The sequence below is a fragment of the Sceloporus occidentalis genome, unplaced genomic scaffold (genome assembly GCF_023333645.1).
Source record: "Sceloporus occidentalis isolate IW3139 unplaced genomic scaffold, rSceOcc1.0.p SCAF_16, whole genome shotgun sequence".
Classification (NCBI taxonomy): Eukaryota; Metazoa; Chordata; class Lepidosauria; order Squamata; family Phrynosomatidae; genus Sceloporus; species Sceloporus occidentalis.
In genome coordinates, this window is record NW_028316996.1 from 9,728,182 (window position 1) to 9,872,360 (window position 144,179).

Below are 144,179 nucleotides of genomic sequence, written 5' to 3' on the forward strand. Positions count from 1 at the left end.
ATTTTTTAACTTTTTGGCTATAAAAAAAAAGAAAATATTTCGGTATACAAGTTTGTATCCAAATCAATTGTTATTCTGATAGGACAAAAGATGTGTATAAGGTGTGAATATCTATTATAGCAGACTCTGAACTCTGAATGTCACGGGGGTAAGGAGTAAAGGCATCAGGCTACCCTTCATATGCTAAAGCACAGCTATCAAATACTTACTTGAAAATGTACCATGCCCACTGTGCCAAAGCCCACCCAGTTAGCATAATTTAGCCCCATCTAGTTATTATGGTGCACATTATATCACAAAAGTTCACAGATGTGCCATTGCACCCACAGGACTTGCCAATGCCATGAACCCTTAAGGCAACATGATCAATACCTCTTGTGTCAGCTCTATTGCCTTACACATACTATATAAAATCAATGTGGGAGGGAGTACATTTGGCATGGAGGGCATATCCAAATAAAAACCAAGAATAACCTGGAAATTAATCAGAGGCATTACTAGAGCATTATATATATGCATATCACTAGTTAATACAATCAATTAAATATTAAAATAAGATTGGCTCTATAATAAAGAAGTGAACAATAAGTAATTTAATTATTAAAAAACACAGATGCAGCAACATCAACTTACAGACACGGGTGAACTACAGATAATACTACAAGGTATTGAAGGCACCGCCTAAGGTGCCTGACACACCAAGCTTGTGGTCACGAGATGTTATGTGACCGCATTGCAGACAGGGGTTATTCCAGAGCCTGAGCTGGGGAGTGGCACTCACACAAAAAGACACACCCATACCCAATCACTAACAAACATGCAGAAACAGTTACATACCCAAACACGCTAACATACCCACTCAAACACTTGCAATAACCTACCCAGACAAACACACACAATCACAAACCCCCACACACAATCACATACCCAGACACACACACAATTACATACCCACACAGACACTAGCCTACCAACATATGAATATACCCCTACAGACACATTAATATACCCAAACAAATGTCCACACTAACATACCCTGTCACATAAACACTAACATACACAGACATATACGTACACACAGGCACATAACCAGATACATATTAAAATACCCAGAAAAACACGTCCTCAATAATATTGTGAGACACACAACTTCTCCTTCTCCCCCCTCTCCCCATCACCTTTCTCCCTCTGTGCTATAGGGTGGATGTGCAGATTCTATGATGAACGCTGGCAAATGGCATCATATCCCAGCCCTCATTATCAATCGCTGGCACACAGTGTTGGGGAGCACTGAAGCTGAGATCTGAAGGAGCAGACCTTATGCTACTTTAGTTTTGTGCTGGTTTTAGGGAGATTTGTGATCCCCCAAACAGCCCTACATCCACAGCTGTCAATTTCCCAGGACACTGACATACCAAAACAGTTAAAACAGTAAATTCCGTCAGTGTATTGAGTGGCTGTTTAACTGCAAATAGTAATTTTATACCCTGGGCTTGGCTGGTCAAACCCTGTTGGGTCAGACTTGTCCACTGAAGACCTGAAGTACTCCCACCTGTTCGTATAATATAACGGTGTTTCTCAATCTTGCGTTCCTCTTCCTGGGAAGAGCCTGTAACTGGACTTAAACTAAACAAAAAAAGATTTAATTTGCAACTTTTGTTTTAAAAATATAATACAATATGCAAAATGGTATGATGTTAATGACCTACCAGTATGGGACATTACCATGCTTTTATTCTTCTACAGTTATGTGATCTACACACAGAGGTTCCTTTAGAGTGTTTTTAAACACTAGATTGTTATGGTTGCACCAATCAGATTAATACTGCTCTAACTCTGCGATCTCAAATTGCTGCCTGTATTTGAGTGCAATGTGATAAAACCACTGCTATATTAGAAGGAAAAGTGAATCAACATTTACAGCACTGTACAGATGCAGTAAAAACACTATGCAATTGAGCATATTGTCAATATATATTACAATTTCAGTACAATTTCAAAATCCCCCTATTTATTTTGCTAAGCATAACTATTTCTGCATATCTAAGTAGCAGCTGTACTGAGAAATATGTAAAATGTTTTACATATAGGTTAGACATTTTTGAAAGTGTCATGGGAGGCTTAGTGGGGCGTTTTATGATGAAACCCCTATATTGCTGCCATTAATCTACAAATTTTGTCCATACCAACCTTTTTTCCCCCATGTGCTTTTATTTCCTATAAATATCCATAACTGGAAACTCTCCGGGTCTGACTTTAGTTTCTGGCTGAACCCATGCTTCCCAAAGTTTTAGGGTGAGTCCCTTTTTTCTCTGGGCAGGAGAGTGGAGTATGTCATTATGTACCCTGCTCCTTGCCATGTTTCCTATGCCTATGCCATGGCTAGCCATGCTGCTTACATGTGGTTGACCCTTACCCTATTGCAACTAGGCCCATCCCTATGTAAAGTCACTCTTCCAGAAGGTGAAGAGCTCCTGGTAGCATACCCTGAGAAGTTCCCAGGTATGCCAAATCCCCACCTATGTAGTGGAGGAAAGGGTGAAATGTTTAGTGCCTAGAGCAGCTTGTGCTATAAATCAAGACCAGTTCACAAAAAGTTAATTTGTTTGGCGATATTCTGCTCTTAAGTCAAGTCATGTAATGATGTTAAGCGATTTTTAAATTAAACTTCTTTAATGCAACTGGGAGGAGCACTTTAGCCTTTCAATAATGTTATAAGATGGCCACATAAAAGAGGTTTCCATACACCTCTTATCTCAGGCAAGTGAATCTAAATCTCTTAACACAAGAGCACCATTGCTTTACCATAAACAATAATCCCTATATGTTATTTTTATATTATATAATTAAATGTTTCATGTAAACTCACAAAAACCTGGAGTGCAGTATCAAAAGTTACATGGTACAAATTAAGATAAATAGATATATTGGATGTTGTGATAACAGGGAGCACAGATGAACTTATGTTCTCCTCAACAGTGTTTACAGTTTTAAGGCTTCAGGGGATTTAAATGTCCATGACCTACACTTGCACAGAAATCCCAGGCTGGATAGCCACAATCTTGCATGGACTTCTGTGGGAGAAGGGAAATGAAGCATTGCCCCACGCTGCTATCCAATGGCTCCCATATGCAGTTAGGACCCATATATATAATTTGCACAGCACATGTGCACAAATTACAAACAAGTCATCTCCCTAGGGCTTACATTGTCACTACATACTATATATATTTCACTACCTGGCAAGGTCCTCTTACTTTAAATATTATTTCATGGGTAGCTGATGTACTCACTTGTTTCCGAATCTCAGAGTTTTGCATAATTGCAACCAATTAGTTTTTGTGAGTATGGCCTAAGAATACATATGGTATGTTTCCAATATTTAACTTTGTTGACTCATTCAATGAACATTACATAACCAATGTCATAGACAACAACTTACTTTCAGCATTGTAGAAATGATAGGAACATTGAAACGTGTTTGATAAACTGTGTTGAAATGTTATCATCTGCTGCCTTCTATTTTGGTGCTTTCAACTCAGAGGAAATTTATTGATTTTCTCTCGCTTCCTTTTTTCTCTACCCACAATCCAGAGGGGTGCCTTATCATGTGTATAACACCATTTCATTCTAGCAGGAACATATTCAACGTTTTTTTTTTTTATAGATGGAATTTGTCTCCCTTGCTATCAGTTACCAGCTTTCAAAATTATTATTTCATCATGCATACAATGTAGTTAGTTTGCTAATTGATGGTTCAAAGTAATTGAATATGAGGCCACTAAAACAAACCACAAATAAGGGGATTTCCACGTGTACCCTTTTACTTGTAGACTACACTATATGGTGGTCACTGAAAAGCAATGTGGCTTCTTTCTGTACATTGATCTCACATCTGTATACAGAAAAAAACGTCTGTTTTCTTTAAACAGTTTGCATCTCCCAATTGATGAACACCCTTAGTAACAAAAAACAAGCTAAAAAGTTCTAAAGGCTTTATTATATGAATTTCCATTTAGCCTGCCACTCTTTTTTCACTCAGTATCCATGGATGATATACGTATATGCTTTGCTGTCATTCTTTTTATATATGTTGAAGAGCATGAATAATCAGATTTAATTGTGTCTGAGGTTGCCAATAGTAAGTATGTGAGCTGGTGTGTAAATAAAAGATAAGTACCTGTCACAATTGTCAGTTTTTTCTCTTTTTCCTTGATGGATTGCAAAGGGAATATAATAACATTACCTCAAGTTCTATAGTAAAGGTCCAGAAAATAAATTTGAAATGGTTAAATAATTACAATAGTAGGATATTTAAAAAAATCTAATATTAACATGATGAGTATGACAATTATGCTATGTTTGCACTGAAAACTAGTTTGTTGTTACTAGAGAGGGAGGGTATGTGGTTCTAATATAAAAGAACAATATCTAGTAAGTACTTAGAGAAAATACCTCAAAAACTATTTTCTTTGGTGGCCGTGTAGCAGAGAAACATTCTTATTATTAGTGTTCTCTCCAGAAGCAGTTTCATTATTTAGGCAGGCTGTTTAAGCTGGGTCCATTTTCACAGTCCTTCGCTTAAAAAATTCTACCCAAATTAGCATAAAAGAGACTGTTAAATGCAAATTAGAAATAAATCTGTTTATAGCATTTTGTTTCACTTGTCTTGAAATCCCTCTTGGTTATTTTTATGGCTTCTTCCTGTGAAAAGGTTTTTCTAATGATCAATCACATAAGTTATGGTGGGTAAAGGTGATGGAAAACCCTTCCACTTAAAATTAAGAGGGTAGTAGAAGCATTATTAAACACTCATCTACAGACACCAGACAAGCCAGAAGGTTTGTTTTCCCTCAGAAATCTCATAGTGCTGCCACAACCACAAGGGATTCTGGGTAGGCACATGCAAATACGGTCAATAATAATCACCTTTTGCCTCTATATCCACTTTATACATGGATCCCTTGAAAGTAATTGCTGGGCAAGACAGCCTTTAGACAAAACTTGGGTAAGAGTACTATTGGGATACCTGACCATAACAACTAAAGGGACTTTTATGATAATCACATTCTAAATACCATATTAGACATTAATATGTAGTTCGTCCCCCCTGCAATGTACATCGACATGTCGGACCACAGTGTGGCTCTTTATTAAGATAACCAAGTGACAACGAACGGAAATGACCCCTATGACGTAGACGCCCCGCTCACTCCACAAAGCAAGGAGTGAGACATAAAATTCCACATGCCTCCCTCAATTATACATAATACAAGACAAGCAAAAATGGGGCAGAGCAGTGGAGCATTAATTCCTTGAGATTTAAATTAAAGCAAAAGGAATTCCATATAAAGTAGAAACAAATATAGTGGGGAGGCATTGAGAAGAACAGAAAGAGAGAAGAAGGGAATGCATCACCATAGCTACCAATGCAAACACAACAAGGTACATGCTTAACAGCAACAGAATATTGAAGTTGCAGAATACAAGGAAAGGCATCAAAAGGCAAGGTATATACAAAATAATATTCTGTGTGCATTATGAAAAGATAAAGTAGCAACATGTTGCAATCTCAAGGGGTACTTGTACCTGCTTGATCTCGCTCGACCTCCTGACTTTGGCTTTTGACCTTTGGCTTGTTACATGGTTATCCTGAAAAACTCCTGCTCCAAGACCCCTGCTTGCTAACCATTTGTGATCATGCATTACCTGCCTTTGACCTTCTGGAAGGATTGTTGACATTTGGTTTTTTTTGGACTGCCTGCTACTGGGTGTCTTCACCTTCTGTCTTAAATCTCCCAGCCCAGTCCTTAGGCTAACAATGCATTGTCCTTAGATTTAAGTTTATACCCATGCTGCTGTATTAAAAATTAAGATCCAAGTTTGTATACTTTTGGAAATGTAGGCAAGTTATTATTTGTTAACTGTTTTTATAATACTATGCAATACTAATTTTATTGTAATAACCACAAACCAAATTGAAGATAGTTATGCATCTATCTGATCCTGGAGCAGCGTGAAATGTGTGTATAGAATATTTATTTTGTCTATTTACTTAGGCAAATGTAAATTGCCCTTTCTATAATGTTTCTCTTTTTTATCTTCAAGTGTAAAATTACACTTTATGAAAGATAATTGTCTGAATAAACTTGGGTCATGACATAATCAAGCTTTTGGTGCATTAGTATTTCCATTATGCAATTTACTTTGATCATACTAATAATAATAAAAAAGCACTAACCTTGACTGTTGTTATTATTATAATTTATTCATCTGCTAAAGCTGTGTTGAAATACTATAAACTAATGGATAGTATAGTTACTTTAATGAAATAGAAAAAACATTACAGGCATAGCGCTCTTCTTTACATACCTTTACCAATATTATATACCGTATTTGCTCGATTATAAGACGACCCCCCAAAATCTAAATATTAATTTAGGAAAAAAACAAAAAGCCTGAATATAAGACTACCCTATAGGAAAAAAAGTTTTACTAGTAAATATGAATTCATGTAAACAATATTTTCATATTTAATAAAAGCTATGATTGAGAAAAATATATATTTTTTTATTTCCTTTTATTTGCCAACCTGCCCCCCCCAGTTATGCAATCTGCCCCCAGGGTTGCCACTCTGCCCCTAGAAATGCCTTATACCCCCTATTTGCCACTCTGCCCCATGATGTGCCTTTTAACCCTCTATATGCCACTCTGCCTCCAGAAATGTCTTATACCCTCCTATATGCCACTCTGCCCCATGATATGCCTTTTAATCCCCTATATGCCAGAGTGGCATATAGGGGGTTAAAAGGCATATCATGGGGCAGAGTGGCATATAGGGGGTTAAAAGGCATTTCTGGATGTATATATATATATAACTGCTAACAGCAATCACACTCCTATCAAGCCAAGGCAGCCAGTACATGCTGGAACCTGGGGATGATAGGAGTCTGAATACAGCCTCCCTATGCCATGCTACCACCACCACCCCCCTTACACATCCATACTAACACACACTCATTCACAAACATTTAAATACTCATTCATTCCATTAATCACACATACTTCACACATTATTCACAAAAAACCCTCCCCCACCCACTTACCTGAACTGCAGATCTCTCACTCGCAGACTTCTGCAGGGGCCCGGCTGTGCGAGCAGCTTCTCTGGCCCCGCCCCCAGAGGAAGGAGGGGGGAGGCAGAGTTATGTGACACTCTTCTAGCTTCCAGTTCTCCTGCTGCTTGCGACCAAAGCCCGGTAAGCAGCATGGCCCCAGCGGACATTTTGAGGTCTGATTAGAAGACGACCTCGATTAAAAGACGAGGGGTATTTTTCAGAGCATTTGCTCTGAAAAAAACCTCGTCTTATAATCGAGCAAATACGGTATTATAGTAGACCACAACTGATATAGACCACAACTGAAGATACTTAAAAGGGAAAAAAAATGTATGTGTGATTTCAAAAAGTTTTTTTAAAAGAGAGCAAGAACTGTTCTCATGCTTGCAATTTACCTCCATAATGGGTACTCCAGTACCAGCCACACGGCGAGTCTCCCTTCTGTATCGCGTTGGGCTGCAGAGTGGAGCTAGGCTTTGCATACAGCCCCCCAGATCCTCCCAACAACGTGTAGTATCAGACTGCCCTTGGCTTCACTGCATCATGTGGTGCCATTGCGTACCAACCCATAAGGGGGTTCTTAGATGAGCCTTTACTCAATTCCAGCTGGGGAATGTCTAGATGCCAGGTACACCCTATTTAAACCCTGAACACTTGTGGACAGGTGCTTAGTTGTATTGTGTGCCTGAACATGGTTTTTCCAGCTGTGTGTCGCTACCTGTTTGTTTGCCTGTTCTTGTTACCTGACCCAGTTTTGTTTGTTTTTTTGTGACCCAAGCCACTTTTACTTTATTGTTTATTGGACTTTTCGCTATTGGTGAGGACCTGTGCTGCCTCACTACTGTTGCCGACCTCATGTCCTGATTTTGACCTCCCTTTTTGGGATATGTTTGTGCTCTTGTTACCTGGCTTGTTTGACTTAATTCCTAAATGATCGTCCGGCTCTGATGCTGCAGTTTGGTCATTATGAGTGGGTGACCGCAGTTTTTGGCCATTCCTACCTAGGGCCCCTCCTCCTGCACTATGGACCAGGTAAGGTCCTGATAACTATATACTGTGTTTGGAAAACCATATTACGGTATTATTAAAGAAACTGTGAATCAACATAACCTATTCTGAGATGTATTTGTAATTTTAAAATTATACTCTCACTCTCTCACACTCTCATACTCATTCATGCTCTCTAAATATTCCCCTACCTTCTCTGGAGACCACTTCCGCTTCTGCTGACCACTTCCACTTCTGCATCTATTCAATTAACCTGGCGGGAATTTACATCAAAATGGCAATGCTTTCGGTCATGTCCTCTCTGATGGGAGGGTTTGGGGAGAGGACGTTCCCGCAGGGTTATGTCCGCGGAGATGTAGATGAAGATCACAGATTGCAGATAGAACAGAAGAGAGAAGGGAGAAGATACAAGTTAGAAGAATTTGGATCATGGATTCAAATAATACTTAATGTTTTGATGCAAACATAAGCAATTCTAGCAAACAAGAAGTAAAAGTTCTATTTTTTAAGTTTTTTTTCTTGGTCCATATATCTTTTAATATCTTTTGAAGGTACTCCAACATGTAGACTTTATAGACTTCTTGGGTTAAATAACCAGCTGAGCAACTGGTCATTATCAATTCCATGCATTTTTGGATAGGATAGCTATCCCAGTTGGTTATGGTGACTGACGAATCTACGTTAATAATTTAAACCCTCAAACCAAAAGTGAATCTGTATAAGATCACAAAACTAATGAGAATTAACCAATGTAGCTCTAATTCTTCTTCAGGACAGTAACAGAGCTCCAAGAGTCCATAAAGTATTCCTGAAAGTTTTCTGCCCTAATAGACATAGTTATGTATTATTCTTCTTATTATTATTATTTCTCACAATTACTAAAATGAGAATATTAGATAACCAATAATATTGTAAACATAAAAATCTTGCATTTTCAGGTATCACTTCTTTCAATGGATTTTCTGTTAAAATTGTGACAGGGATTAAATATTGATAATCCCTAATAACAATAGTCTTTAAAAAAAAGAATATTCCAAAAAGAAAAGATGTAAAAACTGGGGCATCAAGCAGCTGCTTAATCAAAATGAAGTAATAAAAATTTACGCAAATTACTGTATGTGCATCAAACTTGATAAAATACGACAGAGAGTTTCACTGAAACCAAATTATGCATTTAATTACACTTATAATATATTAAGGACACTAATTAACTGTACCATTTTTGGCGCTGTGTGTTCAGTTAAATATGTTTCAAAGACAGTAGACTTCATGTCTAGGCATCCGGAAATGTCTTGATCTATTACTGAATTACATTGTCATACTCAAGTGAGCAATAAAGCTATAAATTAAGACGCTCCACTCACATATTTCATACTTTATTATGAATGTGTTGCCTTTGTTCTGAACAACCTAAGAAACAGATGGATGTGAATTAATTCATAGTTAATGCAATAATAAATGAAACGGTACTATATATATATCATTTCATAATGGAGGGGTTGGTGTAGACGACATTTAAAGAAAATGAGTATGAGTGTCTCTTTTAGATTTTCACTTACTAAATCTTGTATTTTTTTAAATGCATAACTTAAAGACTCTAAGGTTTTCCTTGACTGAGTTGTATTAAAAAAGGAAAATTGATAGGGTTATATAACTGAACCTCCCAGTGAATTGAAAATAGAAAAGCTCCTTGTAGAAGTTTAGAATAAGAAACAGAAGATGAAAAATGAAGAACATAAAAAAATATGACCAGACCTTTTCTTGTAAGATTTGTCTACATTTTATTCAGCCATATAAGTATCATAAACATATGAATAAGTCTCCTTATTTATCCCAACAGTTGTCAGCTATACTTAAAATTCAAGTTCCTGATGTAAGGATGATCAGGTTAATCCTAGACTATTTGGCACCCCAGGCAAGAATACTCTCTGATACCACCCCCCTCATTTATTAAAGACAGTTTAGCTTGATAGTAACATGCTTCATTTAAACACTTAAAGAAAAAAAATGGCAGATCTGTTGAGGTTAATTTACTTAGCAAACTAGAGAGTACAATTAATGTTTTGTGTAAGCATCATTATGCTTCGTGTTGTAATTGGTCAGAACACGAAATTGTTAGGACAACTCTTGAAATGACAATGTTTGATTAGACAAACTATTGTTGCTTCTTATTCTTTGTATATGTAAAGGAGAATACATTTGAGAAAGAGGATAGTAATTTGGAACTAGTACTGTCAGGCCAGGATGGGCCACCTGAAAAATCAAATACCTGGAGGACCAGTCCCAGCTGGTCCCTTAGTGTGCGTCTGTACACCGCAAGAGTGCATGTAACGTTATTGTGGGAGAAGGTCCTGTAGAACATAGTAGACCAATCCACCAGAAGGCAAGGGACTATGATGATCACAAAAACAGAGGCGAAGTCAGCAAACCATGGATAAAAACAACTAGCCAAATCAGGATCCAAGAACTAGGTCAAGAAACCAAGGAGGGTGGTCACGGAAGCCGGGTCAAAAAACTGATAAGCACAATCAAAGTAGTTTATTAATCATTAATAATGGTGAAGTATAGTACAAGGTACCTCTGAAAAGTGGTCCCAGTTTCATCCTTTTTACCTCTGTATACAGTAGTATGTAAGTCTTATAATGTAGGTTTCATAAAGAGAAAAGGTTTTTCTTAGAAGGTATTATGGTCATTCTTCTAAAAAAACTACTTTTTTGTTTGTAGTTTTTGTAGATTTAATAAGACATAATAATTTAAGGTCACTGTCAGCTTTATTTCAAGCATCTTGATTCTACTGAGCTTTAATGCTGAAGAGGTGCCAAGGAGGTAACTCAAAAGTATTTTGCTCAGGTGGGGCTGTTTACTTTGTACAGGTTTGATGAATTTAGCTTATTGTTCAGTTGTGGCCGTGTTTGGCATATTCATTTATATTTTTCTGACAGAACGACAGGATAATATTTCCAAATATATAATCATTTATATATTCTGAAATAGAACTTTGAATTAATTTTTACGTGCCTTCCTCTGCCTACCTTCAGATGAAGGCTTTTAGTCTAAATGTTGAGGGTTTGTCTTGTTTTCTTTATGCCATTGTCTCTATTCTGTAAGTTACATTTTTTGGCTTTTTTTGAGTGTGTGTATCTTGTTTTGCATTAAATTGATTGGTCTATTGAAACCTGTATGCAATTGTTGACTTATTTGATTATATTGGTTCTGGTATATAGATTTTTTAGAAAAAGTTGCGGAGCTCATCTTTTATTTTTTTATTATTTTAAAATTACACCTTGTCTTGGGCAAATGCATTTTCCTTATTAGTGCAATCACACAAAATAACATACTGCTTTTTCAGGATAAGTAGGGTTTTAATTTGAAGCCATATTCGTGCATATAACAAACGTATCAGCACCAAGATTTAAAAAAAAATTATAAAAACAGGGGGAAATACTTAGACTTTCCACCACAAGATTTGTTCCTCTGCTTAAAAAACTCTAGGGCCATTCTAACCACTTTGATCCTGACTCAAGAGTAGTTCAACACCATAAGAGGCATCAACTGATTACAAAGAGATATTCTGGACAAGCGAAGGCCCTTGAGACTTTGTTCTATTCCTTTTGTTTGGAAAAGAGTACTAAGATGTGAATGTATTTATAAATGTAAGGCATTTTAAAAACATAGGTACACTTTACAACCATCGTGCAGAAATGAAGTACTTGCGCATATTTGTGATCATATGGGAACTGAAACAGTTAATAGTGACTAGATAGACACATATATATATACCGTATTTCTCCGGCGTATAAGACGACTTTTTAACCCATGAAAATCCTACTGAGATCCTACTGAATTTTACATTTCGACATCTTAAATATTAAAATGCAAGAAAATCCACACTTTGTATGTATGTGGATGAGCCAACACTTATTAGCTTTTGATAAGAGTCCAGGGTTACTTACTAACTTCAATGTACCTATTTGAAAAGAAAAATTTTAGGTAATGAAATTTTATATACCGTCTAAAATGTCATGCTAAATGTCATTGAATAACAGAATCTATTATTATCATTTGGCTTAAAATGGAAAATACATGGAAAGTTATTATATTATATTTGTTCTTCTCACAGTTTGTTAAATCTATTTAAATGTGACCCGTCATATTTTCTTTATTTGTACCTACTAATTCTAATATATATACAAGATAAGATAAAAAATATATATATATATACTAAAAATTGCTACCTATTTTCCTATTCCAATAATGAATCTCACTGATCTACTTCCTCAAAACTATTGTCAATCGCACTTGATGGGTAATTGTAAGAAACATATTATAAGCAGCCAGAGGGAATAAAAGAAATGAGTGCAGTCAGCGACATGTTTTTGCTTATGCCAACTAGGCCTATGGTGCAATATCCAGGAGATGCCAGATTCTTCAGAATCCCCCATATGCATTTGTCGCCCCTCATCCCCTCACCTCAAATGTCAGCACAATGCTGGAAATTTGTGTTGGAGATAATACATTCTGACAGAATTAGCAGGTTCGCAACAATTGCGGTAGCTTGTTTAACCTGTCAGATTTTTTCCCCAGGAAATGTGGCAAAGCTTAGTTATATTAAAAAAAGAAAACACTCATATTTTTGATGTACAAACACTATCGTGTCTCACTTGGTGGCTGTCCTTTTTATGTACCTCTTTTCATATCAGTTTAAGTAACTAAACTTTAAGTCTAATGAATATGAAATCAATGAAGATATTCAAAACATGTAATATAGTACGATAAATTAGATCACTAAATTATAATTAATAATTAGACGTATAATAATAATGTAAAGGATTGTACAGTAGCATTTAACAAGCTTTAAGCTTTGGGTCAAAGAGCTAAAATTCTGGGCTTGTTTTCATGCAAAGGTGGCAGTGGAAGAACCTCATTGTCTATGCGTCCACTGCACTCATGTCCACTGATCTGTGCAGCCAGAATGTATACAGTATTTTGTTATTGCACATGCCCTCTGCTTAATGTGGGACTCTCATATCTTTGTTAGTTCCTAAGCTATATACTTTGTTACCATGTGCCAGGTCTCCTTCCCATGTTGCACACTGGTATCCCTCTTGACCTTGCCTGCCCATCGACCCATTCCAGTCTCCTGTTAACCTGTCCATGACCCTTTCCCTTGGCAGAATTCTCTGATTTATGCCTTTGGCCTGTTTTTGGACTTTCACTACAGGTGTGCTTCCTCCATTTGACTCCTGTGTGGTCTTGGCCTTCTTACCTTGTTTGACTACTCTCTCGAGTTTCTCTGTTGGTTACAATGCTCTTGGCTTCTACATATCTATTAGACATTATTCACATTTTTTGTCCCTCCAATTAATTTGAGGGAGAGGGCGTCACCAGAAGCCCCATCATTTTGGTGGAATTTCACGCATGGTTATTGTGGAGCTTCCGGTGAGGCAATAAATACAGTGGCATAAGAGGTACAATAGTCAGACAGACATTTTGATCAAGCTACAGTTGGTACACCTAAATCAGGAAAGAACATCTTTGTCCCAAAGAGCTTATAGCTTCCAATGTCCCCAAAGAAGTTGTTTCTGTTATAGACTTGAACCACCCTGTGTATCTAAAAGCATAAGCCTACAAATGTACAAAACTGTGTTACTGCCTCTTTACAAATAAAATAATGAATAACAGAAAATAATAAATTATTACAATCCTATAAAAGTAACCCTAAGGAACCAAACTTTAGCTAACTATTATTAAGAATGGATGGTTACATTTATTATGTTGTAAGTATCATTTTTTTTGTCCACACCTATAACATATAACACTATAACAAAAAGGAACTTTTAAACAGTATTGTAGTTTCTATGGCAACCACCTACCAGTGCTCATTTTTGTGCCACATGGCTGGTGTTCCTGATGAAAGTTATTAATGAGTGAACATTTTTACAATTAATTAATAAATTGTGTAAAAGATTCGGTGCTTTTTGGGTATTCAGCAGCACTAGGCACAATCTTTCAAGTGCTGAATATACGGTAGTTACAGAAGTGTTACATTAAGCGGAGTAGGTGGAAAAGCACTTTAAGTGGGGTACCTCTATATGTGAAATGCTCCTGATCTTGCAAGGTTCATAAGAGATTGGAAAGTCACCAAAATGTTCTTCAATGCGTAATTTGTAAGATCGCAAAAGAGCTGATATAATGTTACCACTGTAAATTACTTATTAACATAGGGACATATGCCAGTTTTGTGATGACTAATATGTGGAAAGCTTTCTGCAGAGATAATATTTGACCAAATACAAATAATCTTACAAGGAATTGTATATTCTAATACCAGTTACTTTATTTTGAACATACAATATTTGATTATTATATGTGTAGTCACATTTTAACATACCTATATAGAGGATTACGTTAATTGTTTTCATATTGTTTAAGGAAAGTAAATAGAAAATAATGAAAGTAATAAATTAATTTATTGTGATTGAACTTATGTCTCCTCCTTGCTTGTCAATAATAAATTGCCATGAGAAAAATTGATTTGTTATTGATCCAATGTTCTAGTTTGTTTGTTGAGTGTGCTAATTTAATTAATATTAATTAGTAATTTGTTTGTCTATGATGATTAATCTCCGTGATTAGTTTTAGGGCAAATTTAATAACCATCCTTGGATTTTAGTTGATATGCTACAGTCGCACTTTAAAATAGAATATATTAGCACTGATGAGATTGACATAAATCATAAGAAATGGAACTCTACTAATGTATGCCACAATTAAAATATGAAAATACTATCCATTTGACTTGTGCACATGGACCAAAAATTATTTGGACAATTTTTCATTTTATTTTTGGTCCATTCATTTGCAAAGAACAAATTCAGAAGCCTTTTTTGGAACATACATGTGTTTTTTTCTCACTTTTCACTCCCTTCTCTGACCACCACCTCTGTGTTCCTGCCCTGAAGCTTATTCTGAAACAGGAAAACAGGTTGTCTACATGCACACCATGTAGACAACCTCATCCAGAAAGAAACAGAGACACAGAAGTAGTTGTTGGAGAAGGTAGAGAGCAGGGGTGTAACTAGACGCCTCAGGGCCCGGGTGCGAGAATCTGTTAAGGGCCCCCCCACCCCCCCACCCCCCCACCCCCTCACCCCCCCAAAAAAACATGATTTTTACCCAACAATTTTTTTTCAACAAATTCAATTTACATATTGAATCATATCTGTAAAAAAATCAAAGAAAAAGGGGCGCATGTACAAAGGGCATAATCCAGGGGTGTCCAAGTTTTTTCTGCAGTGGGCCACTTCATCAGAATTGTATACGTGCGCGGGCCGCACTAATTTTTCACTGTGACAAAAAATATGGCCTTTAATAAAATATGCAGATTAAAATAAAGTAAAATGACACAAAACCTTTACTCTTCCTCTCACTGATTTCTGGGCCTTGAAAGTTTTGCAACTACAAATTCAGGATTCCCTAGATTTATTCTAGGGATGAACTAAAACGAAAATTCTGGACCAAAACATTCAGGGTTCACTTAGCCAAAACCGAAAATGACCCCCACCTTTAAAAATAATAATAAAAACTCACATGTTTAATAAAAGTAGGTAACACACAATTGGACAAAATTAGCAATATGACTTGGCATGATAGGAGTGTGATTGCTAACAGCAATCACACTCCTATCATGCCAAGTCAGCCAATACACGCTGGTACAGGGTGGCTGTAAGTGCAGACCCCATACTGCTGGGAGCATCACTACACAAGGGGGGCAGCTGGCCAGGTTTCAGCATGTACTGGCTGACTTGGCATGATAGGAGTGTGATTGCTAACAGCAATCACAGTCCCATCATGCCTAGGTTCCAGCACTTACACATCCATGCTATCACACACACACACACACTCATTTATTCATATACTCATTCATTCACAGATTAATTCCCTCAATCACGCATATTCATTCAAACACCCTCCCCACCCCCTTACCTGCACTGCAGCTCCTCGATGCCGCTCACAGACTTCAGCAGGGGGCGCGGCCTCCCTCTGCCTTCTCTGCTAAAGCACAGAGGAAGTAGGATGTCACGTGAACTCCGCTTCCTCTGTGCAGTCCAGAAGACCCTCCCACAAGTAAATAGCAGGGCTTGAGGTACGGCTCGCGTAAGATCGGTTGCCCTGGCTGCCGATCTTACGCGGGCCGCACCTCGAGGTCTCGCGGGCCGCATTTGGCCCGCGGGCCGCATGTTGGACGCCCCTGCCTTATTTAAAAAAAAAAAAAACGGAAAAAAGATTTCGGGCGGCCCCTTGGCTTGGGCCCCCCTGCCGCCGGGGCCCGGTCGCAGTCGTGACCCCTGCGACCCTGGTAGTTCCGCCACTGGTGGAGAGAGGGAGAGAATGAGTGAGCGAGGGAAAAAAATGACACATTCTAAACAAATATTAGGAGCTTTCTCCTTCATTTTCTTGACTGGGGCTTCCTTGTCATTTTTTGGGACTTTCTTACAAAATAATTTGCTCAAATTAAAGTTCATACGAATGGGAATGCACAAGTCTACTAGCCCAAGTTGCCCAAGATTGAACAATAACTGTGGAACTCAATGAGACCTATAGCAGTTGAAAATGTAAAAGTGTTATAATCGATTCCAATCTAGCAAAATAATCTGGGTCTGAATGGTACATATGTGGAACTGGGGCATGTTAAAAGTGGATATGGTATGGTCAAAGTTAGGCAGAGTATGGATGGGAAATTAGTTAAGCTGCAACTAAGCATGCAAGCCCTAACAACATGTCACTTTAGGCAAAAGTCTGATCCACTGTTAATGGAATTCATACCTAAATAAAACTGCAAATATAATTTTTTTGTTGAAACACAACTTACTGAGAGGAAAGAGCAAAGCAATTAAACGGGACACATAAGAACAAAACAGCCTATGAGTACCGGCTCTTGCATTAAGCGACAGTACTCCAAGCAAAGAGAATGAACAATATATTTGGCCCATCACTAGCAATAATGTTTCTCGAGCTGTATTTAGTTATACAAAATAGTGTAAACTTGTAAAAAAAAAGTGAGAAAGTGGAACAGTACCAAATCCAAAAACATCGAGTCCTAGAGGGGTTTCATGGAGGTAACTAATAACCCTCCTGACCACAGGATGTATTATTAATTCCAATAAAACATGGCTTAGATGAACAATGACACAAAAAAATGGCCTCTGAATTTTCACCAACCACAATGTTTCACTTCTGATACACAGAAGATCAGGCTGTTGTTAGGCAGCCTAGGGTCTCCACTGTAAGCAGTAGCTGGCATCACTAGTTTCCACACCAATCGATCTGGTGTAACGGTGCCTGGACAGAGTCCGGGTTGCACCAAAATAACAGATAATTCCCGAACTTCCATTTTCTAACAGCTGTGTCAGTGCTGACACTCCTAGAAACAATGATAAAGCCCTTTTCAGATATATGTGGGTCTATGCACTAAGAAGTTTAATGGTCAATTGAGTTAAGGGTTAACTCAACTCATGCTAACATTCAACCAACATGTAAATTCTAATCTTTGAGTTGTTCCTTTCAGTGCCTGCAAGGAAAGCTTTGCATTAATTTACATCTGCAGACATGCAATAATTATAGTTTAATTTAGGGCAGCTTCAATTGACGGCACTATGTACACTACACCCTCCCTCCTGGGCTGCACAGAGAGATCAGAGGCTAAAGAAGAGGATTAAGCATGAAGGGACAGGGGACAGATACATAGCAGGGGAGAAGGCAAGGGCACAGACCGGGCAAGAAGGGCCCGAGAAGGCTGTGGGGAACGGGTACAGAGACAACTAGGGGGATAATGGCAGGGAGCGCATAGAGACCTGTGGGGAGACAGCAGGGTGCACAGACAGGACTGAGGTCAGTAACAAAGAGAGAGACTTGTTTTGGGGCCACAAATTATTAAAGCCCATCCTCAATAAGCTTATGTAGCAGGAAGAGCTTAACTCACCTTGTATAATACAAACCTAAATCAGTGGGGTATATACACAAAAGGTTGAGCTGCTGGGAAAGTTTGCAGGAGAGTTGAAATTTAGTTTACTCACATACTATTCATTATGAAGAAAGGCTAAAGAAAAACTAGTTTCTCCAACAAGAAGGGCTGAGCAGACCCTCTGTATCCAATGGGTGGGGAGACTTTTTCTTTTCACACAATTAACAATTCATTATTCAGAGCTATTTAAGCTCTTCCTGTAGCAGAAGCTTACTGGGTTTGGACATTCTTAATATATAGTGAAGCAAGTGAGCTGCATCTCTCCTGATAAGTCTCCCCAGTGAAATGTCTTTGAGGTCTCCTCACCTATTGCATTGTCCATATTTTGTATGCAATTTCATATTTTATACTCTTTTGGCCTTTTCATATAGGTGTGTAGTTCAAATCTTGCCTCATAAAATTAAATCTTACTGGGACAAAAACAAAGCATTGCTCAAATTCATTTCAGCAATGTGTTTTTCATTTCTTGTCTTAATAAGTTTGCTTCTCAAATAGCTGTAATGAGAAGGCCCCAGGCTTTGGGAATTATCATTTCAGAAAGCTGTTTGATGCCAATTATAGTATCATTTTATTCTGAGACATCTATCTACTTTTCTACTGCTTTCTCAGACTCCACAAATTATCTGTGAATTCCTCTGTATCAAAATGTCTTACGAACATGTGAAACTATTAATATCTTTATCTTCTATACACATAGGTCCAAACACACTTACACTTGTATTCCATGCTAATATCACATCCCTGAAAGCCTTGCTCTAGACTTGACCAAGACCTCTTCATGACAAATTCATTAAATTCATCAATCAAGTTCAGTATGATTGCAAACCTGCTGGGTGAATTTAGACAGGCCATGGGTAATAGTACAAAGTTAGAGATGTGTAAACTGAAAATATATCCATAGTAGGACTATTGTGTATAAGGAAGAAAATGAACTTGAAAGTTCTCAAAATAATTTTCCAGGCCTGTTTAATTATGACCCCTTTTAAAAACCTATTGACCTATAGATTGTCTTCAAATTATTTGTTTTATTGGTCTGAATGACTATGTATGGATTTTTTTTATTCCTATTTTTAAGCCACGTGTAGATTCTTTGTACATGTGTATGGACGTGTGCAAGAACCAAGTTTTGATAAGCCCTGTTTCCTCATCATTATATCATAGTTGCCAACTCTCCCATATTTGCCTGGACGGTTCCATGAATTGTGACCTTGTCCATGTGCTTTTAGTGTCCTGGGACATGTCCTGGAAAATTGGTAGTAGTGGGTGTTGGGTGCGGGTGTTCATGGATCTCCCTCTAAGCAGCTTAAAATTAAGGGAGCACAAGGTCTGTTCTTTCAGACCTCTGCTTCTGTGCAGAAACAATGGTGTAGGAGGAATAATGTGTGAGTGTGGTACATTTTCAAGTACGTAATTGATAGCTGTGCTGCAAAGTGTCCATGTATTTTTTTTCAAATGTTAGCTAGTATGTCCTATAGTGTCAAATTAAGATGGAAGTAAGAAAAGCCGCAATCAAACAGCAAGTTTGGGACAGGCAGAAAAGTAGCAGAGGTCCAGATAACAAGCTGAGGGTCAATAAGCCAGTAGTCCAAATGGGGGTACATGAGCGTAGAAACAGAGGACAGGCTAGCACAAACAAACACTAGGTCTCTGGAAGCTGGGCTGCAGAATAACATGGCACCGAGCTGCAGGTGCTCTGGGGCTTTATAGCTCCAGGTGAGCAGGAACGCCCTTTTGCTATGTGGACCACGATGTAGGTATCCAGGAGATCACTAAAGATATCATCACGGAAATGCTGGAGCATTGCAGTGCATTGCATTGAGTCCAAACAGCATCACCGGGAATTTGAAATGTCCATATCTGGATTAAAATTTGTTTTCCACTCATCCTCTTTCCACACACGGACTAGATTATAGGGATCACGCAGGTCATTCTTGGTGAAGATACAGGTGTCTTTTATTCAATTCAACAGTTTGAGAATCAGAGGTAAGGGGCAGCGGTTCTTGATGGGAGCATGGGATTTGATGATATTCTTTCCTGTCTACTCTCGCAGACGCGGCAATCTAACTGGATTACCAACAGGATCAACTCCTCCGCATGGCAGGAAGTCCAATACGGGGTAGCTCATGCCTCATGTTGTCATTGAGTCTGAGACAAAACTAGTCTATAAGGGTGGAGCTTCCAGTGATGTCCTCTACCCAGACCCAACAATCGAGGGAGAGGGCATCACCAGAAGCTCCTCCATTTTGGCAGAAGTTCACAGGGAGATCATGTTTTGTGGAGATAAGGATGAAGAAAAAAAGAGAGAGTAATGCATGAGAGAGAGAGTAAATGTGGACAAGCGTGTGGGAGAATGTGATTGAAAGATCCCACGAATTTCAGATGCAATTTTGGCACTTTTTCCTTAATTTTTGTCCATTTTGTGAGGGGTCTGGCCTTGTTTTCGGATATTTGTACGAACTGACAAAATATGCAATTGTTGTTACATTTGGAATTCATATTAATTTGAATGCATAAGTCTAGTATAGACCAACTGAATGAGACATACAAACCCTCTATTTGCAGGTACTGATCAACTGAAAATCATAAGCAAACTCATCATTGAAGGTATAGATCACACCCCAAAGGCCAACCCTGGTACCCAGAACACATCCACACGGCTTGCCCCAAACCTAGACTAGTCTCATTATCTCTTCCCTTTTTGGCCATCTATCCTCTTTCTCATTCCCCCTTGTATCTCTTCCCTTCTCTTTATCTCTCCACCTCTTTTCTTTTTCTCTCCCATTTGTTCCTATCTCCCTAATTGCTCTGTTTTTCCTTTCAAACTCTGCCCATTTTCTTGTGTCTAGTAAGGAATCCCTTTTCTTGAAATCTTTGCTCTTCCAGTCTCAGAGGATGACCTTTGGTTTTTTTTGTACATTTCTGTTAATCAACAGGTGACTGGAGAGCTCTTTATTTTGGTCCTGCACATATTTATACAGTGTTATAATATCATCTTTAAGACGCCGTTTTACTAGACTTTTTTAGTCTCTATTCATAACTAAGGTCTTTCAATGCCTAATTCATACTATGATAATGTAACTCTAAAATGCCATAGGCACACATTACTAAACTAAAAATGTTTTTTTTGTAGATACAAATGTATATATATATTACTTATTTGGTGCGTCAAGCCCTTAAAAATAAAACAGGACATTTATTCTGGAACATCAGTAAGCTCCCTGCAATGCTTTTTTCCCAAAAGCTCATCATTTTATAGTTAAAAAGCATTAAGGCAATATTTTATTGTAATCATTAATAAGATTCTATTAACCTTTTTAATTTTTTTCTCTGTTTTTAGTTGTGATAATGTGTGGTCAGGCAAAGCCCTATACATCCATGTTTATACTGGGAATAAATTGTGCAAATGGGATTAAAATCAAGAGGCACATTTGTCTTTTCCACTATATTATGCAGAAAATATGTATCTCCAGAGACTTGTTTCAACATCTGGTTCATGAGCTGGATAAACCTTTGAGAGCTAAAGAAAAAGACATCAGACATGTAAATTTAACTTAGTGTCATTATACAAAACATAATTGAATTGGTAGACTAACATACCTTTTGAATATAGATAATTATTTCAATGTTTTCACTATTGTTTTGCTGTTTTCTCTTCACTGTTACACAGAGATCTGGCTATTAATACATCACATTCAGACAATTTAAGAAATGTTAAGCTCAAAATCCAAGGACTTCTTTACCTTTCTCTGAGTTTTGTAGTTGTTTAATTAGGAAGGTGTAATGAGTTATTTACACATTAGAGATTAGCTAGGTAGGACTTCTTTTTATGACAAAGACAGTCATAGTTTAGTTATCAGTTCTGTTATGGGCCATATGGTAAATATTTTATCTGCTTGGAGACTGACATTTGGAACTAGACAAAAGCTCTAAAATATTAAAGTACTAGTTATCACAATCCGCATTTGTCACTATTTTTAACACAGGAATTAAAATATTATTATTTATATTATGTTTGCATAATTTGTCAGCATGTTGCTTGGTGTTGTGAAATGAGTGGACATGGTGTGAAATTGTATGATATAATGGAACAAAAAGTGTAGAGGACCCTTATGTGAAAGCCTGATAGACAGGTCAAAGTGTTTCCTAGGGTTAAAGTGGTGATAATGAGAGAGGAGGACAGATGTAGGCCTTAAGGTGAATAATCAAATGTAGCATTCTGTATCGTAAAATGAGAGTTTTGCAGGTGATGACCATGATTTTAAATAGAACAGCCAGCCAGTGTAGAAATTTACAGTAGGATAACATGTTAGGAGAACAATGGAAAAAGATGACAAGCCTTACAGCTGCTTTCATTATGGAATATGGATGGCATTAATTTAGACAAGAGAGAACAAGTGCTTGAACTAGACTCTTTGTGCCTTGTGTCAGTATAGTTTAAATATGGTTATATTTACGAACTGAGGCTGACAGAGCTTTGAGATTTATTCTGAATTATGTTTAACTTTATTCCAGAGTCTGCTGTTCACCTGCTTTTGTGTAAGTCTTTCCAATGCCAGTGGTTTGGGGATATACTCCCCCCTGACATTATATGACATAGACCTTGCTCATTCTTCTCTTTTAATAAATGTATAAAAGCCAGAAAGTTACTCTGCATCCATACCTATTGTCAAATGATGTAAAGTTCACTTTGGTTTTTTTCTTTAGGATTTGCTACATACAGTTACTATTCCTCACTTTATATGTTAACATCTAATCATCCTTTCTTTAAAAATCCTTTATTTATCATGCTTCACCGACTTTCTGAAACAATTTATTTCATTTTGAAATGCTCTTTAAAAAATTAGTTTTTAATTTCAAATATAAAGATACTTAACAGATTCTTCCTTAGCAACCAATCTCTTAAGAAAAGAGTGTATTTTAAGCCTACTGTCAGATATAATTAACTTTTTATTGACTGGAGCTTCACTGCTGTTGTTTAGTTTGAAAAAAACACATTTAAGCAATTTTAAATGAGAATTATGTATACAATACATTTATTGTCAATATCAATGTTCTATGGAATCTGCTTGTTCTCTATAAATATATAGGATTAGGTTCTATGTGCCCCAATTCTTCCATGTAATATATTTAAAAATGTAAATGTAAAGATTAATTCTAGAATAAAATTAACATAGCTAATGTGATCTTACATTTTCTTAGAGATATTAGTAGTGGCGTAACTACAAAGGTCCATCTCTCTCTGCGACCACTTGTTTGTGTCTCCTCGTGCCAGCTTAATATTGTTCTAAACAATTTTGAACCAACATGGGGAGTCAGGAATGCAGTGGGGTTATGGGGAGGGGTGTGGGTGGGTGTGAGTCAAGGGGTATGTATATTGTAAGTATGTGAGCATGAATGTGTATGTATAAGTATATGTTAGCATAGTTGACTATGTATAAGTGTATGTGGGCATGGATATGTATGTTTGTATGTATGTGAGCATGGATGTCTATGTATAAGGGTATGTGAGCATGACTGTGTATGTATAAGTGTATGTGAGCATGGATGTCTATGTATAAGTGTATGTGAGCATGACTGTCTATGTATAAGTGTATGAGAGCATGGATGTCTGTGTGTAAGTGTGTTTGAGCATGGATGTGTGTTTGTGTGTGAGCATGTATGTATATGTGTGAGCATAGATATGTAAGTGGTGTCACATGGAGTGTGTGTGTGTGTGTGAGTGAGTAAGGATAATTGTGTTTAAGTATGTTTACACATGTGTGCCAGAGTCTATGTTGTAGGGGGGCTGTGGAAAAGATGGCACATGCAAGCTAGTTGGGGCAAATATGGCAAATATAAGCTGTTTGGGGCAAAGGTGGCACTCACAAGCTGCTTGGGGCAAAGGTAGCACTGTGGGTCATTTTGTTTGGTGAAGTTGGGGGGCGCCAGGGTAATTTTTGCTCTGGGGCCCTGTAGTTTCTAGGTATGCCCCTGGATATTAGATATTTTATTTAAACCTTATGTCCCTTTGGTAAACTGATATATCCTCAAAAAACAGTGAAAACTATATGTATGTCCAGCATTTCTGTTACAATCTGGACCCGCCCCTGTCAGCTGGAGCAAGTATCACTGGCAATAAAAATGCAACTAATTAATGATAATTCAGTGGCAAAGAAACAAAACATTGTTCTTAATAGGTAGATGTCTCAATGTTGTTCAAGGTTATTGCCGGACAACACAGGTACAGTATGATGTTTTTTCTATGTTTTCATGAGTATTTTCTACTCAGCATCTACCGATTGCTCTAAGTTTGGGAATAGAACAATCCAAGGGCAAATAAATATTCCTGTCATACAAAAATAATTATAATAAAACAATAATAAAGGGTGCATTTCAAAGTTTGCGTATTTTCATATAGTTAGAGCCGAATTGTTACCAAATTAATCGATTGTATAATATATGTGTTTGATGCCTAAATATAACTGTCAAGCGCTATAATGTACCAATAGAAATACTTTTTTCACTCTGTGATGGCTTACTCAAGTATACACACCCTTTTAACTGTGGTTGGTTACATATCATAAAGGGATAGACAGCGACATGCCCCAATTACCAGACGTCTTTAGTCTTTGTTCTTCCATCTAGTCTGCTGTTCAGTTTTCTTACTAAATACTGCATTAGAAACATAATTTCCAGTGCTGTTTTATGCCCAAACCAAAAATAATTCCTCAAAAGTGTAAAAGGTGGTCTTGTTCATAAGGTTGAACAGGAACACTTAATTTTACATGATGCAAAAGTAGGTCTTATTAGCTGTTACCTAAACAAGAGTGTATTAATGTTTTGTCTAAGTGGGGCAGCACCTTTAATGTGAGCTACTTCTAACCCCTAGAAGAATTTTTAAAAAGTATTGAAAACTGTTTATTATAATGTTGCTTTAACTCCTTTGTCAGAATGGCTGGTTTAATTTTTTAACTTTTCTGCGGTGCCCATGTTTAGCTGTAGTTTTCTCACACAAGTTATATATTGGGTTTTTTTCAGGACAAGAAGATGTCTTTAGATATCAAAGTTTGTGATAGTAATTTTTTGTGGGGTTTTTTTCACACACGTACCATTGGTATGAATTTACCGCTCCTGGCATATGTCACTGTCAAACATCACCCCAATATATGTTCAGCATCTCCTGCATACAGTGATACCCCAATGCATGGGTTTGTCCGTTTCTTTGGACACTAAAAGGCCACATTTGGGAAGTGTGCATTTTTCTAATTGTATTTTCACATGTTGAAAATTCTACACACATATCCTATTTGGGATATCTTTGAAGCCATTCAGTTGAATTGGTTCAATACCCCATCAAATCATATATTTTTGAAAACTAGACACCCCATGGTATTTCAAATGCTGGTATTTTAATGCTTTCCATGCACACATTTTACCACCAGCCTTGATCAAAGTTTGCAGTAGTATTTTTTGTGGGTTTTTTTCACATACATTGTACTTTCTGTATGACTTTATCGCTCCTGGAATATGTCAGTGTCAACCCCCTGATATGTCGTCATTGACATCTTCTGAGCACAGTGATACCTCTCATGCAAGAGTTTGTTGTGTTGTTTGGGGGCTAAAAGGCCAAACTTCTCAAACAAAAAATTTGACATGTGGTCATCCTACCCTCATGTTTTATTTGGGACATTGTTGAAGCTGACCAATTCAATTTACCCCATCAAACCATATATGCTTGAACCGAGAATCAGGTCTGGTAACCAGTAAAGCGGGAAGCCAAATCAAATCCAGAAGAGTAGTCAACCAAGCCAAGTCGATACCAAACGTTTAGAGAACAGGAGCCAAATCAGTAAACAGGAGCGAAGTCAGCAAGCCAGGTCAAACGAATAAATCAGTCACAGTGACTCGCACAGGAAAACAGCAGAATACACCAACCAAGGGTGACCCAGAAGAGGAAGTCCAGGTTTAAATAGGTAAAGGTGGAGGTGTGTCCTGCATTAAGAGGTCACCCAAGGTTATAAGAGCACCTTACAGATGTAACGTGCAATATTAAGTGAAGACGCCGACCAGGTAGCGGCTTAGGAGGAAGCGTCGCGGGACCGGCCACGGAGCGGGACCGGAGAGGCAGGTAAGTCCTTAAAGTCCTCTTCTCCTCCTGTACCAGTAGTTTTCAACATGAGTCAATGTTATTATCAGTTGTGTATATTGTCATGTTAATGTTATTTTAAATATATTGTAATAGCACTACGGAATTTGCTAAAACAATATAAATAAATCTAAGGTAATGTAAGCACATGAAATCATAGTCTAGATAAGACAAATGCCCCAAATCTGTGACATTTTATACATTGCAGTAGCAGCAGTTATAATAATTTAATAACATTTCACATGACACCATTATTAACTGAGAGCCATAGTTATGCTTAATTATATTTTATTCCATGTCATCTACAAAGATTGTATTAGAAATATCTGCCTCTTTCTTTGTGTAAGAAATCTCACAGATGTAGAATATGCTACATCTAATAAACCTTGAATCATTCATGGCATATACTGGTCAAAGTGAGGATGTTGAATAACCCAATAATCTTAAAGTGTACCTGTCGCCGAAAATGAACTTGACATAAATCAGTAGAATATAAAAGGTACTCATACATTAAGTAAAAAATTTTTCACACCATACATTTTTGTGTAATAAAATGGGTTGTAACTAAACTTGGGCGCCGGCTAACTCTTCGTGTTCGTCTTCGGGAGGAAAAAAATTTTCGTATTCCACGAATATTCGCCCGTTTCTGTGTTCGGTTCGGGCAAATAATTGTGTACATTCTTCGTGTTCGTTTTTTTTCTTCGTTTTTTGCCATTTATTGGTTGATGCAGGAGGAGGCCCCTGCAGGCGAACCTACGGATTTCCTCTCCCATTAACCCCTGCGATGTTGCAAAGATAAGGAATGCTAGAGAGGGAAGGGAACAGGGATATTAGTAAACGAAGATGAAGACAAACGAAGATTCTTCGTGTTGTGTGTCTTCGTATACGTTTTGCCGCCGCCATGTTTGTTTGTTCGCCATTCCTGCTGAACAATGAAAATGCGCCCTTCATGTTCGTTTTCATGTTCAAAAAAGAATGCCCAAGTCTACTTGTAACCCATTAGTTGTTCTTTAACAATTACATTACAAATACAGGTCAATATGGCAAGCTTAATGTAAGACAAGTTACTCCTGCAACCAAAATCTAGGGGGATGTCCTATTGCTACAAAGGCCATTTATCCATTAGTCTTTGCAGCGGCACTTCTCGATACCTTAAAACAATGTGTTTAATTGTTAAACACACCATGAGTTCTGTTACCTTGCTGGCGGTTCCCGTGCTGCCTCGAGCAGGGGAGCCGAGACGCAGCCCGCGCATTCAGCCCCCTGCTCGTTCCGTTCGCGGGATACGCGGTGAGGTCCGTCCTGCCACTAGACGTGCGCCCCCGTGTGGATCAAAGGATCTAGACGGGACGCGCGTCTCAACGTCATGAATATTCATGCCGCGTCTTAAAGGGGTATTTAGCTTTTTTCCTCCTCCCCCTAATTTAGGGGGTAGGAGGATCCTGGAGCAAGAGGGATATTTAAACCCTCAGTTTGCAAGTATCCCTTGCCTGTGATAGTGCCTTTATTGCCTTCACTAGCGTTCCTGAACCTTATTTGCCTTTTTGTTGCCTGAACTCTGCTTGAACCTGACCACCCGTTGTTTGCCGCCTGCCCTTACCTGAACTCAGCTTGTACCTGACTACCCGTTGTTTGCCGCCTGCCCTGACCTTTGCTCGTGACCCCGACTATCCGATTGCCTGCTCCTAGTATCATCTGTTTGTTCCTTCATTGCTCGTCATCACCGCTTGGGGGCGCCTTTCCTTGTACTGCAGCGTGGATCCACAGCCTGAACCGCCGTTAGTGACAAGTTCTTAGAGGTGGGTTAAATGTTGGAATAGTATGATTATGTTGAGGCTAGAAGTTGTCTTTAAATAATAATCAACAAATAATTGCTCTGCACTATGGATGAATCAATATAGCCCAAATGTTAAATGTATGAAATCGGAAAACATGGAATAACATTTAAAACTGACAAAACACTGAAATCGTTAAGCGGGCAAAAGTTCAAGTTTGATAATCCACATCGTTATAAGCCACTTACAAAGTTAGATGACTAATATACAATGCCATCTGACTATCAAGCTTAATACATCACATATGTTTTTGAATTGTGTTTGTTAACAAAAATGGAAAAAGAAGTCCTTAATATCCATGACAACATGGCAAGTTCCTGTTTTTCATGATGATGATACTTTCAGTTCCTACAAAATACGCCATTGTCCTTTTTGAGCTTGGTTATAGATGCCTTGACGTTGAGTCATAGAGATTATGTTGGAATTTGCTAACAGTAACTCGTGTAGGTGTGAGTAGACTTCCCAGACAAGTAGAATAGTTAGGTAATCTACTAATTGAGGAAATAACTAAAATGACATTGAGGTATAATCATGGGCGACATTAATCTTCCAGATGTGAACTGGAAAACCAAAGTAGCTGGCTGTGTCAAGAGTACAGATATTATAAACTACCTACTGGATTTATCTTGAAAACATGGAGTTGAAGAGCCAACTCGTAAAGAGGCCATATATGTGTTCAGCGACATCTCCTGAGTACAGTGATACTTCTCATGCATGAGTTTGTTGTGTTGTTTGGGGGCTAAAAGGCCACATTTTTCAAACTGAAAATTTGAAATGCGGTCACCCTTCCCTCATTTCTTATTGAGATTTGAGAGCCGACCAATTCAATTTACCTCGTCAATTTTAAAAGCAGTGTAAAATTACCAAGGGACAAGCAAAGGGGTGCTCCTTTATGTTTCACTACTTCATCCCTGAGGGTTAATAGTATAAAACATGCCAGGATTAGCCAAAATCACTAACATAGGGTTACATCTATCCCATTGTCATGGCAGTGCCCATCACTTTGGTAACAGGATATGTGCAGATGATGCATGGACATTACAGCAAACCACACAGTTGCATAATTGTCACTGTGTATGATACAACTTTTACGCTACCTTTTCACCTAAGCAGTTGCCATTTAAACCCAGGTCACAAGCCCTCTGGGTTCGCTACTGATTTAGTGTTCATTAATACAGGGCTCGACAAATCCCAGGCGCCAGGTCGCCATGGCGACAGAGAATTTTGTCCTGGCGCCTAGGTTTTGTCAGCCTCTTACATCCATAAAAAAATGTGGATGTAAGAGGCTGAGTCACCACACGGGGGCGCTGCTGCAGCACAGCCACTCAGAGCCCACCCCCGAGCCTGAGATCACTCCCACGGAGTGATCCTGTAGGCTGAAACCGCGGTTGCTGCAAAACCAGCAATCGTGTTTTCAGCTGCCACAGGCAGCTTCAGGGAAGGGGGTTGTGTGTTGATTGGTTCCCCACACAAGTGTGGGGACCTGACCCAACACCCCCCTGCTGCCTGATCGCTCCATGAGAGCGACAGTGCAGCGTTAACCCCTTCAATGCCACACTTGTGTATGACACATTCGTGGCATTGCAGGGGTTAACATTTTTCCCCACAAGCTTGTGGGGACTAAATATCAGTCAATGCTGTGCTCCAATGGAACATCAGCATCGAAAGAGTTAAAAAAATAATAATAATAATAATAATTTTAAAAAAAACAGCACTGACCTGAAAGTCCAGGGTGCTTCCAGGTCAAACGCTGTGAGTTTAGTAAGTGGGCTGATGATGATCCGATCACTCCTAACCAACTGTTAGTTTTAAAAAATCCTGGCTCCTAACTTTTTTACCTGGCGCCTAGATTCACAACAAATTTGTCAAGCCCTGCATTAATATTCCTTCCAGTTCCAGATCTCTGCCTGATCCTGTGCCAATTTTGTTGTTTGACGACCCTATCATCTTGAATGTATCTGAGCTATCTCCTGCTTACCCTCCTACTGGGATCTTATACCCATTACATTATATTTCACAATGCCTATTCAAGAATACTTAAAAAATGAAGCCTGGAAAATGTATGTCTTCGCCCCGTAGGTTAATGTAACCCCATCCCACCATAGATGCTCCCCTGCCCCTTCTTTCACTATTAATTTCACAGTAAGCTGCAGGTCCTGCCTTTTTATTAAAACCAACATCTCCCGTAACAAAGTGAATTAGAGAACCAAACTAATATGAACTTGGCTGCAACTCACAAATCAAAATCCATCAACCCATTTATAAGACTGCAAATAAATGTTTAAAATACTTGTTGAGTTGCAGTATGCATCCCATGCCCCACACCCGAGACTCTTTAAATATTTGTCATTTCTCAGTCTATCACAAAGATTCTATTTCGGAGTTACATGGTGGTGGCAGACAACTGGTTCTATTAACAATCTTTATAAAAACCATACACTGTTTGACTATAGATAGTCCTGTGACTACCACAGATCTTCTTGAAAAGCAAACAAGGAGAACTTCCCTAACTAACATGTTGATGCAATACTTGACTAAAAATCTAATAAGAATGATAGAAATCAACAGTACTTGAATAAACAAGACAAAACGACATATAATTGTAAATATTAGTGAAAAGGGGCAAATTGTTGCATTGAATGATGATGTGGAAGCAGGTGCAGCAAAAAAAAATTTGATTACTGGGAAATGGGGCTCGCTAAGCATTAGTTTAATGGATTGGATGATCTAAGTGTTTTATGAGAAGATGAATTAATGGTGTTAATGAGGTGTGATATGAACTATATTATAACCTAGTTAAAGTCCTAGTTTAAGAATCCATTAATATTTAGTGTAAAATAGGAAACTGTTGGGTAAATTAACGTGTCACAAGAACCCAGAGATATAATAGAGACTATAGATTTAATGATTAGACATACTTTATAATAGCATGTGATTGGTTCGCCCTGAGAATTGTGTAATAATAAAATATATATAAAGAATGGGATACCACTTGAGTAAATGTATTCTTAAAATATGTTGCATACTTTGTACATAAAAATATGCATTCTACTGTTTTGCCCTGTTCAATAATTTGTTTTAGCAAATAAACAACTGATAAAATAATAACTACCAAAACATGACAACATTAAATAATCTCGCATTCCCTATTCAAGATTTTAGAGTGGATGCATTTACGCTCAGCAGAGCCCACTCTCCCCAATAACAATAGTATCACACAAATATAGGACGGTCTATTATAGAGTGTAAATCCTTACACTTTCATTTCTTTGCACTCCAGATATATGGTATATGTATATATATATACATCAAAATGCATAAAGGGATTCATTTGCTTTTGCTTTGTTTCTGTGGATTTTGAAAATATTTCTATTTCAATTATGATGGCAAATATTCCAAATCAATACATTTTAGTTAGAAGAATAAATAAATAAATAAATATCACCATAAGGATTCAGACTCAGCTGCACATAATAAGAGGGAAATATTGTAGCAATCTCATCCTCATCGTCCTTGTCACCCTTAGAAATGTGTCAGTTCAAAAACTTTGAAAAAAATTGTGCCACATAAATTACCCTAAAATATCAGGTATATATTATACAGGTATAACTTTACACTCAATTTTGTAGGAAAAAAAATGTAGTAGTTGTGTATAATACACACCCACTAGATTAGGTCACTGATTGGTGAGATTGATCAATCATCAGTGCCTTAAAGAGTCATTAAAGAGTAACAATTTATAAGGTTAAAAACTGATACAAATAATATAATACATTTAACAAATGTTGTATAATAAAAAATCTGTAACCACTTTGAGATCATTTGTAATCCCAAACATGCAATTTGGTTTGCCTGCCGCCCCCCGTGGACCTGCAACCTCAGGCCTAGTCGGTCTAGCTCAGTATATGTCACTGAGCCTTGCAGGCACAGAACTGGAAAATCACATACAAACTCAGCACTGAAGGTATGTCAAATTAATATCGCCTGGAAACGGCAGGCATAGATCACAGGTTGCGCAGACAGCCCTGGCACCCATGTTGCACACATAGGACTTGCCCAGCACACAGATCGCATCCACAGGACCTTCACAGCTCCCAGGTAGCTCTCCTCTTTCTTAGTATCCCTGTCCTGTCTGCCGCATCTCCCACATCTGCCCATTATGTAAGGGGGCCATGGCACACTCTAGCCCCCCCTAGTGATGTCACTGTATAGAAAGGGAATGTGAAAGGTGTGATTACTAATAAACTCCTACATCTCCTACTTCACATCTCCTGCTAATTTGCTCCTGCTGCTACAGTAGATACCATTGCAAACAGGTCAGCTGACAGCAGACCCGGACAGGCCATTTGGCACAACAGGCAAAGGCACCATGGGCTTCTGCATGACATTGCTCCATACACACCTGATCTCCTGTTGTGTGCAGCTACCTGCTTTATATGCCCAGTCATATTTACCTGTGTTGTCTTTGCACTGCTGGTGTGGTACATGCATGTGCAATACTGAGAACACATGTGAAGGCATTGGGGAAGCATGTGGCTAGTACATTCTCCATTTGCAGAATAATTCAACATTCACAGCTAGCAGCCGTCTGTGCCAAGGCTAGTGAACCATCAAACCAAAAGGGGTTTGATGACAACAGTGTCACCAGAGACAGCAAAGAATCAGGAGGGGTTTTATACAAAAAATGTTTTGTCAATGGAGATCATTTGTAGCCTCCACTCTCCAAACATTTCTAATGTTGGTTCTGGTTATTAAACTCTAAGTTAAAAAAAAAGCTGTCCTCATAGTTACAATAAAATCTGTATCACAGTAATATGCAGCTCCTTACATGCCTGGCATGGCAGGCTGCTGACAGTTAACCTATTCAGTCAGTGATGAATATCTGCCATGGATATGAACAGGTAACCCACTGTTGGAGGCAAGTTTACTGGTGTAATCAAGAGAGGAGACATATTAGTCCTATTTAATACTGTATTTACGTAAAAAATGGGGGGGGGGGTAAAACTACACTTGCACCAAAGCATATAAAAATTGATTTGTAAATGAAATGTTGCAAAATTGCACATGTGGCACATATATATAAATATTTTTGCCAGGTTTTTATGCTCAAACAATCCTACCACACTGCAACCACAACAACTTAGGTTGTAGCATCACATCTGTTTTTTTAACCCCTTCACCACAAAGCCCATCCCTGTACAGGTTCACAATGCATTGTCATTAATAGGTTTAAGGACTACCCGTTGTCCTTAAGGAGTTAAAGGATGGTATTTCACAGGGCTGTAGCTTCCATAGGGTGCACTTGAGCCACCCAGCTGTAAAACTCTTCCAGCTTTCCACTTCTATAAGCAGATGTGACATCATTACTGGGCGAGATCTCCGATCCTGCCCCAGGCAATAAGAGCTCTAGTCATGGATCAGGTAGCTCCATTTACACAAACCATTTTAGGCAACAGTGTGCTGTTGCATCACATTCCTACATAACTCTCAATTGTCACTATGCAGGTCTCACAATAAGGCAGACTCAATTATTTTATAATAGGGTTATATCCGAATAACATACCGTAAAACACGTCATAGAGTTACCTGGATCCAGACACAGACTTGTAAGAGAATCTGCCAATTTACCATCTCATATCACTATTATCTTTGTATTTATTTAGCGCTAACAACTTACACAGCACATCTTACTGTACATACATTCAAAGGGTATGACAAAACTAGAATTGACAGAGACAAACCAATAAAACCAAAGAGCGCCCAAGTTTACAGTCACAATAGTCTATGATTTGCCATCTACTGCTTTTCAATAGGATTGGAGTCAAGTCTGAGACCCCTGATTAAATCTGACATTTTGCAAGTATAGATACAAAGGGCATCATAATGTGTGTATAAATAGACTATTATTTAGTAGAAACCAGACTTTGTAGAAGAAAAAAAAATACACAAATAAATAAATACACCAAATAAACCTTTAACTCCTGCTTTAAAAAGGGTAGAAGCTTACAATAGGATACCAGATCCATCTCACATATGTACCCCCATGTCCAGCTTTAAAACGATTTTACATTCAAGCCACTAAGGCTAAAGAGTGACGTTAGGGGGCGGGGCTGACATATATCCCTTCTGAAGGGGGCGTGGCCCACACAGATCGTGGGGAGGGCTGCTCCTTGTGAACTGAAGAAGGAACCTGCTGCTGGTGCTGCTCCTTGCACTCTGTGGCTGCAGCCAGCATACGCCTGAGGACCTATATAATAAGAAGCTGCATCCAGAAGGATACTTACATCCCAAACCATTATTTCCTATCACTGGTGTTTTTTTCTCTCTCTGTGGCTGGTGTTTTTTTGTTCCTCCTTTATTTTTAAACCATCTATAGAAAAATTGATATTTATAGATATTGGTCTAAAGCATCACAAAACGGATTTGGGGGATTTGTTTCAGGGATTGTGAGACATGCGTTCAGTAAGGAAAAGGTGGACTATCTGCACCATAAGCATCCTCCTGATCTTTTACAAGACGAAAGAGATCGCAAGACCGGAGGAGCACCAGGATTCCCAACTCACAGGGTAAATGCGAAGTGCTAACAAATGGAGAAGGTGTGCAGTTATGTCTGGGTTCACTACGGTGTGTGGGTGCGTTTGTATTGCGTTGGTCTGATACACCGTAACTTGTTATTTAACCATCTGACTGCCACAAAGGGTGTGTATGTGTGTGGGTGGATTTAACGCTGTTCACCGGGGAAGGGTGACCATGTGAATGCCAACAGAGTGGGGAGAGTGCTGCCTGGCACTTCATGGGTTAAATGGATGTTCATTTGCTCACTGCTTAGTTTAGATCTTTCATCTTTTTCAATGGGTGCCTGGTAGGGGGTGACACACTGAATTGGAATCTTAGAGGAGTACAGTGGGGCGTTAAGGGTGCTGTGGGGCTTGCACCAGTAAGGGTTAACCTGCACTCACAATAGCTGCCGTAGGTTTTTACTTCTGTACTTGTAAGCTTGCTGTGTCTGCTAAGGATTTCCTCTGTGGGTTTGACAATCTAAGCGACCGTTGTCATGTGCTGAGAGTGTCAGTTACAGGCTGGGTTTCTGCATCCTTATGTTTGTTTATGTGGTTATCTCCATTGTTATTTCTGTATCAAGAGATAAAAGCCACGGATTTTCGTGTTTATTTATAATGCAGTCCATTGCTGATGTTCTCCATTGCTCTGGTAAATTGTGATTATATCCCCTTTCATGCAATGGCAGCTAAACACTTCCAGCAACTTAGTTTTCCAGCACATCTTATACTGTCAACCCCAGTATTTAAAAACTTCCAACTTTTTATTGTTAATCCTGTTCTATAGCAGAATAGTATTTTTTTACCATTCATTTGTAATAGTTTAGTAGTATCCACACAATATGTAACAGTAACTGTTTAAATGATTCACTATTTAACAAATAATTCTAATTCTGAATTGATGACCATCATATGTAGCTGCCTCTGCTTGCCCATACAGATCCTGTGTTTTCTTCTATTGTTTTTTACAGACAGAGCTTTATGGTTCTTTGTCTTCCAGATGTTACATACATACAGAATTCCCCAAGTCACATTACAGATTGGAGTAATTGTTTGTATGTATCCATGCTGAACACTATGTTAATATTATTAATAGTTAAAAAACTCTTCTTTGATGTCTATAAAACCCTATAGCAGCTATAAGGGCCGAACCTCACCCTAACCTAGGAATAAAAGGTGCATAGGAGCCCTAGCGCTTCAATTTACATTGGCTGCCAAGTAATAATCCTATGTTAATGATTCATGTTTGATTAACTACTGTTTTAATAGAAATTACTTTTTGGGCTAGAAGGCTTATCTGTTTGTTTGATATTTGAGAAGACAAAAAGAATGCAGCGTACAATCCCAACCAAGGGGCACAGAGGACTAGCAGAAAAAATACAGGGTATAAAAGGGAAGGTCAGGAAAGTCAAGCGTCTTAAAAAGAAAAAGGGAGCTGACTATAAAGACTCAATGGTTCAAATCAAGAAGAGAAATGGAGAAAGACAATGCCATGGAGCCAACATAAAGACACAGACAAAAAAAAAAAACGTGCATAGAGAATGAGAGGAACAAAGCATCAGAAAGACAAAGAAACAGGCCACAAGGTGCAGATAGAGAATGTAAGAGAACCATATGCAAGTGTATTATAACCTGTAATGTGGTAAATTAAGAGGAGTACGGATGGAGTTAAAAGACAAAAAAAATAAATCAGAAAAAAACTAAAGGTTTTAACTTTGTCATAAGAGACAAAGTAATCATTTCAGAAGTGAAATCTCAGGAACAACAGTGACTTAAATAAAGGAACACAAAGGTCCCTTTAACCGTCGGTGTGCAGGTGGTGTGTAGCACATTGCTTTCAGAGGCAAATCAATAGTGTCTGAAAGGCAGGCTAGATGGGTGTGAAGCATGTTGTGTGGTTTCGTACAGAACTGTCAATCATATAGAGGATCAGTTTGACAGGTCTGGATATCAAATGGTATGGCAAAAGTCACAGATAAATAACTCGTATTTTACCGACAGAAGTGACAGCCAACTACATTGGGCAGTTATTAAGTCTCACTTGTCTGTGAGCTTCCATTGATTGTTACCATAACACCTTGTGACCTTATGAGGAGGGATATATATATATATATAAGAGGAAAATATATATATATACTTCCCTTTCTCTTGTTGACCGGATACCCAGCTGCAGCCCATAAAAAACACTCTCCAGGTGTTTGAAGTACACAAAAAAGACTTTTAATATTAGCAATATGCCCCCAGCTTAAGCTGCGTGTCTGCGTTTTGTGTACCATTAATGGTTACAACTTCTAAGGGGAAAAACAAAAGAAAGCAAAAAATAAAGCCCACACAAAAGGTTTTTGTTACAATAAACACATGAGCGTACGCCGTTCAGATAGCTGCGCCCTCCTTCTTAATTAACTTCACCAATTACAAATCTGTGGGTTGAGACAGATTGGGTGCACTCCAATTCTAAAGCCTTCTGCTGCTCCTTTTGTATATTATTATTCAGAGCCAGAGACCACAAATGATCTCGCTAGGAAAATATACTATCTCTGTGGGACATTAGTATTTTATGAAAAAAAGAGCCATTTTAAGCACAGCTTTCCTATTTGGTGAAGATATGGCTTTGGATGTCATCCAGTTTACTTGAGACATCATAATGGAAAATTCAAATACCCAGATTGTGAATATGGTAATTAGCAAAACACTTCTGGCTTCTGCAAAAGTAATTGGAGCCTATATTATGCAACCATGTATGCGTTTTGATTTACATATTTTTTTGTTTGCTTTTCAGCTGAAACATTATTTTATGCGATTTGTTTGTCCTACGCCGAAGACGTGCATCTGTGTCCTGCTTTAGGATATTTGTTAAAACATGTGCAGTATTCATCTTCCTAATTTAGTAGTGGAAATGACTAATAAGAATTGTAATGGTCTCAAGAACTTTTTTTAAAAAATATTGGCAGAAACTCAAAAACGTGAACAATTTAGGATAAAGGCCTTACAAATTCAGCACATCAGTTTGTGTTGTTATCATTAGAAGGGTCCATTAGAAATAATTACTATTTCATTTCCAGTATTGATTTCTTTTCCACAATATTAGGAAGTGCTTTGTGCAAATAAAATTATTTGCATGTAAAAATGAACACAGTTCCATTTATTATTATTATTATTATTATCATATTTATAGTATACTTACAGAAGTAAGAGTTTATTTAAAAAACAAAAAATAAAAAGTTGATAGAAGTTCAATCCTCTTGCATGGTGGGGTTAAAGCAAGTTGTGCAGTTTAATACAAGCAAGTATAGGTTTACATATATGGCAAAGAATGCTAATTACCGTATTTGCTCGATTATAAGACGACCCCCCAAAATCTGAATATTAACTTAGGAAAAAAAAGAAAAAGCCTGAATATAAGACGACCCTAAAGGAAAAAAGTTTTACCAGTAAATGTTAATTCATGTAAACTATTTTTTTAAATAAAAGCTATGATTGAGAAAAATATTTTTTTTGTTTTTATTTCCTTGTATTTTCCAACCTGTCCCCCAGTTACGCACATCTGCCCCCAGGCTTGCCACACCAATATGGCACTGTGGCCCATGATATGCCTTTTAACCCTCTATATGCCACTGTGCCCCATGGTATGCCTTTTGACCCCCTATGTGCCACTCTGCCTCCAGAAATGCCTTATACCCATATATATCCCATTCTGGCATTTAGGGGGTTAAAATGCATATTATGGGGCAGAGTGGCATATAGGGAGGTATAAGGCATTCCAGGAGGCAGAGTGGCATTAAGGGAGTTAAAAGGCATGGTATAGAGCACTCTGCCTCCAGAAATGCCTTATACCCCTATATGCCACTCTGGCATTAAGGGCGTTAAAAGGCTTATTATGGGGCAGAGTGGCATATAGGGAGGTATAAGGCATTTCAGGAGGCAGAGTGCTCTATTAAATGCCCCGTTAACGCCACTCTGCCTCCTGAAATGCCTTATACCTCCCTATATGCCACTCTGCCCCATAATATGCCTTTTAACCCCCTAAATGCCAGAGTGGCATATAGGGGTATAAGGCATTTCTGGAGGCAGAGTGCCCTATGCCCCCATTTAACACACACACGCACACACACACACACACACTTACCGGTACTTCCAATTCCCTGCTGTATTGCCGGGGCAGCGGGTTGACGTCTCCTTCCGCTGCAGCCGGAAGGAGGTGGAGTTGGCAGCGGGGGTTTGTCTGCGTCCATCGCGGATCCCTTCCCCGGCTGTCAGAGATCAGAGTTCCCCGCACCGGTGCGGGGAACTCTGATCTCTGACAGTCGAGGAAGGTATCCGCGACGGACGCAGACAAACCCCCGCTGCTAGCCACACCTCCTTCCGGCTGCAGCGGACGTTGTCTACGCGGATCGCGTAGACGTCAACCCGCTGCCCCGGCAATACAGCAGGAAGCGCCGGTAAGTGTGTGTGGGGGGGGGGACAGGAGGATCCAGGTCCCCTGCAGCGGTGCGGGGGATCTGGATCTTAGTCTCATAATCAGACCTCTATTTGAGGTTTGATTAGAAGACGACCCCGATTAGAAGACGAGGGGTATTTTTCAGAGCATTTACTCTGAAAAAAACCTCGTCTTATAATCGAGCAAATACGGTATGTCAAAGGATCGCTTATAAGTACAAGCAGTCCTCAACTTACATCAACCCAACTTTCATTAATTCATATTTACATCTTCCTCCTGTTTTAAAGTTGTTGTGGCAGCCAATCGCATGAATGAACATGGATGAGACTAGACTATTTCTTTAAAGGGATACTCCAGCTATCATATGTCTCCCTTGCACATGCATTGGGGGATTCTGCAGAACACTCCATGTGCATTTGCCCCTTTCCCCAACCACCAACTATATGCTCTGCTGGAAATGTGTTCCGGTGAATAAATTTTCTTGCATTTGATATACTTAGTATAAGTCAGCTAGAGTGCTGGCTCAGTGAACACAGCAGGGGCATACCTTGAGTATTTGACACTTGGGGCAGATTCTGTATGTGGCACCCCCAATTTGCAAACTAGAAATCTGAAGAAATAAATTATTAACTTTTACTGAACAGATATGGTACAGCATAACCAATATCACGGTATACTGAGCCAAAATAAAGAAGCATTATCTTTATTTTGGATTTATTGAGGGACTTGGTGGTACCCTGGCTCGTGCACCATTTTACTGCTGAGTGCTGCGTTCCAACCTTTCTTTTTGGGTATACTGAGCCAGACATTGATGGTGGTACAGCGTAACTCATATCACTATATATATACTGAGCATCTCAGCCTCCCCGTGCCACTACTGCCCCTGAAACAGCCTGCCTGTGCCACCTCTGCCTTTTTGGGAGCCTGCCTTTGCCCCCACTGGACTTGAAACAATCTGCTACCTCTGCCCCTGAAACATACAACTATACTTTGTAATGTTGTAGACCCAAGGGCTCCTACATGCCCCCCATGTACCCAGTATGTTTATGTGTTGTGTCGGTTCTCATGCTAGAGGTATATGGTGATCTACCACAGCTTTATCATCAAGGTAGCAGCCTTTAGTCACAGGAGCAGGCCTGCCAGCCATTTATGCGCATTGGGTGAACAGGCAAATGTGAGCAAATCTTGTATGCATGCTGTCCAGGTTGTCTGCGTGTGTGTTCTGGCTTAGTTATAACATTCTGGCTCACCAAGAACCTTGGAAAAATAGAAGGTGTCACAATAATTATGCTGGGAAGAGAGATGAAAGGTCCCAATTGTGATACCGAGCAAGTATGTTTTTTACGACAGTGTAACATTCTGGATTATGGCTGATGCTAGAGGATGGATTTTGGAAGCTGTTATTGCAAAAATAAATTGTGAAGCAGACTTACAATGTAAATAATGTATACAGGAGCCAAAACAAAAGTTATTTTTTATTTATTTGTTATTTTATGCTCATTGCTAATTACTTTTAAATCCTCTTTGTGGATATAGTATATGTTCACAAACCATGCTTGATATCTGTATATGAACTACATAGCTGCAATAAAAATCAAATAGGTGTAAATTATTTATTTTACTTGGATGCTTTGTCTCATTTTAATGTCTCAGTGTTGTTCCCACTTGGCTGTTCTCGCAATAATTGTGAATGTTCTAATCTGCATTATGTTTCTGGAATTTTAAGAGAGCATTTTAACAGTGATAATGAACATTGGAGATTGTTTGACGTTGTTTTGTCCTTAAATCGATGTGCATAACCCGAACACTTATATAAAGCACACATTTTATACTAATAGACTTAAATTATGACTATTAAGAGGCTGTAGCTTTTTCATTATCTAAATGTGACAGTCTGTTCTGAGACTCTTTTGTTGTTTCCAGCAATCTTTAGTGTTTTCCCTTACTGCTTATACTATGTGCAACCTTGGTAGAGTGAGTTTATAGTAAAATGCTTTGAAAGATGATGTCTCTGTTTTATGCTTAGCTGAGTTCACATCCTCATCGTTGTTTAATATTTGAAAGGTGGGTCCATCCCGATTGCTACTGACAGATGCACCCAACTTAGAGCTCCAGTACCTGTCACCCTGCATGGGAGCTGTCTAAACTGAGTTACTATACGCCATTGTCACCTCTAATGTAAATTACTAAATATTTTATTTTCCCACTGCACAGTATGTACGCCTTATTGTCTTTGCCTGTTTTTAGGAGGAAGCACAGGTTTTCTTTGAGATCATTTTCTGCCTTGAGGACTGCTTGTCTAGAAGCTTAGAATATTTGGTGGCTATGGATAAATCACAGTGTCCTCAAAATAATTTATATAGAATCAGCAGACAAAGAAATGTGTATAAATCACATTTAATCTAATTGCCTTACACCAGGGATGGGGACAGCCTCCCAAGAAAAATGACAAATTGTATACAACTTTTATAGTAAAGTATAATGAAAAATCTATCTAGTTATGCCCTCAAGAGTAATCTCCATGTTTACTTTTATAGCTCAACAGAGTACCAAACAATTGCAAAGGAATATATGTGTAAAACTTCATGTTCCTTGATAATAGTCTGACAATTTTTTGTTCTATAATACCCAATGGCCCCTGAGACTATTCCATATATTAAAGTCTCTACACATTTCTTGGAAAGTCTGGTTATTAGGACCATGTTTCTTATGTCACATTAAAGCCCTTTTAAGTCCTAATCCCTACTGCATTTTGAGTCACTTAGAAATTGATTTGTAGAAAAGCAAACAAATAATTGCTGATAACTATTTTATTTTCTGTTAAAACGAAGCTTGTGAATTGTTGTGCGAAACAAGATAAGCTTATCCAGCCATTTTGGCTCCATAGCCCGAGTGGAACAGATTTTATCTGGTACTGATACAACTCCCACAACCATCTATGGCACTGTCTCTCCCTCTTTCTTTCTACCTTATGTTTTTCTACACCCTATCCCTTTTAGATTGTAAGCTTGTGAGCAGGGCTCTCTTTGTCTAATGTATTAGTTTGTCTTAGTCTGTCAAATTTAGTTTTCTCATGCCCTTTGAATGTATGTACTGTACAAATGCTGCATATACTGTTTTGTAATGTATGTAATGTATGTTACTGTCATATTTGAGAACACCATGTTTATTATTATTATTATTTATTATTATTATTATTATTTTATTTATATAGCACCAACTAAGTTTCAACATGATTCACTATGTACCATACATGCATGCTTATGGCAAGTGCCAAATTTGGATGTTATCTGCACGGAGTATTATGTATCCCATGTACCAATAGGCCTATAAGCAAATGCTTAATGATTGTTTAAATGTCACATTTTCCTGTGGGATGTAATTTTGGCTGTGTGTTTTTCTGCTGCCAGTCTATCCAGATGCTTAGAAATAAAAAAAAGCTTGCTGAATTATGTGATTGAAGTTTCAACTAAGTAACACTAAATAACAATAGTAAAGGAAAATCACTTTTGTCCACCAAGACATTGGTGTGCTCAGTTTAGTTTTATTTCCTAAAATCATTTCGTTTTGATTTGAGTATAAACATTCTGCAAATATACAACTATATTATTTCTAAATGATCTAATCGGTAGGCTGGGAGGTAGAAGACAAAGCATGCTGGTAAACCTGTTTGGCGATTGGCATCGCTACTGAGCCAGGTAGCATCTAGGATGTTCCTATTTCTGAGGTTTAAGATTCTGCTGACATACAGAATACCCCATCACCCATTTCTTTTCTTAAACCAATCATAACATCAAAAAGTAGCAGATTGGATTAAGTATTAACAGTGATGATAGCCCAGTTCAGCCCAATATCTTTACTGCAACCCAACTAGGGATTCGTTTGTGCTGTGTGCATCAGACTGTGGTGCTTTTGGGACATCAGCATTCAAGAGGAAAACCTAAGCTTATAGAGTAAACTTTCAAAATCAGAAAACCACTTACTTTTCTCTTTTTAAAAAATAAGCCCTAAATATAGGTGTGCTTTACAAGTATTTTTAGTAAATTAGTAATGATGCTAGTAATGACTCTGCTTTACATTTATTATTTTTATTAGTAATGACGCTAATTAGAATTCTTTCTTTGTTGCATTCCAGAGAGGGTGAGCTAACGTTAAGTAGACTGATGGTAAACAACACTGATAAAATACTAAGAAAGGAAGGATCGGCAATCTTTCGCCATGCTGGAGAAGGTTGGAAAATCAATTCTTCATTGGCTCTGGAGATTAGGTGGGTAATCTATAAAGTATCAAGCTAGTGTGTTACTTAATTAATTCAATTTGATTTTTAGAATTCCATACCAAAAATAAATATTCTGTTTCAGCTGTTTTTTAAATTTTAACAATCCTTAGCCTCCCAGTTAGATCTAACAAGCGCAGTGCCCTCTTTCTCTTCTGTATCCGTGTGTCTTAACACGTTATTGTCAGTTTTCTATATTGTCAATTTTAATGTTTGTGTTCACTTTCACCCTATTGTAATAGTGGTATGGAATCTGTTGGCATTCTATAAATCAATGTAATGTAGCATAATGTTATAGTCACAAATATATGTGCTTTTATTCCACTATAGCATCTACAATATTTCAAATTACCTGTGCCATAATTAACAGACAAAAACTGCCTTAAAACGTATAATCTCTGCTCTGCTTAACTCCTGATGACTGTATGATCAGGGAACTGCTGTAAAAGCGAGAATGAAGGTGGATAAAGTATAATGGTATCCACTATTTTGATTAACAAAACAGCAGATTTGAAATGTATTTCATAATATAGTTTATCCCCATATACAGTGGATATAAAAAGTCTACACACCCCTAAAATGCAAGGTTCTTGTGATTTTAAAGAATGAGACAAAGATGAATCAGAACTTTTTCCACCTTTAATGTGACCTGCAATGTGGCCAAAATACTGCAGCAATGTCTAATAGTGTTTTCTGGAAGGTGAACCAAAATTAAGTGTGCAATAATGCCATTTGCATGAGTTTTTGCATCAAAATTACTGACAAAATTAAATGTTACATCACACATGGGGGTATTGCATTAGCAACAGAAATATGTGTAAGGCAGGTAATTATGTTTTCACATATTATGTACTGGAAGCAAGTTTAAAAATCATCTGAAGTGTGTATGTTAAGTTTAGTGACTTATTATTATTATTATCTCTTTTTTATATAGCGCCAACAATCTACGCAGTGCTTAATACAATACATATATTCAAGGGGTATGAAAAGACGAGAGAGCCCTACTTATCCTCGTCAATGTCCTGTGTGTTGCTTAGTAGACATAACACCGTTAAGATATTAAATGTGTGTTTAATAAAATGACAAAAGCTTACTGATTCTTTACCACAGGCTCCTATATTGCATTTTATACCTTGTTTGTTACATTCCAATCAAAATCAAAGTGAGAGAAAGAGGAACGGGTGCAACATCCACAAAGTATCATATCATTTCATTAACATCAGCGATGCATGCATAACCCGCAGTAAGATGCGTTTCTAATAAATAAGAGCTGAAACGTTAGTTAGGACAAAGGCAGCTGAAGGAATATTGTTAGGATGGTTTGAAAGACTACTTTTAAGATGAGCTCCTGAGGCATCCAAGACGAAGCTGAATTACTTCTGTTTGGATTCTTCTGGCTGGTCCGCCTTTGGCATACAGTAGTGGTGTGTCCTGACTGGACTTTGGCTCAGTTCACTGAATTCTTTAATCAGTGCTTTAAATTGTCTTTTTGCCCTAGGGAGGAAGTTTGGTGCTTTATACTTACTTTTAGGATATTCCAGTAGGAGGAAAATAAACACATCTGTGCAATCAAAGATTGGAAAGCAGGAAGCACCAGATTGTGATTTGTGAATAAAACAGGATATAGAAGGAGAAAAACAAATGTAAATTGGCTGTTAACCATTACGAAAAATTACTGCAGTTTTTTCTGAAGTAATACTGCAGTTTTTTGGACATGAAAAAACGGCAATACTGCACTTTCACTGCAGTATTACTGCACATTTACTGCACTTTTACTGCAGTTTTACTGCACATTTACTGCACTTTTTTTTTTTATATTGCAAACCTACAGTTTTACTTCAATGTACTGCAGCTTTATTGCATTTGTACTTCCGTACAAAAATAACTGCAGTACAACTGCAGTACAGTGAAGTACAAATGCAGTAAAACTGCTGTAAATGTGCAGTAATACTGCAGTAAAAGTGCAGTATTGCAGTTTTTTCATGTCCAAAAAACTGCAGTATTACTTCAGAAAAACTGCAGTATTTTTTTGTAAGGGAATATACAGTACAGATACATTCTTCCTGGCTGTGAAGTAGCATCTATAAAAGCCGGAGAGCCAGAAATTACCCTTCTCTGTTCTTTTTCAATGGCAAACTGTAAAATACTTATGATATCTTCCGTATCTCTGGCAAGGGCTGGAAAGTTGTATGTGCCCCAAGGGATTCTTATCACCCCTTGTTTACAAGGCAGCTGGTAGATGCTTTTGATTTCACTAATTTTATATGACAAGTGTTTTGAAACACTGTTCCAATTCTGTACTGCTTCCTTATATAGGGATATAATAACCAAAATTTTTTTGGAAAGTACCAGAGTATACACCAGAAGTGGTATAGCGACTATGCCGTGCATTCAGTGGGTGATTGATCTACTGTTTAAAGTTGATCTTGTTAGAGTCTGAGCACTTCCTGGCTTATATAGCTTATTAAATACCATTAGTATTAAAATCAGACGTTTTCCCTTGTGTCTCAGTTTAGTAGCACAAAAGAAAGATCACCCCTAAGAGATCTGCTGAGTTTACATCACATCAGTTGCTAATTTTGACACAGGAGGTTGCAAAATGTTGCTTACTTTGAACAGTCACATAAAATACACAATGCACTAATTCAATTATTTACTATAGTGAGTTTAATGATTATTGTCCGGTAAAAGTACAACACAAAGAGATATAGGCCATTGTGTCTTCCAGACACACAAAGTAGTTCATTACTCTCTTCAGACACTGCTTGTTGGCTACCAATAGATGCTCTTCCAGTACTAATTTACAGATTTTCCATGAAAAAGATCAGGGTTTGAATAGAATGAAAATTATTCTGTATGAAGAGGCTAAGTATTTGTGGCCTGCTTTATCTCTGTATTTACTTTTTAAAATAAAAGAGATATAGCATGAGTCAAAGAGAAAATGGAGTCTTTAGTTAAAGTTGATACGTGGGTCAACATACAAAATAATAAAGGGTCACATAAGCTTTCAGAATCTCAGAGGTCTCTTCTTCAGACAGAAATTCCATCTGAACAAAGACCTCTGATGTCCCATAAGCTTTTGCGACTCTAAATGTCTATTTTGGCCCACCTAAGACTAGAGACTTTTGAAAATCACAATAATCATTCCAGACATTACTATGCAATTTTGATATATATATATATATATATATATATATATATATATATATATAGCAATGGGACACAGATGCAGAGACGGAAAATGCATAACATAATAATATTAAGGAATACATCATCATGTCCTATAAACAAAACTTAATATCCATGTGGAATAGAAAGTACATATACCATATCACAATTGGAAGAAATAATGTAGGTCAAATAGTAAATCTTTCTATTCTGCAAAACCACCTTGTTCTGGGGGCACTTTAGCATTAGTTCAGTAAATATTGAGCTCACTCACATTAATAGCTGTTAATATACTGAATTCCCAGGTCTCAATCTCTATCCTAGCCTACCCAACCTGTCCTACGTAATAAAATAGTTTTTCTGGGTCCAGCTTATCCTTAGACTAGCCTTAGTGGTTGGTATAGTCAGACCCCAGCCTATGATCTAATGGGTTACTATGTCAAAGCAACTGCACACAAGCTGAAGAAACATATGCACAATGCCAAGTGTCCGCTGGAATGGCATAAAGCACAATGCCACAGGACTCTGGAGCAGTGGAAATGTGTTCTCTGGAGTGATGAATCATGCTTCACTATCTGGAAGTCTAATGGACAAATCTGGGCTTGGCAAATGCCAGGAGAACACTACCTACCGGAATGCATACTGCCTACTATACAGTGTGGTGGAGAAGGGATAATAGTCTTGGGTTGTTTTTCAGCTAGGTCCCTTGGTACCAGTGAAGGATAATGTTAATGCTACAGCATACAAGGGGTATTAAACAATTGTATGCTTCCAACTTTATGGCACCAGATATAGGAAGACCCTTTCCTGTTCTAGCATGACTGTGCCTCTGTGTACAGAGCAAGGTCCATAAAAACACGGTTTTAACAAGTTTTGTTTGGAGGAACCCTGACTTTTAACCTAACTGAACACATTTGGGAGGAATTGGAACGCCAATCATCCAATGCCAGTGCCTGACCTCAGAAATACTCTTTTGGCTGAATGGGCACAAATTCCCACAGAAATCTTGTAGCCTTCCCAGAAGAGTGGAGGATGTTTTAGCTGACACGCTGAGTGGGGGGCAAGTCCGTATTAATGCCCATGGTTTTAGAATGGGATGTCCAACAAGCTCATATAGGTGTGATGGTTGGGAATCCACATACTTTTGGTCATGTAGGGTATTATTATTAATAATATTTCTTGTCATGCCAAATAATGTTTTCCAAATCTAGGCACAGCTCACATAAAATATATATGTGAACAAAGTCACCATCATCTGACTGCAGCTGTGGCTGACTCATTTTAGTAAAACATTTGCATAGATCTGATGTATTAAACCCAACAGGAACAAAAAAATATTGAGAAAAACAGAGGAAGTGGTGAGTAATACTGTATATCAATGTTTTTTCACAACTCAAATTCTTGTTGCTCCATTAAAATGGTGTACGTATGAAATAAAGAGAAAATGATTCTTATTATATTAGGTCTCCTCAACTTTGCATGGCATTCATTTCAGTCAAAGAATATAAAGTAAAACAATAACAAAATGTATTAGTAACTATGGATGAGTTATTTGCATATAGATTCCACTTATAATAATTTGATTGTTTTATATAGCAGGCCATTGGTTTCCATACCCTCTGGGAAGACAGACTGCCTGGTTTACAATACACATTGTGATATTTGGAAAAAGTCTTACTATAGCTATTTGTTAAAATGCTACAAATAACCATAAGCCTGGGTATGGCAGAGGGAATGAGGTCATGCTTAGGGTAAATGCTCCTGGGAGAAGGGAGGAAAACGAAGCAGCTCTGAGACTGGAGAAGGAAAGCATAAGTGGATTGGCCTATTCCAAATACTACATTTTATAGTTTAGCACATTATTATTATTATTATTATTGTTATTTTTTATTTATATAGCTCCAACAGTTTATGCAGTGCTTAAAACAATACATATATTCAAGGGGTATGACAAGACAAGAATTGACAGACCAAGACAAACCGATACTCCTGCTCACATTTAATAAATCTATGCTATAGCGTTTATAGATTAAAATGAGGAATTGGCATGTTTTCTAAACCCATCGTTTTGTGTATAAAATAGAGACAGTAATCTTTATTTCCTGTTCTCAAGATCAGTATAATAATTTCTTACCGTTTTGAAATGGTCAAGGGCTATATATTCAGAATAGAACATTGAGATGCAGATCCCACCTTCTCTTATTCAAAATGTTCCGTAGTTTTAGAGCTTTGTACTTTAATGCAAAACATAGAGGTATGTAACATAGAAAATGCAAAACATAGAGACTGTAAAACAAGCCATGATCAAAAGGAAGTTTTGAGAAATGAGTTTAGATAAAAGCTGAGAAGGTGGACATTCTACTGTAAGATCTAGTGAAAACCTTCAGAAATAATCTATAGGGACTAGTTCTATAGCATGTTATAGCATGTTGTTACAGTGTGTACGTGTGAGAGTCAATGGTGTTAGCGGTTGTGTTAGTATATGCTGTTGGCATACGTGTGTGTAAGTAAATGGTGCTAGGTAGGCTGTGTGTGTTAGTATTTGGTGTTAGCATGTTTGTGGGTGTTAGCTTGAGTGTCAGTGTATAATGCTAGAGTGTCAGGGGTGGGCCTAAGGTTAGAGGTCGAAGGAAGAAGAGGGGAACAGTGTGTGTATGCATGTGTAAGTGTTTGGTGTTAGAATGAGTTGGTCTTAGAATGAGTTGGTATGTAAGTGTGTTTGTGTGTTTTAGTTGGAGAGGGCACTGCACCCAGGAGCCACTAACCCTTGGCTCACCCCTGCTAAATGGAACACATAATATAAGCGCCAAAAGAACCTCTTTGAAGGTATAGTGGGTTATGAAAAGAGAGCCACTGGGTTTAATTTACTAGGCTGTCTCAACCTTAATTGGGTTTAACGGAAAATAAAAATGTATGGTTAGTGATTCAGTGACCTAAAAATGTTTTAAACAGACAAATTTACCCTTTTTGCAAGAACGTTATTGCTTAGCATAGTGTATGTAGGACAGTGATGGGCAGGATTTATTTTTAAATTGTTGGCAAAGCTGCTATACTCCAATATATTACATGTATTATTGGGTAGTCATTTTAGTGAGAAATTGGATATTGTTTATAATTTGACTAGTATCAGGTATTGGAGAATTCATACTAAGGCAAAATACTTAGATGGTGTCTGGTTAGGGTGTTAGGGAATGAATTATTAATCAGTGTATTTTCTTGAGTAGCTGGATATGAATAATTAGGGTTTCAATTGAAGTGATTAAAAACTAAGTTTTAAAATTAGTGTGGATATTCTTTTGCTCCTTTATCTTTATGGTAGAATTTGACTCCGGGTTTAAGTATCCAATATCCAATACAGCTAGATTTGCAATTCTTTTTATCAAATTAACAAAAAACTTTCCCAGCTGTGTTTCAGTGTCAGATATGTCCATGAAGATATTAAGTACAGTACTTTACAGTATAGTATGGTACCATCAGACATTATTATTATTATTTATTGTTTATATAGCACCATCAAATTCCGTAGCACTGTAAAAATGGGTGGGCAGGACATAATAAGTAGGATGTAACAAAACAGTTTGACTTACAGAGACATCAGGGGGAACTCCCACCGACTTCAGTGAGCAGTCCTGGCCACGTCCCATAAGGGAAGTCTCCGGGTAGCCGGAGATCAGAAGTTCCCAGGTATGGTGAGGAGGCCTCTGCTCAAACGAGTTTACAATCTAGAGGGATTTAGGGTGTATTACACAATAGGTAAAGGGTAAACGTACCATTGGTAGGGATGGACCAGCCACACTAGTGTAAGTATTGCAGAATAGGGACTAGGAGAGGTGAGCTAAAGGAATATGTATATTACAGTATAGGATGGTACTACCAAGGCTGAGCTGGCGATTTTCATACCTTTTAGCACACCAACAAATTATATAAACATATAATTCTAAATGTTTTCAAAAACTCTTAATGAGACCTAAATACTTGCTAATATTTAAGCAATACTGTTTTCAGCAGAGTAGCAACTTACACTCATAAATCACATTATGCATTATGAGGGGACAACCAAGTGAACCTTCTTTCCTACTAGAAGAGGAGTTCGGGACAAATGCATAGCTCAACAAATCTCATTGATTTACCTATATGTTATAATGGGCCAACTAGCCAAGTCTTGCTCAGTAGGTTCAGTGGGGGCTCCATTCGAAAATTGCAACTCTCATGTAAACTCATGAGTTATCTTCTGGTCTCAGAATAAACTCTGAATATCTCTACAATGTTTAGTGTACCACCATATCTAAAACACTGCTTATTTCATAAAGTTTGTTACTATGCATCATATCCTTTGAACATACATTTCACACAAGGGTCATACCAATAGCATACATTTCACAAAAGGGTCATACCAATAATATAAATTTCACATAAGGGTCATACCAATTAAACATTCATGGGGTAGGCAGAAAACCACCCTGAATCTAAGACAAGGCCAAAGGCTGAGTATGGTCTGTGTCTGGATGGTTCTGCCATCAAATTACTAAATTCTAAATCCACAAATCAAAACCTCAAAGGAAAGAAAAAGTATCACAGCAAGTATCCAGTAACAGCAGAATACTGGTTCTAAATTTGTTTAAATTACCCTTAAATTGAGCAATAGGTTCATGAGTAAACAAAGAGCAATTCTATGTTGCTTGTACACATGTCCTTTATAATAATAATGTATTATTTTCTGCTCAGAGATAACAAACAATCAAAATGCTGTACATTAAACATATATTCTTCCTATCTTACTCATACACGTGTACTGACTACAGGAAGACTCATCATTAGACTTGTGCATTCGTCTTCGGGCGAACATGAAAACGAACACGAAGAGTGCGTTTTCGTGTTCGTTCCGAAGACATGAAGAAGAGAAGACAGTGCAGGTAAAACGTAGGCGAAGACGAAGACTCACACACGAAGAATCTTCGCCTTCGTCTACTAATCTACCCGGTCCCTCCCCCATCTAATTTACCTTATCTTCACAGCATCGCGGGAGTTGACTGAAGTGGAAATCAGAAGGTTCGTCGTCAGGGGTTACAGGGCAGTGTGAGTGAGCCTATTGGTCACCTGCAGGGTCTTCCTCTGGCATCAAACAATTGGTTGATGCCAGAGGAAGACCCTGCAGGTGACCAATAGGCTCACTTGCACAGCCTTTTTAATTCCTGATTTCCGCTCCCGTTAACCCCTGCAATGCTGCGTTGGATAATGGGAGCAGAAATCTGTAGGGTAAAGGGCTGTGCAAGCGACCAATAGGCTCACTCGCACGGCCCCTTACCACTAGTTGCTAGGCAGAAAAAAAAAGCAACCTGGGACCCTGCTGCACCAGTTAACTTAAAAGTCCGTGCCAGTGACCAACAAAGTCACTGGTACGGACATTTAACTGACACAGCAGGGACACCAGTGGTCTCCCCACTGTGTCAGTTAAATGTCAGTGCCAGCGACCAACAAAGTCGCCGGTACGGACATTTAACTTAGTATAAATAGCTTACTATAACTTCGGACAGAATGCTGCCCTCTGTTGGTTTTACATTAAGTAGCATATGCTTGAAATCCAAAGTTATTCTGCTACTCAACGTAAAACAAACAGAGGGCAGCATTCTGTCCGAAGATATATTAGCCATATGTGGCAGTGTGTTCATTTTCATTTATTAATTATTTAAATAAAATATATCCCCATGATCCGCTGGTCTCCCCGCTGCAACAGTTAAATGTCCGCACTCGCAGACATTAATTTTGTCGAACTTCCAAACTCTTTTTTTCTATTTATTTTGGGGTTTTTTTGTATTAAACTGTTAGACGAAAGGATCATGGGAATAAATGCAAATGAGCACACGGCCCCATATGGCTTATATATCTTTGGACAGAATGCTGCCCTCTGTTGGTTTTACATTAAGTAGCATATGTTTGAAATCCAAAGTTATTCTGCTACTCGACGTAAAACCAACAGAGGGCAGCATTCTGTCCAAAGATATATTAGCCATAGTCTAACAGTTTAATACAAAAAAACCCCTAAATAAATAGAAAAAAAGAGTTTGGAAGTTCGACAAAATTAATGTCCGCGAGTGCGGACATTTAACTGTTGCAGCGGGGAGACCAGCGGATCATGGAAATATATTTTATTTAAATAATTAATAAATGAAAATGAACACACTGCCACATATGGCTAATATAGCATCGGACAGAATGCTGCCCTCTGTTGGTTTTACACTGAGTAGCAGAATATTCTGCCCGAGAATATATTAGCTATATATGGTACTGTGATCATTGGTCGACAGCAGGAGGCCCCCTGCTGGCGACCAATGGAGTTGCTGATACACACATTTAAAGTACTGGCGCCAGAGCTGCGTTAACCCCGTATTAACCCCTTAACCGGAAAAAAACGAAGAAAAAACGAATATTCGCCCGAAGAGAAGACAGGAACGGGCGAATATTCGCGGAATACGAAGATTGTTTTTTCCCCGAAGACGAGCACGAAGTCGAACACGAAGAGCCCCCTGGTGCCCAAGTCTACTCATCATACACAATCAACAGCAAAGTTTATACATCTAGAGCCAGAACATTGAAGACAATTTTCAGAATGTTTCTAGCTTACATACAAATTCTGCATTTAAAGGTTTCTACTCCAGGAGTGGTGGTAAAAATAGAAACATCTTCAGGGCAATGTTATACCCCTCATACCGTGTGCCAATGTTTTTCACATGTATTATTTAAAATTGTGTATGCTGGCCTGCATGTGGGCATTTGAGATATGTATCAATTTATCTACAACAGTGTAGCGGGGGAAAATGAATGTATATAGGGAAGTTGTTAAGTTTATACAATCATAAGACAAAATTGTTTGAATTTTGCTATATTATGAATATATAAAAGAAAAAGGTTAGCATTATTATTACTAAAACATCTACTAAGTAATTGAATGGCGTAAGCAGACCACTAGTGCCCTTTAAATAATACATTTATTGTATATACGTACTTTTATACAATAAAAAAGTCTAGATTCCATAACACACTAATAAAATGTAATACATTGTACAACTCTTAAATAAACACCCTGCACACGCACAGACAAGAAATAAACAATAAACCAGTGATGATTTAACTCTTTCAATGCCAACATTGAAGCCACTATACTACTCCAAATACTGAAATAATTAACTTATTACCTAGCACAGAACAGGCCGTACCCAGAACAGTGCTACCTGCCATCCTCTCCGCACTGCTGTGTCTGGGCACCGGGATATCATATCTGGGCACCTTACATGTAACGTACGCGTGACACGGAAGGAAACTAAGCAGGGTCTGCTTTTAATCCAATCAAATATTCACTTTAACCTCCCATATTTGCCAAAATTATCTGTTATTTTTAAAAGAAATATAGCAGTTGGCACATATTATTACCTACAACAAATATATTCATTCAATACAGGGATACAGATGCATAAAAGAAAAATTAGCTACTGGCTTTACCGCATTGGGTATAATTTTTATTTAGGAAAAAAATAGTTTTTTACTCTGCCTTTTATTATTGAATTGTGTGAACCTTTTTTAACCATAGCTGCAACTCTTCCAGATAAACTTGATTCTTCCCAGGGGTTTTTTTTCTTATAATTTGCGTATATGTATAAGATATTTCATGACATCTGCTGTACAATTTCCTGTTTCATAAGCCAAGCGTAAGTGTAATAAACTAACGTTTAATCCTCTACACTAAGATATTTTCAGACAGCTGCATATTAGTCATTTGTATGTATTGTAGCTCTGTTGTCTTAGTCCAGTTTACTAGACAAACACCATTGTCATACTGAGTGTGATAATGAATAGAATGGCTTGGTCTTAATCACCCCATCTAATACTCTGACTAATGAAAGTCTAGGGAGGGAATGCGTACATTGTAGAAACAGGACCTCATTCGCATTGCCATAAAGAATCAAAGCAGTGTGGTGTTTGAGCAGGGAAGGTCACCCAAACTGTCACATGACTAACAGCAATGGCAGCCTCCAGGTTTGGAGATAAAGGAAGTTTATTTGAACAAAATGAAATAAAACCAAGTTTTCCTTTCTGTATACAGCACTGGATTTCAGGGACAAGGAAAACAAAACTTTTTTTTCCCAAGGGGGCATCCAGGAATCATTGGGACATTTTTCTAACCTAGTATGAACTATTTGTGCAAATTTTATGTGTAAATATATAAATTGTTTTTTTTTAATAAATCATTTGTTGTGTGATGTTTCTTTTCTTTTAATAGTGTGAGTTATTGTTTGTATGCCATTATACTTATACTCAATTACCAAAATTGTTATCCTGCTGGGAAAAATAATTAATATTGTCACTTTAATGACAAGCAATAGTTGTGTGAGAGCTGTTCGTATTGAAATGAAATAGAAATATCATATAATTATATATCCACTTTCTGAAAGCTTAATTAGAACTTGAATGTATTATCTTTAATTTCGGATTTTTTTTTTTATTCAATGTTACCGATATCTGGGTCAGCTCTGCTTTCAACGTGAAGTCTTTTTGTTAAGGAAAAATCAAACCATTTTTTTTTACGTATAAATAATAAATTCAGTGAATTCGGTCTCCCTGATTTCATCCATAGTCTGTTTTAGTTTTATCTACGGCTTCACCTATAGATATCTTCACAGCTGCTATTAGCTTAGCCGCTTAAAGAGTAGTCATATTTCTTTTTGCAGGTATCACAGAGTCAAATCATTTTTAATTTATCGTTCAATGCCTTCAATTTTTAGGTTTGGTGAATATATCTCTTAGGGGTTTATTTCCTAGAGTGGGAGTTTGCAGGACAGCTGTGGTTTCATCTCCATGAATGGCTTACTCTTAGTAAGCCTCTTGTCCAAAAAGAGCTTAGTTGGCCTTGTATACTGTATACATATATAAATGCCTTTCTATTATTGGTTTTCGAAATGTCACAAAGAAGATATAATGCCTATAGATGCCTATTAATCCTAAAATAATTGTACAACTTATAATTGTACTACTTTGTTGCATTGTAAATATTTATTCTGTACATTTTTTATATAATAGGCCATACTAATAAAAAAAATTGTTATTCCTTGTCAGACATCTTACAGAAACATACACATGTATTTTCTAAAGCTTTAGAAAATTATTAGACCTTTCCAATTATATAAACATATACTTCCACCTGTATTAACAGGCATTATATAACAGTTTTGTAATTTAAACATAAATAACATGTTGGTTAACTCACCATATAGAGTAAAAACAAGTATGTACAATATTGATGGATAGCATTAAATTGCTTTCTGGTAGTTCTGCAAGTGTAATCCATTTTTATTGTGCTATAACCTCAAAAACAAGCAGAATTTAATAGAAAGTAATGCCTTCTATTGATGATAATTAGCTCCCTGCATCGGAACAACTTTTATTACAAATAAACCAAATGCTTTCAAACATCTACAACTGCACCGTTAAAAAACATCACTCTAAACTAAGGCATTGGTCATTATATACAGAGATGTGAAAATGTAATAGATCTGGAAGCCATACAGATCACCCGGTACATGCTTTAGTACTCCTTTATCATCTTGATTTATTTTATTATGGGTTCATTGCAGTAGACAATAACAAGCTGTATTTATAAATGTGTTACTTACTTTATGTTATAATAGAATGCTCACTAATATTCTCTATGTATTGTTGTCTCAAACCTCAAAACCTGGTAAAATAAATGATTTAAAATATTTGCTCTTTGTGCTTAATGTATTTTACATCTGAAAATTATGACGCAGGCTCTTTTCTGTTATTTTTTTTCTTTCATCCAGAAAGGATATTCTCCGATTTTTGGATGCGGAGAGGGATGTGTCTGTGGTTAAAAGCAGTTTCAAGCCGGGAGATGTTATTCATTACGTTCTGGACAGACGCCGCACTCTAAATATTTCACAGAACTTACATAGTCTGCTGCCTGAAGTATCGCCAATGAAGAGTCGGAGGTTCAAGACCTGCGCAGTTGTTGGTAATTCTGGGATCCTCCTCAACAGTGGATGTGGCAAGGAGATTGACAGCCATGACTTTGTAATAAGGTGAGTTGCCATCTGTTGCTAGAGATTAACACTTGATATGGATCATTTGGACCTCTCAGTCTAGGGCTGCAGACACTATCTATCAAACTCAAGGATTAAGTTGAACTGCACAGTGACTGCAGTGATATATTTGACAGTATTTTTCCACAAAATGTGTGACCCATGTGCCAGTTTTATTTTGTTTCTAGTACTCGTTCATCATTGAAAAGATAAATGCCATAGGATTTATTTAAAGTTGATTTATCTGTCTGCAGTTGTGCTATATATATTGAGTAGCCTTACTTAATTTAATATATAGCAATTTAACTTTTCAAATAGAGGATTTCAGTAATTGGTGTATTCTATATTTGTGCAAGCTATCATCCTTTAGGCAGGCAGCTATAGAGTGTACCTGCAGGTATAGCCTTATTTCTATGCCCTGATATATACATACTTCCTCCCTAGCCTCATTTTTAACCCTTTGTATGCCACACATCCTGTTGCTAATAGTGTATCCCATTTGAAGGGACCTATATATCACATTTTTGTTTTTGATTTTGTTTTGTTTATTTTTCTTAGTTTAGCATTTTCCCTTTAGCAATTACTTTTATGAGAGCAATTTAGCCTCTTCGGCATACCTTGGAACATCCTAATCTGAAAGACTATCCCAGAAGATCTCAGTTATTTGCTCATACATTTTGCTATGGGTTTATGGCTTTTTTTTAGCATATAGATAAGGCATATTGGGAAAACAGAAACATAGAAACAAGTGACGACAGAACCATTTGGCCCATCTAGTCTACCCAACCTCTGAACAGGTTAGAACATTGGACAGTGAAAATAGATAATAAATACAAAAAGAATTAAGACTTCTATAGGGATTAAGATAGAAAACATGAACAAGCAAACAAAAAAGGGGGAGAGAAGATCTCTCTGGTGTGGCCCTTTCAGGAGTGGTAGATTGGGATTTTAGGAAATATTAAGCTATATTGATTGCTTGGAACTGGGAGGGATATATTTCATACAAGGAAGAATAGAGTTAAATTAAAAAGGGCCAGCATTAAGAAAATAATTATATTTGTCAATTTCAGTAAAAAAAACCTGTAGACTGTGTGTATCCAGTGGTATTTCTATATAAAAATATTTCCTGTAATTTCACTTTGGAGTTGCAGGATTATAATGCAGCATTTCCAGCAAGGATACAATACAAAAGAAAGTTTTCCCAAAGTAAGAAAACCTAAAAATCTATGCTAGAGGAATTTACTGAAAAAAGAGGACGTTTTGAACGGAATGCTGCATCTTGAGTCTCAGACGTCGCTGACATCTTTCTGCACCATTGATATATATATATGAGGGACGCATAAAATGGAATCAAATAGAGGTCTGACTACAAGACTAAGATCCAGATCCCCTGCAGCGCTGCAGGGGACCTGGATCCTCATCTCTGGCAGCCTCTGGTGCTACCCGCACATCCTCTGGGGGCTTCTATGGCGGAGCACCGGCATCACATGACCTTCCAGTGCTCCACCATAGAAGCCTTGGCGGAAGTGCCGGCAGCAGCGGAAGTTGTCTGTGCGCATCCTGCAGCTGATTGCTTTGTGTAGGAGTCTATACTGAACGTAGTTGGCGAAAGTCTGACTATAGATTAATGCTACGTTCCTACTACTCTGCTCTCAACCTTGCTAAAGAAACCTACTTCACCTCCCTCATCTCCTCCCTGTCTCACTACCCTAAATGTCTACCCTCACCCAGGAGTACTGGACTCCCTCATCCATTTTCTGATGCCTCACATATTTATGTCTATACCCCACACATGGCTTTTCTGTCTGGGTTGCTTGGAGTTTAAAATAGGCCCAGGTTTAGAGACCCAAACTTCTTCAGTAAAGGGTGATCAGGATTGAATCTCGGCAGAAGCTATACCTGCTCAGTATGCAGAGAGACCATCCGAGAACCTATGACTTCAATGCTTGCAGAGAACTAAAGCTTTCCGGACTATCATTTCATAAGAAATATGCTCAGAAAAAGTGTTGGGGTTTTTTTTATGTATAGTGTTTTCAGAGGGGGTTAAAATCTCCCATACTCAACTAACATATTAAAAAAAATGTTTTCTACAGTGACCATAAGAAATAAATGAATTTGTGAGTATCTTTAGTTAAATATATTTAGTTGAACCAAGTTCATTGTTTTATTTCTTCCACAATTTTCTACCTAAATTGCTAATTTGTTTCCAGGCGAATGACATGAACCTTTTTGATTTTTTAATACTCTTCCATAAAGCTGTTCCTTGGGAAATCAGTGAAGAGTATCTAACTGTGCTACACAATAGCTGCTAAATTCAGGAGCTCAATGATGCTATAAATGTCCATGGGATTTCCCAGAGCTTTGCAGATTCTTACCAGTAATTATGAATGTTCTGACCTTGTAAAACACTAACAGAGCAGACTTTTAGCATGTTTACTTACTGATAAGAGAAAACGCCTATTGTATCCCTTACCTCTTTATAGGTAAAGAGTACAAGTAACCTGGCACTCTTATGTGAGATATTGCATTAATTAAATGTATATATTTATGAAGTGTACTATTTGTGAGGCAATACTAGAATTTCATTAACAAAATAGTGGAAAGTACTTTGCAGGCATGTGGATCTTGAGCAAAGATGATGGAATATACAAGGAAATTGTCAAGAAAGTTATAATAAGTGACTCATAGACTGGAGTTTACAAATATATTGTAACCCTCTACATTTTTCTACAAGCAGAACTATTAGTTTTCCCACATTTAAATACATTACATAAATTTTACAATTCTCTACACTACAAAAACTTGTGTCATGCTGAAATAGAAAAGGGCTTTCACTAAACTTTTCCCACAAAGTTGGAAGCATAGCATTGTCCAAAATGTCTTATGGTATGTCATGCTTCCAACTGTATGGGAACAGTTTGAGGAAGGCCCTTTTCTATTCCAGCATGGCTGTGCCCCAGTGCACAAAGCAGGGTCCATGAAGACATGGTTGAATGAGTTTGGTGTGGAAGAACTTGACTGGCCAGCACCCCATCGAACACTGCTAGGATGAACTGGAATGGAGATTGAGATCCAGGCCTTCTTGTCCAACATCAGTGCTCTACTGGATAAATGGGGAAAACATCCCCACAGAAACACCCCAAAATCTTGTGGAAATCCTTCCCAGAAGAGTGTAAGCTGTTATAACTGCAAAGGGGGAAGTAACTTCATATCGATGTCTATGTGTTTGTCATAAAAGTCCTTGTTGGTGTAATGGTTAGGCGTCCCAATACGTTTGTCCGTATAGTGTGTTTTTGTGCCGTTTCTGTACATTCATCTTATATGTTTCTGTTATCAGGCTCTCTATGGTTGTTTCTCACCATTAGGTTATTGTTCTCATATTATTAGGTTATAGATTGTTGGTTTAGACAGGCTAAAGGGATAGCTACAGGACAGAGACTTGATTAGGTAATGTTAGCTGTGTTACATTCAGACACATATCCTAGCTTCCTTGAGGTTCACTTTTAACCCGTTAACAACCTTAGGATATTCTATTAATAAAAGTAGCCCAAGCAAACGTAGGAAATAATGTTATGTCCTGATTATTTGGTATTGACGTGTATATTTTTGCAATGGTAACCAAAGATCAGATTGACTCTGTGACGCCCTATAAAGCTTAATGCCCCTTGATACAAACAGTGTCATGTGTCTCCAAAGAGAGGTTCACTTTTAAAATGATATTTTGGAATTGGGGATTATATATGTGTTATATATATATAAGTAGTGTAGCGTAAATATATATATATATATTATTTGTTATAATATATACTGTCCCTTTAGACTTTTAAGCTGCATAGAAAATACAGTTTTGTGTGCTCAAACTGTTGGGATTTTTTTGCTAGAAATATCAGATTTCAGTTGTATTTTCCACTAGATCAGCATGTTCATATCTATTATGTACTAGATTAAGAAAAAGGACAGATGCACTGTATTTCAATTATTGTAAATAATATTAAAATATGCTGGGTCTTTTTTCTTTTCCTAGTAACGTACAAAAATAGTGTAATTGCAGCTTTATCTCCCAGGGGTAAATCCAGAAAGATGCATAAATTTCAGACGGAAAAAAAAGAATATAGATTTCTGAAAAATGAAGTGTTTAAATTGCATACTATGGGGATTTTTTGGCAAAGCTTGTAAAATATTGCAGTTAAAAAGGATGGGTAAATAATAAAAGTTGCTAAAGCTGCTAAGCTGGTAAGTCATGTTAGTGATTGTAAGACAGACAATGTGGTTTTGTAAAATAAAATTGGAAACAGTTTGTCTGAGACTCACATGAGGCTATAACGGTTGTTTAGAACATGCCAACAAATTATCTCCAAAATCTTAAAATTCATTTGTTCTAAGTGGATATTATGAAAATGTTAAAATCACTCACTATTTAAAGAGCTCTTAAGCTGCCCAGATTGTAAATCTATTTTGTAAAAGCTTAGGGAAAACACAAACCTAGTGATGTACATTCCGCTTTTTAATTGTAAACATATGATTATTGTATGCATACCGTATACTGCAGTATTGTAATTAATTATAAATGGCAGTGTGTACTAGACAAACAACAAAACAACTAGGCCTTCTAGCCCATTACAACTTCACTTTTTCAGATTGTATTCTATATGGATGTGCTTGTATTATTCTAAAACGTGTAAAAAATAGGTTTTGATGTTATAAAAATAGCATTTAAACATTAAGTTGAATGCAATATGTCCTACACTATTATAGCTTTCCCTACCAAGAGAAATACCCACTATATAGAACAAATATTCATATAAATATAGATTGAGATCACTGAGAAAAAAACCCTTTTAAAGAGGGATTTCATTTTTGTATATGAATATGGCTTAAAGGAAATCTATTAGCAGCATTGTGTATATATCACTTTTATGTTCAATGGAACTGCCTAGTCTAGTCTGCTGAATTTGACACATTTGTAACTAAATGCAGAATTGGAAACATTATCCCTTGTGCTTTGGGCTGTGGTTTCCCCTTAATTTACCAGTGATTATTCTAGAATAGAAAAACAGTAAAACATTCTCTCCTCATTTGAGCCTGAAATGTATTCGCTGTGCAGATGACATATCCACGTATGGTACTAGCTATCTCCCCATTCTTTTTTAAACCCTATGTATCACCTGCTCAAAGTAGTCAGTCAGTGGCAAGAAAGTGCTTCCAATGAAACCAATGGGATCCCTTTCCACACATGCACATGGAGGGTTGAACATGCATGAAAAATTCCCTAAGCCAATGGCAGAGGTGACTGTATGTGAGTATATCATGTGCAGGAAAATGTGTACAGCTGAAACACATCATAGAATCCACCCAGGCTAAACAGACCACAAGAAAACATAAAGGGATCACGTAGCTATCCATCTTATTTTGTACCAAGCTCATTATTCCTTCTCCATACCCCTAAATTGTTATTCTGTATAAAATCCAGTTTTAAATCATAACTAATACAGTATGAACCCTCTACGCCTTTGTTTTTTACAACCCTACTTCATTTAATGATCTGTGACCATCATTTTTATCACTCCAGCAATCTTGTTATATTGCATTCTCGCCGCTCAGGTATAATGTGTTTCATCCTCATTGTCATAACACCTTCACAGCTTTTAGTGTAACTAAATTAATTTATTAGCGCTGCCTTTTTTTTTCACTCAGTGTAACTTCTTTCCTAGAGGATGCCAACATCTACAGCAAATTAGCATAACAATTATTTTCTCCCATCTCCATCTCTTTACCGCATCCATACAGATTCTCCACTAAGAGAGAGGGGTAACTCAATAGGGAAGAATTATCAGGGACAAAAAGTATTTATCAAAATTATCAGGGACAAAAATGGAGGTTCCTTGTAGTATACATTTAAGATGATTTATAATACAATTAACACCATAACAGAGGTTTATTTAGGGTACAGAACATACATATATGTATATACATACATACTAACCCTTTACCTTTAACATATCTCCTGCATAGTTTGAAGAGTTTGTAAAAGGGGCGAGGGACCCCTCTGCTGCTGTATGCATTAAATGGCATATGATGGGACACATCAAACATGTATGCATACTTTCTATTGTTGTATTTAGCGCTGGTTTTAGGTTTTGGGGTTATATCTACCAGGTTCTCAACCAATTACCAACAAAGGTCAAGCTGTATTTAAAATTAAAAGTAGAAAGAGCAATTCTCCTTCAACGTTCTAAAAAAGTCGAACAGCAAGAACATTCATTTGGCTGCCGTGGTGAATGTTCCACTCTTATGACTTTGAACCCAAATTGTTTTACATAGAAAACCAGTATTACATTTGCAAACATGTCTGGGAGTGTTTATTTCTATACAAAGTTTGGAATAATTTTGAAGTAAAATTACAGATAGAAAGCAAGAAATGTTGTAATCATCTTGTATTTATTTTATGATTATGTAATCAACCCAAATTATTATGCAACTTTTTAAACTATTTATACAAATTGCTCTAGCCTTAATTTTCCATTTGTTTTGCCATGGCTACCTAGAGGTTTGTATTCATTTTGGAATGTATATGATTCCTGGCAAAACATGCATAATGTTCTCTGCATTAAAAATCACCATTTAGTGAAAAGGAAGAAGATATATTTTCTCCTCTTATGCCTGTTTTGCTTGGTAGAGTATAGTAATCTAATATTTGCAAAACTACCAAAGGGAGGCAGCTACCATTTGGTTTTAGTAGGACTCAGCAATGCATTAGTCACCCCAGAGATAAATAAATCACATACTATTTATTATGATCTAACTTGTTCAAGAATGCCATGTGGAAAGGGATTAAAATAATGGAACCTACCCATTATATGCTTTCTATTAGATAACAAATGTGGTGTCACTGGATACATTACTGCATAGGATAAAGTATTATTTTATAATTAAAAGGGTTAATGATCCTATTCCGTTAAACTGTCTTGCAATAACCATCCTATACAACATTTTACTGCATTACAAAACAATCTACAAACATAATAGATTTTAACACATGACTAACTGTGATTGACGTGGATTTTGTGTACAGAGGGAACTCAAAAGATTCACCTTCACAACTAATAATTTGTCTCAAGTGGGGAGGAAATTAAGTGCCATGAAAGCATCTTGACAGAGTCATAAGCCAGGTTGATAATGCTAGCAGAGTTCTTATGTTGTGTAACAGATTGCTTCATAATTACTGAGGTAATGGTGGTAAAGCAAACACATAGAATGTTATCTAACAAAGTAACCAAACTCCAGAAGTCACGTGGTACCTGAGAGCTCCTTTTAAATTTCTGTGCATTTGCCAAGGGGAGGCTGGGGGTGCTGCCATGGGTCAGGCCTAGGGTAAGGCCCAGTGTAAATATGCCACTCATACTAAATGTTTGTTTCTGTAAGCCTAAATTGTTCTGTGTACAATGTATGGTATATGTATTGTACTGTCTGTGTCCTATATACCCTTTCTGAAGAACTGTGGAACATGATGGTGCTATAAACCTCAATAACGAACAATCATATAATATATTATTATTATATATATATATATAATATAATCATAATGGGCAATTCAATGAGAAGAATACCTTGTTTCACCAGACCATGTGGTTCTTGGAAACGCCCAGTAACATGTAGAATCCCATTAAATTATGCAGTCTTTATTTATCATTAGCTTGTCTTAGTAGAGTTAGAAAAATCCTCACAACATTTTTATCTTGTCTGTATTTTAATTAGAGATAAGGATATCCATTTTATTATACACTGTAAATTATCAATTAACTACAGCACATCAAATGCATGATTCAATTTGTTTTAACTGCCTTTTTTATGCTTCATTTATTTGGCTAAAATTTTATTACTCAATTAAGTAAAAAGTTAAGAGATAGAATAAGTTTCTAGCAATGTTATCCCTGGAAGACATATCAAATATTACTCACTATTAACTATTAATCATTTGGTTTGTATACAGAAATTAAGATGCAGTACAGACTACAGTCCAATTATTAGTTCATATCTTGCTAGTGAAAATAAACCACATGCCTACAACAAGGGTAATGGTTATAATTGAACGATTTAAAGAAGAATAACATCATCTTCTTTTTCCATATTCCTCCAATTGCGATATTTCACGTAGGTAATGTTGATCCATGGAAAACTGAAACAGATACAGTGTTTACGTTTATTTATTCTGGGAAAACTGAAATGGAAATAGTTTTTTTTTTCCTTCTTCTGGATCAGCAAACAAGGATAATATGTAATTTCATGGGTTTGTGTATGTTTGGCAGCCTAAATAACCATGTAATGACCTTTATAACAATTAAACCAATATAGTATTTTACATTGCCTTGCAAGAGAATTACTGTAATATTTTATGAATGCTCCTGAGATATGTTTTCTTGGGTGAATAGCTAGTCATAAAAAGTTTTGATGGGGAGGATGTTGTCCGGTTTTTATTTTTTTGGGCCAGAAAATGGAGGCTCAAGTGGATTTTGGTCTAGAGATCAAAATAGGCTTAAGACCCTATATTAGTATCTTACCATTGAACTGAAAATGAGTCAATGTTTCCATATAAACCATTATATCACAGTGAAATATCATCCAGATACTTCCCTTCTAAACCACAAGGTACTTTGACTAAAACGAATAGTTGATGGGTCTTGAGTTACAATTAAATAATAGTCCCCCGCCGGAATAATTGTCAAATTGTCGAATATTGTCAGGAGCTTGTTAAAAGGCTGTTTTGCACATTGACCTCCTTTGTGAGATCATTTGGTTTATGTTCTTAGAATTCAACAAATTATTTATGCAACCAAGAAACAGTATTTTTAAAATTTAATTTTAAGGGTAGTAAACTGTGTATGAAAACAGTATTATGTGAATTTTATAGATACAGTTTATGTGTGTATATATATATATATATATATATATATATATATATATATATATCTCTTTAGGGCTGCAACTAACGATTATTTTCATAATCGATTAGTTGGCCGATTATTTTTTTGATAAAATAATTAAATAAACAAATGATGTTAAATACAAACAGCAGAATAAAAAAACTTTGATAAAATACATTTCTTGTCTTTATTTCTCAACCAGCCCCCCCCCCCAATTTATGCACATTTGAGCCCAGGCTTGCCACGCTGCCTCCCACATATGCCCCTCCACGCTGCCTCCCACATATGCCACTCCACGCGATACGCCTTATACCCCCTGATACACCCCTCCATCCTCCCCAGACATGCCACACTGCCTCCCAGAATGCCACGCTGCCCTCCCCACATATGCCACTCCACGACACCCCCACATATGCCACTGTGGCCCCAGATATGCCTTATACACCCTGATACACCACTCCGTCCTCCCCAGACATGCCACACTGCCCTCCCCACATATGCCTTATATACCATATATGCCTTATACCCCCAGATATGTCTCTCCGTCCTCCCCGGATATGCCTTATACCCCCCCCCCGATATCTCATAGTCCCCTCATAGAGTCACAGACCCGTTCGCATCACACTGACACCATACTTTTATAAATAAGTACTGGGTTAATCTTCACTGCCCCCAGGATTTAGATTCCCCTTATTTTGCCCCCCTTTACCTCTAACTGCACCTTAAATTAACTTTATTTAATTAATTAACCCTCAGTCCTCATCATTAAATTAACCCTAAACACACCATTAACCATAACTACCCCTAAATTAACCCTAAATACCCCATCAACCACAACTACCCTAAATTAACCCTAAACACCCCATTAACCATAACTGGCCCTAAATTAACCCTAAACACCCCATTAACCACAGCATCCCCTAAATTAACCCTAAAGACCCCATCAACCACAACTGCCTCAAATTAACCCCAAACACCCCATTAACCACAGCTGCCCCTAAATTAACCCCAAACACCCCATTAACCATAACTGCCCCTAAATTAACCCTAAACACCCCATTAACCATAACTTCGCCTAAATTAATCCCCACCTCCCCTAACTTTCAGCAGCCCAAATATTAATATTATACTTACAGTTAGATGAGTGTCACAGCCATGTGGTTCTGGGAGAAGGAAGGGGCGTGGCCAGTTGTCACAGTGATTACAGGGAGGGACTGGTAAGTAGGAGCTGCTGCTGTGAGTCACTGAAACGGATTAAATAATGAGGGGTATTTTTCTGAGAATTTGCTCTGAAAAAACCCTCATTTTATAATTGATAAAAATCGATTCAACTAATCGATAATGAAATTCGTTGGCAACGATTTTCATTATCGATTATTATCGATTTTATCGATTAGTTGTTGCAGCCCTATATATCTTACTTGAATTGTTCAGTGTGTTTTATAACAGTAGGTAATGACTGATATCTTTGGGGACCAGTTTAAAACATTTGATGCCATTCCGTACAATCTACATGATGGAATGTCAAAGGGTTAATATGTAGAGAGTCAAAGGGTCAGGTCATTTTGAAAGTTCCCAGGTATGCCAATTAAGCAGCCCCTTCTCATAACATAATTACCTCTTTCTCGCTACCAAATGTTATTGTGCTGTAATGTGGCACCCTGTATTCATTATTTTATGTTATGCTTTCCAGGTGCAACCTGGCACCAGTGGTGGAATTTGCTGCTGATGTTGGAACTAAATCGGATTTTATTACCATGAATCCATCTGTGGTACAGAGAGCATTTGGAGGCTTTCGCAATGAGAGCGACAGAGAGAGATTTGTCCATAGACTATCCATGCTCAATGATAGTGTCCTGTGGATCCCAGCTTTCATGGTCAAAGGTGGCGAGAAGCATGTGGAATGGGTTAATACATTAATCCTTAAAAATAAACTGAAAGTACGAACTGCATATCCATCACTGAGACTCATTCATGCTGTCAGAGGGTAAGTACCATCAAATGACTAACCTGTTCTAGAGACCACCTATTTCATACTTAACATTGTATCTGAAGTAATGATTTATAAGGAAATGTATGAACTGGGCATGTATAAGCAGACTCAATTCAGAATGGCGTGTTTGTTCACTTTGAAATATATTCACATATAAATACATTTCCATTTTTCCCCTTATTGATTTAAATTGAGCAAGCAAGTCTGCAGCAGAATCAAATAATAATGTTTGGTGGTACAACATTTTATTATGTGTTCATTTTTATCTACAGTAAGATGACCTTAATACAGATGCCCCAGTAATATTTAGTCATATTTTAACAAAGACTGGATACATCTTAGTGTGAATTCATGTATAGTATTTCACCAAATCTCATTAAAAGAATAGCCAGAGACAGATGTAAAGATACAATTTATTTTGTATGTGGCTTTTAACCTTTTGTGAGCCAGGGGGTACATGCCAGGCTGCTTTATCCACCAGGATTAATGAGTACTTGAAAAAGACCCACTACTTAAGGATACCAGCAATGGCAAATTGTCCCTTCATCCACTGACAAAGAAATAATACAGCACCCTTGCACCCGTGGGTAATGTGGGCATTTGGATACATGTGTTTGATGTGCTTGATCCAGGGATCTAAATCCCTAAGGATTCTGGCACCTTATGCCAAACCTGTGCCCTTCCTGTGCCCTGAGAACTTTACCCCTGATGTCCCGATTTTTCAAAACATGAGATTATCAACATGTGATTTTACAGCTCCATTTTAGTTTGCTCAGTTGGAGCCCACAAAAGAAAAATGGATATAGCTTCATTAGCCCAAGAGAAAATGGAATCTTTAGCCAAAGACAATTCTTTTTATTGAGCTAAAAAAGAAGTAGAGTTACAAAAGCTTTTAATACCTCAGTGGTCTCTTCTTCAAATCTGAAGAACAGACTTTTGGGTTCAAGAAAGATTATGTAGCTACATCTTTTTTTCTACACTGGCCCAATAACCGGTATCAACTTTGACTCCTGTAATCTGCAGTAATCATTTGACTTTATGTATTTCCTCTTACATTGTTATTTAAGGCACTTGTGCATTTCCCATTAATGTCACATTGACAGTATATTTATATTCCGGTTATGTGGATATGATTTCCGCAGCAGCTGGTCAAGACCGTCAGAATTGCATTTAGATGCAGAATTCATGTGATTACTTAACCATTAACCATTGGAGTTCTGGAAATGAGCTTAGATGTGTCACCCTCATTCAAATTATTATTTAATCTTAAAATTAATTTATCTTTGAAAAGCAAAATGTGCCTGGTTTCACAAGATCCATTATACATTCTATTGATGTTGCAAATTGATGCCCTCGCATAGGCTCCCTGTGGAGTGCATGTAGTACAGGATGAGAAATCACAACAGGTTTAATAATAGGTAAAAAAAAAAAAGGGTACAAAGTAGACTTGGGCACCAGGGGGCTCTTCGTGTTCGTCTTCGTGCTCGTCGTCGGGAAAAAAAAAATCTTCGTATTCCGCGAATATTCGCCTGTTCCTGTCTTCTCTTCGGGCGAATATTCATGGACATTCGTTTTTTCCGGTTAAGGGGTTAATACGGGGTTAACGCAGCTCTGGCGCCAGGAGTTTAAATGTCCGTATGAGCAACTCTATTGGTTGTCAGCAGGGGGCTCGTCTGCCATTGGTTGATGGCAGACGAGCCCCCTGCTGGCGACCAATAGGGTCGCTCGTACAGACTGTTAAACTCCTGGTGCCGTAACTCGTCCGGCAGATCCCACTGGTCTATCTGTTCTATCATTTATTAACTGATAGAACAGGGAGACCAGTGGGATGTGCCAGGTAAGTTGCAGCATTGGGGTTTTAAAAGTCTGTACGAGCGACTCTGTTGGTCACCAATAAAGTCGTTCGTACGGACATTTAACTGATAGAACAGGGAGACCAGTGGGATGTGCCGGGTAAGTTGCAGCATTAGGGTTTTAAAAGTCTGTACGAGCGACTCTGTTGTCGCTCGTACAGGCGCAAAAACGCACTCTTCGTGTTCGTTTTCATGTTCGCCCGAAGACGAATGCACAAGCAAAGAAGGAGCCGCTGAAAGTTCTCCCTTCCAAAAAGTCATTACCCTGGGGCTTACCTATCAGGTTAATAAATGATATGGGTCAGTTTGCTATTTTTACTACCCATCATTGGTAAATGTATCTTTTTTTTACAGCTGTATGGTAACTGTGCCTCCATTTTTAACTAGGTGGAGTTTAATCTATCTATCAATCTATCTATTTTATAAAATTCCCCTCATTAAAGACGAGATCTGGTCAACCTAATTTATTACTCTACGTCTCTATGGAACAGCGTAGACTACTAAAGCTGAGGAACACTGGTTAAATATACTGCAGAAAGGGCCTCAGTAAATTGCCTGATAATGTAGCGATGTCATTATATATATATATATATATATATATATATATATGTAATAAGTCAGAGGCAAACCAATAAATCAGGTAAGCAAGCTTACGATATAGAGAATGCAGAAACACAACTGTATAGAAGAAGGATACCTCTTATGCTATGATGTAGGAAATCACGATATTACTATCTGTTAAATATTATATTTTGTGAATCATAAATATAGTTATTTCATGAAAATAAACTTAAAGTATGAGACCAGGGTGACATTGCTGTAATGTGTTTTACCAAACACATTTTTGACCTCAAGGTCCTCTTTAATTTGCTGTAGAACAGTTAAGCTAAAAGTTACATTTGTTACCAGGGAGACAACTGTACTCAATTGGTTAGCTACATTTGAAATAATTGCCATCAGTTGCCTATATTGATTAAAATACTGCCCTTTAAAAAAAGCTGACAGAATATTTGATGTCTCACTCTTTTATTGACTAATATTGACTGCACCTGCTATTTAATCCTCTGATGCCCAGGAGGTTGGTGGCAAAGACATTGTTAATTTCAGGTTAGGGATTATACTTGCTCACCTACCCGTTATAGAGGCATGTCTTCTCCTTTGCTTACATCAGACCTTTGTTGGATATTGATGTGCCCAGCAACACTGGCTAAACCCAGGGTGGTAGATCCAGGGGGTGGCAGCTCCTCTGCAAGAAAGCAGGGGCAAATTGCCCTTTTGGGTGATCAGACTTCCTGGTGCCTTACTTACCAAATGGACCAGTTGTAGCCAGTCCATTTAGATCATGAAGGTCTGTTCATTGCTAGCACAGTTTCCATAGCATGTGGTTCCTTAAAGTTTCATATCCTTGTGCTTAGGAGAGTGGATGCTGGAGCAGAAGTAAGTTTTGGGGGCAGCTGGGATTCTGCTCTGGGTCAGGCTTAGGGTAGCTCCCAGCCTAAATACACCATTGCCTAGGAATTTACAGGGCTACCCCTGGTGGAGGAGGCAGGAAGAGTCAGGGGTTCCTTAAGGAGCAGGCTAAATTCAATAGACTTGAAAGGGGTTGGGGTCTGGGTAGTATTAAACATTGAGAATAAATATTGATTGGGAAGACTCATGGGAGAAATGTGGACAGTTTCCAGGTATGGGCACTGGAGATCATTGAAGGGCATGAATCTATACAACACACATGGACCTAAAACAGGTGACTTGGTAACTTTTTGTTTTAAAAAAATGAACCTTTAACATTTCCAAGCAAATATCCATTACATATTAATCACCTATTCATCCATGACTGGACTGGGGCAACACCAAGTCATGTTTATTTAAAGGACACCAGCCCACGGATTGAGTTATTACATGTTGTGCAAATGACATGTAGATCCAATGGTTTTTGTGTATGGATAGCTAGTCCATACTTGCGAAATATGATGATGCTTTTAAATCAGTAAATAATTAAACCAATAATACTATGTGTCTTTATTGAGCAGTATATCATCAAATGGAAACAAAAAAAAATTAGTATGAGTAGTGGCATTCATTTGCTAATGAATACAAGGGCAGCTAGACAGACAAGATGAGGACCCAAAGATGCAGTTTCTCTTCAAGAGTATTATCCAATGAGAAGGAATTGTGGCAGTTTTTGTAAGAGCATTATCTGTAAATTTATAAATGATAAGTTTCCCAAAAATGCCAATACAAAGCCTGCATATGGAAGGATGAATAGATTTATCCACCGAGTTGATGAATGTTCCTTTAGATTAACAAAAGCTTTTGGTGTCTTCAGTAGAATGAAAGATGTGATTGTCTGACTAAACCGATAAAATGACTGATTTAGTACGTGAGTTAATAACATATAAAATATCACTACCCACAAGATTAGAGGTGTCATTTATAACAAGCCTTGCTGCACAACAGGGTGAATAGCCGTGTTTAAATTATTGTATGACTTCCCACTGAAATCAATTTTTTCTTAGCTGTTTTTGTAAGTAAGTTTTTGTGATTAAGGTTATCCTGCTGCACCATGCTTTTATTTTTCTCCAGTTGAGATTTACATTGGGAATTGGGAATAGGTTAGTTTTTTAGTCTTCTTTTGACAAAGTAGGAGTTTGGGAAAGTTTTTAGTGGATTAACATCACATCTCTAAGGTCGAATTGGAAGCTTGATGGTTTATTTGCTTGTAAATCAATATTTATTTATTTTATAAAGGGCTATTTTAACTTAGCAAACCTGTCACGCTGGAGTTGATGGTAAAGCCTGCATGACTATTTACTTTCCCTGCACTGAACTTATCTCTCTCAGATTCTGTGACTGTAACACAATGAAGAGAAACCTTCCAAGTCATGAGCACACAAAGGTAATTCCACTGCTGTCACTATCAAGCTGAGAGAGCCCTTAAATTTACATGCTTCCCCCCCCTAGAAATGCAAGAGTGGAATTCCACAGAGTCCCTCAACGTGAATATGCCCCAACCTCCAGCGATTTTCCATGCATGAGAAGGCCGAACACATATTCTGGCTTATGATCTGTTCACCACCACTCACTAGTACTGGCTCGCGAATGTCTTGAGGTATCTTCACGTGCGCATTTATTTTAATGGGAGTGCTTCCCTGCCACTGATTGGCTGCCTCAAGCTTTTGGTAGCACACTTGTTGTAACGAGCAGAAATCCTACTTTGTCTGAACATTTGGGATGTTATACATTTTAACTTTTTTAGTATTTGTTAAAAACATCTTGTTAATGGAGATTCCTACCTGCCTTTTCTTCTTTCTATGTATGTGAAGACATAAAAGGATTTCATCTCACTGATGTTTTGAGATTCTGATTATGGGTTCTATTCCCTAAAATATAGGTTACATTTGGGGTAGAGTGTTGTTACTAGTACAATATGTAGTACATTTTGTGTAGAGAAATGTACAGGTTGTCAATTTCTTGCAAGTTTAACACAGTTAATGTTTAGTGTATTTCTATAGCGTGTGCGATAACAAAGGATTCCGACAAGTTTCCCCTGAGAGTGAGCAGAGCTAATATTAAACATTTTATATTTGTTAGGCTAGGTTTCCACTTGGGTTTTTGTCCTGCGTTATTTTCTTGATGAAAAACGCCAGGAAAAACGCCAAGAAAACTGCCACTGCATTCTCCTTTGTTTTGGCGTTTTTTCTGGAGTTTTTTCTGGCGTTTTAGCCTTTCTGTGGAAATTGCTTTTTTGACCTTAGGCAGTTTTTCCAGCCTTTACGCGTTAGAATTGTCACCCAGCTAAAAGGGATTAGGATAAATGGCAAGTATCTGCCCCCTCCTGATGTAATTTTCTTGGTAAAGTTCTACTTAAACGCCCCGGCGGACCCTTTTGTCTCTTTTCTGTGGTTTGTAAGGCATGCTGTATTCCGAATGTCTGCTCCTCTAGGAAGATTGGCCCCAAATGATGGTGCAAATTGTTTAGTGGTGCTATATAATCCCCACACCCCTATGAAAATCATATCATTCACACATTTCTTCTTTATTGTGAAGTCAAGAAGTAGAGAGCAAAAAAATCTACAGTATATATATTGCTATATGAGAAATGATTTTAATAATTGAACACCTCGTTTAATTTGCAATTATGTTTACACAAAGACACTTCTTTTATAAACCTGTGCTCTTCAGAATCTATGCAGTTCTCCAATATATCAGGTATTTAGCCTTAAAACTGAGACAGTTTAATCTAATTTCTGTTAAATAACACTCATATCTCAAATAAACAAGGTGTTGGCAGCAAGTACATTGCACCTTCATGTTTTTTTATTTCTACATGTTGTACATTATGTATTGCTTAGTTTTGATGTGTTTTTACTGTATTGATTACTAGCTAAATTTCATTCAGATGAAGGCACCTTTGCCAAAAAAAATGGCTACAGCAATGCTTTTTATTCTTCCATTTGGCTTCTCTTTGATAGTGTCTTTTGTTTCCCTTTTTGTTCTCACATGAAATATTTGAAGCCATTCAAGCTGAAGTTACCATTTTTATAGAAAAGAAGAAGCTTAGTTGCATGTCCTTAGCCATGGAGCTTTTTATCCCCAGTTTTTTTCTAAGACTTGGGCCAGGCTCCTCAGATTCTTCTGCATGTTGATGGTATGCTGCATGTTTCATAACATATAAATTCTTTCATCTGGATAAAAAACAAGTATTTTGCCCTGTTTCGTGTACTATGGAAAGATTTCTTTAAAAATGCAGATTACACAATGGTACGTCTCCAGAGCACAAATAATTTTTTTGGCCCTAGAAAAGAATTTCACTTATTCTGACATAACATAATATGTGTTTTTCTATTATTATTATTTTGCTTTGGTAAAACTCAGACATAGTCCATTGACCTGGGCTTTAAAAAAAAAACCTTTAGTATATTTTTTTCAGTTGTGACTTGGAAACTGATTCTGAAACTGATAACCATTGAACCGTTGTATTAAATCAAACACTGTCCAATAGACCTCTTAGCTGTAGTCATACTGCAACTCTGTTCCATTTCCTTGTTATTGTCAAGGAAAGATTGCTTCTGGGAATTAGTTTAGCAAGGAGCCCCTCTATCAGCAGTAAAAATGGTTGATATGTTTACGTTTATCATAATGTAGCTCATTTGTATTCAGTGTTATTTATATCTTATTTGTGCCTGCAGAGAATTGTCTGAGAATTGCGTCTGCTTCTTTTTCATAACAGCACCACCTGTATAAAATCATTGGATTATATTAAGGTCTGTGCTGTAATAGAAGAACATTCTGAGCTTTATACGATGTTCTTTACGCATCCTTATTATTAAGCATAAGTTTATGTTGTGTTTCTTTTTCTTTTTAACTTATTAACGATCATTTATTATGAGTGTGTGTTATTGCTACACTTTTATATGGACAATTGGACTTTGCGCTTTTTATATTCCTGGCCTGGGATCACGTTCCCACAAGGGAAGGCTCTGGGTAGCCGGAGCCCAGAAGTTCCCAGGTATGCTCATGTGCACATGTGCCATTTTTTGCGTTTAGAAGGCATGACTGAGTTTATTCACACAAAACATGCACTCATTATAATTGCCACAGTAGAGCCAGGTCCCTGAAGATTCGTCTTTCGATTGGACGATGTGGGTTGTACCTTCTTGTCCCCTTGAAGACTTCCTTGGCCCCCCATCTTTTGAGATCTGGACCTTGTTTGACCTTTAAGGGAAAAGAAGATTGGATACCCAATGTAGCCTTACATGAAGCAAAAGCACCTTTACAATCTTCACAGATGAGGTTTAAGCATGACATCTCTGGCTTTTAACTTTATTCACACTTTTATATTTCACTGGATTTTTGTGTATATTTTGTATTGGTTGCACTTTTTTCATCTCATTTCCCTGCTCATATTTTTTCTGTCTTAGAATTTTAACTTAAATTTCTATTAGGATGCAAACGTTAGTTTATAAATTTGACTATATTGATACTACATTAATAACAATTAACCTAATTTTAAGGCAAGTTAAAAAAAACAAAAACAATTCACACTTGGGCAATTGACACTTATAGACTTACAAACAAGTTTTACTCCTTGTATAGAGTATGTCCATGGTATTTCTTTCTTATACATAATAACATGGATGTGTTTTTGATTTATATCATTTACCATATTTGCTCGATTATAAGACGAGGTTTTTTTCAGAGCAAATGCTCTGAAAAATACCCCTCGTCTTCTAATCGGGGTCGTCTTCTAATCAGACCTCAAATAGAGGTCTGACTATGAGACTGAAATCCAGATCCCCCGCACCGCTGCAGGGGACCTGGATCCTCCTGTCTCCACCCCCCCCCCCCACACTTAGCGGTGCTTCCTGCTGTATTGCCGGGGCAGCAGGTTGACGTCTACGCGATCCGCGTAGACAACGTCCGCTGCAGCCGGAAGGAGGTGTGGCTAGCAGCGGGGGTTGTCTGCGTCCGTCGCGGATACCTTCCCCGACTGTCAGAGATCAGAGTTCGGCACCGGTGCGGGGAACTCTGATCTCTGACAGCCGGGGAAGGTATCCGCGACGGACGCAGACAAACTCCCGCTGCCAACTCCACCTCCTTCCGGCTGCAGCGGAAGGAGACGTCAATCCGCTGCCTCGGCAATACAGCAGGAAATTGGAAGCACCGGTAAGTAAGTAAGTGTGTATGTGTGTGTTAAATGGGGGCATAGGGCATTTCTGGAATGCTTTATACCCCTATATGCCACTCTGGCACTTAGGGGGTTAAAAGGCATATTATGGGGCAGAGTGGCATATAGGGAGGTATAAGGAATTTCAGGAGGCAGAGTGGCGTTAAGGGGGCATTTAATAGAGCACTCTGCCTCCTGAAATGCCTTATACCTCCCTATATGCCACTCTGCCCCATAATATGCCTTTTAACCCCCAAATGCCAGAGTGGCATATAGGGGTATAAGGCATTTCTGGAGGCAGAGTGCTCTATACAATGCCTTTTAACTCCCTTAATGCCACTCTGCCTCCTGAAATGCCTTATACCTCCCTATATGCCACTCTGCCCCATAATATGGATTTTAACCCCCTAAATGCCAGAATGGGATATAGGGGTATAAGGCATTTCTGGAGGCAGAGTGGCACATAGGGGGTCAAAAGGCATACCATGGGGCACAGTGTCATATAGAGGGTTAAAAGGCATATCATGGGCCACAGTGCCATATTGGTGTGGCAAGCCTGGGGGCAGATGTGCGTAACTGGGGGGCAGGTTGGAAAATACAAGGAAATAAAAACAAAAAAAATATTTTTCTCAATCATAGCTTTTATTTAAAAAAATAGTGAATGAATTAACATTTACTGGTAAAACTTTTTTCATTTAGGGTCATCTTATATTCGGGCTTTTTCTTTTTTTCCTAAGTTAATATTCAGATTTTGGGGGGTCGTCTTATAATCGAGCAAATACTGTATTTCTGAATTTTGAGCATGTATATTATTGCTTTTAGATAAAAGTACGTATTGTCAGCAACAGAAGATGTTACATTAAACAATCAAATTATGTGTGGCTCCTTCACATGACATAATTAAATTTAATGACCTAACTGCTTACCACTTAAAAATAAATTATTTCAGTTTCTTTTTCTAGAGCAGCTAGTAGGTAGCAATAGTGTCAGTTTAAATTACTATACATCAATGTGGTAAATTAAGCTTGTGCTCCAAATGTGATCAATATGGAGAGGCTTCTAATTCTAGGGAGTAACATGATATATCACTCTTTCTCTAGGAATAAAGAACTGTTTAGTTAGAGCCTTCTAGAACCAGGAGAATAACTTGTTAGTAACTTCTGATTAGCACATATCAGTATAGTGAATGTAAGCTTTTTGATTTGACTGATGACCTTGGCCTCTTTCCATACTATCCATTGAATCAAAACACTCCCAACACTATCCATCCATTCTAAACTATCATTCTGTATCATTTCTACTGCTTTGTGTAACTTAACCCATTCACATTTTGATGACATAATTACAGGGAAGAGTGATGAGTGGAAGGTGACAAATATGCCCTTTATCCATGTATTTTAATAAACTAGTATGTGTCTCAGCTTGCAAAGATTCTAATAGTCTTATAATGTACTATTTTACTATCATAATTCCAGCTTGCTAGGTAGTGTGTATCATGTATTATAGCTTTCAGTTTTGAATATGGATATAATTTAGAGCTTGCTTCAGTACCTTTTTGGCAACTGCTCATCTGTGTCGTTGCCAGATGTGCTTTCTATCTAATACTATAATACAGTACAAAAGACCAGGGGAATACTAGCGCTTTACTGAACATAGCTACAGCGATATTTAAATGTGTGCACTTTATGTAGTTATGTGCAACAGGACTATCCATACATTTGACCCTTTTGTTGACTTTGAAACATATAATTTGATAGCAGATAAGAACCATTAGGCGTATACAATATTTAAATGTGAACAAATATTTTTTTATAGAAACATACCGTAGTACATATGTAAATTAGTAATAGTACTCCATAAATACAATGTAATAATCAATATTGTTTCTGTGTATCACAGTATAAAACCCATATAGCCGTAGAGGCTAACCTAGAGGTTCCTGGTGAAGCAACGTTCACCTAGGGCTCTGGGTCGGTTTCTTATTTCCCCAACTACTCTTCAACTACTCCCCACCCTCTAAAGACTGTTTGAGGTCTAGCTCCCCCCCTATATATCTCTAGTCCTGCCCCATTATCAAAGCACTCTCCCAAAGGGAACCTACCTATATCCTGGTGGCCTACCCTAGAAAATTCTTAGGTCAGTATATATATCTATCTATCTATCTATATATATATATATATATATATATATAGCAATACAGTATAGAATCAATCACTAAATTAGTATGCATTATGAAGGAACAATCTTGCTGGAAAACCTCATTCAACCTTAATATTTAGTTTTAATTATTATAATTTATCATTATATTTTTAGGACAAATAACATATCAGGAAGAGAAACCCTTGTAGCCGTTGGTATCTTGTGAAACTAGGGTAAGCTTGTGTGGGAGAGTTGCATAATATCCCGTTCTAGTTCCCCTGAAACCCCTGGCTGCATACCTGATTCTAACCACAAAACATTAGAACTGCAGTTTTGGCAGAAATAAATCACGAGATGCTATTATCTATATGTTTCCTCCAGATAAAGAAGACAACCACTCATAGGAAAGTATGTCAGTGACCTACCTCACATGGTCTACATGTGGTAAAACAATCTTAGATCTAAAGCAAAAGAACAGTCAAAATCTACATTTATTTTACAAAGATATTTTTTAATGTTCTAAATGAATGTTAGTGCCAACTCTTAACAATGGAATTGTAATTATTCACTGATAGGTAATTAAATACTATATATTGTCTACTCGTACACATAAAAGTGACAGGGTACTATAGCTAATTTTATTATAATTACTTAATTTGCGTTTTCGCACCTCCTCAGTTTTTATTTTCTTTCAGATCTCATATATTTGTTTCTAATCTGATACTAAAAGTGTGAAGCAGTTCTAAATTATAATTCCATATTATTGTACTAATGAATCACTTACAATAGCCCCAATTTACATGACAAAGGAGAATCTGCAAGTTTCTTATATATTGCATAATTACTTAACACACCACATGGAAAAACAATAATAATATTAAGGAATCTGTGTTGTAAAAACAAAATAGCTACACCAAATTGATACTTAAAAATAAAAATAATAAGTAGTGTTATGTATAGTTTCTCAAAAAGAACAGCTTTTATTTATTTATTAATTATATATATTTATTATAATATACACATATACTTGTTAAAGTTGCAGTTTCACTATTCATAAGGAGACTTTAAATTTCAGTATACATCTGTACAATATGCTCTAGTTAGCATTGTTGAATTTTTTTATATTAAAAACACAAATTTAAGATAATTCACTTTTTCTCCACTGGAAAAAAAAAATACTTGAAAGAATTAACTAGATGAAGTTTTAAGGAAAGGTAATTAATTTTAGTTATATGATTAAGTATGTTGTATTGCTATGATGCAGGAGTATTAAAACTCTCCTGACTCTACTCTCTCACAACATTTGACACCTTTGTTTTGTGGTTAGAGGTTTGGGTAGGTGGAAAACATTTCTTTGTAATCTTGAGCCCTATTTATAGCTGTGTAGTTGACACACACTTGTTTACACATTATGTTTACTTAGTACACTCCAGACCACTGTAATACACTCATACCCAACAAACATTCTTAGCTCCTAGAGAAGGGTGGCATAAGATGAGGAAAGATGGACTAAAAAAGGACGCTTGGAAGGAATGTTGTCCAGCTACAGCTACATTTGAAGCAGTGATTAATCAATAATGGGCACCAAGTTCTGGGGGTTAAATGGTAGCAATGGTAATGAGAAGTGAAGAAGATGGAAGTGGGGGAAAAGGTTTGATTTGGATCCTTCCGCTATACCTCTATAAGCATATCTGGTTCATAAAGAGGTATATGAGGTTTTTAAAACATTTAAACCAGGAAACATCTTCTCAAAGGGTGTCCTGTTGTCAGAAGGAACTGCAGGTCACAATCAGATGTAGACAAGGTACAATAATGTAATTTGAACATGTGTTGGTTCATTGTCAGCACTAGTGTATACTGTATAGAATTCCCACACTGCATGGTGTCCTTTTATTAAAACGAAAGGAACAAAATATCTATTCTTGCAACAATGCCAATATGAATCTATAGAGGCTATATATAAAAGGTGTTTCTGGTAGTTCATTTCTATAACTTTTATTTTTACTCAGCTGTTGTTCTGAATATAGAATGAGGAATGTGAACATTTGTGTTACTGTTTTGATTTTGAGATGTGAAAGCACTGCGTTTTGGCATTTCACAAATGCCAGTAAATGTGTTTTATAGAGCACTAATACATAATGAATAGCAAATCGCCTTGCACTTTGTTTAGTGGAGATTGCAGACTTCAAGTGTGACGTGTCTGTGTCTGTGTCTGTGGTGTCTGCGTTTGGGTCGTGTGCACCCAGCAATGAAAATGAGGGGGATGGGAAACAACGAGAAAAAACATCCTGCTCCATGGGAAATTAACAAAACCAATCTTTTTATAAAACAAGTCATACTTCAGAATTGTTATTTTATATGGAAAACAGAAACCTGTCCTCTGAGACTTTTGCAGAGTTCTATGAGCTACTATGGCCGCTTCCTTTTGCTAGTCCAGGCATACTAGGGTATTCAAATGTCATGGACTGCTCATGAGAGTCTTTAAAATGCTGTCCCACCTAATTTACGCAATTTAACTATTTCAAAACTAAATGCATCATTACTAACATCAGTCTTATTTGAATGCCCCAAATCTTTGGAAAAAGTAATTGTTCATATTTTGGCCAGGAACACATGACATATGACACATAAGGAGGGACTAATAAGTTGTTGCCATATAAACAGGAGAATATTTCTTAAACATTTCTCAGTTTTTTATGTCATTTTACCTTCAGATGAAAGAATAAATTGACACGTCTGCTAAAGTATATTTGTTTGGTGTGCTAATTTAATGTTTATAAAATAGATTCTTGATGAATCTCAGGATATTTATCACATCACAGGCAACATCTTTCCAACAGACTTTAGAGAGCAGTGAGCACCATGCTGTGGTTCTCCACTAAGCAGCTTTTGTTTCTGAGCGTGTTTATTTATGTGGCATACCTCCCAACATTCTTAAAAGACCAAAGAGGGACCTTTTTATATTAAGCAATGTGGTTGTGGAGTAGCTATGAGACATTGCTTTACTGAGACTTTTTTCTGTGACATATTAATAGTTATTTATATAATATTAATATGGCATATTATGTTTTTACACACATTATTGTCTTTTCTTAGAGCTGTAGAACACTGTAATATACTAATACTCACCATCATTTTTTTCAGCTTTTAGAAAAGAGGGGCAGGTGGGTTTGGGTGCAATTTGACTACTGGAGGTATGATATATGTTTGTATGCATGTGTGTGAGCCAAACAATATGGAAGATATAGTGTGCACACATGTATGGATCTATGTGAGCATGTGTGTATGTGGAGAGAGAATATTTGCACACGCACATAAATATTGGTGAGGCAGCAAATTAAATGTGTTTCTCAGCTGATTTTCCAGTGGTAGGCATATAAAGCTACAGGGTTCATTGCTGAAACAAGCTGGAAACCACAGTGGGATTATGTGGGGTCAAAAAGCATCCCTAGGTAAATCAGTGGCCAGAAACAATGCCTATGTCAAGAAAACTGGGACAGTAAACCAAACATGGTCTTAAAAAGAATCATGTAAAAGTATCTGTGGACCAAAAATGTATATGCTACTCCACCAGCCACATGCAAAATTCTTCACTTTTAGCTGAGCATCTTTTGGAATAGCAGGGTTTAGCTGCCATGTTGATCAACGAGGTCTAGCTCAAATATACATTAGACAGAAGGTTGGTTGCACGTATCACTTTAAATAACTTTTGCTGGATTCTTCAAGTAATGATTAATGGAAAAACCGAGGTAAGCTAGATACCCACGGCCTAACAATACGGCCTAACAATGTAAAGCTGAGCTGTGGAAAGTGCAAAGCACAAATGAGCAGCATAATTGATTGAAATGATTCTCTGCTTTCAGTAGTCGTTGCCAGGAAAAATAATTGCAAAGTAATTCCAGTAAGCAAACCACATAGCCTTTAATGACCTTGAACTAATAGGGTATTTTTCTAAAGACATACAATGAAGTACTTGAAAGAGATGTGACCTCTGTCACAGATGGAAAGCTGGCAAAAAATACATTTTAAATGGCTTAAAGTATCAGATCATGAAATGCCACCATTTGTTAAGAATAAGCCGTGCATGTAAATTGATGAAAAGGATGAATTAATTCAGCCATTTAATTTCATTCACTGGTTAAGTTGCCCTTCTGTACATGTGTAGAAAGTGTTTTAACAAAGTTCAAAAGTTCATCCATCACCCTCAAAGAACCCCATAAATGTATGAAATCCAGGATGGAGCTACATTGGTCATCTTCTAGAGTCTTGTTTGCTCATAATGGTCATCTTTCCCAGTCTAGTTTGCACATGATGGATATTTATCATAATAACTTTAGTAGACACATCATAACTTTAATACCCTTTTATACAGGTAATCTTATTATGTGTCAAATTACTTCTTTATGGGTAATAATGAAATATTTTGAGTTATTTACAATCTTCTACTGCAGTGTCCAAATGTGCCACTATCTTGCTTGAGAGATTTTAATATTGATCAACATTAAAAAAATATAATCACTTTAATCGGTTACAAATACTCTGCATAAATTGTGTCTTGTATTATCACGTTACTCTGTTACAAATACTCTGTTTTGTTATAAACATATGGTACTCTTTTTTTACTCCTGTAAGAACATGTGGGGAATAGGTACTTGCGTGGAGTGTTATAAATCAAGAGGGATTGTGCAAGAACTCTCATCTTAAAAAGGAATAGTTGGAATATGCATATTATTCTGTGTTTGAAGACTGGTGTAGAATTAATTCACTAAGAAGATCTGGAGTCTGTAGGTTGTAGCATATAGTTTCTGGGCAACATTGTTGTTTGTCCTCAAAAAGAAAATAAAGCAACCTAGCAATCAGGAAACCTCACTGTAGAACTAGTTAAAGGGGAAGTGTCCTACTTTCCACAAGATGATGTCAGCAGGCTAAATAACGATCCAAGTCAAGTCTCAAAAACAGCAAATCCAATAAGCTGTTAAGTATCTTGCCTTCTGCCAACAGGCTCATTAGAGCAGATCCCAAAGCACTCTTCATATTTGTGACCTCATGCTTTTACAGTTTAACAACTATTTTACTGACCATCCGATTTTCTGTTCCTCTTTTGGTTCTTTTTTATTTTAATCAATGCATTATTTACATGAGTGCAGACCAAGCGACGTTTACAATCCATTTATTTGCTCATGTTTTCATCACTTCCTTCCCTCAGCACCACTTCCTCTTGTTATTTTCTTTTCTATAGTTCTTACACAAATTATATTTCCTTCCGGGCCATTCATCAATCATAAATACATTTCTAGAGCATATGCACATGACACAGCGAATTCTTTCAACCAGTAAAGTTATCTTCCTCCTTGTTGAAATTCACCCAGTAACAGAACACTTGCAGGTTTCCTGCATTTACTCTTGGAGGAAATAGCATGTTTGCTTATATTCGTCACTTGAGTTTGCCCGTGTTTAGCAACTACACATATAACTTAAGATTCTTCACACAATGTGTCTGAAATATAATACTTCTGGCATTTTCTGCTGACAAGTGAATATGTATTTAGTCCCTTGAGTAATATTAAAATTATAATAACCAAAAAGAATAAAACAAAATATGTTATTAAAATTTTTTAGCATGAATGGGTGGTTCCCCTTCAAAATGCTTGAACTGAGTATAGAACAATGATATATATCATACATCAAAATTATGTTTAATACATAAAGTATAGAGGTTCAATCATAAAGAGAGAGAATAGTTCTTCACAGCAAGGAAATGCAGTAGCTGGTGAGGTGGTGCTTGCAGATAATTTGAATGAATATATAGAAAGTTAACTAAAAAACATTAATCTACAGTTGAACACAATTTAATTTGAAGTTGTAAGGAAAATTGCATCCCCACAGCAACTTCACCTGTTAGGGACCCTAAAGAACTGCCTACGTCCTGGGGCCACACAGTGGGACTCTGTGCCGTCCATTAACAGCACGCATAACTCCTAGAATTAATGGCCATGGAGGTCAATGTCTGAGCAAAAGCAGACCTGATGCTCATAGGATAAAGTTTCTTCCCCTGTCTAGAGAGGTAGGCAAGTGAGAGAGGATGTCGGAATATGTTTTGTAATAGTAATCAATGTTTTTCTTAGGTGGTGTGCGCAGAAATTTTTTCTTGCGCAAAAATTTTCCTAGAGCCAAAATTTTGTGCGCACAATATGCTTCTGCAAATGTTACATTTAAATAGTTATTCTATATTTTTGGTACAGCTTGCTCATAGTTAATAACACTACATTATAGTGTGATTATATACTATTAGTTACACAACAGTATTACTTATTGTAATGTCAGCCTGTCTGACAGACAAGCCTCTCTCCTAATGTCCATTTTGCTCTGTCACACAGTCCATGTAAAGCGAAGTTGGTGGAGCTGAAAAAATTCACATTGTAAGGGGGTGGAGCTATATATTTCCACCCCTATTGACTTCACTTCCATGGTCTGTTTTAATATTGTTGTTGAATTTTTTCTGTCCCATTTTGATGTGTTACTTACTTTTAATAAAAGTGTGGTTAACACACCAAAACTGGGCAAAAAAATCAACAACAATAATATATATATATATATATATATATATAATTGCTTAACAGCAATCACACCCCTATCAGCATAAACTACAGCATAACACCCATCACTCTCACACACTCTCACTGAATATTTTCCTACCTTTCCTCTGTCACTGTCACTTTTCCTCCTCCTCTTTGTTCTTCCTCTTGGCTCTTTTTCTTCTATGTTCCGGTGCAGTGAGTGCGGAAGGCGGAGGGCGCGCACATCGTGAGGGAACAGGATCGGAGGTCTGCATTAACAGACCTCCCGCTCCCTTGATTGACTTTAAGCCGGTTAGAGGGAGATCCTTGTCCGTCTCTGGAGGGGAGTCGGCGTGGTGCCACCCCCCTGATGAGTGGCACCCGGGGGGGACCGCCTCCTACTGGTGGCGCGCACAATTGTCGGACGTGTGAGCTCTCTCTAAAGGCTATGTGCACGTGCACAAGCGCACAGCTTAGAGGGAACACTGATAGTAATGATACCTCATTGTAAAAATAAACTTGCAGCGTTTTAGACAGTCACTATGGTCCTTAATGGCCATTGTTTACCTGATGTATACAATATCAGTTTGTGTGCACAGGTTAAAAGACTATAAAAGACTCAAGTTGTGAATAACATCACTTTAAAGGATATCTTCATGGAGCATTCCTATTTTTTTCATAAAACCTTCTTTCAATACTTGTCAACTGATTCAATCTCATCATTTGTGACTGGGTGATTTAGCTAGGATTTACAATTTAGATTAATGATAGCTATATTATTCTACTTCTCCAGTAAACTTTAGCTGTTGTAATTGAAGTAGTTGAGCATGTAAGTTAACGATATTTTTGCAATGAAGATCAATCACAATCCTTGACTTCCTTTTAGATTTTCACAATAAATTATGCAGACTGTAAGACTAAAGTAAGAAGTGATTAAAGGATAGAAAAAGTGCTGAACTTGTTTCAGAATGCTTGCATTTAGGGAAACAAAGTCAATAAAGAATGCATATTTTAGAATAGATGTGTTTGTAGTCCTACAAGTGGGAATGGATATCATAACAAAGTTAAAAATTGATTTAGGATTTTACTATTAAGATGCTGAATGACCCTTTTCACTTCACTTGGTGTAAAAAAGGAAATGTACTTAATTTGTGTGCCTAACATCAAATTGAGTTTCATTTTGTGTTGAACTGTAATGCATATGACTACAAGAGCCAGTCTAGTGAGATAAGAGTGGACTATTATATTCCAACCCCAAGCATTTGTCCCAACTCAGCAAAGTGCTAATTGAACAACACAGTTCACTGCACACCTATGAAGAGTAGTTCATGCTTTGAGCAGGACTGTCTTTAATGTAAGGCAAACACAAGGGGCCCGTAAGCAGCTGTTCCTTGCAGCTACCATAGTCCTGAGGTGGCGGTCTATGCCACCGCAAGAAAACATGTGACCCAGCACTTCCTTCATTCTTTCACACCACTGTTGGATATCCTGGGAACCGATGTCATATCCTGGTTCCCAGCAGCAGGGGGCACTCAAACCATGGATGATGAGTTAGTGGAGATCTTATTAATGTATATAGGGAAGGCATCCACTGAAGCCATTAATAATAAACACCACAGACACATTATGCTAAATGCCACTAAAACTAAAGTACTAAAGACACATCCAAATTTAGAAGAATACTATAAACTGATGTTTTAACTGTATTTTAAAGAAAAGCAGACTCCTTAATAGAAATCTTGATATTTATGAGTTATACAGTTCTTCAACAGCCTCCTAGTTCCCACAATGTAAACCTCTGATCTTCAAATACCGTTCTGATGTGGCTCCCTTTCAGAACAATCTCCTGCAGTGTGGTACTGGCATTAAAGTAAGCACATCTCTGCCTCCCATTAACCTTTAGTACTGTTCTCCTTGACAAATTCATTGTTGCAACACTGCAATGCAACAACTTATTATACTTAATAGATGTTTAAAACACACACACTTACTTGACAATTCTCCTTTTGTTATTTTGTTGGGATTGTACAGTCTGCTGAAAAATTAGTTCTCAGTGTGACTATGACCCACTTTTTTCACTGATGATATTTTAACTTTACAGTCACTATACCTATGTATAATGTAATTCTTTGAAATCCTTTTCATGATGGTGCAATCTAGGTTAAGAAAAAAGTGGACATTTAATCTCAAGTAATTTTAAGGCAATACCTCTGTGCAGCCCTCTGTAGTATTTTTTTAACAGATTTTTATGTCTTGCCCTGGTGTTTTGCACATAGAGCACTAATGAAGTAACCTCATGATATGGTAACTCTGGGGTTGCTGCCCTGGGTCAAACCTAGAAAAACAATCCATCCCCTCCATTAATACACAATTAGGAGGAATGGAAAAGGACAGGCGTAGGTGTCCCCTAGTCACACAAAAATCAACAATAAAGTGTCATGTTTCACAAGTCTTTGGTTTTATCATAGAAAAATGGCTAAATGGAAGCTCAGAGCAGTGTGTGGCTCCACATTGTGCACATACTAATCTCAATCTTATTGATTAAATAGGAGGTGTGCCAAGCTAAAAATCACACCAACATAATCGATGGACAAATCACATCACATGGAAATGGCCTTTACAATAGCATTACTTAGTGGTAGGTGGGATTTCAGTTAACACAATTTGGCTCTAAACGTTTAACCATTTTCTTGTGATGAAGCCAGCAGCTTGCTAGTGAATATGTTGGGCACTTTTATCATTATGTTTTGGTCCTACCTTTTTGTGTTTCACCTCTAGTAGTATATACTTTTTGATGAGGCTAGAAGATATCTTCATAGTAATAGTCTCTGGTCTGATAGAAAAATTACATGCAATTTGCCTGAACCCTTTTTGTCTTTATTTCATTTTCAGTGAACATTATTAAGTTATCCTAAAATAAAATAAAATAAAAATTCCACACTTAACCACCAGGGTACTAATCTTAATGTGTTTTTTTCTATGCCCTGTCTTTTACATATGATTTCGACAAGATGATAAAGGTTGTGTTTGCCAAATAAGCATACTATATTACAGGGCCTCCTGGGCCAGCCTTCCATGAAACAGATAATATATGGCAGATAATATTTGTATAATATGTCCAAAACTTCTAAAAACAGAATGTACATGTCTATTGATGTCCTGTATGTAAAATCCTTTTTTAGATTTGTTCCCCATGACATACTTGAAAATGAATACCAAGCATTGGTGCTTGAACTGGGCTCCACCAGCACCCCAAAATATCACAAATATAGACCGTAAGGTCGAAACATTGCCCGTGTCCATTCATTTTTGGACCGCAAATTTAATTTTCTGTCCTTTTGGTCAGACAAAATTTTGCGGGCTTCCTCCCAGGGTCGTACCTAGAACGGCTCTTATAATTGGCAGCCCTCACCGCCTACACTTTAAAATGTAAAAGCACCCACACTCTTACTCATGCTCCCTCACACTCACTTGCTCTTAACCACGCTCTCTCACACTCTCATTAATCTTTACTCTCTCTCTCTCAATGCCTGCCTACCTTCTAAACCGACCGCTTCCGTTTCTCTGCCTCTTCTCTTGCCTCTTCTTAGTCTTCTGTCTCCTTTCTTCGGCCACTTTTCCTTGGCATCAGCTACATTAACCAGGCCTTTTGGAGCACTTCTGCAAAAGGGTAGAACCTCTGTGCAGACCCTCTCCCCTATTGGAGAAACAGGGGAGAGTATATCCCTGTGGTGCATGGCATGCCTCCACCCTTTTGTGGAAGTACAAGTCCAAGAGGCTAGAATATTGCAAATCACCATTTGCTGAAGCATTCTGGGAGGCCAGGTTAACGGCGCTGATACCATGGAAAAGTAGACAAAGAAAGAAGGTAGAAGTACTAGAAGAGACAAGACAAGAAGCAGAGCTGCTGAAAACAAGACAGGGACACAGAAGTGGTCACTGGAGAAGGAGATATTGGTAGAGAGCATGAGAGAATGTGTTTGAGAGTGTTAGAAAGTGAGTGAGTGAGTGAGTGAGTGAGTGAGTGAGTGAGAATGAAAAAAACAAACTGCAAACGAAAGTTCAGAGAGTTTGTATTGATGGGGTCCTTCCTTATTTTCAGACATTTGTACGAATTAACAAAATTTGCACGAATCCACATGTACAAGTCTAATAACTTACTTGAGTTCTTCTTGCCTTTCTCATTTTGACTTATGATCTTTGAATATTTTACATGTTCCCCCTTATGGTTTATAGGAGTATTGGATGGAACTCAATGCTTCAATACGCTAACAAGCTCCAAATTGGAAAAATGTCTGTGCTTTGTGTTTCAGTCTTGGCAGACTCAATTGTATACAAAAGACTCCTGGTGCCTTCTGGTCTTTATCTCAGTAAGGCTGAGCAAAATGGTAATTTAAATCAGGATTACCCATAATGCCTTTCTTCCTCTTTCAAGTGTAAACTTTTGATAAGAAATTGAGCTGTGAGTGCATTTTATTGCCTACCAGCACCACTAATATCTACAAATATAGATGGCAATCAAATCAAACATTTCTTATTTATCCACTTATATATTGTTAGCGTTTTCAAATACAGTAAAATTAAATTAGGTATTTAAATGTGTACCTGTTTTCATGCTTTTTCAGCAGCTTTATTCTATGTTCATCCTCTAAATGCTCTCCGCATAATTTTTTATGGTTCAGAAAATAAGGAACTCATGCCTGAAAAAACTGGAGCTGTGCTGTCTGAGAGAATTTCAAACACTGCTACAGACGTTTGGCCGACTTCAAAGAACTCTGTCCTACCGAGAATATAGCCTTATACACGTGCACACGTTGTTAGCTTACATAAGGTCCAAAGCAATTTTTTCCAGCTGAGTATGCATTTTTAAAATTTCTACTGTTTGCAAATAGCATAAGGCTTGCATGCATACAAAATTGGGTAGAAAATTATTTTTTTTTTTGTCAACAAAAAATATTACTAAGGAAAATTGCCGTGTCTGCAATCACAAACCTCCCTGAAAACGAGATTCTGTATCCTGCTTTTATAAAAAAATTGATTTGAACCCTCTTTTTATCTTCCTATAAATATGTTTTTCTTCTTATGTTATGTTTGTCAGACCACAAAATATTTCAAAAGAAATCACTTCTATTTCACCCACTCCAAGAATAGGCTGTTTGAAATTGGCTGCAAGTCTTTTATTATTAAACAGAAAAATCACAATATTGCAGGTCTTGCAAACCACTTACACTGGCACGTCCTTAAGATGGAAGGCAATGTTCATTCGTATGAAGTCTGGATTTGTGCTAGAAGAGTGCCCCCTTAATCCAGCAGACCATTGTCACTTACTAAGCACAATAGCACTTGAGAAAAAAATGTGGAATATATATATGTATATTTCATTTTCTTGTAGGATGGCTAGCAAAACATGTGTGACATTTTTATAGGACATTCCCTAAAAAATATTCCATTGTAGATCTAACAACAGCTGTCATCCAAAGAATTACTTTGGAATTACTGTTAATAGTTTAGAAATCCACCAAAAACATCATTTAGCATTATGCTGGAGATTATTCTGCTGTGCTTTGGCTTTTCATAGAAATTTCAATTTAATTTATTTAAAAAGCATCTTCTTGATTGCTCAGGCCAATTGCTGGTCAATACCCCTAACCAGTGGTGTATTTAGGTTTTGTGGTTCCCTTGGTCTGACTAAACTTGTGTTCAAATTCAGGCCACACCTTTTCCACTGTAAACTCCACCTCTTCCTCTTTTGGTCCTACCTCCTCTTTAGGCTCTAACTTTTCATATTTGAGCTCCACCTTTTCCTTTCTGTATATCAAACGTGATACCTATGCTTTCATTTTGTGTACCATTTCAAGCTTTTTCTCTTTAATTAACAAACCATTTTCACCAGGATCAGTAATCCATGTCGACTATACTACAGTAGAAAGACCACAGATGCTCAAATTGGTTGAATTAGCACATGTTCAATCCGATATGTGAACATGATGTGCGTAACAGCAACTAGCGTAATTGTACATTCACACACATTTGTGCCATACAAACCGCTCAACAGTGCCAACTTTGTCCCCAAACAGCTTAACATTGCCAACTTTGTGTCCACACAGCTTAACAGTGCCATCTTTGTCCCCCAGTTTGTCTCTGACATCTTTGTCCCCAAACAGCTTTACAGTGCTATATTTGTTCCCAAACAATGTAACAGCGTCATCTTTGTCCCCAAACAGCTTCCCAGTGACATATTTATCCACAGACAGCTTGTCTCTGCCATCTTTGTCTCCAGGCAGCTTAACAGTGCTAAGGTCTATAAACCCCCTACTTCTCTCTTCTTTTTAAAGGGACACTGCCACAATCTTATGCTTGAAGCACATGAGAGTTTTGTTCCCTTTAAAGTATTTGTTTGGTCTCTCTTGCAAATGCACAGAGAAAATCTGCAGAATCCCCACTTCTATGCATTTCCCTCTTTAACTACCCCCAGCTCATAACTTTACAAGCTGAACACATCTCATGCCTGCTAAAGACCAAGTGTGCTATATTCACTGTCAGCCAGCACCAACACTGGTTTGCGCAAGAGCCCCAGGTAGCTAACAATACCCTGTGCCACAAGTGGTACAAAACAGGGTGAATGAGTATTTATCTATTTTTGAGTATTACACTAGTAACAAAGTACTTTAATATGCATTCTTTATTTGTGGTTTCTTACATGCAGTAACATTTGGTATAATTTGTAATCCTCCTTTTTGAATTTAAAACTAAATGCAGCATCAGAAGCCTCATTGCTAATACTATTGAATTCCGAAACCCTTCCCAGAAGCAGTTCCTTTGTTTATGTAATATTGTGTCTCATAATCTTTGCCAGGAACACTTAATAGCTATGTGATACAAAGCAGGCAATGATAGGTCGTTGCCATAGTAACTGAAAATCATCTAAAAAAGATTTTGCCTTACGATAAAACCTTCAGAGGAAATAATAAAATAATAGATCTGCTAAGGTTTATTTGCTTAGCATACTAAATAACTAAATTACTATATTGTATTTTTTGGGGGGGGACACCATAATAATCATGGTTTTGTAGGTTAATGTAGATAGGACTAACAAGCTCTATCTTTAGAAATACATGGACTCACAAAAAAAGTTGTTTTTAATTGTTTACTATGAAATTGATTATTGAATTTGTTTGCATTTTTTCCTGTGGATTAAATGTTTTACATTCCTCTTACTAAATGGAAACCATGATGACAAATCAGTAAAATAAATATGTGTCAAATAGAATACAAGACCAGTTCTCCCAGCAGTGTGTGTTTTCAGTATGTGCTCTTGTAATCACACTTGGATGAATAATGTCAAATTCAGCAGCTACATGGTATGTTCTATGGGCATAGCTTCAGGTTTGACCTGGAGTCTCCAAGGAAAGCCCTGCTTCCCTGTCACTCCAGGTCAGTGCAGGCACCCATTCCCTGCTCACTTCTGGGTACTTCCCAGCTTCTTTTTTGGTGGTGCCAGTTACTTCCCACTAAAGGCTGTCTGGTGTTAGTGCTGCCCATGTGTGCAGCTAGCCTACCCTGGAAAGTTCCCAGTCATGTGTTAGATGGGTACTTATATATATATTGTGATGCCACGTAACATAATATTTGCCATCATGATTGAAGCAGTGTAAACTACCACCGTGATTCTGAATCATGTACAGGTCCTGTGGAGTATGTAGTAGCTGTAATGCAGAACTCTGGGTAACAGCAGCTGTGTGCGATAGTTGGCTAAACATCACTGGGCTCTTGGCATCAGCAGCTATGGGATTTATCTTTATAACCTTCAGACAAAATGTAATAAACAATCTATGTATATTGTGCAGAAATCAAAACAGTTCTGCGTTTCTTGTTTATAGTGTTATATAATAAAAGTTACATATTAAACATTTGTGTACCGCAGTGAACACTGTCGCTATATAAATGGAAATTAAGGGTAAACTCCAGCCATGATATTTGTTTTAGTGCATAAAATAGCCCAGTGTAACCTTTAAATTAATATTTTTGCATGCCCTCTAAACATCCGCTCTCTTTCCCTGCCCTGCGGCTATTTACCTTGCAGGAAATGCATTCCAGCAAACGTATCTTCTGGTCAGCATTTTGCATGCCCAGGATACTCACCACCAGTGGCACGCACAAGAGTTCCAATGAGTTTAACAAGACCCCCTGCTCACATGTTTAGAAAGCACTTCTATTCACTTAATTTCAGTGGGAGTACTTTCCTTCTAGTGACTGGATGCTTCAAGCTATCAAAGCTGCTGTCCCTTTAACACCTAATTACAAATTGTATTAAAAGCATACGGATTTCCACTGTTAAGACAGTTCCTTACTAAAGTGACCGTCGTACCTCTAAAGAACACAGGAGTAAAGAACACAAGTAAATATATGGGTTTACGTTTTTTTTAAATGAAATGTACCCCCTCTTTTTTACATCTCTTAAGTGACTTCACATACAAAATAATTTTATAAAATAAAGAATTAGAATACAATATAAATTAACTGGTTTCACAAAGGTGTAGGGGCCACAATTGTTAGAAAAGTGTGTCTGCTTTTCACATTTATCTGTAAAATCTGAGAAAAAGATACACTAAAACATACATAATTATGGAAGTAAAAAAAACCCGTGTATATTGGGTGAGGAGAAGGTTTTTGTTTTGCTTTTATGGTACTACATACATGGACAAACACATCCTCCCTTCAACATTTCAGTTGTCCAAACCATATTTTGGGGGTCTGGCTAGAGGTGGGGAGTGTCAGGGCCGGGACCATTGTGCCCACCTACCTTACCTAAAGAGCCATCTTGCAGCACTCAGAATTGTGATATAGACATGTGGCTGGAAAGAAGGATTGTGATTTTACCAGACAGCAGGACAGTGCCCAAAAGTTGGGATGATCCCACAGAAAATAGGATGGTTGGGAGGTATGCAAGGGTCACAGCATTAAGGCTGGCTACCAGGCTGCCCACCTACCTTACTCAGAGCCATTTTGCGGCACTCGGATTCAGAGCATTGGAATGTAGCCATGTGGCATCTGCAATGGAGGTTTGTGATTTTACAACTCATTTGGGGTGGTTGGGGAGAACAGCAGGGCTCTCCAACTGGCCCATGATCCCCACTGCCTGGCGATAGCTCTGTAGAACAGCAGGACAGTGCCCCAAAGTCAAGATAGACCCACAGAAGATGGGATGGTTGGGAGGTATGCAAGGGTCACTGCATTAGAGATGAGATGATTGTTACTGATACGATAACACAACCTATGCTGTAGGAAATGTGATATAATGTTGACCTCTAAACTAAAGCATGTATACTTCTATTATAGGAACTTGAACAAGTTTTATATGAATACATATTTTTTATTTAGTTCCCCTCATATATCTTTGTATTATTTAAAAGTAAATTTTTTCTGAGACTTTTGTGTGCTGTTTATCGTAATTGTTGTACAATAAACATTTGATAAAGGTTAACATTATCTTTTTTGTTCTTTTTTTAGGTATTGGTTAACTAACAAAGTACAAATAAAGAGACCAAGCACTGGCCTTCTCATGTATACATTAGCAACCAGATTTTGTGATGAAATTCATCTATATGGATTCTGGCCCTTCCCCAAGGATGTTAATGGAAATCACGTTAAATATCATTATTATGACGAGCTGAAGTATAAGTATTTTTCCAGTGCCGGTCCACACAGGATGCCACTGGAATTCAAGACTTTGAATTTATTACATAACAAAGGGGCACTTAAACTCACAACTGGAAATTGTGTACAGCAATAAAACACATTGAAACTTGGTGGCTAAGGAGAATAAATCATATTTCCTGGGATACATCGTCACTGGTCTTTTTACAGGACAACTTTGTTAGAAGCCTAAGCTTTCGAAAAGTGCTTAAAGCTGAGTTACTGTTGCTCATTGATATGTTAATTGCAAGGTGCTATAAGTTGAGTTAAAATGCCAGGATTTTGAAGCAAGTGCCACTTTCGTCAATAGTAAGCCTGAATGTTTAACTAGTGTTTACAAGACCTAAAAAATGCAGTCACAATGAACCGAAAGAATGAATTTGAATCGATATCCACAGTTTGCAGCAGAATGAGAAATCGGGATTGCTGAAATGGATAGATTTTCTGCAAAGTCTCATGAGAATACGGTAACTAGTTTACAATCAAATTTGATAATCTGTATTAATTTAACGGTTTCTTGCTAATGATTTTGATTGCTCTTGTATCATAGATTTGTAAGAATTTTTGGTTTTGTAAGCTAGGATTTGCAAATGAATGTAGTACATCGGAATAGGAAATGATATCAATTTGATATAACTATGAAACAAGATTGTCTGCCATAGCGTTAGACTCAACCTTATTAGATCATCCTGGTTAACCATTTAAGTGCCAGTATTGATTCCAGACTTAGATCATGTATAATGATCAGGCATCAAACAATTATATGTTGAAAAATCACAATGCTTTCAAAACAGCAATTTTAAGCCATGGTAAACTTTTCAGTGCATACTGGACCCTGGAACAACCATGTTGCTACCAAGAAGACAAGAGAAAAGACACTTATACCTTTAATATTATTTAAGAAGCTTTGGTTTATAAATTATGGGTGCCCTTACTTTTGGTACCAAAGATTTAAATGATTTTGTATAAATTTGTGAGTTTTTTTGTTCTTTTTGTTTTTATATATAAAAAGAAAACAAATGTGCATTTATTACTGCAAAGCTATGCTGCTGGTAACATCTTACAGTATTATTTTTTATTGTTTTGTTTTTTTCACTGAAATTCTTCATGCTTTAATTTTGTAACACGTGATGTAGATTATTTTCACTCAAGTTCAGTGTTTACATTATTTTGTGTCTACTGATTTTTTCGTCTTGTTTTAGTTTTGGCCAGTCTTGTAGTTTACGTAAATAATGGTGATAATTCTGAAAAACAAGAAATGGAAGCTAAAGAATAAAAATGTGGCATTGCTTTTTTATGAGATCCGCACTTTCTTAAGCAGTTACATTTAATACAGTGTTATAGGCAGTGCCATTTTAAACTTCTTTGAAACTTGACCTAAGAAAGCAGTTTTGAAGCAAGCAATGTGTAAATTAACTGCACTTTAGGAAATTTAATTAGTTTTACATAAAAAATAGAGGTTTTGTTATTCCACTTAAATTAAAAAGAAAACACAGCTAGGGTGATAAAATCCAGGATTTTGGGGTGGTCTCCATTAATTAAAGAAAACAGATTTACACAGAAGATTTCTATGGAGAATCAGTTATTTAGTGTGAATTTCATTATGTAATGATGTAATAGTGATATTTCCATCTATGTTTGAAAGATTTTTGTTTTGTGTATTGTTTTATAAAATGTTATGTTTGCTTACATTGTTGATGTTTTTATGGGTACACATTTGTTCTATGTTTATAATGTAGCTGAATAAACAAGAAGTATTACCTTGTAAGAAACTGATGTAACACACAAGTTTTAAACTAAGTACAAAACTAAGTATATTCCATTGACTGGGCATCACACATTATTATTATTATTATTATTATTATTATTATCATTTATTTATATAGCCCCAACAATTTATGCAGCGCTTCTTACAATACATATATTCAAGGGGTATGATAAGAATAGAATTGACAGACTAAGACAAACCGATACATTAGGTGGAGAGAGCCCCGCTCGCAAGCTTACAATCTTGAGGGAATGGGGTGAGGACAACAAAAAGGAACAGAGAAAGGTGAGAGGTAGTGTGGTGGTTGTATCAGTGACAGGGAAGTCCTAGCAGCTAAGATGGTGCGGCTTCTCTGAAGAAGTGGATTTTGAGATTTTTCTTGAATGTTGAGGGTGAAAGCTGAAGGCTCGGTGGAAGTAGGTTCCAAAGATATGAGGCAGCCCGAGTGAAGTCTTATAGACGGGAAAAGAAAGAGGTGATTATTAAGAAGAGCGTTAGACCATGGAAAGAATGTAAAGATCGAGTAGGAGAGTATTTGTTTATGAGTGCGGAAATGTATGGAGGAGCAGTGTTATGGAGGGCCTTATATGTTAGTCCCAGGATTTTAAATTTTATTCTAAAAGTAATAGGGAGCCAGGGGAGGATTTCACAGAGTAGGGAAGCAGAAGAGGAGCCCCATGCAAGGAAGATAAGCCTAGCAGCAGCATTTAGGAAATACTGCAGAGGAAAGAGCGGAGACAGTGGAATGCCAAACAGAAGAGTATTGCAGTTTTCAACATACACATCTTACTTCCCTTTTATAACTTATCTCATGGAAACATAGCAATTGAGAACAGATAAGATCCAATTGGCCCATCAAGTCTGCTCATTATTTCTACTGCAAAGACTCAAACCTCTTTTGTCTTGTCTTATATATTACTATGACACTTGCCCCATGTGCTTTTCATGTACATCTTACTGCACTATTAATACAGACATGTCCTGCAAAACATAATATATGTCATCTTTACATGTTTTGTACAAAACAGTACAGCATGTTTTGGGTAGGTGAATACTATGCTACATAGCATTTATGTTAGGTTAAAAAAACAACACGTTTTTTCAATGTAGTGTAAGGACTACCTGTATATAACACATTTTTCGGCCATGAGGATGCGACATAGTCAGTAGAATAAATGTTTTAGGAAAACATTAGTTTCATCAGTAGTCAGCGCAGGGAAATACCTGCTTTTACTGAAAACTGTATGGCACATCAGTTACAAAAAATTCAAAGTAATACTTCTTGCTTGATTGCAAATTTAAAAATAAACAGCCTTGATTTCAATGTTTTATGCCTTTTCTTCTATGACATTTGCACATTATGTTAGAAGCACTGTATATGTAGGAAAAAGCACAATTGTTTGTATATCGCAATAAGGAACCACTGTCACTGCAGCTGGTGTGGACAAATCCCACCATGCTCAGGGTGCTAGAGGCTACCTGTTGCTGTTTGTATATGAAATGCAGTTTACTGAGTGGTATTCCTGGTCGATAATTATTGTATGATTAATATTTTGTAGGCATTTGAAATAAACAGTGTTTCATCAAAGATCAATGTAAATACAAGTCCTTTTTATGTACACATTTTGTTGTTTTATTATTTAATCATTTGTATGATTATAAAATGTTATTAAAATGTCTTTTGTATTTAAATCCTCTCATATTGTATCCACAATGCACTTAATCTAGAGTGGGGAAACAATTTCTAGTTTAAATTTGTATTTTATTGTGTGATACCTTAACTTGATTAATTTAATTCAAAGATCATTTTCATGTCCTTGATACCAAAGCATGTTAAGTGATGCCATACAAGGATGATGCTACTATGTATTTAGACAATTTTGGGTTGTGAGCAATTTCATTTGCTCTCATGACAAATTACATTTAACAGTGTATATAATCAAAATCTGGTTTTATTGTAAATGTGACTTATTATATATCATTAATCAATCCATGGCCCAGTCAGTTGAAACACATTCTGATCATATGGAGATGACGGAGTAACCGGATCTAACTTAACAGCAAGAAGTTGATTCTCATAGGAGCAGACAAAACCAAAACAGATGTCACCATTACAGATACAGTGTAGGCACAATTTAGGATTGTATGGGTTCTCCCCCATTTGCATTTACAGCTATTCTGTATGATGTGGCGGGATACAAGTTGACCTGCCTCTGTATTATTATTATACTTTATTCATAAAGTGCCGACAGATTCTGCAGCGCTGTACGAAGACGAAAATGTTACAGATAACGACAAGTACAATACAGCAATTGACATACAGATACAACAGGAATGAAGGGCCCTGTTCCTGCAGGAATTTACAATCTAGGTATCAGTATTAAAAAGAATAGACCACTAAAGAGTGACCACTCCCTTGGTTAATAGGGAGCACTGGGGACCCCCGTTTCATTTTTTTTTTATATATTTTATTAATTCCTTTTTTATTATTATTTAATGTATTGGGATGTGATGTTTTGTTATTAAGTTTTCCAAGTTTCAGATGAGGGTATGCAAAATTTAATTTAACTTCCACGATGAGTCACAGGCACTTGCATGCACTTGCAAACAACTCAGGTTTCAGTGAATAAGAGGGATTATTTGCATGTGTTACCATACCTTTAACATGACTCACCACTTGCTCCACAACCTTGTAAGGGATCCTAAATCAAGTGATTTATTTGGGGAAAATTTTATTATGTTTTTACTTTGGCATCTACTCTTTTACTCCCCTATCTTTTCATTAAAACAATATTCATATTTTTTCCTGTTTCTTTACCATGTGCCTATGGTAAACTATATTTTGAAAAGAGGGTACTCGTGGAATATGGGCCCTGTGCAACTTTCTTGTCATGTGGAAAAGACTATTCCTGCTGAAAAGTGAAGGGTATTACAAATAAACTGTATGTGTTGTAATGAGCAAAGTGGAATGTTTTCAACTGTGGCCTGCTGTTTTCTGTGCATAGTTTAACAACAAGCTTCCAAGCTATCCTTCTGTAAAGTACATATTGATTTAAGGAACTAAGAAACCTTTATCAGTACATCCACCTGCTCACTCGCTTTAATAGGTCACAAAGTCATACACTCAGTACACCAGTAAGTCAAAACAGAGCTACGCATCAAAATATTAGGAAAGAAGCTTATTTTTTTTTGTAGGGGGGAAAAAACTACCGTCTGGCACTGGAAATGGGCAAAATTTTTTAATTATAAAAAAAACACTTGCGTTGGACTTGCCACACCAAATAATAACCATAACAAGTATACTATGGCATGTTAGCTCTCCCTAATATTAAATAAAGAAAATGTAACAAAAAAGAATATGCACGAATGATACATACAGTGGTCAGCCTAGAGTTAAGTAAACAGTGATGTGGCAGAGGACATCAGAAACCTCAATGAGGGTTACCAGACTAAAACAGTTGAGGGAAGTTGTTGTCAATAAGAGGGGCTGAGGTACAGGGTGTTATCCCTTGTGATTTCTATTTTATTTTTAAATCAGGCAGAGTTGTAAAGGAGGCATTGGGTTTGTAATATAGGTAAATGAGTATTGAAAAAAATTCATGGAGCATAGAGGTACAGTGATTTAAAAAAGTTTTTGCCCCCTTCCTGATCTTTTTCATTTTTGCATATTTGTCACACTAAAATGTTTCATAGCACTATGTTAAAAAGTAATTGCCCCCTTAGTGACTAAATGAAACAATTCACCAAATGTAATTGATAATTAAGTTCAATGTCACTAGACAACCCCTGGCACAATTACTGCCAGCCCTGGTGAATCTAAACATCAATTAAATAGAACCAGTCTTCAGGGCCGGATTAACATTAGAGAACACAGAGGAATTGCTCAATGGCCCCAGCATTCTGACTGGTCCATAAATGTCATCTGTACCATGAAGTGGTGATCTGGCTTGGTCACACAAGGTGCAGCAACCACTCCCTCACTGACACTGCGCACATCTCGATGCACAGCATCAGTAAGAAAGGATGTCGCTGCACATCACAGGACATAATCAGATCATTGCTCAGTGAGGGAGCTTCAGTCTCAAGGAACATACAGGAGGGAAGTAGAGGATGTGGTAAGTACTGAGTGTATATGTATGTGTATATACAGTATCTAACAAAAGTGAGCACACCCCTCATATTTTTGTAAATATTTTATTATATCTTTTCATTTGACAACACTGAAGAAATTACACTCTGCTACAATGTAAAGTAGTGAGTGTACAGCCTGTTTACCAGTGTAAATTTGCTGTTCCCTTTAAAATAACTCAACACACAGCCATTAATGTCTAAACCTTGGCAACAAAAGTGAGTACACCCCTAAGTGGAAATGTCGAAATTGGGCCCAAAATTTTCCAGCACTGCCTTAACCCTCTTGGGCATGGAGTTAACCAGAGCTTCATAGGTTGCCACTGGAGTCCCCTTTCACTCCTCCATGATGACATCACGGAGCTGGTGGATGTTAGAGACCTTGCACAGTGCTGGCAGCACTCATGCAGGCTCAGACCATGACACTCCCACCACCGTGCTTGACACACTTGTCTTTGTACTCCTCACCTGATTGCCACCACACACACTTGACACCATCTGAACCAAATAAGTTTATCTTAGTCTCATGGGACCACAAGACATGGTCCCAGTAATCCATGTCCTTAGTCTGCTTGTCTTCAGCAAACTGTTTGCGGGCTTTCTTGTGCATCATCTTACGCGTATACAACTTCCGGTGCCGGCACTTCCGCTGAGTGCCGGCAGCGGGAGTTGTATACGCGTATTGTGTAGATGTCCCCCTCCGGCCCTGCAAGACACCCAGGAGTCTGCTCTGGTAAATCGGGGGGGGGGGGGCAGAGTGGCAGCATATCTTCGGGGGGGCAGAGTGGCAGCATATCTCAAGGGGGGGGAGGACAGAGCGGCAGCATATCTTCGGGGGGGCAGCATATCTATTACAAAACTTTTTCTTTAAAAAAGCACCAAACTTTTAGGGTGCAGCCTATATTCAGGTGTGGCCTATATCCGAGCCAATACGGTAATTCCCCTCAATCCTATCCCGAGTCTGTTTCTCTAAGCAATTTGAGCCTCAAAGTGAGCTGTAGTCTTTGCTGCTTGCGTTACCATGGTAACATGCAAATCAAGCAGCAACAGGAGCAGAATCCTCGTGGTGAGACAACTAGGTGAAGTGTAGAGCAGAGCAATGTAAGTTCATTGCTCCACTGCCTGCTGCCTCTGTAAAACAATAAATATGCCTAATTTACAGAGCCGTATTTAGCTCTTTTTGCGATTAATGCAAGAATGGAAAATTGTGGCCCCCAGCTATTTTTTTACAGAAGTTATTTTATTTACACTGCCCTTACATACTACATTTACACACACATACACTGCCTTTACACGCTGCCTTTACAGAAACCTGCCTATAAACACACATATACACATACACTGCCCTTACAAATGACTGTCCAAACACACTGCCTTTACACATACCTGCCCATTAACACACATATACACATACACTGCCCTTACTTACACCTGCCCATACATACTGCCTTTAGACACACACATACACATACACTGCCCTTACACAACCCTGCCTTTGCACACACACATATGCACATACACACACACCAGCTTACAAACAAACAAATAAACTCCAGTGCAAATCTAATATATAAAAATCAACACATAACCTGATTATGTCAATGCATCCCAGTTTTAACGAATCTTGTAAAAATATCTTTAAAGGAAAAAAGAAACAAACCAATAGTACAATATAGTCCAAATAAACAATCCCTCCCCAATATTGGTTGCACCTACAAAGGAGAAGGTAGTATAGGCTCCTCAAAATGTACACCCTGGACCTCCAACACCTCCAGGTAACCCCTCAATAGAAGAGAGATGACAACATTTCCAATATGAAATCTTCATTTCCATTTATTTAAATATTGAAAATAAAATGAAATAGATAAAATTTGCAAATACAAAGTAAAATATGCTGTAGTCCGATATGCAACAGGTTTCACCTGTTCAGGACTTCGACCAGGCGTCCTGTTGATCTGCATCCTGCTTCCTATATACTTCATCCTTCATTCTGTTCCGTATACATCATCCTCTCGCGAGACAGGTTAGTTTTGAGCAATATTTGATCCATCAACGAGAATGTTCACAATATCATTATATGTTGCCGAAAAGATAGAGAAACCGATTTTCACAAAAATAAACAAGGTATATTCAACATAGTACCACATAATTTATACAGTACAAATTAATCAATATGTGCAATTTTTTCATTAGAGGCGCCACTTTTTATCCCCTCTATTTATGTATAGGACAATATAATAGTGTGGGCAAATGCAATCCAACTATGTATTAAATGCTTTTGTACATATTTTTAATTTATAAACACACAAATACCTACATTGTTCTTACACATATCTGCTGATACACAATCAAAAGCTTACAAACACACACATATATACACATACACTGCCCTTACACCCCTTTCTCCCCATCTCTTACTTTTCTCTTCTTCCATCTTCCTTCTTCCATCCGGTCATTGGAGTGCGAGGTATGTTCTTTCAGACCTCTGCTTTAGTGCTCCCTAATCACTATGCGCTGGCTATTGATGCAGAGCGTGGGGGGTATGGCGTATATCCCGGCGCTCTGCATCATTTGCCAGGGCTTAGCGATTAGGGAACACAGAAGCTGAGTTCTGAAGTGACAGACCTCGCGCTCCCTAATATTGGGCCAGTTAGAGGGTGTTTGCTGATGGGACGGGTCTGTGCCACCTTGCAGCTGCACCTGAAGTGAATGCCTCTCTCGCCTCACCCTTCCTAGGGCCCTACTAATTTATCTGGGGAGTTTTCTCCATTATCCGCCCCCCACTCCCTCATGATTTCCTGTGGGGGATCTGCGCCCCCCGCGGTTCTTACGCACATGTCCTCCACATCCTGTTTATCAGGGTGAGGGTTTAAAAAATACTAAAAACCATTTGGAAGGGCACGGATCTCATCCCGTGCTGCTCCTCCTTACAGTACATCCTTACCCTATGGGATAATGAAGGTATGGATTAAAAAGCCCTAACTGCCACCTTCTGTATTTAAATCTCTAGGTAGGGGGAGGAGTAAGGTCCATCTAAACATCCTTTTGGTGTCATAAGGGTAAACAATAAAAATCATTCACCATCCTGTTGGCAATCAAAGGGCAAAATCCATGGCAAAAAACAAATCCTTCTTTTGTTAAACAAATGCACCATATGTTAAAGGTGCTATTCAGTAACTTTGCTGAATGGTACACCTATATAACTCAATATAGCATTCGAAATGTATTTCTTAGTAAAGTGTCACGTCCAATCCCCTCATATAAATGATTTTTATTCATGCAAATTTAGCTTCATTCAGAATTCCTCAATTCTAGTCTAGTAGAGTGGACATTAGCTCCAAGGGGTTCATGTATAAAGTGGATATAGAGGCAAAAAGGTAATCATTGTTAACCTAATTTGCACACACCTACCCAGAACCCCTTGCAGTGGTGGCAGCATTTCATTGTTAGAACACCAGGATTCCACAAATGCGGTAGGTGTAAATTGTGCAAAACATGCAACTTAAGAGAAGAAAAACACCACCTTCAAATGCACAAACACAGGAAAGGAATTCAAAGTGAAACAATTTATTCACTGTAACACGACAAATGTGATTTATATGTTGGAATGTAAGTGCGGTGCGCAATATATAGGACGTACGTCTAGAAAGTTGAAAAATCTAAAACATAGTGTTCCTAGGCACGCAATTAATTGCAAACAATTCTCTCTTGATAGCTTTAAAATCATGGGTATCGACATAGTTACCCCACATTGGCGAGGGGGAAATATAAAAGAACAACTAGCCAAAAGAGAGACCGAATGGATTTATAAATTTCAAACTCATAAAAAAGGTGGATTAAATATGGAATTAGATATTTTAGCGTTTATGGATTAAATATATTTTTTCTAATTTCAATTATCGTAATCATTTTGAATTAAAATATTGTTTATCAATGTATTTTTAAAAATATAATATTTATTATTATATTAATTTTACCAATAATTTCATGTATAATCTATTATCCACTTTTGAATTTATAATATAATACTATATATCCACATATTTTATTCATAACGGTTTCAAATACTCTTTATTATTTAGTTATCAATTATACTTCATTGAATATACGAATTCAGATTTTTATCTATTTATGATTATTATTATTCATAATATAAATATTTATGATCATTTTAATACATTCCGGATTAGTTATCTTTTATTGGTATCGTATTAAACATTAGAATTTATATTGTTTTGGATCCAACAATTTTTTGTATATATGAGACAATTTTAACACATACAAGATATTTGGGACCACTATGGATGACACTATGTTTAATTCTGACAATGAATTTTACTTTATGATCATTTTTTATTTTTTCTTTTTTATTTTATTTTTTTTTTTATATTTATTTTTTTAATTTTTTATTTACAGTTTAACACACACATGGAGTTCTACTATCTTCAAGTTGTTTAAATACATATATCAATTATGACATTATATACATATATAGAATATGTATATACAAATTATTATACAGATAGGAGATCTCTACACTCATCACACACATCCACATATTATTATGACACAGACAGGATAATTTTACACTCATTACCCACACTCACACATTAAATAGTCCACCACACATTCACATTCAGTTACTACTAGCACAATAACATAATACGGACACACAATAAATAATTTTTGATAAATTATCATTTTATTATTTAATACACATTATCACTTCATTTCATTCACATATGATTAACATACACATCACTTCACTATTCAACACTCAATATTTATTCATATATGATTTTTGAATCAATTAATATAAGGATAATCAAATTTATACACATTGATTATTCAATCATTTTCCTTTTCATTTCCGCGATTTATTTGAATTAGAGTTCATCCTGAAGACATTGAGCCACATACGTATCTAATAAGCATGCACACTTTACGAACCTTGGGAGTTATGTAGAACCCTTCTGGTTTTTTATATACATTTCATATAATTTTAAACAAGTTTTAATTTCCACAATACATAAGTAAAATCACATCATCTATCTCTGAGCTCACAGATCGGTTCTCCGCTTTCCGTTTTCTTGTGAATTTTCATTTCTTCTGGTTTGGGTCTCCGCACGTTCCGTTTATTCTGTTCCTGAAGTAGGGGTATCACAATCTCTTCTCAACTTCGTTGAATCTCGTCTACATTTTCTTCTGTTGTCGGTGTCATCTTGGTGGGCATAAGCCGCGATCGTCCGATATAGGTTATCCGAACAAATTAACACCTGATTTTTGTTTCTTGAGTGACACACGGGAACACCCACACGTAGGTGATGACGCGGTCCCTGCTCCTCCCAATGATCTCGTCGACAAATTTTATCAACCAACGAGAGAACAATCAACCTGAACAACAGAGAAAAAAACGTAATGACAACAGAGAACAAAGGTCAAGTACGTGATGACATACCCGGAAACACACATATAAATCATTATAAAAGAACAGACAGAACGAACAGAAATACTTACGGATTGCTGATTTTGCTGACATAGACAGAGACCTGCACCAATTGATTTCCTGAAGAAGCCCAAGGGCGAAACGCGTAGAAGAAAAAGATTCAATTGGACTTCAACCTATGCCTGTATATGCATTTTTATGCATGAAAAATATGTGAGTGCATTTCTATTTGGTATACTCTTTTTACCTAAGATATTGCACCATTTTAAGCTTGTTTTTTAGATTTTCACTGAAGAATATTAAAAGCCTCTTTACAGTCCATGTTGATGAGTTGGATTTGCCTCTTTCACTTGTGAGTGCAATATATCATTTTATCACTAACATTGGAAGTACAATCTACACTATATTGTGTTGTTTTCATTTTATTTTTTCCCTATATATGTTCCTGCGCCCCATACATCCCTGGTTTATTTGCATTCTTACACTTTGAGGAAGAGTGTAGTTTGGGCAGCTGCGGTCCAATTAGGGAAGTATTTTTATAAGTTTGTCTTTCATCTGCACCTTACCTGAGTGACACGTGATTTTAGTTTTTTTCGGTTCACAATATTTTCTATATATAATTTAGTGGCAGCACTACAAGATTTATGTGGCAACAGCAAGTCTATGGGCTTGTCTAGTGGTTACACATTAGTGTTTAATAATGCTTCTGCTATCCCCTTAACTTTGAGTGTTTTTTACCCCACCACAACTTATGCTGTTTTTTGGTTTATGTCATTAAACCATAAGGAAATACCTGATTTTCCTAGATTTATTTGCTGCTTATAGTGCTAGAAACTAGACTTGGGTGCTGACAGGAACTGGGTCCATACAGACGACTGTAATGACCCAGAGCGCCCAAAGATGGAGTTCAGGAGGTATTGCGCAGTAGCGGAGTTGGACAGGGCCTGGTGCAGGGCGACTGCACTATCCCAGGCGGGCATCTAGGGTTGAGCAGCCACATACCAGCACCCTGACATAGCAGCAGATGGGGTCCGGAACAAAGCAGTACTTGGAGGTATCCTGCAGGCACCCTTTAGCAGGCATGAGACAAGCACTAAAATCATGTGCAGGATGCTGCAGGCTGGAAATAGGGAAGCTAAGCAGAGTATATAACAGAAACACAGCAAGCAAGGAGGACAGAGCAAGGAACAGGGAGACTGAGCAAGAAACAAAAACAGACAAGACATACATGATACAGGGCACAACAAAGGACAGGGAACAAGGCAAGCGACATGAATATTCATGAGTTAGCTGTTCTCACATGCGTGAACGGCTTTCATGATGTTGAGACACACGGCCCGTCAAGATCCCTCAATCTTTGCAGGGACGTGCGTCTAGCCGCAGGACGGACCCGACGGCAGCTCCCGCAGACGGAACGAGCAGGGGGCTAAAGGCGCAGGCTGCGTCTCAGCTCCCCTGCCTGCCGAAGAGCCGGAATGACGGACGAGGTAACAGTGGCAGAACCTGCCCTGGTGTGTGGGTGTCAGTGTGGTAGAGCCTGTCCTGGAATGTTTGTTTGGGTGTCCCTGTGGCAGAGCCTGTCCTGGTCTGTGTGTTTTGGTGTCGGTGTGTCAGAGCCTATCTTGGTCTGTGTGTTTACGTGTTGGTTTGGCAGAGCCTGTCCTGGTGTGTGTGTTTGGGTGTCGGTGTGGCAGAGCCTGTCCTGGTGTGTGTTTACATGTTGGTGTGGCACAGCCAGTCCTGATGTGTGTGTTTACGTGTTGGTGTGGCAGAGTCTGTCCTGGTCTGTGTGTTTACTTGTTAGTTTGGCAGAGCCTATCCTGGTCTGTGTGTTTACGTGTTAGTTTGGCAGAGCCTGTCCTGGTCTGTGTGTGTTTGGGTATTGGTGTGGCAGAGCCTGTCCTGGTCTGTGTGGTTGTTGTTGTGGCAGAGCCTGTCCTGATGTGTGTGTGTTTACGTGTGTGTGTGTGTCGGTGTGGCAGAGCCTGTCCTGGTGTGTGTGTGTGTTTGGGTCTTGGTGTGGCAGAGCCTGTCCTGGTGTGGTTTCTAGGCCCAGAAATCAGTGAGAGGAAAAGTAAAGGTTTTTTATTATTTAATATATTTCAATCTGCATATTTTATCAAGAAGGATTAGTGGCACTAAATTGTGGCTTCAGGTGTCCCATTTATGATGACTTTTCTAGTGTATTTATGTACTCCCAATCCCATTACATAAAATTCTATCCTATATAATCTGACGAGCACTGATGTCATCTTTATCCAGTACACATCGGTGCTGAGGAGTTTATATTCTATTTTAATCCTCAGCACCAGGCCCATGATGCTCACATCAGCCCAAAAGATTCTAAGAAGTATTTTTTTAAATCTCATGGACAAAATGTGAGAAATAACATATATATCATACAATCACTTCATAAACATATACCAAATATACTGAATATATAGTTTGAAGAAAATATACTTATAAAATAGTTTTTTTTTAACATTTGCCAGTTAAAAAAAAATTGCCCCTGGATTTCATTTTAAAAATCTGGTCACTTTATAGTCAATCTATTAAATTGACAGCATAATAACTGTAACACAATCACAGTAAATTTAAATGATTTCATATAATATAAGTATTTACACACTTTAGAGTTGTCCATCGTAGAGCCATTGGGCTAGATTCGATTACACATCTAAAATTTTGAAACGTTGATAAAAAACAAAAAAAACCCGAAGAATAAATGCTAAAATCATACTAAAAAATAAGCTATTCAACTCCCAGGGCGCAAGTCCCAAAAAAGATTGCTAACGGCTCAAACCCATGTACAAACATTACAACCTAATCTCGTTATCATACCATGCACTAATTCCAGGCCTAAAAATACAAATAAAATTGAAAAAAAACACCTTTTTTAAGTAATATTAGGGCAGGTCTTTGCCACAGCAGAAGTGGATTATGGACAATGCTGTACAACTGCAAGTTTGAGTACCTTTATGTTTGGTGATGTCTGCATTGCCGTCTGTTTATCTATGATTTAATATATTATTTATTATTTTACTCTATGTGGCATTTCAATTTTTCAATTTTATGATTGGTATGCTGTGGAAAGTGGACCTAGAGATGACTTAATTTGTTTTAGATTTGTATGTATTATCAAGGGATATTTACTATTGGTAGTATTATGTATAATTTCCTTTATTTTGAAAGTGACATTTTTTGAAAGCATTTATAATACTAGTTAAGTTTGAATAGGTCATAAAACCATATCCCCTATCTCCGTCTGCCAGATACCGAGGGATCCATGCTGGGATCCATGCTATTTGGCTCAACACACTGGCAGATTTGCAGATTTTTATCATATGGCTAATGTGCAAGCTGCAGTCTTTAATACATCCCCAGAGACAGGAAAGTTTGTCATACCAAGCTACAAACAGTGGCATCACCAGAAATCATACACGGAGGGGGAACAGAGGTGTCCCAAATGCAAAAGTAGAAAAGGCTCTCATAATGAGTAATATTATTAGTAATTATAAGTAAGTATCCATGAGGCAAGCACTACAAATATACTGCAAGCACTACAAATATACTGCAAATGCCATATTATACCATATTATATATGGTGGGCTGGGTACTCTGCAACATCTTTGCACAGCCTAGGGCAGTGATGGCAAACCTTTTTGAGCCCAAGTGCCCAAACTGCAAACCAAAACGACTTATTTTTTTCAAAGTGCCAACACTGCAATTAAACCTGAATAACGAGGTTTTAGTTTAGAAAAAACAATTCGTTGTTTGGGGGGGGCAAGTCAAGTGAAGTGGCTCCGCCCCCTCGCACTCACCTTTCACCCCTCACGCTGCTCCCATCACTATGCGGCCATCAGACTGCTGGAAAACTTATCTAAACGGCCGCTGGGTGCTGATGCCACCGGCCGGAGCTACTTTAATCCTTTTTTTTATTGATTTAATATGCCGGATCGGCTTGCCATATTAAAAATAAATAAATAAAGTATTAAAGTAGCGCCGGCCGGCAGCATCAGCACCCAGCGGCCGTTTAGATTCGATTTCCAACAATCTGATGGCCGCATAGTGATGGGAGCAGCGTGAGGGGTGAAAGGTGAGTGCGAGGGGGCGGAGCTTTCACCCCTCACACTGCTCCCATCGCATACACCAGAGAACTGTGGGAGATGTAGCCCGCGGGAGCTGACGCCGTGACTACACATGGAATACTGTGTACAGTACTGGGCACCAGTGTACAAGAAAGATATAGTGGAGCTGGAGAGGGTTCAAAGACGGGCAACCAGAGTAATAAGGGGAATGGGAGGACTACAGTACCCAGAAAGATTATCAGAATTGGGGTTATTTAGTTTGGAAAAAAGACGGCTTAGGGGGGACTTAATAACTATGTATAAATATATAAGGGGACAGTACAGAGATCACTCCCAGGACCTATTTATACCCAGGACTGTATCTATAACAAGGGGACATCCTCTACGGCTGGAGGAAAGAAGGTTTCTACACCAGCACAGACGGGGGTTCTTTACAGTAAGAGCGGTGAGATTATGGAACTCTCTGCCAGAGGAAGTGGTGATGGTAAACTCAATAAAAGAGTTCAAAAGGAGCCTGGACGTGTTTCTTGAAAGCAATAATATTACAAGTTATGGATATTAGATTAATAGGGACAGAACGTTGATCCAGGGATTTATTCTGATTGCCATATTTGGAGTCGGGAAGGAATTTTCCCCCTGGTATGGGGCAATTGGCATCTGCTTCATAAGGGTTTTTTGCCTTGCTCTGGATCAACACAGTAGGGACACAATATGTATATAGGTTGAACTTGATGGACTTTGGTCTTTTTTCAACCTTATGAACTATGTTACTATGTTACTATGTTACAGTGTATGACTGTAGTCACGGCGTGCCCACGGAGACGGCTCGGCGTGCCACGCGTTCGCCATCACTGGCCTAGGGTGACATTCAATGCAGTCACCCTGTGATCTCTCCGGGTTTCCCTTGCATTGTGGTATGGCGTATGGGTCAGGTGGTCTCCTCTGCTGTGCTATTAACACAAGTGCTGCTGCTGGGTTGCAGCACCAGCCCCTATATCTAATTTTAGCCTGCAATGTGCAAAAAGGTATGGTGACTCGTGGGCTTACGACTTCTCCAGCAGCGAAGTGGAGTCAGGAGTCAGCTAACCAGGAGAATGAGACAAGTTTGAAGGTGTTGATCAGAGCTGTCCTGCCCTAGAAAAACATGCACAAAGTTTGAGTTTGCCATTCACAAGATGTATTGCCTGATGTGAACCATGCCTCAATAGAATCAAAAATAGATCTCAGAAGATCTAAGAGTAAGAATTGGTTACCTGCCTGACAATAAAAAAGGTTACAAAAGTATCCCTATAAGCCTTGTTACTCACCAGTCTACAGTAAGGAATATGTCATGCAAAAAATAATGAACAATACTGTGTTCATGGGAGGATGCATGAATGTTTCACAGCGCTACTACCATAATATTCAGTGGACCAACATCAAACCATAACAAAATTGCAAAGTATGATGGAAAGGGAATGATGGTTTGGGGCTGCTTTGCTGCACAGGGCCTGGATAGCTTGGTGTCATTGATGAAAAAATGAATTCCCAAGTTTATCAAGACATTTTTCAAAAGAATGTAAAGCCATCTGTCTGCCTATTGAACCCAAACAGGAATTGGGTGAAACTACAGGACAATGGCCCAAAGCACATAAGTAACCAGAATGGTTTCAACAGAACAAAATACGCCTTCTCTATTGGCACAGTCTTAACCTCAACCCAATTAAGATGATGCGGCATGACCTCAGGAGAGTGATTGACATCAGAGAGCCTATGAATATTGCTGAACTGAAACAGTTTTGTAAAGAGGTATCAGGGTTCCGGGTCAGGTTGGAGTCCCTGTGTCCCTGGCAAGATCAGGCATGGAACTCAGCTTGAAGCAGACAGTCTCAGCTACACAGAGATACAAAGTGAGGTAGTAGTTCTATGCTGTTATGTTGTAATGGACAGTTAACGCCCCAAGTTAACCGAAAATTGTAGCACACAGGTGTTTGAATAAAATAAAGTAGTTTATATTATATTATATTTATTTATAGAACACTAGAAGATTCAGTAATGTTATAGGGGGATAGTGAAAATGAATAGTAAAATTTAAAATTACAACATACAATTTGACAATAACATTGAGTAAATACAAAATAATTGCACATTATGAAGCCAAATTAAATAGGAAAATGATTAATAAAGTTTTATTTCTGGTACCTATTTTTATATACACAAGACAAATATATATCTCTCTCGAACTCTCATTTTCGCTCACTCTCTCATGCTGTCTGCCCACTACTTCCACTTCTGTGTCTCGCAGCTCTGCTTCCATGTCTTGCATCTTCTTGTACTGTATCTGCTCCATCACCTTTCTCCTCTCTTCTATCTTCTCTTTTCTCTCTTTTTCTTCTCTCTTTGTCTGGATCTCCCCGGACATAACTTCCCTTCAAACTTGTGCCAAAATGACCGAGCTTCTGGTGTCGTCTTCTCCCCAATCCCCCAATCAGGGGAGTGGACATCATCAGAAATGTTCCCATTTTGGCAAGGTTATTGTAGGGCAAAACGGCTGAGCTTCTGGTAATGTCCTCTCCATGATTCTCCAATCAGAAAGGGGTGTCACCAAAACCTCTGCCATTTTGGCCCAAGTTCACATAAGGTTACCTGGTTATGTCCTATCCCTGATCCTCCAATCAGGGGCAGAGGAATTCACATGAAGCTCCCCAATTTTGCACAGAGTTATCAGGGCAACACCAGAAGCTCTGCCATTTTGGCAGAAGTTTTCCCCAGGAGGTTATGTCCACTGAGATGCAGACTAAAAAGGAAGAGAAAAGAAAGAAGAGAAAAAAAGAGAAGAACAATAAGATGTGAGACACGGAAGTGGAGCTGCAAGACACGGAAACAGAGCTGCTAGACATGGAAGCTGAGCTGCAAGACACAGAAGTGGAGCAGCAAGACAGGGAAGCAGAGCTGCAAGACACGGAAGTGGAGCAGTAAGACACGGAAGCGGAGCTGCAAGACACAGAAGCAGAAGTGGTCAGAGAGTGTAAGAGAATGGGAGTAAAAGAGCCTGTGGATGGACATTCTTATCTTTTTGCCTCTTTTTCGTCTGTTTCTTGGGTGGTTTGTCCTCATTCTCTAAGATTAGTACGAATTGACAATGTTGGCAAATTTTGTTAAATTTGAAATTCATAGGAATTCAGATGCATATACTGAATATTATTGTTGATGACTATTATTTTAAAGCTAGGCCTATTCAGAAAACCAGGTCTGTGAAGGATGTGGTACAAATTATTTCACGCAGTGAAATAAGAGAATAAGGACCACTTCTTATTTCCTGTATACTTTTTGACTCATCTACTAATATTTTCTATACATTTTGATATATAGAACTTTTGTCTCTCCTTGTTTTTTTAATGGCATATAACATAGCTTTTCAACTTAGGTGGCATGTTACCAGACTCTCTTTTTCCCTATTTTCCACTCCCTGCAATTCTTACTCCACTTGCTGTCAGCATTGGGCATTGCATAAGGCAATCATTAAAACTTCGAGCGGTTGTCACTCTCAAATAAAGCCTCCAAAGAGTATGCTATTTGGGGACGAGGGAGGCAATTGTGAGAGGCATCCTGGGATATACAAGGTTTTGGGTTATCCAATTAGGAGGACCCGGGGCACCCTGTTTTTCTTACACCAGGACATTTCACAGCAGGGCACCAGTTAGAAGGATGCCAGGCAGACAGAACAGGGGAGTAGAGGATATTGTATTTCAACCAGTGTGTGTATAATATGAGTGTTCTATTCAATAAACAGCAGTCTTGTTTTCACCCTTCATCAAGTTTCGACTGATGTTCGGGTGGGGAGCTATATATCACTGGGAAGGATTTGGGAATTGTTATAGACAACAATCTAGGCAATAATGTGAAATGTCAGTCAGCAGTTGCTAAGGCCAATAAGGTATTATCATGTATAAAAAGGGGCATCGATTTGCGGGATAAAAATATAATTTTGCCTCTTTATAAATCAATGGTAAGACCACACCTATGGTGTGCAATTTTTGGAACCTCTTCTAAAGAAGGATATTATAGAACTGGAAAAGGTGCAGAGGCGGGCTGCAAAATTAATAAAAGGAATGGAACACTTTGGTTATGAAGAAAGGTTAACTAATTTAAATCTGTTTAGCTTAGAAAAACGGTGCCTCAGAGGGGATATGATAACATTATATAAATATATTCGGGGCCAATACAAACCATTGTGTGGAAACCTATTTGTAAACAGGACTATGCATAGGACACGTGGTCACACATTTAGACTGGAAGAAAAGAGATTTAGTTTAAGGCAAAGGAAATAGTTTTATTTATAGTAAGGACAGTAAGGATGTGGAATTCTCTGCAGAGGTAGGTTTATCAGTGTCTGTACAGACATTTAAACAGCAACTGGATGATTACTTGCAAAAACATAATACTCAGGGATATAATTTTTAAGTTATGGGGAAACCACTTCTTGATCCAAGGAGATATCTGACTGCAATTCTGGGGTCAAGAAGGATTTTTTTGCCCCATAGTTTGTTGCGAAATTGGAAAGAGCCACAAACTGAGTTTTTATTTCTTCTTTTGGATCAACAGCAATTAACAGATATGGGAAAGGCTGAACTTGATGGACGCATGTCTTTTATTCAGCCTATATAACTATGTAACTATGAACTCTGCAAAAGGGAGAGACTATGGCGGAGATACTCTGGTCGAGTATTGCAGCTACGCCACAGGTGGTAAATGCATCCTCTAGCAGGTCCAGGAAAAGTGAAAAAGCTGTATAGTATAACTAGTATAACATCTTGCATGAAATGTCCTTTTATGTATGTAATAGAAGATAAACATCTGAATAAAAGAAAATGCAACTTTAAATATAGAAAATGCTAATGTACATTATAACTGATTTCCAATGCCTTACTGAGTTATGCTTTTTAAACAACTTATCATTTTGATTAATTGGAAACTGTATCTGTGCTGAAGGGGGGCCCATAGTGCACCGCTGCTTGATTTGTAGGTTACAACGGATTTCTGACCTCTCAACCATCTTCAGTATGACAGTGCCAAACCAGGACACCATCTATAGTTTGAAGCGGAATGTGCCATCTTGGGGTAAATGAGGTTTGTAAAAGTTGGGCAACTAGCTTCAATACTTTTCTGTCCTGAAGGGGCTAAAAAAACAGACACTTGTCAATAAATTTCCTTTTTCTTGTAACTGCTTGTTAAAGCTACTAATACTGTGCTGCCATTTGATATTTGTACGTTACTCTGTTGATCACAGCAAGCAAATATTGTTCTTTTATGTTTCTCTAGCCTTTGTCTTTTACAGAACTTCAGATCAACATACAATAAACAAAAAATCTAGCTTGCTTTCCTGCTGTTAAGCTCTAGGCTCAGTTTTTGACAAAAATAAAAAAGACAAAAAATTGAGGTCAGTAAAGATAAATGGATTTTAACGCATAAAAAATGGTTTCTTGTAAACCAACTATATATATATATATATATATATATATATATTTTAGTGTTATCATTTGGATTATACACTCCTAATGTCTAATGCTCAGTCTTATTCCAACAATGTTTTTAGTAATTACACATTGGGCTATAAGCACCTTATTTCCATGATGCTCATACAGGTTTGTATCAAATTTTGTCTTTTTTTCCTATTATATTTTTTCTTTTATCTTGGGCAGCAGTGGCCCAGAATAAGGTCATGAAAATGTCTCGATTTCACACTCGATATATTAGGGATATGACTAAAATACCATATTTTCAGTGCTACTAAAAGAGGCAAAAAAGGGGGAGTTAATAGAAATCCCACCACTCTTCCATCACACAAAAAAATTGCCAAGTTTCCTATTATATCACACTCAGTTTATGCCTATCCCCCAAGAGTCTTTCTTAGTTCACTATTTTAAGGTGTGAGTACAGAATGGTCCTTGTGTTTAGGAGCAGATGGCGTGTTAATATGGTCTCCCATTATATAAATCATGTACAACAAAGGTTGTGGCAACTGACAAATTCTGAAATGTAAACAGTTTACTAGGGCTGAAACAACGAATCGATAAAATCGATAATAATCGATAACGGAAATCGTTGTCGACGATTTCCGTTATCGATTAATCGAGTGATCGATTCGTTGTTGGAGCACTCGGCTCCTTTTACTTACCTCCGCGAGCGTTCCCCGCTTCTGCTACACGCTCTGCAGTCTCCGCCTTCTTTCAGCTACGTGACGGATGTGACGCGTTCCGGAGGTAAGTATTCTTCATGTCTATGTGCGATTCGCTCTGTGCGAGTGGCTCTGTGCGATTCGCTCTGTGCGAGTGGCTCCATTCGCACAGAGCGAACCGCGGGGGTGGGGGTCCACGGCGGGTGGGGGTGGGGTTTCAGGGGATGCAGGGCAGGGTGTGAGTGTGGGTGCAGGGCAGAGTGGGGGTGGGGGGGCAGGCCAGGGTAGGAGACTGAGTGCAGGGCAGAGTGGGGGTGGGGATGCAGGGCAGGGTGTGAGTGTGGGTGCAGGGCAGAGTGGGGGTGGGGGGGCAGAGTGGGGGTAGGGGGGCAGGGCAGGAAACTGGGTGCAGGGCAGAGTGGGGGTGGGGATGCAGGGTGTGAGTGTGGGTGCAGGGCAGAGTGGGAGACTGGGTGCAGGGCAGAGTGGGGGTGGGGATGCAGGGCAGGGTGTGAGTGTGGGTGCAGGGCAGAGTGGGTGCAGGGCAGAATGTGGGGGCAGGGCTGGGTGCAGGGCAGAGTTGGGGACTGGGTGCAGGGGCACAGTGCAAAGTGCTGGGTGCAAAGTGCTGGGTGCAAAGTGCTGGGTGCAAGGTGCAAAGTGCTGGGTGCAAAGTGCTGGGTGCAAAGTGCCAGGGCTGGGGCAAAGTTTCTTGAACAGTAATAGTCCACCTCTTTTCAGAATGTTTGGGGTTATTTTGTTTCATAAATATTGTGTTTGGGTTCTTGTACTTTGAAAATATTGTTTTTTATTACATCGTAACAAAATAAGAATGTTAATGTAAATTTTAAGTTGTTTTTTAACATCCAGTTCATTAAATTATTTTAAATAAACAAAAAATTTGCATATTGTTTTTTTTATCCGATTAATCGATGAATCGAAAAAATAATCGGCCAACTAATCGATTATTAAAATAATCGTTTGTTGCAGCCCTACAGTTTACACAATGGTCATTCAGCCATTATAGTGCGGCTGCCCTTCATTGGTTGATGTCAGAGGAGCCCCCTGTCCTGTGGACTTCAAGAAACTACACCCTTGTAGTTAAATAAAAATCTCTGCCTGTCCTCCCTGTTAGCATGATAAATCTTGTGTTGAATGAACAGGCCAAATGTTCTTTAGTCAGGGTCACTTTAGCTTCTAAACCTATAATGACTGTAATATACAGTATCTTTTTATTTTTAGAATTTTAACATGCTCCCTGCTGGACATTGTCTACCTGCTATACCCACACATCACATATAGAATTTTTAGAAACACCAAAGCACATGTTCTATATGTGAAAGGCACCTTCACAAGGTTTTAAGGCAATAATTTTCAGAGAAGCCAGACAGGTCAAGAATAACTCAGAGACAACAATAGTTAGGAGAAGAATTAAACTATATTGTTAATTGAAATAGATTATATGATATAAGCATAAGTCATATATTCATCTCAAAGGAGGTAAAACAAAGGGCTACACCTTGACACTCGGAGTGTCAGTTTTTGGCACTCAGGAGAGGAAAAACCACCTTTGAAGGAAACTGCTGGAGAACAATGGCATGGCAAATTGTCTGTTGCTCTGCGCACTAAATGGTTAATTTAACATAAAGAAAATATTTAAAGAAAAGCGAAGATTCTAAATACACTCCCACATGGATATTGTAAGCCTTTTAATTATATTAAATTAAATAAGTACCAGCATTGGAAGGTATTATTGAACACTTTTGGTTAATACTTTACTTTTCATTCCATAAAGCATTGCAATGGTTATTTTAAAAACTTTTTATTACAATGTCGTTATTGTAAATATTATTCTAAAAACCCTTTTCTACTCAGAATAGTGAGGTTTATTTCTAACCAAAACTGTTACTATTTTGCAAAGTTAAGTAGGATATTGCCAGTTATGTAGCAGCACCGCACTCTCTAGTGTCAAAATATAAAAGTGGGTAGGTGCGCTAGAACAAGATGATACAAGGAATAGGTGGATTCAGCATATGTAAAAGAAAAGAGCAAATAGAAAAACAATATGGTGTAATGTGTATAAAAATCCAGATAATCCAGAAGCATCCTCAGTACTGAAACAAACTAAAATAGGGAGAAAACATGATACTAGTGGCAAGAGATGTAACATCTCACAGTATTATCAAACACAATCGGGGATGCAATGCAGTTAAACATATTCTAGAAGAGGATAGTGGATTATCTCCAGACCAGATTGACTACATAGTAGACTTGGGCACCAGGGGGCTCTTCGTGTTCGTCTTCTTGCTTGTCTTCGGGGGGGAAAAAATCTTCGTATTACCGTCTTCTCTTCGGGCGAATATTCGTGGACATTCTTCGTGTTCGGTTTTTCTTCGTTTCCCTGGTTAAGGGGTTAATACGGGGTTAACGCAGCTCTGGCGCCAGGCGTTTAAATGTACGTATGAGCAACTCTATTGGTCGTCAGCAGGGGGCTCGTCTGCCATTGGTTGATGGCAGACGAGCCCCCTGCTGGCGACCAATAGGGTCGCTCGTACAGACTGTTAACTCCAGGTGCCGTAACTTACCCGGCACATCCCACTGGTCTCCCTCCCTGTTCAATTAGTTAAATGTCCGTACGAGCGACCAATAAAGCCATGTATGTTTTGTCTGGTTATGCTTCTTGCTCGGTCTCCCTGTTCCTTTCTCTACCCCCCTTCCTTGCTATGTTTCTACTGTTACTCTGCTTAGCTTCCCTACTCCCAGCCTGCAGCATCCTGCACACTTCTCTCTTGAGCTATGTCTCATGATCTGTTCAGGGGCGCTCATGTAAAAAAAAAAGAATACACAAGAACAACAACACTAGTGTAGACTGTAATTGCAAACGGACCAATATGTGGTGTAAATTGCACTTACAATAGTGCCTTAAACAAAGGGAAGTATTTATTATTTATAAATATTTGACATTATCTTTTGCACACTGAATTTATTTTCGGTTATCCAGTTCTCTTTCACTACTTAAAATTCATTTTTCACAAGCTATGTCTCATGCCTGCTCCAGGGTGCCTGCAGGATATCACTTTGTTTTGTTCCGGATCAACATGCGCTGCTATGTCAGGGCCCTGGTATCTGGCCGCACAACCCTAGGGCACAACCCTGCACCAAGCCCTGTCCGACTCCGCTACTGCGCAATACCTCCTGAACAGCATCTTTGGGCACTCTGGGTCATTACAGTTGTCTGTATGGACCCAGTCCCTGACACCACGTTTTAAAATATATCTTCACATATATTTATTATATGAGTAATATACACTACAAGATTTTTTGTTTTAGTTTTAAAAAGATTTGATATATGTTATGTATAAATATTCCACATACACTAGTGTAAAATACCAATAATCATTAATTCACCAATTTCTGATATATGATTGGAACTGTGTAACCCAGCATGCTATACAAATCTTGCGACATGATTTTATGTACTCATGAAGTTTTAATCTGATATGTATGAATATTCTTGTTTTTACATGGCACAAACAGTTTGAAGGTAATGCTGGCACAGGGAGAGTGTTTGGGGGTTAGAGTGGCAGGAATAAGCTGCTTGGGGGGGAAAATGCGGCACTTACAGGCTGTTTCAGAGCAAACGTGGAACTGTGGGACATGTTGCTTAGTTAAGTTAGGGGGCTCCGGGGCAATTTCCACATCAGGGTCCTGTGGTTTCTAGCCCCTGAAAGGAAGTGTAAATGTACACAATGCTATAGGGAAATCCAGATGACCTGGTACCATATGGCAATACAATATCTAATGAGTAGCTGAAAATCTGAAAAGACTTCCCTGCAGAAACCACGCCCTGCTCTGGTCATTCTAAAGGTTGAAGAACCACCCATGTTAAAGTGTTATCTACACAACATAGATGGAGAAGGTATAACATTATGCCTTGCTCTGTGTGAAAGCATGGAGGACACAATAATAAGCATACACAATAAATGATGCCCCATGCGCTCTAAGGTCTAACGCAGGAAAAGGTGATATCCTTACCTGGTCACTCCTAAAAGGAACTGCATTGTTTACTTGGTTTGACGCTAGTAATTAAAAAGTAAATAGCTTTAGAAATGTGTTTAAACCACAATTGTGCATTATCAGCAAATAAAAATAGACGGGGGCCTAGTTACTAAACTGTGAGTGCTTGTGAGTTCTAATCCAATCTCCTCCTGATGGAAGTGGACTGTAATTGGCCATGGTTGCAAGGAAGTATGTGTATATATATATTCCCACACACCATGTATTGCATCCTCCATTGACTACACCCCCACCTAGGTTGATTCAATTACCCCTCCACACCACCAGCCAAGCACCCTCCAATTAATAGGTGGCCTTTATACTTCTTATTTGTATTAATTTACCTTTTTTATTTTTACGTTAGGCAGTGACAGGATTAGCATGTTTTATGTGAGGACATACAAGTTTTCATTGGATTTGCTTGCCCTTGCATGTCCTTGTCTGAAACTGGTGTCTGGTCAGTCGAGTTAACTCTAAATTAGACTTACCACTTGAATTCTTGAGTAAACCCAATGTTTGCTATCCATCTGGCTTGATTCACAAATAAATCCATTGTGCACGAAAGAAATATTTTAACCATCAGCCATTTCCATTTTCCTGTTGTCAGAAACCATAGGGCTTGGACCAGCAACCCCGATCCTGACTGTTCACCTACCAGTGTCGCCCATTCTCCTTCATGTTCCCAGCAAGCTTGCATTAGATTCCTGACACACCTGTTGTGCGTTACTAATCAGAAGCCTTTATAACTGGGGTTACTCCTGTCCTCCATTGCTGGCAGAACTAGATTACAGATTGAGCAATTGCTCCAGGGCCCCAGCATTCTAAGGGGCACATACTTTTCATTGGTCCCACAAAGTGATTATCCCATTGGGTCTCACGGCATAGTCTTATGCAAAACTGGCAATCATGCGCCTCACTGACACTGTGCGTCAAATTCACATAATTTCACTGGATAGTAAGGGAGTTGCCACTTTTTGCATCATGTAAGTACGGTGACCTGCAGCTCCCTCACTGACACAGTGAGAGAGCTGCTAGTGGCTATAGTACTTTCAGGATGTTGTAAGTGGGACCTACTACAGGATACAGTACTTTGTGTATGTATGTATGTGTAACAGGTTTTTGGGTAGGCCCACCAATATCTCTGTGGTCCCTAACCTCTTTGAGCTCTGCAGGCCAATCCTGAGCCTCCGCTAACTGTGGCAGTGCCTCCACCAATGGAGCACCCAGGGTATGGATGTAGGGTCCCATGGGAACAAAACTGAGTGATCAATAATATTGACACAGGCACAACTTAAAATCACCTCTGGCATCCAACTCTCAACTCTAGGGTGACCACATTTTATTTCTGCTATTCAGGGACTATGAAGTGCATGAGATTACAGACACAGGTATATATATACCGTATTTGCCCGAATATAGGCTGCACCCCCCCACACTTTAAGTCTTAAAAGTGGGGTGCAGCCTATATTCAGGGTTTAGCGCAGGAATGCGCAATTCATATCGCCTGATGCCCGGGACATGCAGCAGGGTTAGGATCCAGAACCCCTGCAGGGGAACTGGATCCTACTCTGCAGCAGCTGTAGACGTCTATGCGATGCGCTGAGACAACCTCCCCTGCCGGTACTTCCCACAGGGGAAGTGCAGGCACCGGAAGTTGTCAATGCGTATCGCTCAGATGTACCCCGCCGGCCCCGCTAGACACCAGAGAGACTGCATTGGTAAGTCTAGGGGGGGCATATCTGGAGGGGGCAGAGTGGCAGCATATCTGGGGCAGAGGGGCATATCTATAAGTAAGGTGCATTGAAATGGCTATTGGTTTTCTGTTTGTATGTAACATATGTTGACTAACTGCATGATAGATACCAAAAATGTTAAAATACAGTGTGTTGGTTAGAATACTGTTTTACTATTCCACTAATGTGTATGTTTTCTAAAAATTTAATTTTTTCTTTAAAAAAGCACCTAACTTTTAGGGTGCGGCCTATAATCGGGTGCAGCCTACAATCAAGCCAATACGGGGTATATATATATATATATATACATATACATATATATATATACACATATCTATATATATATATATATATACACATATATATATATATACCGTATTGGCTCGAATATAGGCGGCACTTTTCCCCCCCACTTTAAGTCTTTAAAGTGGGGGTACGGCCTATATTCGGGGTCTAGCGCCCGACGCCCAGGACATGCAGTCCCGGGCGCCGGGCAGGGTTAGGATACAGATCCCCCGCAGGGGTGCAGGGGACCTGCATCCTACTCCCCGATACACTCAGACAGCCTCCCCTGCCAGCACTTTCCACGGGGGGGGGGGGTGCCGGCACGGGAGGTTGTCTAAGCGCATCGTGCGGATGGTCCGCACGATGCGTTTTACCTCTGCCTCCAAGACTTACCAGAGGAGACTCCCGGGTGTCTTGCGGGGCCGGCGGGGGACATCTACGCAATACGCGTACACAACTTCCGGTGCGGGCACATCAGCTGAGTGCCGGCACCGGAAGTTGTGTACGCGTATTGCGTAGATGTCCCCCGCCAGCCCCGCAAGACACCCGGGAGTCTCCTCTGGTAAGTCGGGGGGGCAGAGTGGCAGCATATCTCGGGGGGGGGAGGAGGACAGTGGCAGCATATCTCGAGGGGGGAGGAGGACAGTGGCAGCATATCTCGGGGGGGGAGAGACAGAGTGGCAGCATATCTCGGGGGGGGAGACAGAGTGGCAGCATGTTTTTTTGGTGCTTTTTTAAAGAAAAAAAAGCACCAAACTTTTAGGGTGCGGCCTATATACGGGGGCGGCCTATATCCGAGCCAATACGGTACATATATATATATATGTATATATATATACATATATATATATATATATATATATACAAGTTGAAACGCATATATATATATATAGTTTCCATTCTTTAATATTAGCTCCTGCTGCCGATATATAGAAATATTAGACCCCGCTGACAATTCATTTTATATTAAAAAAATTGGGCCCTGCTCCACGCTCCCTAGCATGCAATCACTCCCTTTTTCCTGCACCAAATCCTCCACACTGAATAAGGTTTAGACATACAAATCAGGTATAGATCAACAGAACACACAAACCTAGCATTGCAGGTATAGATCAATTGGAAATCACATGTAAAGATCAATGTATGTATTGATCAAATAAACACATGGAAACAGCATTACAGGTATTGATCAACTGAATAAGACATACAAACCCTGTATTTGCAGGTAAACATAAATAATGTATGGAAACATAGCATAGCAGATATGGATAAACAGAATAACACAAAAACCCATCTTTGCAGGTATAGATCAATTTGAATTCACATAAAAACTCAGGATTAAAGGTATAGATAAAACCCCCTAAATTACAGGCATAAATCACAGGTCGCACACCCCAAAGCCAGCCCCTGGCGTCCACACTGCTCACATAGATCCCGACCAGCACCCAAATGAAATCTTTGTCATCAAACAGCCCAGCAAGAGTCAACTCTGTCCCTAAACAGCCCGGCCTGTACCATCTTTGTCCCATAAACACCCTGCCTGTGCCATCTCCGTCCCCAAGGCTCCCCAAAACTCTGCTTCTGCCATCTTTGCGTTTCCACAATTCAATTATATATCTATTATACACACAAACACTTTAACAGTCACTCACTAATTCACACTTTCATTCACATAATTCATTCACACAATAATTTATTCTCTTACTCATTCACACAAATCCTTCACACATATTCATTAATGTGTTCTCACAAATTCGTACTCTCACTCATTTAGACAATTCATCCACACATTCATTCATACTCCCACACATTCACACAATTCATCCATACATTCATTTCATTTTCTCACTCATTCATGAATTCTCTCACTCATTATCACTCTTTATTTCAATATTCTTACCACCCCCTTTCTCACTATCTACCCCCCTCCCTCCCCTTCTCACTATCTACCCCCCTCCCTCCCCTTCTCACTATCTACCCCCCCTCCCTCCCCTTCTCACTATCTACCCCCCCTCCCTCCCCTTCTCACTATCTACCCCCTCCCTCCCCTTCTCACTATCTACCCCCCAAAAATGATAAATGCTTGACTGGTGAAACACCAACCTTCCGGAAAGCAGAAGACACACCGGACACATATCTGGAATTAATAGGCCAAAGTATTATACATTGACAAGTCAATAATTGATGAACAACATTAAACATATAAACAAAGAGAATTTAGTATTAAGAATGCTATTTTGTTCTAAGAACTGACATTTAAAAAAATATTTATTGATTATGTTGCTGTAGTTTTCTCATATATATATATATATATATATATATATATATACACGTATATAATTGATGCATATAAGCACTAAAATAACTCTGTTTTCTTAAATATATTTTGAGTATGTAATAAATTGCTTTGAGCACCCATAAGCAAGGAAAGTTATCCTTTAGGATTTATTTTCTGAATGGTAGACTGTGCAATAGGTTTTACGGTATTTTATATTGTAGTAAACTTTTATTAAATTTAGTTGAACCACTGTTGCAAAATAGGTGGTTTTAATTGTAAGAGAGGCCCTTCCTGTATAATTGGTCCACTGCGCAAAGCTCCTTAATCTCGCCTTGCTTGCTAGAACATTGTTTTCTTGGCGCGCATGCAGCTGGTATTAGTATTTTTACCCTTGGCTTTGACAGCAGCCAGCCATCTCCAACCAGGCACATTTAAACCAGTTATTATCTTTAAACAAGATTCTAAAACATATATTAAAGTTTAGATACTGATTTCCATTTCATAATAGTGTACTTAATGCAATAAATATATTATAAATTCCAGTTAGAACTGGTGACTGGTATTACCCATATAGCAATGTACAAATGTATCTTCAGATTAACTTGTGAAGTGCTCTATTTCTTTCATTTGTTTGTTCCATTATAGTGATCGCTGTAATAATTTATATAGGCTCTTAATTCTCTTTCCAAGTGTATCTCATTTGAGGTGAAAGGCTTTTCATCATTCAAATGAACCTTCCAAGCATCTTTTCAGTGCACTTCAGATACTTCAGTACCTTACTAAGATGTAGTGGGCTTTGAAATAGTTATTGTTCCCAAAAAAACATTTCATGATAGAGTCTCAGAGTCATAGGTTCTCAGAAAGTATATAATATGGAAAACGGTTTCGGCTATTTTAAATTTAAGTCACAATTTCAGTGCCAAGTTGGTGAGCAACACACTGTTTGTTAGGAAAATAAAAGTTGATTAAACTAGTATTTAAAACATTAGGGTTATTGTGGTATAAATTGATCTTGAAATTCACATGTATTCAAAGAAAATATTCATTCTACAAGATACAAAACAAATACCGTACTTTAAAAGGACTGAACATGGTATGGGGTGGAAGCATATTTATACGTAGGAAAAATATTTTCCGACAAAGACATTTATTCACCGGAAGGCACTGGGAGCAGCCCTCCAGGCTTTTGCCTGGGTGTCATATGCCAAGTCCAAGACTAATAATTACATTTAAGCCGGATCAGGAAGAATATATTTTTGGGAGGCTAAAACCATCAATGCAAGCAATTCAAGTCTTACATGATTATATACTTCCTAAAGGACACCACTACTTAAAAGGCATTTTTACTCAACATTAGCTAAAAATGTTCATAGATCAATTAAGGTCACAAGTTGTGTCAATTAGTGCTAAGGGAGGGGTAGAACAAGGTTAAGTGGCACCTTAAAAGTCATTAATTCCCATGTGTGTGAATGTGAGAATCTGTATGCATGTGCGAGGGAATGTGTGTATACATATAGAAAAGTATGTTTACGACAGAGTGTGAGTACATGTATGTCTTTGTACATGCGTGTGAAGGACAGTGTATGTTTGCTTACCATCAACTGTGGCATGTGAGCCAGCTTGGTGTTATTAGAAATAAACTAAGGTGAAATTTCTACTCTAGACATAAATAAATGGACTTGTTTTGAAGTAATAATGTATTAGAAACATTTTCTGCATAATTAGGTTTATTGTTTCCTCATTAAATGGTTTAGTGCACATGTCACCTTAAAGAAAATAAAACACACCGCAGAACACAAAACCACCTTATATTAAACAATAAAATGAAGTGAAAAAACAAGTTTTTTTTTAAGTATTAAACTAAATGGCACAATAAAATAACCATTCAATAGACGCAGTAAAATGAACTGCACAATTAAATAAACCATTTTTCCACAGATCCAAACATTCCTACGCATTTGCAAAACAATTTAAATATTGAAATAAATATATTATGTTGTGCAAATAAAATGCCAATACAGGCTAGAATCTTAAATAATGATAATCTTTAAAAGTAAATACCTTTTAGAGACAGCCAAATAACTAAAATTGTTCATTGAGCTGTTTCACAACTTTGTGCAAGTAAAATTCACTGTAATTGGCAAATAATGGACCGGTATTTTTAAAAATATTTCTTTAAAATGCAAACTGTGCCCTTTCTCCTAGGCTAACCTTTTTACATTGAGGAATATAAGTTAAAAGAACAAAAGCAAGTCATACTCATCATCGTACTATTTTTTTAGACACACCAAAAGTATGTAAGAAAGTATTCGCTTTCATTCTTCAAAATGATAATAATTATGTGCTACTATGAAATAAAATGTTGTCACAACTACGCTAAGCCTTCTTGGGAACCGCCATGAATGAACATCATTCAATCATTATTGTGTTTTATTATTGTGTTTTTTTCTTTTGCAAAATGGTGCATACATTTAGCATAAATACACATTTTGAGAAAAAACAAATAATTGCTGCTATATTGTAACTGCTATAACTACTTAGTGTAGAGATGGAAAGGATGTAGAAATAAAGTTTTTTTGCCACACTAGTTTACTGTACATAATACGTTAAATTAAACAGTAGACCTTCTTCTTTTTGCAGACTGGAGAGCATTGTGTGCTTGGTCCATTCTTGGCCTGCTTTCTGCCCAATTGCTGCTTAATTTCCTACTGCTCCCTGCTCAGTTTACTCCCACTAGAGGGCTTTTTGGGGGGCTAGCCATGCTCCTCCACAGAACTATTTCCCAAAAGAGGGGTAGCCTACTCAAGGAAGTTCCAGAAATGTCTAAAAAATGACAAATCTGTGCATTTGAGACATTCTTGGGGATATTGATGAATACTCCCAGCCCAAGCTATGTAACAGGATAAAAATAATCAACCAGTTTAGCAGTATGTGCTATGCCCTGGCGCTCAAATAGTTAATTTGGAGAAAATATTTCTAGACTTGAATCTGTAGATCTCATATTTAGCTTTATTCTGCATTACAAATGGTTAGACATGTTTATAGCTGTTATCTGTCAGTACAATACCTCTTTAATTGCTTGAAAGTGCTTGGTGTATTTTTTGCTTTGTCTTCTCATAATCACTGAAGCCCTGGAGGTGATGCATGTGTGACTATGAACCTGTAAAGAATCCAAGACATATTGCCCACATTTTCTCATTCCAGATCTCTAATGCAAAAGGAGAAAACAGCTTGTATGCTCAAAAAAGGAGAGGCTGATTTGATTAGTTGTGGGATGAAAATATCATAAATTTGTATTACTGTCACAGGTAATTTGTATTTTGGGCTCCTCTCTTTTTATGGAAAATACAAATCTGGATACAGTGTGATAAGGACACAAAACATTTGTTAATTTCCTGGAACAACATAAATCTGAGGGTTATTTTTTCTCTTCTCAAGGGTACTGTATTGCTGTTCAAATAAAAAGCTACTAGATCCTTGTATATATTGTTACAATATATATCAATGTACGTTAATGGAACATGGCTTTATGGTGAAGTGTGAAGAAATCACTCTTTCTGTGGATATGACACAAGGGGGGAATGTTCATACTTTTTAAACTGGGAACATGTTAAAAAGCCGCTTTAGCGGATTGGAACGCATCCAAGCCAAGAAATATATTTTTGAAATAAAGGAGGATGTTCCTTAAAAAAAAAAGAAATGTGCCAGATGGATGGATAGATTTATGTTATGATCCGTCACATCTCCCAAACTTTTAACCTCTAATATAATATTGTTTACAGAATACTACTACTACTACTACTAACAACATGTATGTATTAGAAACCCACCTTATTGATATCACAGTGGAAGCAGCCAACTTTACGGCAGCTATCTTGGTAGGGATGGGATCAGGCAGGGAATTGATTGTATATGGTAGTCTAAATTCCCTGGGGTAAAATAGTCTTATATGTTAAACTAAACATCTCCAAAACTAGTATATTGATTGAAAAATAAAAAGTACAAGTTATAGGTAAATAGAATAAACCAACGTTATTGTGTTCAGCATTTCTTCCCCTGATCCTTCCCACATTTATTGTGTCACAAATTGCCTTACCTCATTTGTTTCTCTTCAATGCTGACATTACTTTGGTAGTCTCTCTCAATGTCAGTGGTACAACCATCCTCTATATTCTACATGCTTGTTGACCTGTATCACCATCAATGTTATCCTCTCATTCAGCTCTCATTTTAATTTTATTTCCAAAAACGGATGCCTACACGTTGCAAACATTGCTTGTATTTGCCCTTTCAAAAAATCAACTAAAACTCTTCTTTACAGACTTATTATTTCTCCTACTAGGTTGTAAGCTAACAAGAGCAGGGACCTCAAATTATACATTGCCAATTTTAATGTTATTGTTAATTTTCACTGTCCCTCTACTTTAACAGTGGTATATAATCAGTTTGCACTCTATAAATGAAGATAATCTAATGCAAATCACCTAGTCTCCCTCATACCTATGTAACCCCTTTACAATCTTCACTGCCTGTACACATCATGATTTAATGTAAAATACTGACACAACCCTACAAAACTCTTCATATTGCTTCTCCTAGCTCCCTCTCTCCACTTGTCTCCAAATACACATCTACTTTTGCGCATCTGATTAATTGGCAGCTTCTCAAAACAAAAGCTAGGAGTTAGATCTGAGAAATTAGTCGTTTTGTTTTTGCTCCATTCATTTTCGGACAACAAACTGCCCTTTCGGTTTGAATAGAAAGCAGAGGTCATTTTACATTCAGAAAACGAAATGCTTACTCACACCCTCACTCACTCTCTCATTTGCGTTCTCTTATACTCTCAGCCATCCTCTCTCACACTTTCTCTGAATGTCTCTCTACCTTCTCAGCCGGCCGCCTCCATGCCCCTGTCTCCTTGCTGCACAGCTCCGCTTCTTTTCTTGTTCTTCTGCCTTCTTTCTTTGTCCGCTGCTGCTTGTGTGTATGGTATGGACCCACTGGAACCCCGGACCTTGGAACAAATGGTGCAAGGCCCCCTCAAAACGCCAGGGCCCTGGATCAATTGCTCCCTTGTAAACCTGGTCTTGGCAGTGAGTATATGTGCATCCACACTGATTAGCAAGGGATGTGTTCAATGGAACACATCTGTTTCAAGGCAAAGAGCTGGGGATGGAGAAAGGGAAAATGCATTGAGGGGATTGTGATGAATCTCTTTGTGTCTGCATGCAAAGTAAAAAAAGCTAAAATTGGCCTGGTGTTCTCTTACCTTTGTACAATCTCACAGTTCTCTAACTCTCCCTTCTCTCTGTCTGACCACAACCATCTAACATTAAACCTTGCCATACTACCCACATCTCTTCTATCTAAAATGCCACCACAAACTTACTAAATCTTCTGTGACCTTAACTCCCTATAGCTAATATACTTCTGCCTCTTTTTCAAACATATACACCTATTTCTACCCTGTTGTTGCCACAGCACAATATAACCATATGGTAGCCTTGGTCTTAGATGAGGTTGCATGTGTGACAGTGTCCCATACCCATGTCTTCCATCTCAGCCATGATCTCTGGCATGTTGATTGTGGAGGAAATCATGTTTACCTGAAAACTTAGCAAACTATAAATTCATGCTCATTCCTACACCTCTGCTATCCATCTCTCCAAACATATTTTGTTTTGTTTATATCAGGGGTGTACAAGTTTTTTCTGCAGTGGGCCACTTCATCAGAAATGTATGTGTGCGTGGGCCGCACTCATTTCACTGAGAGAAATTATGGCCTTTTAGCTTTATAATGCATATTAATACAGGGTTAATTTGGCGATAATTAAATGCTATCAATACTAAACTACTTAAACAGTAAAAAAAAATCAGTCCACAAACCATTTAAAAGAAGTTTAGCCAAATAAGACAGCACATGGCTGTTGAACAGTGTGTGGGTACAAGCTAGATTTAAGATGGCTGACACACACGGAGTTGATCAGGGCCAGATTAAGAGCATCATTATTATTATTTATTGTTTTATATAGCGCCATCAAATTCCGTAGCGTTGTACAATGTGTAGACACAACATAACAAGTAGCATGTAACATAACAAATTGACTAACAGAGACAACAGGCAAGGAGGGCCCTGCTCAAATGAGCTTACAGTACAGTACAGGATCGGGAGTACCTCAGTACACAAAAAAAAAGTAGTCATTGATGCCTTAAGTCACAATTTAGTACCACTGATCCTTTTTAATAAACTATTCAGATTGAAACCGAGTAAATAACACAAAACCTTTCCTTTTCCTGTCACTGATTTCTGAGCCTTGAAAGTTTTGTCCTCTGAAGGGACTACAAATTCAGGAGGGCGTTTTATCTCTGGATAAGTAAAATTAAATAGCTCTATTTATTCCTACAGTAAGTAAAGAGCCAGGAAACATGACCAAATACACACCAGGACAGGCTCTGCCACACCGACACCCAAACACACACACACACACACACACACACACACACACACCAGGACAGGCTCTGCCACATCGACACCTGCATCAGGATGGGTTAAGCTACATAAAGCATTAACAATGCTTTCCACACTGCTTTGTTGTTTGTGTGTTTGCACCCTTGTGCAAATGTACTCCCTCACACACACACTTGTGTATTGCCCCATGGGCATTTATGCCCCCCACCCTTGTGTATTGATTTTTATGTAATGCCCCCAGCCAGCCCTCCTCCCTTGTGTATTGATGCCCCCACCCCCTTTTGTACTGGTTAATGTAATGCCTCACATACCCATGTGTATTGTAAACAGCCACCCACCCCTTTTTGTATTGAGTTATATGTGATGCCCCAACCACCCTGTTGTGTGCTTATAACCCTCAGCCACCCCCTTTTTGTATTATTAAATTGTTGCCCCAAGGCATCCCCCCTTTGAATATGGGTCCCCTTCCACCTATCAGCCCAAGTATTTTTTAAATATTTACTTTTTTTGCTGGCTTCCTATGCAGACAATTCTACGACATGCTCTTCTCCCCGTCACGAGGAACTCTTCCGTGTGAGCCCGCCCCCTTAAGCGTCACGTCACATCTTCAAAGGGAAGGGACGAATACCCTCATTAAGCACCTCGAAGTCCGGCGGGCCGCATTTGGCCAGCGAGCCCCACGTTGGACACCCCTGTACTATAGTCTCCTTCCAATGTTCTGATGTTTTCCATCCCTCTTCAAACATGCTATTATCTCTCATAGTTTTTAAAGAAACCTTCCCTTATTCCGACTTCCCATCAGGAATCCCCAAATCTGTCCTTTCCTCCCTCAAGAAACAACCAAAATACTAGCCCATTATCTTATTGTAGCCTGTCTGAATTATTGCAATTCCCTACTAATTAGTCTCCTCCTTTCCTACCTTTCACCACTCCAATCTATCCTGAAGACTGCAACCAGACTAATTTTCCTATTCTACCACTCTTGATCTACTTCCCCACTGTGCCAATCGCTCCATTGGCTCTCTATACTCAGAATAAAATTCAAACTCCTGACCTATAAACTCCTTAAAAAATCTGTACCGTGCTACTCGCCTAACCATCCTCTTTGATCCTCCCATAACCTCTCTTGTACCAATATTAACTCTCCCCATGAACATATTCAGGATTTCACCAGTGCGGTAGCAATTATCTGGAATTCATTTTTCTGTTATGTCAGACTAACTAAAACTTTAAACACTAACTAAAAACCCACCTATTTTGAGAAGCATGCAACCTTCCCTCCTACTACCTTCAACCAGGCCCGGACTGGCCATCGGGCACACCGGGCATTTGCCCGGTGGGCCGGGCCGACTTAGGGGCTGATGGAGCTGCAGCTCCAGGCCCCTACCTTAAAATAGGCCCAGTCAGGACCGGACTGACTGGGCCCATGCGGCCTCTACGGCCGCATTAACGCAGGGCATAAGGGGCACCTGCCCCTTAAGCCCACTGCAACTGCGACCGGGTCCGCCACTCTAAGGGGCGGGGAGGCCCCCACCAGGGCCGGCCTTACGGGTGTGCGGCCGCACAGAGTTTAAATTAAAACAGCGGGGTTCAATCCGGCCCTGCCGCGGGCCCGGTCACAGTTGCTGCTTGCTCCGGCAACAAGGTAAGTAGGGTGAGGGAGGGGGGTTAGATAGTGAGAAATGGGGAGAGGGGATAGATAGTGAGAGGGGGTACATATTGAGAAGTGGGGAAGGGGGTACATAGTGAAAAGGAGGAACATAGTGAGAAGGGGCAGATAAGATGGGGAGAGGGGGTAGTGTGAATGCGTATGAGAATGAATGAATAAATGTGTGGATGAAGTGTGTGAATGCGTATGACAATTAATGAATTCATCTGTGGATGAATTGCTTGAATGATTTGTGAGACTGCATTAATGATTTGTGTGAATGAGTGAGTAAATGCAAAGATGGTACATAAAGGGTGGGCTTTAACAATAAATAAATAAATAAATAAAAATGGGCTGCTCAGGCTTAAATGCCCGGGCCTATTTTTTGTCCCAGTCCGGGACTGCCTTCAACCAACAGAAGTCTTGCCAACAGGGCAACAGACTTTCAGGGTCAACATAGAATTCTCTATATCACCTTCACCGTGTCCACTAATACTGTCTCACTTCCACTTCAGCCACCAAATAGATCATCTTCTTCTTAAATACCAGAATGTTTTAATGTTGTTACTTTAAATTGTCTTTGTTTATTATGTTCACTGTCCCCTAATGTAATAGCACTATGGAATCTGCTGGAGCAAAATAAATAAATGTAATGTAATAGATGGATGCCCCGAGGTGTAATAAATAAGGAACTAAATAAATAAACGTTTGTCCTTTATAGAAACATAGAAAGTGACGGCAGATAAGAACCAGTAGGCCCATCCAGTCTGCCCAACCTCCGAGTACTTTCCTTTAGTACTTGCCCTTATCCTATATTTAGCTTGGCCTTATGCCTATCCCATGCTTGCTTAAATGACATTTAAGTCATGTATTAACATCTACCACTTCTGCTGGGAGGCTATTCCATGCGTCCACTACCCTTTACGTAAAGTAATATTTTCTGATGTTACCATTAAACCTTTGCCCCTCTAGTTTATGCTTGTGTCCTCTTGTTGTGGTAGTATTTCTCCTTTTAAATAAACTCTCTTCCTTTACCTTGTTGATTCCCTTTAAGTATTTAAATGTTTCTATCATATCCCCCCTGTCTCGTCTTTTTTCCAGGCTATATAGGTTAAGATCCTTTAACCTGTCCTGGTAAGGTTTATCTTGTAATCCATAAACCATTTTAGTAGCCCTTCTCTGCACTTTCTCCAACATTTCTATATCCTTCTGGAGATATGGTCTCCAGTACTGTACACAATACTCCAAGTGAGGTCTCACCAGTGATCTGTACAACGGCATGAGCACTTCCCTCTTTCTACTGCTAATACCTCTCACTATACAACCAAGCATTCTGCTAGCGTTACCTGCTGCTCTACTGCATTGTCTGCCTACCTTTAAATCCTCAGAAATAATTACCCCTAAATCCCTTTCCTCACACATTGAGGTTAGGACAGTACCAAATATTCTATACTATGTCCGTGGGTTTTTATGCCCCAGGTGCATTACTTTGCATTTATCTAAATTAAATGCCAATTGCCACAGCTCTGACCATTTTTCCAGTTTTCCTAGATCGTTTGCCATTTTGCTTCTTCCTCCAGGAACATCAACCCTGTTGCAAATTTTTGTGTCGTCAGCAAATAAACATACCTTTCCATCAAGTCCATCTGCAATATCACTAATAAAAATAATAAAGAGAATGGGTCCAAGTACAGATCCCTGAGGTATCCCACTGGTAACAAGACCTTGTTCTGAATATACGCCATTCACTACAACCCTCTGTTGTCTGTCACTCAGCCACTCCCTAATCCATTCAACAACATTGGGATCTAAACCCAGAGATTGCAGTTTATTTATTAGTCTTCTATGTGGGACAGTGTCAAAGGCCTTACTGAAATCCAGATACGCAATGTCTACTGCACCACCTTGATCAATTACTTTAGTCACCCAATCAAAAAAATCAATAAGATTTGTTTGGCAAGATCTTCCATGTGACTTCAGATGTTCAACAATCCTTTCCTTTAACATTGTTTCCATTAATTTCCCCACTACAGATGTAAGACTAACTGGCCTGTAGTTGCCCGACTCCTCCCTACTGCCTTTTTTGTGAATGGGCACAACATTCGCTATTTTTCAATCCCCAGGGACAACTCCCGTTACCAATGATTCATACATAAGAAAATGTTTGACAAGGTAGTCCAACTTTTTAAATTTCCATTCAAAATATGTTTTTCTATTTATAAGGAGATAAATAATTTATAACATAAATGTGTGGAAGGAATTACCTGCGTGTTCCTAAAATATACGGTTGTAATATTTTGAATGAGTAGTTCATGAAAACAGGAAATGTTGTGGACATTCAGGTGGTCTCACGGTGATGGTGATGAGGACACTAAAAGGAATGGAACATATAGAGTTAAGCCAATAGATTGTAGAGCATCAAAGTCATATACTTGTTTACAACAAAGGAAACAAAATGTGCTTAAAAAGGAAGTGGCTTAAGGACAGTTGATCTTTAAATAGAAGTAAACATCAGGAAGTACAGAACTTAAGTAATAAACATGTCAATTTTATTGTAATTGGTTCTATTCTGGAAATTGCTAAGAATGTTAGGATGCGATTCTAATAAGGTAATTAAAAATAGGTGCATCCAAAAGTTACAACTTATACAACAATGTTATGCATTAGGCATATACGAATAGGATGTTTATTTCATTATTTTTCTTTTTTTTCAGCTACTATATAAAATGTGTTGTGCAATATGAATTAGACTTCAGATAACAGTGTCTCAGTAAATGCTATTTTATGCTACAGTAACATGGCAGCAAGGAAGGGATCTCAGTAATAAGAGGCATGTTTCTGATACGGTTCATTACTATTCCTTGACCTACATGAAGAGGTAAAATGTCTTTTTTAAATGTCTGTTAGTCCTTGCTTCAAAGAAAGGTATTGTTTGGGTAAATATTATTCCCAGAAATGTGTACAACAGAACATCCTGACCCCCCTGTAAGCTGTGCGAGGGGATTCTCCCTGTGTGCGTGTCCTGTTCTGGACCTAAGTAGCTGTAAACGGAATTGAGAGTAGAAGAAACATCCAAGCCCTTTAACGTTTAAAGAGAAGGAAGAAGTGTAAGTGTAATGATTCCCATGTATATGCAAGTTAGAGTCTAGTAACAATTTTAGAAAGTGTTGAATACAGAGACTTGGCTTACAAGGTTGACAGCAAGACGTAGGCCAATTTCAGACAGGACAATTCCACACAAATCACATCAAACCATGTCCTTATGCACCTTGCTTTGTTAACATAGGCACAGTCATGGTGAAATAGAAAAGGACCTTCCCCAAACTGATTTCATAAAGTTGTGTGCACAATTGTCTAATATGTCTTTATATGCTGTAGCATTAACATTTCCCATTCACCTAGCCCAAAGCCTGAACAACAGACCATTACCCTCCTCCATCAAACTTTACAGTAGGCACTATTGAATTCCAGTATGGAGCATTTTCCTGGCATCTGCCTAATTCTCCATCAGTACGACTTATTCTACAGCCAATGTTTGTCTATGGAGATGGCTGCCTGTGTATATGATTTTATACACGTATGTACAATGGATGTGGCTGAAGCACCTAAACTCAGTAATTTGGAGAGATGACCATGTACTTTTGGCCATATAGTGCATGCTGGCACAATAAACGGTATCAGCATCAACTAAAGACCCTATTTGCTCTTGGGTTAAAAGAGCTATATGCAATTTCCAATCAAGTCACTTAAAACAATGTAATCACAGTGTAATAACTTACCTCTAAGATCCAACAATGACCTGCTCCTTGCATCTTCACTCATCACCTCCTCCCACGCCTGCCTACAGGACTTCACCAACCCTCTGGAACTCCCTTCTCCGTGCTGTCCGACTCTCACCAACTCTACCCTCCTTCAAACGCTCCCTAAAAACTTTTCTCTTCAGGGAAGCCTACCACTGACATAAACTCCCCATACATTACCATCATTCACTACCACGCAGTCCTCACCTCTGGTTTCTCACCGGTCTTCGTCTTCCTGCGCCCAGGCTGCTCCCGCGGCAAAGCTTCCTTCGGCGGCTCCCGGGCTGACTCCAGACCCTCTCCGGTAGCGAGTACATGTCCTGGGTCCGTTTCCTGTGTGCTGGCTTGACCTCATGGTCGACCATGCGGCAAACTGAAACATTGTGTGGCCAAACCTTAAACTGCGCATTCCAGCAGTAACGCACTCTTATGGCCTCGGGTGAACTCTGCCTTCAGGAAGCTCCTCGCTTTCTCCCTATTTATGCCCGGGACTTTCACTTATGTGTTACCCTTGGCTGGTGTAACTCATCTGTTTTGCTCGTGCTCTGATTTGTGCTGTTTCCCTCATTTTGACCCGGCTTGTTGACCTTGCTCGTTTGCTGATTCTGCTCTTGGTTTTAGATTTCTGGCATCGACTTGTTGACCACACTTCTGGTTCTGATTCGGCTTCGTCTTGATTTCCTGGTTTGACCTGGCTTGTTCTCTAGGCCGCTTCTCCATTCCTGTCTCTCCTGGCACGCTCCACCCTCCAGGGTCCTACTTCACCAGACCGTTACACATAGACTCACTGTGATTACCTCAGACATAGCATATTAGATATATATGTGATGCACAACTTTGTCTTATGTAGAAGAAACTACTACCAAAATAACTTTCCTAAACCTAAAGAAAAGGTTACTCTTACCATGCTATCCATGCCTGTAAGTATTTGTCTATACACTGAATGAGGTGCAGGAAAATGTACATGACGCAGGGATTTTAAACAGGGTGCCAAACAAGATAATGAACAATCTTTATTTCAAAAGATAGTACTGGAAGGCATTTATTTAGTCACTAGTTACTTTTTAATGTTTTTTTTTCTTGTAAACAAACCATAAACAGATCTGCATACTAATAAAGTATAATCAATGTTCCCAGCTTTATCAAAGTTTTCATGTATGATAATATTATATAAACACGTATACTTACAATACACACTATACAGATATCAAATTTTGACAGAATAAAAAATAGTATACATTGTGTTAATGCACAAATCTCTAAATATAAATTAACATTGCACACACTTTAAGTTAAACAGAATGGGCAGAAAAAAATATACCGGTAATTTCATTAAAAGTATATTTTAAGAATAACCTTAATTAGCATAATGACTACACTACCATTAAAACTACAGCAACAAACTAAATTGAACTAAGTAATTTTTCCTATTTTTTTTTTTAAAGAAGTCTTTGTAAACATAACAACCAGTAATTTCTCATGAGACAGTGCTTTTATATCTGTCTTCCTTTTTTTTTCACATTGTTCCTTTACTATTTTTGTACTATGGCTTTGTTAAGGTTACATCAGCAAATACAATCATCACCCCATAATAATGGAGCAAACAAATTTGACAATTAGTAAACTAGGGCATCTAGGCCCAGGTTTCAAGGATGAAAAGAGGTTTTCAGGACTAAAGCGGCTAAAGAAACCATTGAAGTAAAAATGTAGCAAATGTACCGTATTGGCCCGATTATAGGCTGCACTTTTCCCCCCTAATTTAAGCCTTTAAGGTGGGGGTGCGGCCTATAATTAGGGTTTAGCTCAGGGATGCACAATTTGTATCGCCAGACGTCTGGGACAGGGCTAGGATCCAGGTCCCCTGCAGTGCTTAATTAATGATGCACTCTATAAGTAAGGTGCATTGGTTTTCCAAATGTCTGCTTCTATAAACCATATGCTGCCAAAAGCAGGACATTCATGCTCATGAAATAAAATACTGTTTCACCATTCCACTAATGTGTATTTTTTCTTTAAAAATATTTTTTTTTCTTTAAAATAGCGCCAAACTATAAGGGTGCAGCCTATAATCATGTCCGGCCTATAATCGGCCAATACAGTATATATTTTATGTGGCCTTCATTTTACATCTGTAAAAAACACCACAAAAAGGGCAAGTTCAAAATGAATATCATGCAAAGGATTTCTAACAAAAATAGCCTTTAAGAAACAGAACTACTAAACTGGGCTTACATTGCATAGCATTTAGTGCCATCAAATATAATTTTACTGACTGGTTTAATTTTTTTGCACAAACTGTGATTGTTTTATAACTTTTGCTATTAAACGTGGAATGAATGATGAAAGTGGGGTTGGCGCTAACTATATTTTAGAGAATTTCACCAAAATGGCAGACCATTTATATGGGGCATTGCATACACTGGTGATTAAAGAAATGGATTCAGATGCAAACGCGTTTCAAAAGCGAGATTATCATCATAGACCTCCTCTATGAGGTCCTGCTAAATGGACATTTCCTTAGGTTGCCAAATAAATGTCAGTCTTTGAACAAGACTCTGTGTGCAATACGGAAATGGAGGATTCATAAAAAAGACCTATAAAAAAAATCTTCCCCTCCACCCATATGTGTAATAACAAAGGCATACCAAAAATAATGCTGACATTATTGGGTGGGAAATACCTGATGCTGAAGGATGAACATTGAAAAATTATCGGTAAGTAGAATCCTCCAAAAGGGGGTAACTTTTACTTTCTAAGTACAAAGGCTATTACATTTTGATATTATATTCACTCACATGTCTTATCCCACAATCCTAGCAAAATCCTATCCACATCATTTGTTAGCTTTTCACAGAAGTGATATATTTCAGGGACCAATTCAGACAGACAGATCACTATAAATTATCTTTCACAAAAACTGATTAACATTTCGAGCAGAATGTTGAATCTGAATATACATTTAGTGCATTTTAAAATAAGATTGTTCCAAAACTCTGCAGTTTAACCCCTTCGTGACAAAGGCTGATTTTACTTTTTGTACCCTTCGTGACAATGGCCTTTTTAACATTTCTGCGCTGCTTGTGTTTAGCTGTAATTTTCTTCTTTCCCGTTTACTGAACCCACACACATTAGATATTGTTTTTTTCAGGACAAGAAGGGCTTTCTTTAGATGACATTGTTTTGATTGTATCATATTATTTACTACTAAAAAAAGTATAAAATATGGTGAAAAATGTAGAAAAAAATGACTGTTTCTAACTTTTAGTTGAAAAATCTTTTACTCATCTATAAAAGGTAATGAAAAAACCTGCTAAATGGATTCTACTATTTGTCCTGAGTTTAGAAATACCCAATGTTTTTATGTTTTTTTGCTTTTTTCTACCAATTATGGGGCAATAAGTACAGGTAGCGTTTTGCTATTTCAAAGCCATTTTTTCCAAATCTGGTAATTCTTCCCCCCATGTGCCATTTCGGGTATCTTTGAAGCCGGCCAATGCAATTTACCCCATCAAATCATATATTTTTGAAAACTAGACAGCCCAGGGTATTCCAAATGCTAGTATTTTAACTATTTCCATGCACCATATCTACCACCAGTTTTTGTCAAACTTTGTGGTAGTCATTTTTTTGCATTTGTTTTTTCAGACACATTTTACTTCAGGTATGAATTAAAAGGTTCTCGTTTATGTCACTATCACAAAACACCCCAATATGTGTTCAGCAACATCTCCTGAGTACAGCGATACCTCACATGAATGATTTTGCCTGGCCGTTTGGGGGCAAAAGGGCCACATTTGGGGCATGCACATTTTTCAATGTTGAACTTTGGCATTTGAGGATCCACTGGCCATGCCCTATTTGGTACATCTTTGAGCCGGGCCATTTCAGTGTGCCCAACAAAACCATATATTTTTCAAAACTAGACACCACAGGGTATTTTAAATGCTGGTATTTTAACTCTTTGCATGCACACATTTTACCACCAGCATGTTTTCAAAGTTTGCAGTAGTATTTTTGTGTGTGTATTTTTCCCACACACACCTACTTTATGTATGAATTTACAGCTCCTGGTATATGCCGCTGTCACACGACACCCCAATATGTGTTCAGCAACATCTCCTGAGTGCAGTGATATCCCACATGCATGGGTGTGTCATTTTTGTGGGAACTAAAAGGCCACATTTGGTACGTGTGCATTTTTCTAATTGGAAATTAGGTGTGTGGCCATCCTTCCCCCGGTGTTAATTGGGACGTTGTTGAACCTGGCCAATTCAATTTACCCCATCAAATCATACCTTTTTTAAAAGTAGACACCCCACGGGCATTTAATATGCCAGTATTTTAACTCTTTCCATGCGAGAATTGTTTTAAGCTAATATGCTAATTTTAGGACTTGGTCACAAAAATATATTTTTTATATATATATATATTTTTTTGTCTTTTAAAAAAAAAAATTAACATTTTTTTTCAACTTGGAGGTTCCCCTGATAGTGACATCAGTGGGAAATGATTTTTACATTTTACTAGTTTTTTACTATTTTTTTTCTAACTATTATAAATTTTATTTTATTTTTTAATTTATTTTTACTAATCACACTGTGATTAGAAAGCTGGCTTCCATTGACTTGCATGGTGAATGCAGTACCTGTATTCAACCTGCAAGTGGAGCCAAAGTTCTCTAGATGGTCTGGACCGTCTAGCGAACTTTTAAAATTTGTTGGTTCCTGTTACAGGGCAGCGGCCATCTTGCTTGATGGCAAAGATCATCGGCAGCTGCGGCTGTGACCGCTCTTCGGAGCGGTCACAGCCCATCGAAAGGTAAGTGTTTGGTGTCGCTGGATGCCTCCTGATCGAGGCATTCCAGCGACACCATTTAAGTTTAGGAGGCGATCGTCGATCGCCTCCTAAACGCTTTTAATACGGGCGTCCGCCGCCATACAAAGTATGGCGGATGTTGACGCCCCGTGGAGGGGCCAGAGATGGCCCCTTCGTTCCGATAGCGGCGTTGCTGAATGCCTCGAGGTCGAGGCATTCAGCAACGTTTTTTGGGTGCAGAAAGCGAAAACAGATCGCTTTCTGCACCCGTTTAAAGACGTGCCGGTCCTGGCACGTCAATTGTCGTAAAGCACATGCTTTTCCGTGTCGTGCCAGGACCGGCAATTGTCGTTAAGGGGTTAATGTGTAATTTACACTTGATTTCACACAGTTCAAATGAATGCACATAAAATATTTTTATTAGTATACCGGATAAATTGCTAGGTGAATAAGAAAATATCGTAAAAATAAACAACTTGTGATAAAAATGTCCAATTACTATAATTTTTCATGGAATTACTGGTTGGAACCATTGCCAGATTGATTTAACACTTGTAAAAGCTCTATGTATGTGTTGCTGTTCATTGCTAAACAATTAGCTTTGCGAATTCAGCTTTATAGGACACAACTAGACAATGTAAGAGAAACATACTCTATATATAGATTTGCCTTTATGTTTGCTTTATAAATGAAATATAGATATAAATTAGAATGATTCAGTTATACCAAGTAATATTAAGGATATTAAATTGTATTTTCAATATCTAAAACATCATAAGGATTATGTATAAATGGTGGTGCATTACCAAATTGCCGATGGTCTTTTTTTCTTCACCCTGCTGCTGTATGATGAGTTTGAAAATGTCAGAAAGGGCTGTAAAGATTAGAACATAAAGTATAAGTGCCACGTTTTGTTATCAATGTGTGATTTTTGTCTATCCTACAGGGACTATTTACTGATTTCTAGTGCAATAAAGTTATGTAAAAAATAGCATTTACTGTATTTATAATTTTCTAGATATTTTAGAAAGTTGGGATTTTCAGATTTTCCAGTTCTATTCAGGTTTCAGGCACTATTAGTTTTAGACATGAGTTTTTGTGCATTTTTTGTATACATTTTTCAGGGATGTGCAGAAAAATATTGAGAGCAAAAGGACAGCCTGCAGTTTCAACTGTGTCTATTCTTTACCCAGTTTAAAAATATTGGATTTCAAGAGAATATGCACCCAAGATTGGATAATGAGCAAAACAGGGAGTTGCTTCTTGCTTATTACATAACATCTTATGTTGCTCATCTTAAGGCACATAGTATCCAGATTGCATAATTAATGCTACCATTAATTCTAGTCTCACAAGATGGTGATATGGGGTTCAAATTTCCTCTAGGAGTACTCCCCAGAACATTTCTGGTCTGTTGCACCCATCGTTTTGAGGTAGATCTTGACAATATAGCACTTTCTGTCTAGTTATCAACAAAAAGATATATTGTCATTCTCATAGGAGAAGACCTGATAACCCAGCAGTGTCAGACGTTGATATTCATCGGCAGGATGCATAACCACTTCTGTCTCAGAATACCAAGCAACACATTGCATTCTACTCTAATCTCTAGTACTTTATATAGAGCAAACAAAAAAATATTAAAAAGTAAATTAAAAACTTGATAGTCTTCCAGTCATTCTTATTTTTCATTTTCAATTCTTTTTCAGAAGAATATTGATTTTATTAATGACCCAAAGGCTCCTATTATGCAATGTCTTTCTTTATTGCTCCCTCAGCAGCAAATATTGAGGGGAAAACATTTTTGACTGAAAGAGTTAAACAAGTGTATAGTAACAAAATAAATCTGCCTAGGGATAGGCCAACCAATCAACAGTCCTAATCATCATTAAAGGGAGTATAATCCTGACGAACTCCCTCTTTCTTTGCTGCTCCCTCACGGACAGTTAAGTATATTTTCTCTCTGCATTTTTTGTATATGTTATAGCACTTACGTTGTGCCGTCGTGCTATGCTCTGTCTCTTTTGGTTTTCGGTCCCCTTTTGTTCCTAGGATCGAGCTTACCCTCCTTATTTTGTTTGTCTTTTCCCCTCCGGCGGTTTGGTTCTCCGCATCGCGGTTCTTGTCCTCTTTATAACCGTGATCAAGGGCTCTCGGCCGGAAGGTTCTTAGCCGCGCATGCGCATTTGCGCGAGCGGTGGCCATCTTGTGGAACCAATTCACTCCTTCAATGGAGTCAGGTCCTCCTTTAGGTGGTCAACCTGAGGACTCTCACCCTCTGTCATCAGAGGATTTTCAGTCCTTGTTAGATGCCACTATGTCCCATTCCATCTCTAAGGCACTTTCTTCTGCCATGGGTGTCATGTCCCATTCCATCAGCCAATCCATACAGCAGGCTTTACTTCAGGCACACTGGAAAAGAGCTAAAGCTCAACAAGATTTGTCACGCTCTGAAGAGAGTGATGGAGACCTGGACTCCTACAGAGATCCAGAATCAGATATATTCCGATGGAGAGGACTCTTCTGGACTCACATTTTCCCCTTCTGGAGGTGACGCTGCCCCTGCCCTTACGACTGTCGTGGGGGATGATGGGGTCAGGGATCCTCAGGGTAACCCCCTGGTGGACCCTGATGACTTACGCCACCCCCGCTCGGCAGAGTGGGATCCCCCAGCCCACATTGCCCAATATTTAGCGCTTTGAGTGCGCAAACCCCTCTCTAAAGAAACTAGACGCAAGCTTAGGGCCGAATGCCCACGGCCCCTAGTGCCTGGTGGGGTCTGTAGAACCCCAAAACGGACTGGAACCAGAAAGGGGTTGGAATTTTCCCTGCGTCACTGTCAAGACAAGCTTTTGGACACTTTAGGTCCTTTTACTAAACTCTTTAAGCTACTAGAAGCAGGTAAAGCTTTCCCCGCTGCTTTTAATTTTGACAAAGCTCTAGGTTGGCTTCAGCGCCTAGTGTGCATGACTGCAATGTTAATTCTGCGCTCTGTGCTGAACAACGCAAGTCGATCTTAATTAAAATACAGCCCAAACTTGT

General features: G+C 38.1%; 1 protein-coding gene across 1 annotated transcript; it reads left to right on the forward strand.

Annotated features, from left to right (window-relative positions):
• Window positions 1–34,563: 34,563 nt before the first annotated feature.
• Window positions 34,564–94,563, forward strand: LOC149302997 (CMP-N-acetylneuraminate-poly-alpha-2,8-sialyltransferase-like). The gene is made up of 5 exons (XM_089481805.1): window positions 34,564–34,676; window positions 43,241–43,372; window positions 56,383–56,640; window positions 67,255–67,548; window positions 94,281–94,563. Exons 1-5 carry the CDS (start codon window positions 34,564–34,566, stop codon window positions 94,561–94,563), a joined length of 1,080 nt encoding a protein of 359 aa, XP_089337931.1.
• Window positions 94,564–144,179: the final 49,616 nt, after the last annotated feature.

Bases quoted from the DNA above. Each gene is read 5' to 3' on its own strand.
- LOC149302997 (XM_089481805.1), top strand. From the start codon at position 34,564: ATGCGTTCAGTAAGGAAAAGGTGGACTATCTGCACCATAAGCATCCTC. The intron at 43,373-56,382 runs GTGGGTAATCTA...TCTTTCATCCAG, and splicing joins TCATTGGCTCTGGAGATTAG to AAAGGATATTCTCCGATTTT. The intron at 67,549-94,280 runs GTAAGTACCATC...TTCTTTTTTTAG, and splicing joins CTCATTCATGCTGTCAGAGG to GTATTGGTTAACTAACAAAG.